The following is a 125338-nucleotide window of genomic DNA, read 5'->3' as shown; positions in this document are numbered from 1 at the left end:
TATCAACCTTCAGCAATCAGTGGAACAAGCTTTCTGTTAAAGTGTCTATATGACAGATTGTGTTTGTTCTTTGCTGACATGTTCAGAACCAGTTCTTAACACAAGCCATTTCTTTTAGATGTGCAGATCTTGTTAAAGGCTGCAATGATGTATTTGCTTCCTGACAGTCAGTATAGCACATCATTTAGTTGTTTTTCCTGAAAATTGTGCACCAAGAACTTGCAGCGATGACTATAAAGAACAATTGTTTTTCTAAAGAATTTATATTTTTGACTGGATCTGATTGGTTTGACTGTGCTTCTTTCTGTGCCAAAATCATCCTTTATCAACCTTCAGCAATCAGTGGAACAAGCTGGCTTATGCGATTGTATTGTATTGCCAGTACAGCAGTAACAACATTCCTTATAACATCGACATCATTTGCGTAGTGGATACTTAGCTGTAGGCTGAATAGAGCACTCAAGTAATTTTCAGAATCTCTGGACTAAGTTAGATTTCAAAAATGTAATCTATTTTTTGTATAATGTGGTAAACAAAAATATATGGTAAACAAAAATACACCTTTTACGTGTTTTTCACTTTTTAAAACCACTGTATTCTCTGAATTATAAAGTTTTAAAACAAAAAACAAAATGTGGTGGTTAAGAAGTATAGTACACTTTTATTAACTCTGGAGATTAGATGATAGCATTTCATTGTGTGATTTTATTCAGTGCTAATTAATGTTATTCTGCTTGTAGCATTCATGTCTAAATGTTAATATTTTAAGTCAAAGTGACCTTGTAAGGAAGAGGATCCAGTGACATTCAGAAAAAAATGTACAAAGGCTAAAAGTATACTGGGTTTGGAACATTTTTCTAGACCACAGGGCACAACAACAGACCCGAAAGTTCAGAAAATCCCATTAATTTCTGTCATAGAGGAATCCAGCTTAGACTTAGAGTTCCTAGGGTTTCTAATGTGGGCGAGACACCAGTGATACACAACATTAGAGGTTTGTATTCAGTGATAAGTAAATGTGTTTGTGACCATCCTAAACATACTGTTTTGGCAAATCATGTTTTCAAAAGACAATAAGCCTAGGGTTCAGACGGTTTTCAAAAAATTAATGTTTCTAAAGTTTTTCATTTTATTGCTCTGTTAATTTCCCACAGCACAGTAGGTTCAGAAGCGTGGGTCCAGAGAGAGGTACGTTAAACACACCCGTATGAGCTGTCAAGTAAATTACTGTTAACTTTCAGAGAGAGGGAGAGAGAAAGTGTAATTTGAGAAAAGTGTAGTTAATACTACAAGAAAAAAGAACAAGCAAGAAGTGAGTCAGAAAGAGAGAGAAAGAGAATTAAAGAAAGAGAGAACGAGAAAAAGAAGAGAGAGCAAGAAAGAGAGAAAGAAGAGAGAGAGAGAGGCTGCTGGAGATTTGCAGCAGTGAGGAAGCCTCTGCCTGCTTTGCATTTCATTTACATGCTTGGCCATATCAACCAATCGGATTGGAAGCGGAGCTAGCAGCTTAGGAAGAGGAATAAAGACTGGAAATGCCATCACTGCTCTCATCCCTCTCTCATCCCATGCTCATAATACCCTGTCTGCTTCTCTTTTCTTTCACTCTGCTCCTCTCTCTGTCATAATACCCATTCTTCCTCCTTTCTCCTCTCTCCAGCACAACTCCACACTCTATAAGTAGATCCTGTCCAAAGAAACCCAAGCCTTGCAGCTGTGAATAGGAGATAGAGTGGGAGAAAGAGAAAGGAGAAAAAGAAAAAACAGGAAACAGAACACAGCAAACCTCTACAACATTCATGAGTGTAACATGACATGATTTAGTACTTGTGAATTCAAGTAAAACGGGAGAAAATTAAAAGTGTTAAAAGTTATCAGTACATTATTGTCAGTTCTAAGTGGCTAAAATTTCCAGTGCCATTGCAAGTGAACTATAAGGTTCTACATACTGTACGAAACAAATCTCCAGCAATGTACCACTACTCTCTAAAAAACAAAAGCTGCTAAATAGCTAGTGGCTTTAATGTTTAGTTCTAGATGAAAACCTAATACTGGTACATCATGTGATTTTTAGGGTTTTTACACTTAAACATATTATTTATGAACATTAAATATATAAATGTGTAAATTGTTTCATGCTCATAATCTGCTTATCGAATTTGTCACTTCTTATTTGGGTCACTCAGTGGGTTTGCATGATTTTGCTTGCAGTCACTGACAATACACCTTAATGTGACGAACCTTAAGTTAAGAAGCACAGTCAAACCAGTCAGAACCAGTTTGAATAAGTCAAGAATATAAATCTGTTAGAAAAACAAATTTTCTTTATTGTCATCTCTGCAAACTGTTCTTTGTAATAGTATAGAATAATGCTGCAAAGATTTACCATTAAATAAGCCTGGCTATATTCTAGAAAAAACATTGGAGAAGTACTATATTATACTCTATATAGTGATGTAATGATGTACTTCAGAACATCACATACCGAGGCTCCTGTTTGGACTTTGCGTAGTGTGTTTATTCTTATTATGTTTTTTTTTTTTTTGTAATACCCTGACCCTTCCCCCATTTCTCGTTTATTCACCCATTCATTCCTTGTCCTGCATTACGTGTTTTTGTCTGTAAATGTAGGCCATGGGGTTCTTATGGGTTAGAGTGACGCCCTAGACACACACACACAAACACACACACAAACACACGCCAGACATAACACAACAAATCCATACAAGCCAAACATAAACACTGTCTCAGGACTTTCTTAATACATTTCTGTTCAATGCAAATTGCTAATAAAAGCACTTAAAATTGCTCCAATGTAATGTAAATATTTGTACCTGCACATCACACACAGCGTACAACAGAACCCCAGCTGTTTCCCAAATGCTGTTTTTTTTTGTCTCTCCAAATTGAAAATCCATAATAATTGTAATAACAAAGAACTGTTAGAAATTTGAAATGCGGTTGATGACAATAACATGAAATAAGTGTGATTGTCTGCATTCATCTACAATAGTCTAGAATATAGTGCTGAATTGATACGTTGAGGCGGCCTGCTGTAAAGACTTCTTTGTTGGTCTGTGTGGCATATTTTCAGTAGTGTATTTCCATTGTGACTCGTGTAATCCGCGTGCACCCTAATCCCAGAGCAGGTGGCCAGGCGTGTGGCCGCCACAGGGGTGCAGAGGGGGCACACTCACCCTACTTCAGGAGGCAGGGGGGCGAAGGGGACGCCAACCAACACATACACAACTCACAGAAAGACATGGACGCGCACAGGTTTGTTCTAATGCCATGCCAGGACACTGAAGCATACATGTCCCATATTAATTCTTGCAGTGTGTCCTACAAGTTACATATATACTGTATATGTAAGAATGTTGTATATACTGCATGCTGTATGGTTAAAATCCAAAACCTAACTTCAACTTAAGTCACTAAAGAGAAAAGCAGAAAAAAAAGAGAAAAAATACAATTTAGATTTTGTCAAAAAAACACACATTATGAATTCAGTACTCTATTGTTAGTAATTGTAGGTCATCCATATTCCCCCCAATTTATCCAATAAGGAGAGGATAATTATGCCCTGGAAAAACTAACACAGTCACACTGCCATGATCACTACACACAGACACCCACTCGCTCTCACCCACTCACCCATTTAAAAAAAGTCTACACAATGAGATCCACATGGCATGAGCAGTGCCGCCACGCCGACATAAGGGTCCGCAGACCTGCACGTGCCAGCATTCATGGGCCTAACATCCAGACATACACAGACCCACAGAGACATGAGGGCCATCCACAGCCATAAACAGGTGGGCCAGAAAAGGAGGGAGGGCTAGGAAGGGGCATCTGTTGACAAGCCCCAAAACCAGCATCCCTCCTCAATGACCTCTCCATCTGCTCGTGTGTAGTGTGTGTGTGTGTGTGTGAGAGTGTATGTGTGTGTGTGTGTGTGTGTGTGTGTGTGTGTGTGTGTGTGTGTGTTTGTGTGTGTGTGCAGGATCATTTTGATTTGAGGTACACAGGGTCATGTGGCCTGATGTGGTCTACCCTTCCTACATCCTGGCTGTAAAACTTGATACCTGCACATGACCCATAAACCTGGATCTGTGGACAGTGCTGCACACAATGGTCCTGCATGCCACTGTATGTTGCAGTTACTCAGACTAATGTAATCCAGGTCAGCAGAAATCCTCACACTCTGCTGAGCTAATGTGCCATGGACCTGTACAACAGACATGAGAAGCAGATTGGTGAGTGTTCCTCAAACCATTCCATTCAAACAATATAAAGTGTTGCACGGCGTACTGTCTTACTGACAGACACAGCCGCCAACAATGTGTGTTGTAAACATTCTTCTCATAATCTTCATTTAAAAACTATTATGTAACAGTAGCCCTACCACAGTTTGTCACCTGTTCATGTTTTTTATTCTTAGTTCACTGTCAGTATGTTTTTATCACAGCTAACCCACAAACCTTGCCATTTTAGAGATGTCTTCAAACCTGCAGATTTCTCCATCCCGCATGTCATCTACAATAACCTGTTTTCAAACAATCTCATATCTCAGAACATAACTTGCTTAATCAGTGGTCGTAAAAAAAAGTCTTTGATTTTATTAAATTGAAAACCTCTGGAATAAAATCAAAAGGAAGATGGATGATCACAAGCCATCCAACCTATTCATTTTTTTACCAACCTTGAATTTTTGCACCAGTAGTGGCATAAAGTTATCCAAAAGCAGTGTGTAAGTTTTTTAATCAGTGTGTGATTAAAAAACAGGTTTATTGCACCAAATATTGATTTCTGAACTCTTAAAACTTTATGAATATAAACTTGTTTTCTTTGCATAATCTGAGATCTGAAAGCTCTGCATCTTTTTGTTATTTCAGCCATTTCTCATTTTCTGCAAATAAATACTCCAAATGACAATATTTTTATTTAGAATTTGGGGGAAATGTTGCCCATAGTTTATAGAATAAAACAACAATATTCATTTACAATGTTCATTTAAAACATTAACCTATTAATAGCAAAATCAGATAAACTGATTCAGAAACTGAAGTGGTCTCTTAATTGTTTTCCAGAGCTGTACAGTACCTCACCCCTCACCCTAAAAGTGAGATACAGCATGATGGCCAAGGTCATGCAGCAATTTTCCAGGATCTACTCAGAACAGGCTTCCCCAGGGTCAACCAAAGAAGTTGAGTCCACATGTCGAGCATTATATGCAGACAGGGGCGTAGCAGCAAATTCTGGACCCTGTACACCCTCTATGTTAATGGGCCCCTATCCATGCCAGTAAACAAAGGAAAGTGAGCGAAAAAAAAATCAGGATTTTCATGGGCCCCTCTCCCTACTCGGGCCCTGGGTAGTCAGGTCCACTTTTCCCCCCACTACCACGCCCATGTATGCAGAGGTTGGCTTTAAAAACTAATTCTTGAATGCTGCCAGCATTGCTGCAAAGCTTAAAGAAGTGCAAAGTCAGTGCGCAGACTATACACCACACACTGCATCAAGTCTACATGGCCATCATCCCAGAAGAAAGCCTCTTCTAAAGCTGATGCACAACTGCAAACTATTTGCTGAAGACAAGCAGTCCAAGAGCATGAATTACTAGAACAGTTTCCTGTGGTCTAACGAGATCAGGATAAACTTAAGGTTACCTCACCTCTGTGTTGTCATTATTGAGGAGTGGAAGAGGTTACCAATCGCAACATGTGAAGCTCTAGTGAACTCCAAGCCCAATAGTTTTACTGCAGTGCTGGATAATAATTGTGGCTACACAAAATATTGACACCCAGGCACAATTAGGCCATTTTCACTTTGGCTTAATGGCTGTGTGTTGAGTTATTTTAAGGGCACAACAAATTTACACTGTTATACAGGCTTTACACTGACCACTTTTCATTGCATCAAAGTGTCATATCTGTGTGAGGAGTGTACTTACTTTTGTAAGATACACTATATAGAATAGCTAGAGTATCCTATTTTTCATTTTTACTGTTATAGACCCAGTGTGTTAATCCCAATAAACCTTAATGAATGTGTGTGTATATGTGTTCAAAGCAGAAGAAGTTTGGCACTTGCTTTGTCTTTGTACAAGCCATATTTTGGAGCAACCTTAATTCAGTCTTCAGAATGTCTGGGTCAGCATGTTGGTGGCACCAATTGTAAATCATGTGACCTCTCTCCCTCTAAAGCTTGGAAAGGAAAATGATATTTAGTTCCAGAATTTCAATGACAAATATAAGCCCTCCTGAAAGCACATGGACCATTTACAGGGATCACATGTATGCCATTTACTGCCCAATCCTCTTATGGTGGAGAAACTGCTGAAATGCTTCCAGCAGCAGTGTGCAGTGTACAGAGAAATCTCAAGCAGAAACCTTAACACTTCTTCTCATTTGGTAATAACATTAAACTTATTTAAACTAAAAGGCTGTGTGTTTTTTTATAAATATTTTGCAACTAATCAGGAAGCATTTAATAGAAATATCATTTGTAATATTAGACCAACTGTTCTGGATCACAAAATCATCCCCAACATAAAGGATAGAGCTTAATCACTGCAGAGAACACAATTCCCAATGACTTGGTATTGACATTTGGTATTGTTACCTAGGGTCCTGTGCAGAGCAATATCATTTTTGATAAAGCTTTACTTGAAATACACCTGTGTGCATGAGTGTAAAAAGAGTGACTTGATACTTTTGGATATATATTTTATTTATCAGTATGAATTGATGGTGAAGTTCTTATCCTTACACTAATTATTGTGAAATCCTGTTAAAAACAAAAGAGCTAGCCATTATCAAATGGTCTTTTCTAGTGTCCATTATTCCAGTGTGGCAATGGCTGATGAGTTTGAGATTGTGCCAAAAACAACAATTTTCTGCATGGAAAAATGCACCCATTAGATGCATGAAATCTGCTTTGAACCTATCACTACATTCTGCATTTAAACAGATTTATCCTTCCTTTTTTTTTACTAATGGCCTCAGGCTATGATGGTCCAAGTATTGATCTGGCCTAGAGCATGTGCTCAGGCCCTATAATCCCAAATTTAAAGACTTCCACACACCCCCACAGCTCACCAATAACGAGGTATTAACCTCACAAAAGCCCTTCCACTCAGATGGCATTCCATTTTACATATGTTAAAAACCTGTAATCAGCTTACAGCTTTGTGTTTCCCTGATCTGTAGCACTATGTTTCTACTGAGCACATATGTGCCTCTGTTTGTGAGGATAACAAACCCAATCCTATCAAAGTACCTGCTTTAAGTGAATTTCAGACAAAATGCTCCCTCCAAATAAACTGAGGAATGTGGCATACCCTCATGCAACACATATCCTCCTTTAACCTTTCCATAATTAACCCATGTCATTGAATACACTGTGGTAATTTTAAATGTTTATTGCTATAATGCTTCTAACATTATCATTGCTGGATTAAACCAGCTACTTTCAGCAGGATTAAGAAAAACTGGACATGTGCAGTATGTGATTAAAAAAATCCTTGATAAATTTCCATTTTCATCATTTCTGTGCTGTTCTAAATATTTCTATAGTATAGTCCTATTAACATTTTTAATTTGCTGTCTGATGATTTGCACTTGTGATACTAAATGTCTTCAAATTATTAACTATTTAAATTATACTTATTTTAGGGATTTTGATTAAAACAGCACAAACAATTGGTTCAAAGAAAGTTCATTGCATGCCCAAAAATACTAAGACATGCCACAGGCATTTAATTATGCACACAATGTGTATAATATGCACAGAAAATCTGCACATTGCTATTCAAATATATAGCTTTGGAGATGACCTATAATTCTTAACAAGTTAATAAAAGGTCTCCCCTATACTTTTGCACCTGACCTAAGGCTCTTGTGGCTGAAATCAGATAAATTCTCACAACAATGCTGCAAAATCGTGTTAGCAAATACTTCAGATTAGAAGGTGTCTACAACCTTTGGACATAGTTGATTCTTTGAGGTTGAGATGTTCTAACTGTATTAAATTGCAATTTGTTTAGAATTACATTTTATGGGGCATGCTGAATTCGATGGGCTTAAATTTGATAATAAATATATTTGCAATATAACATTATATACTACTACTTTTAATACTACTACTACTACTACTACTACTATTACTAAAAATAATAAGAAGAAGAATAATAGGAATAATAATAATAATAATAATAATAATAATAATAATAATAATAATAATAATAATATTTTAAAATATACAGTAAAAACAGTAAAAAAAAACAGTTTTATGATTTGTGCAAAACGTAAGTGGGAGATACCAAAGACTAACTTTACAGGTATTTCTTCCAAAAAAAAACTTGTTTACGTCTAATTGTATCAGGCTTCACACAGGTAGGCCAAATTAATTTCCGTAAAGCATGCGAAAGATGCCTCGTGCACATTTCATTTTTACGGTAAAAAGGAGGTCAGCAGTAAAAGCTCAGCTTCTGTTAAGTGGGTCATTATCTCTAAGGTCAAGTGCAGGAATCGGCTTTACCACTGACCTCAGCTCACTCAGGTCCTCGTTTCCTCCTGCAACTGGTCAGAAAAAAGCTTTTGTTACAAACGAATTCCTTCTCTCTCATTTCTCCGTTTAACATCCTCTGCCCACAATAACACTCCACATACTTCGTTAGTAATTATCAAAGCCATTTTTTTTTACTGATGTCATGTTTTTGATGTCTTGACTGGAGCTATTATATTTTATATGTTGCATAATTATTTACAAAAAAAATCTTATTTTGATTGACATGATTTAAATGTGTAAATTAATTGCTCACAAAAAAATGTTAATTTAACATAAGTGTGTTAAAGTAATAGACGATTTCGTTGACAAATTAATTTGTTTTCAGATAATAAAAACGGTCAGGTTTTGAGCAATATGGCTTCTGTATTTACTCCAAATGGAACTTTGCAGAAAAAGTGTAAAAAAAGATTAGCTTAAAATGTAAGTCAGTGTAAATAGCAGTTTTATAACAGTTTAGTTTGGAGCATTATAATTGGCCAAAATGAAATTTTGACACAATGCAATGCGTTGTCAATTATTAAGTGAAAAACCGCAAAAACTGAGGGAATTTTGCGTGGCAGTGACGAGATATTAAACTGTATTAGGAAGTTTCATTCGAGTTAAAAGATGATAAAAATCCAATAGTAAGGTCTTTTAAATATTACAGTGTTTCTAAGGCGTGACCTCTTGTGTTATAAATTGCCATAAACGAACTCAGAAGAGCCCCGGTGGTGCAGTGTGAGCTGGACTGGGAGAAATTCCTGTCTTCTCTTTGAGGTTGGATTAACTTTGCTTTCTCATACAGCATTCCCAGAGCTCCCACTCCACGTAACGAGTATCTTGGGAAGGCCCTTGTGGATTACAGCCTAGTTCCAGACATCTTTCTTAAAACATTTTAGAATCAATCTGTCACCCCAACAAACAGGTATGTCTAAATGGTATCTCCCAGTTGTCAGTGTTTTCCACTATTTCCAGGTGAGGCAAAGTATTCCCATTCATTATTGTAGATGATAAAATGAAGACCCAGGATTCCATAGCAGCAAGAATAATTGCCTGCTCATTAATTAGAAGTGTCCTATCTTAAACATTTCAGCAGTCGTACCTGATATTAACTTCTGTCCACATTATTTAAGCCTTTTGATTAAACTGAAATTAAATTAAGCTTTTGCAAATATGTCAGAAACTCTAAACGGAGTTCAGTAAATTTCCAAAAGCTGGGTGGTACTAGGTTGCTTGTAAAACGATTAAAAAAATAGCTTAATAAAAAGCTTAATACATCAAATATTATTAACTCCAAATTGAGCAACAGTCGCGAGGAAACAGTTTTTTATCAAACTGGGGATATTTTAATATATGTCTAACATTGGCGAGAATTGAATTCACAAATAAAAAAATAACTTACCCTCGTCAATAACAAAAACTATGAAAATTACAAGTGAGGAGAACAGTCTACAACAAATCACAGTTAGAAAAAAAGATATACTGATTCGAGTCTTAAAACATTTATACAGAAATAATGCATGTACATTGATTGTCTCTTAAGTCAAAAAACTGCAAACCCCCTTAAACAGTTGTCATAAATAGAATAGTGCATTTAATACTGGCACTTCATTTTCCAGTGTCCTGTCTTCAAACAGGCCCCGCTCTCCGGTGCTGGCTACTGTCTGGTCAACCACTACCAATTAGCTAGGGCGTGTCAATCACTAGCCAAATTGAGATAATCTAGGACCAGATTAACCAATGATGAAATTAGATAGAGCACGTAAAACACCATCCAATGCCGGGATTAGATTGATGTCAGCTATGTTAACCAGTAGCCTACCCAACGGTAAGATAAACTATAGGGGCTTGGAGACTACTAAGATTGGTTTGTGACATGCCAACCACAACCCAACATTTAGATTAGCAATGGGGCATGTTAATAAATGTGTTTGAATTATCCAGGAGTGTGTTAACCAAAACCAATGCTGGGTTTAAATAGGATTATATTAATCACTCCCCAATAGTCTAGGTTTGTGTTAACTGCAATTCTTAGATTAGCTAAACGCACGCTAACCTTTATCCAATGCTTGGATTAGCAAGAGACATGATAAACACTGTCCAATATTCAGACTGGTTGTGGGTGTGTTAAACACTTTGCTGAGAGTATTTGACAGTGTAAAGCCGACCCTGTACGGGATGCTCCAAGCCACTAGTAGCGTGAGAGGCGGGGCCTGACGCAAACAGGAGGGGTGGAAACACAAAAACACCTTCCTTCAACTTGCCAGGCAAGAACTTTTCAAGAGATTAAAGAAACGCGCTGTTGGTTCTGTTCGTCCACCCTCCACGTGTCTGTCCATCAGTTGCTCAGTAAAAATCAACAGAATTTGACAAAATACAAAAGAAATCGCCTGGGTTTTCCATTGCATTGGTTTTCCAGTCATTAGCAGGCACGCACACGATACCTCCTACAATGCGGTCAAGGTAGTTCAGAATTGTACATTACAAAACCTGGAACTTCCATGACGGCGTGTGCTCCTTGTAATCCACGCAATCCGCGGTAAAGCCGAGCTTCCAGCTCTGCTCTTTGCTGTAGTCCGGGCACGGGGAGGGCTCGCTGAAGGACAGACCCGGAGCCCCGTAGCTAGTAGGCGGGCTGATGGTGGAGGCGTGTCCGCTCAGTGGCGGGTGCACCGGAGTCAGGTACGAGCCGCAGTCCATGCCGCTGAAGTATGAGGAGGTGGCCGTGTAGCTCTGCCCGTATCCGGACGCCTGCGTGTAGGTGATAGGGTAGGAGCGCTGCATGCACGAGGACGAGGAGGTGGAGAGGGGGTCCGGGAGAGGAGAGATGGAGGCCGGGCTCCAGATGGACGCCGGCGCTCCGGTGCTGCTGGGAACTGGGGGTAAAGAGGCGCTGGAAGCGGGAGGGAACGACCCAGCACCCTCAGAGTTCGTCTCTCGGACCGGAGAAGACTTTTTCTTCACAGGCCGGTTTTTGTTTGGGGTGCCGGGTTGGGTTTGCTGCTGCTGCTGCTGGCGGCACTTCGCTCTGCGGTTTTTAAACCAAACCTGTTGGAGCAACATCTAGATATTCAGTTCAGTTCACCTTTCAGTCCACAGGTCATATTCATATGGCCTAATACAACGTGTTTATTGAAATGTGCACACATTAGGCAAACGGCTTAGGCGTTTAATTGATGTGAACAAATTCCATACAGATATATTGCTAGTAACTAAAACTAAAATTTAATTTTGAGCTATTTTAACGACGTAGCCTGCAAACTTGTAGCCCTTTTAAGCTAAAGACTAATAACTTTAGCTTCATCACACAGTATTTTCATAAGATGCAGAATCCTACACCGGTATTCATTTTGTAAATAAAAAAAAAAACAAATGGATGCAAGAGACAAATATAACATGAATCTCGAGATTAGTTTTTAGTATATAACCTGTCATTTATCTGTACAGGAATTGAATCTAGTTTAGAGCGATTTCTCTCTTTTTGTGATCTGTTTTGTCTAAAATAAAATGATAATGCTCTTAAATTAGTAAAGAAGTTTAGACATAAACCATCAAAGCTGAATGAAATGAAACACAAAAAGATTAATTAGGATCTAAACGAGAAGGGCTAGAACGGAAAAAAATCCTTTTTAATAAAAAGGCTCATATAGTGAATATTCAAATATAAATCAAAGTAAATAAAATTACATTCTACTTAGATTGGTGGAATTAAGTAAATTAAGTTAAGGCTGTAGTTTCTATCTCCATCATAAGTGAGTGAGACATTTTTTTTTTTACATTTTTCAATTTGCCCTGAAATGTGTTTTTCACACACAAAATAGAAACATTAATAAATAACTAAATAACAATAGTTATTCTTTCAACCTTATTATAAGATACGTCAACAACTGAAAATGTATTCTCAGAAGTGAACCAGTGGGCTTGGTTGACTTGAAAATGGTCAGACTGGAAAATGTAAAGGAATTAATTTAACAAAAAATTATGAAATTATAAACATATGTTTGTTTAGATACAAAAATACAGTTTTAATAAAAAACAAAACACTGCACTGAAATATTTAAATGATGTTTCATTAACACTAAAGTGTATGCTAAATCTCTTATTTCTATAAAATGTGGCATAAAAAATCTAAAAGTTATTTATTTTGTGTTACATTTGGAAATTCTCAAAAGAACAAATTAGTCATTTTAATATTACATGTTTCCTTTAACTAACGTTTAGAGTTTAGGGCCTATAAATGGAAAATGTCATATCAAGCGCAAACAACATATTCGTTTGTACGAACAAAAAAGTGACCCTAGCTGGACACAGTCTTGCCAGTGGGCTTATCAGGTGTTCACCTGCACACGGGACTCCGGCAGGTTGATCTTCATCGCCACCTCCTCGCGCATGAAGATGTCTGGATAGCGCGTTTTAGCGAACATTGCCTCCAGCACGTCCAGCTGCGCGCGAGTGAATGTGGTGCGCTCGCGCCTCTGCTTACGGGGCACCGCTGCAAACAAACAAGTTTTCCTATTATTATTATTAATAAAACCACAACAACACGTTCACAAACAAAAAGCGTATTTACTCATTAAAAACTGAAAGTTCACGCCGAGAGGATTTAGATTAATGTTCATTAAAACTGCTCATTAATACGTTAAAGTATGATCTAATGGTTTAATTCGGCTTTTTCAATTCATTTTTTTTCTTAAATCAACTGAGTTTATGTCAAAGTTAATTAATCAGGTTGACGATGTTTAAGTAAAAAAAAACTTAACTCTATAATTGTTAAACATTATTCGATTCTGATTGTTAATTTAACACTAACAGTGTTAAATTGCTGACAAATGTGCTGTGTTGTTAAAGGTCTGTTGATTTGTGGATCACACACTGCTTATGATAATATAATGATAACACCGGACCAATGTAAGGAGAAACAGCACTAACTCTCAATTACAGAAACAAATTATAGATATGTTATTTTTTTCTAAACACATATTCAGCCATTTCAGATATGCATCAAAAATGAAATGCAGAATTAAATAGTTTTGATTTTAACCATAGATCCATTTTACACAGAATTACTATTTAGCTCCCAATATGCTCGTCTCTTAAATTGTAGCTTTCTAAACTTTAAAAAAACATCACATATAATTTAAATACTTTTATATTTTGGTATTGGCGATTGTACTGGTAACCTTTAAAATATTTTCGCTCGTATAGAAGGCTTACATGACACAAAGGTACAAGCTTTTATAATGCTTCTTACATACATCTTATTTGCAATAATGATTATTTTAAAAACGTTGTTTGTGGAACATTTTCTTCTTCCACTTGACATATTTTAGATAATACTTTAGAAACTAAAGTTGTCTAAAATGAAGTGAATTGATGAATTATACATGAAGAGTATATATGTGTTAAAGCTATAGTCCTGATGAGAAAACGGTTAAATTATTGAGAAAGAAGTTTACCTGGGTATCCCACGGTGGGATGGAGCAGCTCCATGCCCGTGGTGGACAGGCTCAGCCCGTTCATTCCGTAAGGGGCTTGTTTCAGATATGCCATCATGCTCCCTTTTGGGCTGAGGATAGTAACTGAGTTAGAGACTCCTCGAGACCAGATTTCTTCTTCTCTGTTCCTCCTCCTGCTCCTCTCTGTGCTTTCCAGGCTGCCGTGCGCGTGGGCAGGGCGCAGGGGGCAGAAGAGCTGCCGCGACAGGGGGCGGTACAGCTACACCCCCCCAATCACTGCATCAGCTAGAGCCCCCACAAACCACCCTCTCCCAAAAGAGCATAAGCGTTCCCCTGGTGGCCGTGGCCTCATATAGAAAGTGCCCCCTTGGTGGGGGCATCTGCAAAGACAAAGGCCGCTATGGGGCAGATAAACAGCGGTGATAAAGAAACAGTAATGCGGGCAGTGAGCTCGCTCATTACCACATGAATACAGCGTATGATAATTAACACAGTTTGCTCTCTCTCACCGAACTTCATGTTGACATTAAACTGAATTGAAGTAATGAATCCATCAAATCATCTACACATTTTCACTAAATGAAAAAAAATATATATATTTTAAGATGTGATCTTAATGTACAGTAAGAATAATTCATTATTAATTTGTATGCAGCAGTGAGTAACTCTGAGGAAAGTCTGGAGGATGCGGTTCTCTTGGTGATGGCCTCTTCATTAAGAGCAGGCGGTAATTAGATTTTTCTACAAGTGTTGATTAGTGAAGATTATTCAGACCTTAGCCAGACAGAATGTAGAGGAAATCAAACATGCACTTAGCAACCCCCCCTCACTCCAGCATTAATAAAAAAAAGTGAGAATGTGAGGAAAAAAATAAGAACGAAAGAAAAAAATGAGTGAAAAACTTTCTGGTCTTTTTTTTTTTTTTTTTTTAATAGTGACTGAAATTAACGCGATATCAAAAAATCATAACAAAGGATGTTTGCCTCTCGACTTAATTAAGAGCAGAACTAAAATAAACCTAAAAGTTTTACAGTGAGTTTCCCGAGGTCAGTAAAATAGCCTCACCTCCTAAATGCTCGCTCCCTATTTTATAATACACTTAAACAAAGTAATATAAATATTAACAACAACAATTATGATAACAACAACAATATTATCATAATAATAATGTAGGCGAAGAAAATAGTTCTTTATTATTATTATTTTTATTTTATTATTATGTTGATAAAAAAATATATATAGGCGCTGAAGTATGGGGCAGCTCTTACATTAGTTTCTTATCAAAGCGCGCTTAATGTCCAGTAATGACGCTATTGGTCTGAGGAAAACCTGTGGGAGAAAAACATCATCACAGTGTTCAGGGCTTTGTAGTAAATTGTGGTTGGCTCATTCTGCACGATTTATTTCCATTTTCCTCCACACGACCTTTTGAATAAGCGCATAATGCGAGCTGGATGGCGGTTGACCCAGAGCTACATTTAACTACAGTTCATTCAGATCGTATCTGCTGTGTAATCACAGCAGATACATCTATTTATGTTCTTCAAATTGACTGTAAATCATCCAGTTTAAGTCACACGGGGGGTAACAATTATTGTGATATGTTGGGGGATTTGTTCTGTCATTTCTTCATCTAATTTCACTGTGAGGTATTTCACTCTTGATCACTGAATTCTGCTCAGTCAAGCTGCCTGTCGGCCAAATGTGTTTCCAGTCAGGTTGACGGTGAAGGCGGGTGAAGAAACCAACAACTAATTTCTTCGCTGTCGTTTTCCGGATTAAGCGTGAACGTGTGGGTTTCATCTCTGTCAGGCGAATTTGGGCTTTGGCTCCTGCTGACTGCTTTCATCTTCCACTCGCTACATAATTCATCTGTATAAATATCACCGTCTAAACCGGCTCGGAAAGGGTGAACACACACACTCCCACTTTTCCTGTCCCAACGCAAGAAGTCACAGCTTTCTTTATCTGACAGATTTTACACGTTTTATGTCCCACCTGGGTTTCTCTTATGCCCCGCCCACAGTAGACTAAATACGGTTTATTTAAAAGACTAAATACGGTTTATTTAAGAACATAAAACCATTTATCAAAACTTTTTAATTACAATAACAATATGGAATCAATATGGAAGGATCTCAAACACGTTGTAAAATACACAAGACAGCAATTGTACCAATTGTAAATGCTTGTTGTGGAAAGTACGTTCAGACAAGCTCGGCCTCCTGGCGGAACTTATTTTACTTTGTTGTGAGTTCAACTGTAAGCTAAACATACATTACCAACACTAAGATCAGGTTTTTTTTTTTCAGAAATACACCAGATAGTCACAGTTATCCTCAAATTCAGTCATAATCCACTTTGCAAAATTTTCTTCTTGTATATGCTTTAATAGCACCCAGTCGTGCTGTATATTTAACATACATCATAACAAATATTTATGACATTTATAATATTTTGTAAACCCCACTGCATCATGTCTTCTCATAGCCTGCATACAGGCTAATGCAAAACTTTACAAAATGTGTTGTTTATATTTGAATGGAAATTAAATGAACAGTTTAAATAAGTGTAATTGAGAGTAATTTTCCTAATTGTAGGGCATACATTTAGAATATCTCTACAAATATGCAGAGTTCTATTCAGAGTGTGCACCCATTTTAATAAAACGCGTCTAAAGTTTTACATTCAAATGTACACAGAACTGATATTTTAAACCATTCTAAACCATATTAGTTTTTTTTCTAATGAATGCAATTTTACTTCATTTAAAATGTGATTACTTGAGTTACATTGTTTATATTCTCACATGCACAAGTTTGATACCTGTTTATCCAACATTTCTTCAGAAAACAAGAGCCTTAATTGTGTTTTTTCTTTCCACCCTTGGTCTTCTAGGAAGACAAATAAATGTTGGAACATTAGAGTGATGAATATGTGATGTCTGGTACTAATATTAGATGAGTAGTTCTGGATCATCCTAAAGGTTTCAGAAGGAACTTTATACCCCTTCTGGTGATGCTTGGCATAGGGAATTGTGACTGGCTGCTTCAGAATATTGACAATGCATTGACTAATTAAAAAGGGAGTATGGATAGTTTTACACAAAAAGTCTACTAATACTAATTCTGATTCAGATGTGCCTGATAGTGTCTTTGGAAAAAGACTGCATGTGAATTAGACTCTGAATACCAGGCCTACCTGAACCCCTACAGGCAAGAAGGGAGGTGTCTTTTGGGAAACAAGAGTGGAGGACAAAACCACAGCCTCCAATCCTCACTGTAAACAAGCCACCTACTGCTCCTGCTCTTAGTCTGAGGATGCATGAATTCTGTTGGAGATGCACACATACAAACACAGATGGACTTCTTTTACTGTCAATTTCCCATTGGCCATGTTTGTTTACTAAATATACTCTGTAGAACAGGGAGAAGTAGGAAAACATGGTGGATACAGTGAGACAGTGGAGTGTAAAGTTAATCTGGCCTGAATAGCTGTCTGGCTGAAGAAGTGACGCTGAACAACAGTTTCTCTTTTCTTTTCTTCTCTCTTTTTCTCTCTTTTCCTCCCATGTGCCTCTCGCTAGTTTTCTGCCTCCTTATCCTTTTTAATTAGAAGGCCCATTCTACTGGTCTAATCCCCTCCAGACCAACAATGCAAAAAGCCAGTCTTTGAACAGCCGACCTGCACCCCCTTGTCCCAAATCCACCAGTCTCTCAGTCACACACACACACACACACACACACACACACACACACACACACACACACACACACACAAACAGATGGACACCACCACCAAAAGTTGTCATGAAAGCACAGTACAAGCTGGCAATTAACCCAGTGTTTGTTTAAGCTAATTTATTTTTATGTATTACACCTATTATATTATTCATTAATATCAGCCATTTTCAAATGTCCCATTTTGCTGATTTTGTTACATTAGAATTGCACAGGTAATTTATTAATGTGTGTAAAATATATGGAGGCAATTTATATTTACTGTGGGAAGTAAAGATAGGGGAGGAGTAGGGAAAAGAAAAAAAGAAAGAGACAGAGAGAGAGAGAGATATGCTGATTGGAGCCTTCTCTTTTTCAAAAAAGAAAGAAAGAGAACCTTCAGGTGAAGTCGCTCAACACATGTTTCCTTGTTTTCATAGCGGTTAATTAGGGACAAGCCTCTATATCCATAATAACAGGAGGCAAAAGACGAAGTATGTATAAAACAAAGGCTTTTGGACGGCAGACAGAGAACCGAGCAGTAATTAAGATGGCTGGTAAAGAGACCAGGGACAAGCTGTCTGTAGCTATGCTTCTGCTGTGGAGAACTAATGGAGTAATTAGCCTCTCATTGTGAGCTAATGGAATTGGCTTTGCTTTTGGGTCTCCAAGCACACAGTCAGTCTCAGCCTTGTGGGGTTCAGGGGTCACCATGTGCTACATGCCTTCAACAGAGGCAGGAGTGACCACTGAGACAGGAGAACCCAACACATTCTCATTTTAAGAGTGAATATAAGAATTGCGATCATTTGCTTATCCCTTTTCTGAAAAAAACAAATCAGATGCTTAATTAATCAGTAGAGTTCTCCTCTTTTTCTGGCAAAGCCTGAAAAGTGTTATGAGATAATGCTCCATGCCTAAAACTTAAAGTTAAAAAAAAGGTTTTATTGGAAACTGCTAAATATGTGTTTTTAAACTTTAAAAGGTTCTTCACACAGAAAAAGTGTGTGAAGCAAATATGAGCTTTTACATAAGTTACACATTATATTGTATCATATTTTATATGTTGCACACCCTTTTTTCATTTATAATCCAGGTTTTCAGGCTCCATAAAGTTTCTTTTTTGTTTTTCTGCAGCACAACAGGGTTCCAACACTCATATCCAATTAAAAATATACGATCCATGGATTGACACTTCAGGTCATGAGAAACTCAGGCAACAGGCACTAGCTGCAAAGTGGGTCCCGCAGCCCAGGCCCATGATTCCCCCTCTCCTTCTGGTACCTTTAGGGGGGAAATAATCTGTGAACCCTGAATCCTAAGCTTGGGTAAAGCCCTGTAATACTAGTAACTTGGTAAAGCAGTATTTCTCCCCATGAGAGGCGAAATCCTGTTCACTATTCAGTGGATGAATCGTCCCAACAGTAATGCCATTAGACCAGTGCGCCACGGATCCCCTCCTAAAAACGCTGTTTAATTGCCAAGAGCCAGTCATTGTTTGGGCTGACGGGTAAACATTATCTTGAGGGGGATTGGGATTGGGGACAGAGTGGGAAGTGTGTGGGAAAGATGGCCCCCATGGCTTCGTCCAGTGCGGAAGCAGAGGAGAGGGATTTAGTATGGGCCAGTGGAAAAACCCAAGCTTCCGAAAGCAGCTATAGAGCTACTAGCTTAACTACAGTCTAAAATGGAATAAACATGGGCCAGCTTTTCTTTTTCATACAGGATTTGTTTGACAATGTGACTTGGGGAGGTCCTGTCTTTTCAGGCCTCATCTCTGTAGGGGAGAAAGAAGCAGCTTCTGTAAGTCTCAACACTTCACGTTTATTTAAAGCAAAAAGAGTTAAAAGAGTTTCTCCAAATACTTGTTTTTGGTGTTTTAACGATGTGTTAAGCTGCCATACGCTGTGGGTCAGACAATAATAGGATTATATTCAAAATATTGCTTGTATTTCTTTCTTTTTTCCCCTCAGTGTCCACTTATTATATATTTGTGTTATTGGTTTAGGAAACTCCAGCTGTTTTTGCTACTATATCTTTAAAACAAAAAATCTCTCCTGACTGGCTGTCATGTATACTGCCTTATTTTAAAAGACAGCTGCTATATAAACAGGTGAAAAGGTGGAGCAGGTGGGAGCAATGAATTTAAAACAGGTTGCTTTTTTAAATATTCAAATATGGACTGTTTAACATCATGACCTCCTGTAAATCTGAAATGCTTTCATATAGTTTTTGTCATATTGCCATTGCTATCAAGTACAACTCCTCTGCCTTCATTTTTGCCATAATCAGAATCTGAAGTTATTCTTTACAATGTTTACAACATTGTACAATTGGTTTTTTTTTCTAGACTTTTACTGAAAAAAAATATTTTGTATATTTTATTAACTTTTAAGACAAGGAAATCCAAAGTTTGTACCCTTATATTCAATAATGTCAAACAGATAATGTGAATAAGAAGCCCCTCCCCCTATTTTGTGCCATCTTTCCATCCATTCCCACATGAATGTTGAATAGTTTGGATAAAGCCCCGGCTCATACCCCCCGTCCCCTTCATCTGCCCCTCTCAGTGGACCTGTCCCTGACGATCCAAATTTGATGTGAAGAGTGTGGCGGCCATCGATGGACGCCATTGTGAGAGGGAGCCTGCAATACGAGCAATGCTCCAAAGGCCCTAAACACTGATTGGCTTTGACAGGCCATCGGGAGAGGCAAGGCAAACCCTTTCTGTTCTTTCCTTCTTTTTCACTCAGTTCCTTATAAAAAAGGACCTTTTATCAGTCTTATCCCTCTCTCTCCAGCTCCACTCCGCCCTGCTGCTGCCTGGCTTTAGCTGGGAAATTCAGCCAGAGCCAGACTGGTCATGGGGTTCCCCAGTCCAGTGTTTAGTTTTTTTCCAGCTTTTTTTTTTACCCCTCACTGTCTTTATGTTATAACAGAGTTTCATTCTCTGATGTAAGAAAATGTTAATGATAACAACTGACAAGTGTAATTAAAAAGCATTCTTGATGTGTTTCAGAACTGAACATAACAATGACTATTATTATTGTTACTGGTGAAGTACATACCATACGGATATACTTACTACGTTATTACTATGTTATAGATGACAAAATGTCAGAGTGGTTAACACATCAGATAATGCTAGACTGTCGACATGTAAACACCATCTGCAATAATAATAATTTTAATAGTACTGCATAGGGTGTTCATGACTGTTAGCAGTTTAGCACAACTTATACATATGTATATGTATATGTTTGTGCTTCCTAAAGTGTAAGCTACTGATTCTGTCTGTCATGTTATACCAGGAGATCAGTGAAAGAATTTTGAATTGCATTAAATTTATCCAGTTGTCTTCTTCATCCCTCAGTGACAAATGCCGGCAAATCCACAGTCTACATGGAGTCGCCTTGTCTTATAAATCCATGTCCAAACTTTCGTAATCTCATTTAGACAAGCTGCTTCATGGTTGAAGCTTTATTGGAATGTGGTTAATTGATTAATCTTGCCTGCCAGCAATATTGGCCTTTTCAGTTACTCCAGTCTTAGCCTCAATAGCACTCATTTGCAGAATTCTGCTTAGTTTTTTCCTTCTTTTTACAAGTACATATGCATTTACATCTCACTCTGCAATGGAGAGGAAATTGTCTGCGATTCATTTCTGTAACGGACCCCCTATCCCAAAACCCAAAGCTTGTGCGCCCCTCTAGTGCAGCTTAAAGCTGAGACTGATAGAAGGAATACAGTCTTTGTCACCCTGCCGTTTCCAGAGTTTAAGAACAAGAGGGGTTTAATCCTTATTGTTCAGCTGGCTAGGGGGTAGCCAGGGTCCGACGGCTGTAAAATGATCCAACTGGCCTTCCTTAATCCCCCCTAACCCCCAACCTCCAGCTCTACCCCAATAGCCTCCCACTGGTCCACAAAAGTAGCCCAATATCTGCTACACATAACCAGAAGACCTCACTCAAAAAGGACCAACAAAACGACGCAGTGTGATGCCATAATGAACCACTTCTGGTCCCCTAAAGGATTACAAAATTAGAAATCTGAGCATGCTAAGGACCTTTTTATAAAATGTTCTACATATGGTTTGTTTACCATATTATATGTTAATTATAAAATGTTGTCATTTATTTTAGTAATGTATTGAATGCTTTTTTGGGAAACCAAAAGTGAATTTTACAGCAGTTTTTTAAAACACATTTGGAGTTTACACACATCCACAATAAACATCAAGGCAATATTAGGCTTCTATTTCTTAGCAGAAATCGTGCAAATACATACATATTTCATTATTAACCAGCTCTTATTGGTTTGACCAACAGAAAGTGCAATGGAAAAGTCCAAGAAGCTCAGTGCAGATCTGAAAAGGATGACTACAGATTGTCTATAGGGGCCATTGGCCTGAAAGAAAACAAAAACTGTGCACCTCAGATTAAAATAATGGTCAACCCAAAAAACGCTGAAAGTACACCTGTGTCACTGTCTACAATCCAGTGAAATTTACATCTCTGTATTGCTGAGTGTCTGCTGTCCATTCTTTTACTCATTGTAACTAGTTATTCAGGAAGGTTGTCAACTAGTCGTAACCTTGGCAATATATCCTAAAACAATAAGAAACTGGGTAGGTTGCAACTCTTTTTGTATCTTTGATGCTGATTAAAAACAGTGATGTAAATGCATTAAAATGTATTTTAAATAACAGTTAAGCAGGTAGTCTAAACAGGTAAACAGGTAGTCTAAAAACACTTTTGAGGAGGAAAATGAATACATTTTAAAAAATGTTATACAGATGCACTGGACCTAAAATTACACATTGATATTAAAATATGGGACAAAACTGATGGGAAAGTTACATTTTCTTGCATAATTCTTTGTGAATTAAAGAGTAGTGTATTAAAAGGCAATACATGTTCATAGCACTTTTAACATGCTGTTATTTTAACTTGCTACCTGCTTCTAGCTTTTTGTTTGAGAAAGCAAACATGTTAAACACTTACAGCAGTTGTTTTTTTATTAACTATTCCTACTAAAATTCATTCAGAGATATATTTTATCTTACCAACAATCAATATGGGCATTTTAGTTAGATAGCATACTAAAGATATCATAGACCTGAAAAGTGTAATTCCCTTGCTATAGTTACAGGCACACCGATGTGGCATTACACTGTTGTGTCCTCTTTTAAAATAAAATGTAAAATGGACCAATTTCAAAACCCCAAACTGTTACATAACAATCTTGACTAGTTATTTTTATAGCACATCACCAAATTATGCGAACTAGGCCTCATAATCATAAACATGTCTCTGTAGGAGGGGAGCTCAAACTTCAGAAAGTAAAAGGTAAGTAAGTAAATAGCGATTAGGTTAAAAGCTGATGCTTTGTGATTATACCTTTGATCATCTACAAAAAAGTAAGAACTACCATAGCTATATAGATGTGCAATTTTCTACAAAATGATCAGACTTATGTCAGGAGTTCTTTCGTAAGGCATATACAATTTTAAATATGTAATCAACATGCTAACTAGTGGTGATGCCTTAAGCTATTCAAACAGACATTTAGCAAATTAATATATTGGCTTGTGTCTTTATGTTTGTTTCTTGTTAGTCGATACAGCTGTAAAAAATGATCTTGTCATGTTAACATTACATATCACATGAGGAAAGATTGCAGTATTAGTAAGGAACATAAAGAACACAGAGAACATACAAACTGCCAAAGCAAGACATGCTCAGGACAAGTATAAATACACCTATGTAAAAGGGACAATAGGGATAATGTCAAGGGCGGGGTTAACAGGAGACCCATTTGTAAACACTAATGACTGGGAGGTGCAGGGGTGGAGAAAAAGAACAAACAGACCAGAGTAAAAACACTGATACAGAGAATAGAAAGGGCAAGCACCAAGGCAATATATTACAAATATCAAAGACCTTGTATTTTTCTTAAACAGCATATTTTAGTATTTTCCTGTTAAGACACAGTCAATCCAGTTTTACTCACTAAAATGTGAGGGCAGAGAGTGCTCCAGGACCAGGGTAAGCAACTACTGCTAAAAGGAACTGCTGCATGGTACTACAGATTTCTGTTCCTCACTCACAACTCTATACTTTTTTTTATAACAGAATAGGTTTAAATACACTGTAAAAAGTGACTGTCTCAAAGTAAATAATACTTACAATTTTATATGAATTTTTATGCAAACAATAAAATTACTGTAATGTTGTTTATAAATATTTTTATGTTTATTGAACGTATAGTTTGCATTATAAACAGAACTAAACAAGCTTGTCAAAATCTACTTAATTTTTAAGTTCAGAGATTCAGTTCAAATTAATGAAGCTTTGGTTTAAATCCAGCAGCAAAACGTGTGCCATTTTACAGCTGTGTAACTGACAAGTAAGTAAGGTTAAGTACGTTTATCCTTTTCTCAAAATCTAAATTTTACATTATAAGAGAGAAATACATCAATAGTGGTTAGATAACTAATCAGCCCTTGGTTACTTTTGGCTTAAGTTTGAGTTTCTGGTGAGCTAAAAGGTTGTTAGCAGGCTAGCTAAATAGCTAAATGCTAGCGTGGGGACTCGGTGTGTGGATAAGGACTGGGGATAATATAACTAATCTAGCTAGCTATCTATCTAATCTGGACAAGCAGTGTGTACATTTATATATAGCTAGGTAGGTCAGTCACTTTTTACAGTGTAGTAATTGGACAATAAAGCTTAAATCAATCAATGAACAAGCAAACAAACAAACCAAGCGTTCAGGACCTGTGAAAGTGAAAAAACTTACACGGGTCAGTCCTCTGTGACACAAGCACCTATGACTTTTGCAGCTTCAGCTCACCTGAAACTAGGGTCATTATTTCGAAAAACAGCAATGCTCACACAACCAGTACTGGTATCAAGCAGGATGTTGAAGGAAGCAAGCACCAAGTGCAAATGAATTACTTTGAAAAAAATTATACTTTGATACTTATAGCAATAACATTATGATAACATTAAATGTAGCATAGTATATGATAACATTATAAAGTCTGTGAGGAATGTTACAGTGTAAAGTGATCAGAATGGCAGCTGTAAGTAAGCAATTCCCATGCCCACTGACACCACACACTTGATATCCTAGGTAAAACTGTGACTATTTATTCAGACTACAAAAACTAAGCTTATGTATTCAGTTTAATATGCATTATACACATAATGATTTTTTTTTAAAACACGCTGACAGAGAAATTGCATGAAGAAAACTTTAAAACTGCAGCAAGAATAGTGTCAAATCAGCAAAAACAACATTAAATTGATATATGGAATTGTATTAAAAAATGTATACTGTATTATGTATGGTGAAGGAATTCTGTCCAGCTCAATAGAAGGTCTTGAGCAAGACACTTTTATAGTTTCAGTTTACCTTATCCTTCTACTTGACCATCCACCATTCAATATTATCTATGTGTCATCTTCTTCAAAGGACTTTATTTCTGACTGAAAAATATATAGATAATAATAAAATATAATTAAGGTTCTGATAAATTTAGCAAAGAATATGTATATACTTTATATGTACTTTACATATCTATACATACAATACACGATAAAAAGAATAACTGTAAATATTAGTTTTAGACAATGTAACTCTCTCTCACTCTCTCTCTCTCTGTAAGTCGCTCTACCTTTCTGTTTCCTTCTCTTTCTCGCTTCCTCTCCGTAGTCACTCTCCCATTCCTTCTCTCTCTCTCTCTCTCTCTCTCTCTCTCTCTCTCTCTCTCTCTCTCAGTGACAGCTCAATGGCCAGGCTCTCGAAGGCTTATCTAACTCAGGCAGATGGTTGACTTGGATGAGTATGTGAACACCATGATCGGTGGCTGTGATAAAGACAGCAGTGGAAGCTATTCTCCTTTTTTCCCCTTCCCTTTTCCCCTTCCACAAAAAAAAACTCCCCACCCCCTCCATCCCCTGTGTCTAGTCCTCTCCTTCTTTAGGTCCTTCTCTCTCTTATCGCTCTGCTCCTCTCCATTTCCCTATCGCACCACCATACCAACCCCTTTCCCTTGCTCTTCCTCCTTCAGGCTTTTTTTCCTCTCTTACTTTTTACTTCAGTTATTTTGATCCTGCCTCATTTACTCACCTAATTACCTTTCACTTTCCTGATTTTCATTTCATTTCTATCTCCTCTGTCCTCCAATCTCCTTATTTCCATCTCTGCTTCATCCTTGTGGACCCTCTCCTCCATGGCTCCTGCACATCTTTCTCTCCCCCCTCTCTCCATGTCCTGAGCCTGCTGCTGCCCGATTGTCTCTCTTCCCCGCTGTGTTGGCGCCCGTCAAAAAGGCCCCGGGATGATCAGACAGTGAGGGGTCTGGAGTGTGCCAGGGCTGCCAGCATAGAGTGTCTACTTTTCTGTCTATCTCTCTTCTTCCTCCTCTTCTTTCATCCTTAATGTTCAATGTCAAAGGTATACTCTTCTAATTAGTCAAATTTAGCTACTTTCAGGTGCATGTTTTGCTGATACAGGCATTGAATTGAGCAATTAAGGTCTACATAATCTGCACAGAGCAGCCCTGGCAATAGAATGGGATGCTCTGCAGAAGCTGCAGATGTGCCTAATATATACAATTAGTGTATGTAGCTCAATATCTGAGCTCTCCCAACCAACAACCATATATGAACCATTTCTCACTTTATTACAACTATTTATTTACTATTGCAAGCTATTTCATTTTAAGTACCTTCGTCAATGAAGATATAAGTGCAGTAATTTTTTTACTTGTACAAAAACAAAGAATAACTGATTTCTATCAAAAGGGAGAAATAGCTTACATTTTTTTGTTAGAGGGCAAAATTATTCTTGCAGTCACAGAGTGCTCACAAAGCAAGCATACACAAGCATCTTCTTCATGTCAAGTAAACTGAGATGTCCCCAAATCTCCCCACAATAGACAAGATCCACATTTTTGCATTTTACTTTTAACACATTTTAACACAGTCTCTGTTTTATATTATTTGTGTTAGTTTAATTGAAGTTCTTGTATAATTTACTAAGGTTTTCAGTGAGTAATATGATTAAAATGAAAACTGAAAAAAGGAATATTATTATTATTGGGAAATAGCAACTATACACCGGCCAGTACTGGCATAAATATACTGAATCACATATAAAATAAAAAAGATAAACATCCAAACTAATTCTGCAAAAATATGATCAATAAGTAATGTTTTTAATGTATAGTTTGACACATCAAATAGCATTTTATAATGCTAAATAAATTCATAATTTGCTCCTGACATAGCACACTCAATCCGAGTACAGAAATTAAAGTTTGTACAGAGAGTTACCAGAAGAAAATGAATTAACTATAACAGTAATGACAGTGTTAATCAGCCAAAACAAAACCAGAGTAAGGTATGACATTGTTTACAAAACATGCTACATTTTATGTACAAGGAAGAATTCTGTTCAACTTGATAAAAGGCCTTGGGCAAGACACTTAACACTTTATTCTGCAACCTCAGGAATATTACTCAACTGGAAAACCCATTTAGCAGATAAGAGAATCTTTCACATGTCATAAATATGCAAATGTATATGCTAATACTGTATATACATGTCAATTCATACCACAGTTCTGAGTGTAGAAATGTACTGGTTCAAAATACATATGCAGTAGTCATGTTATATTTCTGTTATAGTTAGTTTGTAAACATGCATGAGTATTTGATTTATTTTCAAAACAATGTGTCTATATTTTTTCTTCGTATGTAGCCAAAAATAATAAGTTATTTAACTGGAACAGATACAGGAAAAGTGATATCCTTCCATCCTTCCATATACAGAAAAAAAATTAGAGACCACTTAAAAATGATAAGATTCTTTGATTTTACAAAATTGAAAACCTCTGGAATATAATCAAGAGGAAGATGGATGATCACAAGCCATCAAACCAAGCTGAACTGCTTGAATTTGTGCACCAGGAGTGGCATAAAGTTATCCAAAAGCAGTGTGTAAGACTGGTGGAGAAGAACATGCTAAGATGCATGAAAACTGTGATTAAAAATCAGGGTTATTCCACCAAATATTGATTTCTGAACTCTTAAAACTTTATGAATATAAACTTGTTTTCTTTGCATTATCGTAGGTCTAAAAGCTCTGCATCTTTTTTGTTATTTCAGCCATTTCTCATTTTCTGCAAAAAAAAAAGCTTGAAATGATAATTTTTTTATTTAGAATTTGGGAGAAATTCTGTAGTTTATAGAATAAGACAACAACAACAATCATTTTACTCATACATATACCTATAATAAGCAAAATCGAGAAACAGATTCAGAAACTGTAGTGGTCTCTTAATGTTTCCAGAGCTGTATATTCAAATGTTATATTTTCTTATTTCTTGTAGCTCATTTATTCACACAAGTGAGTTAAAAAAAAAAAAAAGTACACATTGAATAACACTTCTTATTATGCCCTCCAACATGAACACACTGGAGACAATGCAACAGATCACATGATAAGAGTGGCTGTTCTCTCAGAACTCTGTGTGAGGCGGACCATGTGATTGATCAGATGACATATTCAGACCAGCGAGAGGGTCATTGTCAGCATTTAAGAAGCAAAATGAGGCACAGCTGGTAGCCGCGTTTACGTGCAGAGTGAGGCTCAGAAGTATGGGAGGTCCAAATCACCCATGAACAAAGTAATACATGTCTCCACTTCTCCATCCTTTTCTCCATCATCATTAACATGAAGAACGAGAGGAGGGTGCACATTTAACTGAAGCAAACTATAACCATTTCCTTTTTTATATTAAAACAAGAACTGGCCAGAGCAGTGAAAAACTAATCTCAGTTTTCTGTTTAAAAGCTTTAATTTCTCAGACAGCTATTGCAGGAAGTGGGGACAAAAGTCTGCTACTTCTAAAAGGAGAGGGCAGTGTCACAGCCTTTCTCGAGAGAGAAGGAGAGGCTCTGAGAGAGCCGTTTTAATCTAGCCAGTGGAATCTGGCAGTAGTCCTAGAACACCTGCGAGTGGCTGGACCATCTTTTGTTCAGCCTCAACCTCAAACTTTTCCCTCTTAATTAACTTAACAGAAACTAATTAAAGCCCTCGCCTCTTCAGGACCTGCTTTGTTTCGCTCAGCTTGACATGTACAAACATAAACAGAGATACTGTAGTGGGGGAATGGAATTTCACAGCATTAGGAAAATTAGCTTTACACCACAGGTCACTGAGATCATTGCTATCAAATAAATAAATAAATAAAAACAATAACTATAGTTGGGTCAATAACAATATAATGTGCTCTCATGTCTGCAGCATAGTTGTTCAAATTTCATACAAACTCAGTAACACATTATTTCAAGTGTAGAGGAATGTTAATTTTCAAATTGTCATGTTTCTTAATTGATAAATAACACAAACTAAATTTGTTGATAAATGAATAATAAAAAAATAAAGATTTTTTTAATATAATTTAGACATTTGCCATGTTCAATAAATTTTCAAATAGCTTTTTAAGTTTGTTCAAGAATTCTAACAATAATATTTCATTTCATTTTTTTCAAAATTTCTCATATTATCTATTTAGCTGAGGTAAATCATAAGTTGTCCATCCTGTACTGGTAACATATAATTAATTAAGGTGTAATTAAGAATATAAAATGATTTAATAAAACCCAAATGGATCTTTGAAACAGAACAATCTCACTATGAACAATTGAACATGTCTGTTACTCTAGGTCAACCACATTCTCATCATATTCCAGTGTTCAATGCACAGATGGATTAAAGGGCCAAAACGCAACGCTAGTGAGTATAGTTGTTCAGAATATTGGATGAACAAACCATAGGTGCATATTATGCTCAACAAATTGAATACACATAAACTGTATAATGAAATTATAGTTAAATCAGTCAGAATATCAAAATTAAGCCAGAAAGCTACAATTAAAATTACACAAAACAAAGCCATTTTGCTAATAAACCTCTGCAACTCAAATTACTTAATTCCACAACCTCTTCTCCAACTTCTTCTTTTTAATAATAATAATAATAATAATAATTATTATTATTATTATTATTATTATTATTATTATTATTATTATTATTATTATTATTATTATTATTATATAGTAGTAGTGGAAGTAGTAGTAGTAGTAGTTAACACATAAATTATAATTTGTTTAATTAATTTAACCTCATGCACACATACACACAGTATGCACAGTGAATAAAATATAAAAAACAATTAGTAGAACTACAGTTTAACAGTCTTAAAAGTACATTTAAATTTGTGGTCACCGTATAGCACAGCAGCCCAGTTTTTGCTGGGATGATGTTTGACTGCATTTATTTTGTCAGCAAACTTCAGTCAGAAATGAATCTCAGTGTATAATACTTTTTATCAGATTGCATGTATTGTGATGATCATACATTTTTGGTCACAATATACCCAGGTGCATTTCAGCATTGGAACTGGTGTTTGTCATTTAGTTACATGAAAATTACTTTGTTATGCATTTCAACCTGCAGTGAGGTCTGGTTCGAGCACAGCTGGTTTGCTTTGTCGCTTAATTTTTTATGTGAAATTTACAATTGGACCATTTAAGACTACTGATGGCATAATGTAACATTCAGAATCATTTAAAACAGACCTGTTTTCATGTCCATTTCCAAGAGTGCAAAGGACAATATGTGGTTTTAAAAAACCCTGAGTGTGAGGAAGCGAGGGAGGGGGTTCCCAGACGACCCACTGCTACGGTGGTGCTCTCCTCTATGCCTTGTCACAGCCTGCTAAGTGAGAGAGAAAGTAATTAAGGAAAGGCTGCTTAAATAGATAGGCCTCCAAAGGAGATTAAAAGAGGGGAACTGATTGTGTATGTCTGATTCCAGCTCATCAGAGAGTTCTCAGCCTTAAGGCTTAGCTTTCAAAGGGTGGGTTACACACAAGAATAAGTGTGTGTGTGTCTCTGTGTGTGTGTGTATGTGTGTGTGTGTGTGTGTGTGTGTGTGTGTGTGTGTGTGTGTGTGTGTGTGTGTGTGTGTGAGTGTGTGTGTGTGTGTGTGTGTGTGTGTAAAATCTTCCCTTTCTAAATAGGCCTAAACAATACACACTACTATACAGAGCACTTGTCAGTACAATAAATGGAATATCCTCATTCTGAATCTCATTGGTGGCTGGAGATAAAAATCATAATTGACCAAAACAAACAAGCAAACAAAAACAGGTATATATTTTTAATCCATTTTTAAACATGCTTGATGTTATTCTTGTTACATTAATATTTTGACGTTTTTTTCTAAAGTATCCAATAGTAAGATACTTGTTCCAGATAAGGCATTATTGTCGAATCTTCTCTTCAGGTTCAAGACAAGATGTATGTGTGTGTGCATTTGCACATCTGCCTCAGCAGTTGGGGTTCATTCATTAGAAAGTGTATCTACAAACATTTTTGACATGCAGTGTAGCAGTTGCTAAAAAAAAAAGCAAAACATTAATAACTAAACAGTTTAAGGGGAGTTTAATGGGTTTAAGGAGTTATTCTGTACACAGAGGTGAATATAAGTTTAATCAATTGTTCAGGGTTTAAGTAAAATTCATTTAGTAACACACATTTAAACTTTTTTACAGTATTTTTTAACTGATGATATCCTTTTATTACCTTTGAGACCTTCTGGCTGTTCACTGCTAGTATATCCCGATTTTGTGTCATATATCAAATAGAGGTCAACAATAAAACTCTACATTAAGGTTTGGCTGAGTGCCACAGCAGTAAGCAGAATAAATTAAATTGACTTAAATCCAAATAAAATAGGAACAAAACACAGTACTCCTCACAGTCTACATCAATGCTTTTCAGTTTCAGACCTTATACTCTGTCTTTCCTAATCTAGGCCTAATTGTCCTAAAAGTCCTGCATAAAGGAGTCAGGTGGTCAGGAGCACCAAAAATGTGCAGAGCATGGAATTCCCAGCATTGGGCTTGGGAATCACTGAGCTGGAGTGCTGCCATTTATTCACAAACTGAGTTGTTACAGTATAGTCTACAACAACACTGCCCCCTTCACCTTCTCTAGCAGTACTGCAGCCAAGCTCAAAAGACAGAAAAGCTTTTATTTCCAACACTAAGCTTTCTGTGCTTTGTGACTTTGTGACTTAGGCAACTAATTATTTTCCGATGACTTTAAAAACAAACTAAGATGTAAAGTCAGAGACAGAAGCTCTTCTGTTTCTGCATAGTTTGTGTTAGCCATTCTCTAGTTCTTTATCAGTGGTCACTGCTCACAGCCTGTATGACGCTAATGACAGCATGTTTTTGATTGGCGGAAGATTCTTAGTCCAGCAGTGACATTAAGGTGTTAAAAACTTCTGCAGCACTTTGTTTGATCCACTTATTCCAGCACAACACACTACTAACACACCACCACCATGTCAGGGTAAATGCAGGGCTGAGCATACTATTTGGACATGAATGTATGTAGTGATTTTTTGGAGGGCAGTGTAGTGGTCCACAGACACAGACACACACCATTCTTAGGGATTCACCTTACACCAGCCAAGTGATTACCTTATCTCTGAATCTGACAGGCCTGTTTTCGCCCACAGGTGTACAGCAGGTGGTGCTAAACATCTTTATTAGTTAATGGATGGCAGCTGGCAGTGGATTATGGCTGTCTTACTTGCGAAGTCCTGAGCATAAAAGTAAGCAGAAAACTCAACTAGCATCTAGTTCTAGAGATTTTGCCTTGCACAAGTAATCAATCTGTCAGATTTGATTTAGATACAGGATTACAAATAACACTTTGATATGCTGTGTTTTATTATATTTGTTATATAAAATTTGCTGCAAAAACATATTCAACCACATGGTGGAGTATTGCTCACAAGCATGAAAGTTACAAGATGCTGTGTCATAATAATCAGATAAACATCAAGCCATTGTAAAAAAAAAAATATATTATATAATATTATATGTATTAATTAAGGAATTATACAAATTAACATTATTTTTATTTGACTCAGTGGTGTGGATTTTAATTTTATTTGGCTAAAGTCACAGCATGTCACTGAGCAGAATATATGATATATTTTAAGAAGCCAAATGCTACAAATGATTTTAAAAGTACATTATTATGTTTTTTCTCTGTAAAATACCTCTATAATTAATATTTACCTAAATAAATATTACCTAGCAATATGACAGCTTAAACAGTTCTTTTTTTTAAGATGTAGTCACAGGGTCTGCAACACTTCAGTAAAAGTAGAAAAGCATAAAACATAAAACAGATTGACCTGTAGGGAAAACTACATACTGTACATTTAAAGCAGTAATATGTGAAAAATTGTATTTCTTGCTCCCGGGCTCCCCCTACAGGCGGCAAGTGTAATCCACACCTCAATAAAACAATAAAGAGGGAAATGCTTTTTATATTTTTTTATTAGCTAAAAGACAAAGAACCATAATTGAAAGTTAAAGAATCATGTGGACTGAGGCGGTAGAGTAATTTAACAGGATTTTAATTTGGGGTTATGCAAAAATAAACAGTTCTCTCGAGTATTGTCCTGGCTCCTTCACCAAACTACATAAAAAGTTTATGGCACACTGAGCCAGAAGATATACTTTATTCAAAATTTGAAAAAAGTTAATCATACAGTATGTGATACAGACACATGTAAAATTGATCAGATCTTATAGATATAGCATTTGTAATGTTAAAATATACAGGACCAGTCAAAAGTTTGGACACGCCTTCTCATTCAATGTTTTTCTTTAGATTAGATGAATATTAAAGACAAATAAAAAGCAATTAAGGGACACATATGGAATTATGTAGCAACCAAAACAAGTGTTTGTCCTCCACAATCCCCTGACCTAAACCCTAACTGAGATGGGTGATTTGGGATGAGCTGGAGCTTCACAGCGTGAAGGAAAAGCAGCAGCTAAGAAAACTATTACAGGTGACTCTACCTCATGAAGACACTGAGATTAAAATGCAGATCTGTACTCAAAGCTAAATGTGCTACTTAGAAGAATCTAAAGTATAAAACATATTCTGATTTGTTTAACACTTTTTGTTTACAAAATAGGTTAGTATTTGTTCCTGTATAGCTTTATTTTCTTCAATGCTAAAATTTACAATGTAAAAAATAGAAGAAAGAAAGTTCATTGAATAAAAAGAGGGGTGTCTAAAAATCTGACTGGTATTGTAGTTCAATACAATAACTACATAATAACAACATTAAATTTAATTTGTATGACATATTATTTAATCATGTAACTTTTCCGACCTAATATCTCATAATAATTTGATTATGAGAACCATTTAACCAATGAATTGTTAAAAATCACCTCTTTTTTTGTTAAACTCTGTTTTTTTTTTTAAACAAAGATTTTTTTTTTAACTACATACTTTAACAATACTAAAATAGAAAACAGGGGTGTTCTAAACATTTAGACCGGTAGTATACATATTATATGTAGACCATTCTAACGCGTGCGTGGAAGAGCAATATATCAGCAATATTCTCTTGTTTTTAGGAAAGTTTACAGATTTATAGAACAGTATTTTCTAGTTACCTGTATCCGTTGCTGAGAGACGAGAGCTAAGTGAACAAGGTGAACAAACTGTCGTAAAACCTAGCAACCGCTTCACTGCAACAATGGCGACCGCTTCAGGGCTGTTTGCCGGCAGTGAGGAGCCAGAGGAGCGGCGGCGGCGGCGGCTCTGTTGGAGCCGCGGAGAGGAGCTCTGTACTGTGGAAATGCAGCTGCTCCGCCCGCGGGAGGCGCTCCGCGGCTGAGGAGCCCTTGTGAAGACCGGTGAACTCGAGCTGTGGACTGTGTCCGGCGAGATGACCGCGGTTCCGCCGGGGCCTAGCGGCGGCGCGCTGTCCGCGTCCCCGGCCAAGGTTTGCTTCTTCCCCGGGGACGGGTGCGCTCTGCCCGCGGGAGGGGACCCGCTGGAGTGGCCGCTGAAGGACCCTGGGCAGGAGCGGGAGGTGAGAGGCCGCGGCGTGGAGCGCATGTTCCCGGAGGTTCACACGAACTGTCAGGCGCTGGAGAGGCAGATAAACGGCTTAAAGTGCGCCGGGCTGACCGGGGTCGACCACAGCACTCCCGAGTCTCAGCCTAGAGCGGCCATGGAGCTCCAGGACAGCCGCGTAGGAGCTCTGGACGGCCTGCACAACAACAGCTGCAGCAGGCTGTGTTTTCCTCACCACCATGATCTCAACACGAACGGGGACAGCAGCATTCGCGACAGGCTCACTCTACCTAGAACTGAGCTCAGTCACAGCCACACGAGGCTCGAGGAAGGGGCTGTTTTGGCATGTCAGACTGATGGACCAGTGGAGCAGCTCTCCAGGTTAGACTTGAACCACTCGCCCTCCAGAGAAACGGGGCCAGCCCAGGAGATTAAATATGTGCGTTATGAGTCCGAGTTACAGATGCCTGGCATCATGAGACTCATAACCAAGGACCTGTCCGAGCCTTACTCCATATATACATACCGATACTTCATCCACAACTGGCCACAGCTCTGTTTTCTGGTACGTAGATGGATACCTCTGTCACCTGCTTGAAAAAAAGAAACTGCCCCCTTGGGCTGACTACAGGGTGCAAATGCTCATGTACTACTAGCTAGACAAACTAAAAAAAATAGCTATTTTGTTCTAGAGACCATTAATGTCCTTTTGAGTCTACCAGAAACATCACTAATTAAACGCATATTTTACCACTGTATTATTCGGCAGTGGAACCTCCATATGCTATTGATGTTGTGGTGCTGACAGACCACACAAACAGATCTCTGAAGAATTAATAGCCATTCTATCTATGTAAAGCAGCTCCATTCCATCCCCCACAGTAAACCCCAAAGGACCTCCGCTGAAACCTGAGTTGCTTCACTGGGTGGTGAAGAGCTCTGCATGCACGAAAGCAGATTCTCTATATAGAATCAGTGTAAGTTTACAGTTGTTGCTGGACCCACAGGCACCTAGAGACACTGCACTGCCTTTGTATAAGCAGTGTTTGTTTCACTCAGTGAAACAATATAGTGTGTGTATAGTGAGATGACCATTCTGGCATTTTTTTCTCTTTTAGTTAACACAATAGTATGGTAAAGTTAATGGTTTACACATGGCATAATTGGTATAATTGTATACTAATGCGGGTGGGCAGTCTCATACTGGGTAAAAGAATCACTTGCTGCACCAAATATAATAAACTGATACAACAGCCAGTAATCAGCTCAACACAAGCACAACAAGCATTTAAATGTGATGGTATTAGGGTATCACTTATTTTATACTTAAATCCCAAATACAACCATAAAGCTACGACCATAAAACTACAAACAAACCAAGCAATAGACTGTTTTTATAGAGCAAGTATTAATTTTGAAACCTTTAAAATTTTCCGTAAGATATAAATGATGCTATTGTTGAAGAAACTTTCAGTACTGTCCAGGGAAGGCTTTCAACTGATTGCATTCAGCTACGTTAGTGATGTGAAGATTTTGGCTGATCATTACTTCACTTTATCCCAAAATCTAGAACTCATCACAAAACGTACCGAATGAAACTCCATCATTCCAGAGAACACAGTTCTGCTGTTCTGCTGCTCCACAGCTTAGTGTTGGGAGGCCTTGGGGGGCCTTAAGTGCATATGGTGATTTATCACATTCTCATTAATCTTTTGTGACTCCTAGGCTGTGGTGGATAAGGAGTGTGTGGGGGCTATTGTGTGTAAGCTAGACATGCACAAGAAGATGTTCCGGCGTGGGTACATCGCCATGCTCGCTGTGGATTCCAAACATCGTCGGAAAAGTATTGGTGCGTGTCTCTCTGCTTATACTGTCAACAGGTTGTTTGTGTGCAACCAAGTGCTTCCAGTTAAAATTATTTATCTGGTTGGATAATATTCCTACATCAGAAAAATGCATTCCACAAGAACTGTCATTGAAAATGGCCTTGCTGACTAACATTTTTGTTGCTTTGTTTCAGGTACTAACCTTGTGAAGAAGGCCATCTATGCTATGGTGGACGGAGACTGCGATGAGGTGTGTTGAAATTTCTAGCTGTTACAATTTCATTATTTGTTAATCACACTAGTGTCTTGATCTTCAGACATAATAATTATACAAATAGTATAATTATTAATGGTAAGATATTTTGGGACACAGAAATCTTTGATCAGAATCTTTACACTAACAATATTGTCTTTGTTTTTTGTGTTTTTATACAAGGTGGTGCTGGAAACAGAGATCACCAACAAATCTGCCCTGAAGCTGTATGAGAACTTGGGCTTCGTGAGAGACAAACGGCTCTTCAGATATTATCTCAACGGGGTGGATGCCTTGCGGCTCAAACTGTGGTTGCGCTAAGCTATGTTTCTGTCTCTTCTATTTCAACATGGTCAAGTTCAAAACAGATTCCACTACTTCTGTAAGTGTGGGCATAGATTCTCAAGGCCATATTTTTCTTTGCTGGTCAAACAAATCCAAGGACTATGGTGGTGAAGGCGTTGCTAGTGTAAAAGGTTAAAGCCCTCTTATGTGCTCACAGAGTTTTGTGGCACATTAAGAGTTAAGGCTTAGCTAAATGTAAGAGATCCAGGGGACACAGGAAGTTCTTTTGAACAGCAGCAGAAATAAAGAAGTGACACAGTGAAATACTGGGCCCATGAAATTTGAGGTTAAGAGTCTGTTTATACACAGACTGAGGGACTTGAATGTTGAGTGCAGGTTTGTTTTTTTTGTTGTGTGAACTGTGTGCTTGCTTGCTGTGAGGGTTTGCTTTAAGCAGTGTAGTGTGTAATAGTAATGTGCATATTGGTGAAGCTGATGTGTGATTTTGTGTATGGGTGGGTATGAATGTGTTGCCTGATAATCATCCTGAATCTTGCAAGCTTGCACTTGGGATTACTGAGCGTGTATCTCTGACATTACACCAGTTGAGGGCCAATTCTAGATAAATTAACTAAATGCACGAAGGTTGTAGCTATCAGATTGATCCTGATGTGATTCTCAAAGCACAAGTGGCTTCTGTTATTGCAAAAGTTGAAAGCTTACAAGATCCAGACTGGTATAAATCTGGCTGGGGATCATGTTGATTCAGAGAAAGTCTGCTTGTATGACAAGAGCATAGGAATCTCCTCTTAAATAGATGTTTTCTTTGCCTGTAAGAACTTTTTGTGTTGCAGTCAGAGGCAAATGAGCCTTGTATAGTCCTCAGCAGAACAGTTGGACCTCCCCATGTAACATGTTAGAAACATGTGAAGAACATAAACATGGCTTGTTTTTATTTTTTTATTGTATTTTAGTTTTGTTTTTCCATACAGTTTTTTTTCCTTTATTTTCACAACTTCACTATAAAAAAATGCTCCGTAGTGTTTGTGACTTGACCGCTTTGACAGCAGAAGCCTTAATATGCCTTCTCCAGTGCATACTTGAATTTCAGCAGTAAGCAGTAATTTGAAGGATACACTCAGTTCAGTAACTTCAGTGGGTGGTTCTGTTTAATGAGAAATTAAACAAGTCATTAAAATATTATATCACTTTTTTTGTAACATTCTGCAGGTCAGCTGAGTGATAGCTGTTTACTTACTAATGGAGCTGGTGTCCGTGTGCACAGCCTCAGCGCTAAATGCAAAGTGCAAAACTTGCCATTGGCTTGCCTATACAATATTAACTCTTCAGTGGGCAAACCATATTTTTTAAGATTAATGAATCTTCATCTGAGACCAGTCAAATCTTTTACAAACTCCCATTTTGTGGTGCTCTCTTGACATCCATTAAGGTATGATTATTTATCTTCATGATTCTCATTGAATAAGTAAGCGGAGCTTGATTTGGTTTCACCCTGTTACTTGTGTAAGTTCATTTAAGTGTGTTACCTTCTGACATATGGGAGTTAAAAAGTTGTGAATTCAGAAAACTCTTCCTTAGCTCAGATGCAGTTGGTGTGAGCAAATGAGACACGATGCAGCTTAATGTATGCATACGTTTAGTTTTGTTCTAGAATATATGGAAAGATGTTCTATTGCACTTTGATTCAAAATGCTGCTGGTTTGTGTATCTATGTGCATGTCTGTGTGATTGTCATGTGTCTCCTGGATGCTACTAGGTGGCGTTTCACTGTGTGCTTGTGGAAGCAATCAGAGTCCAAACTGCTCTCCTGACACCAAATTGCAGTACTAAAACATGAAACCTGGGAAGAACATGGAGTTGGGGGCCAGTCACTTTGCTGTGCTGTGATGTTTGTGGCCCTTTTTTTTTAAGTTTTGCATGGGTCTGTATACACATACACTGTGGTTAGTTGTTTTGTTATTCTGAATTATTTTGTTCAGAAGCAGAGAGATTGAGTTGTGTGGATTATGTGACTTTTTTTTTTTTCTTTATGGTCATAGCCATCCTTATTGAAAGCCAGGTTTCTGCTGTCTGTGATTCAACCATTTGGATCTGCCCACTCCTCAGGTGAATTCAGCCAACCTCAGAGAACATGAACAATGCATAAAGGACTATAACTGGACTGTCCTTCATCAGGAATTAAACATCAATGCAGACTGTGAAGCCTTTGAACAAAGGAAAGACACCACAGGGGCCCATGCTGTTCATTCATTGCTCTGACAAGTATTAACAAGTGAGTTATGTATATTGATTGAACTGCATTACATTTCTGTAACCCCTAAACACTGATAGGAATAGGAAATGGGATTTACTGGGATTTCTTGGTGCTTCCCTCAAGAAAACAGTATTATTCCTGGAGGTGTGAAAGGTACCTGACAGTATGTTTTCCAGCCTCTGGTCTACTAGAGCAGTAAGAGTTGGTATAAAGAAGCACGCTTCTATATATTCTTAATGCAAATGGTTGTCTATGGATGCAGAACTGTTTGGTTTCTCATTCTATATTTTGTTTGGTGAAGGGTTCAGAGTGAAGTTTTGCATGTCATTTTTAGGAAGTTTCTCCTGCCCTGTTTGAATTTCATTTAGATCTAAAAACATTACAATATCTTTTATTTAATGTGGATAGAAAAAAGCCTCAGAAATAAATTATTTGATTTTTTCAATGGTGTGTGGATGGAACGTGTTATTGTTATTTTACACTGACATGCCAATGGGACAGAACCTAGAATTGTGTCCCATTACTTTTGTAATGCTGCAATGACCTGAGGAATACGCATGTAGAGCCTGCTGTGTTTAACAGGGATGTGACTTTTGTCATTATTTGTAAGTCACTTTGGATAAAAGCATCCCCTAAATTCTATGTAATGTAATGTCAGAGAAGCTTGTGTGTTTAAATCTGGCAATTTTTGCCAGATGCTGCCGGTCACCGCTATAACCACCCACTGTGCTGTCCACAGTAATGCCTTCTATGAATTATTACCCGTACATAACTTAATGTGACACTGTGGATCACTTTAAGGTGATATAACACTTTATGGTCAGTGTAATTTATAAAATAAATAAAAATAGAAAATTCACCACAAAATATTATATTATTTAGTCATTGATCATTTAATGTAACAGCAAAAATATAGCAGTTGATGATGAACAATAAGCACAACCAATGTGTTTAACCACAGAGGGCAGATTGTCACAATATGAATAATTTGAACATGACATTTAATTAAACAGGTGTGAACAATAACAATAATTATACAGCAAAACGTATTCATGTATTATATACAGTGATTTACACTGAGCCAGATGAGTTAAAATTTACTTTTTTCCCCAGATGTTCTAGAAAAGACATAAAGGTATTGGTTTTCCTTTGGATCACAATTCAATCTTTGGATATTTATGTCTGTTTATGAGAAAACACGTTAAGCTGACATCAGCAGAAAACACAGAAAAATTATTGCCACTAGAGAAGCCACTGTATCTTAAAACAGAAAAGATGAAATTTGTTGATATTGTAAATATCAACAAATTATATAATATCAATGGTCTTTTAAAAAAAAAAAATACACAAAAATGTTTTTTTTCTTTTGTTGACAATCATATTTTTACACTTAATTCAACTCTTGTATTTACAATTAGGAAAACATAATCTTACAGAACTCCAAGAATAAACCTCATTTATTTATATATTTATTTATTCACAGAGACAGAAACTCATGGCGAACTGCCATCTTAGAGTAAGGTCAGACACTGAGTACAGTTATTAATATACATACATACGTTTTATGTACAGCTAAATTGTCTGTGATAGAATCACATATTTGGGATTGCTTATTTATTTCAAAGATGTGGTGGATTTAGATGAGTGTGAGACTAAGCCTGTGTCTATGCAAGATCTGTTGATAGATGTTTAGTGTCTAGATACAAGTATGTATCTGAAATCCTCTCAACACTTTGTTTTTATGTTTAGGTGGAACGTGGGACACACATGGCTAGATTTAAAATTCATCCTCTGAACTGTCAGCCAATAGCATCGCTTGGTCTGGTCCAGTTCTCACTTCTTTGGGCTGCTGTAGTGGACAAAAATACATTATCAGATAGTAAACAGTGACACACTGACCACTTCCAACAGCGTTTGCCTAACGTCAAGTAGATCAGGTTTTATCTCTGGAAATGTCACTTACCTTCCTCCTTTGGTGCTTAAAGCTGTTCTTTCTTTTGCGATGGATCATTCTAATACTGTAAAGAGCTCCAACAATTAGCAGAGCACCAGCAATCCCAATACCAACAGGAACTAGCATCCCAGAAACATAGCCAGCCTTGATAAAAAAAAGAAAAGAATGTTACATTTCAGGCTGATCAAATCTGTTACTACAAAACCTAATGATATGTCACCTACCTTTTCTCGGATGAGCTCAACCCAGCTGCGAACTGAAATAAAGCAGAGGAAAATAAACATTAATTATTAACAGGTAACGTTGATTTAGATTCTTCAAAACTTAAGCGAAATTAATTCCCGGTTTGCTAATACTGAGACAATTAATAAATAACCCTCTACACAGAACTGAAATATCATCTTTTATATATTTAAAACCATACAATGACATGGAAAGTTGCCCAAACTTTTGAATGGTAGTCTATTCATTTTTACACCTTAATTTGAGCCAAAAAAAAACTAAAATAATACACTAGCACTGCTTGAAATACTGAAACAAATGCTTTATCTTTAACCTCATGCCTTCAGTTAATCAAATCATTCTTCTATTTAATAAACCACAGTATTCCCAGTAACAGAAAATTTGGCCAGAAAAATTGCAAATTGCAAAAATACATTGTACATTTATTTGTTTCCTACCACGAAGCTGCATTACAGCATTTGGTATTCTAGTTTGTCGGTAGAAAACTCTGTCGGCTGACTCACTGAGTCCTTGGTTCTGCTGCCCCCAGACTGGGGGAGGTGGGATGAGACTGTAGGAAGCACGAGTAGGGGTGTGGACAGTGGCCTCATTTAGGTCCTCCTCACTATCCTCTTCCTCCTCCTCAGATTCATCCACATCTTCATCCTCATCCTCTGAAGCGCAAAGAACAAACACAATTAGCATACATTATATTTTCTGTAAATAGTTTGATTTATAAGATCTATCACTATTCACAACTATTCACAACTCCTATTACTCACAGATCACTATTGTTAAATACGTAATAATTAGTTATTAGCAATTTGAATCAGGATTTTTGCAAGGGTTCTCTCCAAAATAGCAGCTTTGAAGCATTTCTGTTGGTCAAACGTCATAAAATGCTTTCACAACTTGCAGCTTTGTTTATAGTTTTTATAGTTATCCTTCTGTACAACAAGAAGCCCAGGCTGATGAACATTTATTTGCATATTTTATGCCTCAAAGTGTTTATGAAATATTTATATCTTTTCCATAAATCATTTTAAAGCCTAAACCCAGTTTGACTACCTAAATATTCAACACAATTGAGCCCTTCCAACAAATAAATATATATAAAGTGTTTCTTTTTGGGAGGAATCAAAAACAAAAATTCTGCAGAAAAAATGCATAACTCAATGACTAATAAAATTGATTGATTATTGACTTAGTAACAGTCCCAATAATATCAAACCTTCTGATTCCAGTTCATCCAGTCCTGATTTGGTTTGCAGTGCTGTCAACTGAGTTGACTCAATGTCCTGATGAATGGTGGCCGGAACAGGAGAAGGTGATAAAGGAAGAGTTCCCACAGAGGCCGAGATATCTGTATGTGGAGAATTTTTAAAAAAACGTTTTACATTTTTGCTGATTCCTCTATTAATTTGGTCACACTTCCTAGTGAGGTATAAAAAGCCTTATATCATCACATTATGTCAGTCTCCTTAGATGCCTTTACAGCCAAAAACCTTCCACTTTCACTCAAAATTTTGCCCTTACCCCAAATGTAGTCTTTAGTCAAAACCAGCTAAAACAAACATTTGCCAAATTTCACATAGCTGAGCTCCCAAGTGGCAACTGTGTTGGCCTTTTTGTCGGTAGGCTTCAAGCTTACTTAGTGAAAAGCAACCAATGCCAATGTCTGTTAGCTAACAAATTAAGTAAGTGTTCTCCTCTTGGTGTGTTCAGCTGCCCAAAGAAGCTACATTAGCAGAAGGTTAAAAAGATGTGGTGCTTCTGTCACATGAAGAAAGCACATGCTAGACTCACTTAGATGGGGAGATCTAGTATAGTATAGTAGTAGAATAGTATGAATGAATTAATGAAGTTACACTTATAGAGCGCCTTTCTAGAAACCCAAGGATGCTTCACAATTTACCACACACAGCAGCCAATCACACACAGTGTACATTCAACCAGAAACAACTATACACCTTGGAAGACTGCATCGAGCACTACAGCATTTACCCAGGAGTGCCAATCCATTTCTGATCACTGTCATTCATACATTTTCTTTTATACACCACACAATCCTATACAATACGCATAACTATAGGAATCTATTAAGAGTATTCAAATTTTGGGGCAATTTAGAGTGTCCTGATCTGACCTGACCTGATCTCCCTGTTTTTGAACTGTGGAAGGAAACCAGGGTCCCTGGAGGAAACCCACGCAGACAGAGACCCCAATGCTGGGAGGCGAATATGCTAACCACTAAACCATCGTGCCGCCAATAGTAGCTGAGCCAGGTACTTTAATAACCATATCTCTTATTAGTGAGCCATGACCTTTTATTTCTTGTGTATGTTAGCCTCATGGCTCCACTGCAAACTGAGGAAGTAGATTTTGGACAACAAACAAAAATGACTGTATTCATTATATATAAAATGCCATGACATAGAATATGCATTAATAGCCAGAGCATGAATGGGCTGTGTCTAAAATGTAAGAAACAAAGCCTACTCCATCAGGATAAAACTTTAGCAACAAAAGAACATGCTTTTTTCCTTTGGATTCTGAAACTACCTACAAAAAAAATTCTGATACTATTTAAATACAATGCTGTGGGCATTTTGGACACAGGGCATATGTACTACACTAAGATTTAGTCATTTTTAAAAAGAACATGATATACTTGTGGTATTACAGAATAGACCAATGTTGAGCTGCACTAAATGTGCACACACAAAACACATACTAGACACTTAGGGATTTAATTCACTCTCACTCTGTAGCCTCTCTGATTTCTCACTGGGCCCAAGGTCTGCTCCAGAGAAAGGTCTGCTGACTGGCATCTGATACGGTGCAACAGCATCCGAATTCTCCGAACCAGACATCTGCCACGGCGAAGGCCAATCAGACGGCCCCAGGATAGAAGCATCAGGAGGAACGCGCTCCGTATCCACGGACACCGCTTGCTCAAGCTCAGCCTCCCTGAGCATCCCTGTGGCTGGCGCCATGGCGACAGACAGCTCGGATGCCTGTGCTGAGCCACTGGGGGGTGTCACATCATCGAGCGGCTCAAAGATCAGAGGCAGGTCTTCAGAAGACATGGTTGCCTCTGTGCCCACCTCCTGAGACAAGGGTGAGATGCTTGTTTCTTCCACTGAAGATAAAACACAAGAAAGGTGACATTTTACATTCATGACTGAAATCCTGATGCCGATTTGTAGGACCAAAGCAGTCTGTCCCCAGTTTGTTGAACTAGCTGACATGGATGTGTTTTCATAGCACCTTTTCTTCAACTGCCTTCCCAACACAGACGAAATGCACACTTACATGCTGTATGTCCAAAGTATTTACACAACACTTTTAATTAATTAATTCAGCAGCTTAAAACTGCATAAACAAGTGACCAATATACTATTGTATCTACTGTTTCTAACTTTTGGTACAAATCAGTTGTTTTAAAAGCCTTTTTTTATTTGGAAGCCCAATTACCCAACCCACTCATTAGTCCTCTTCCTATCACTAGCAATGCCCTCAAAACCAGGAGGAGAAAAACTAGCACATCCCTCCTGCAACAAATGTGGAGCCAGCCACCAGCACTATTTACCCACCTATACCAGTTGTGGTCTCTCGGACTCCGGCTGCTGATGACAAGTAGCATGATCCTGGATTCGAACTGGCAATCCCACACAAAAGCATTTCTAATAAAATGGGAGGCCCCATGCATTGGGCTGTGAAACAGTAGAACTGTGTTCTCTGGGGTAATACAGCTATTTCATACAGTTCAATAACTCTGATGAGCATTTGTCATTAATCCAACATTAGTACATAATCTTGCTAATGTTTTTGTGGCAGAAAACACATCCTCACAGCAGTGCTCCAACATTTAGAGTAAATGTTGAATGAACAAATGTCTACACACATTTTTCTTAGGAATTTTCTTCAGGGCAATCAATTAGTTAACAGTAAGATGGCTATTAGTAAGTGACAAAGCATTTTCACATTTAAGATATTTGGCTATATATTACACTCCTATTCAGAGCAACTCATACTTGCCTATGGACTCTTATTGATGTAGTGTGGTGGTCATTACCAACCACTGAATCGAATCTTAGTGTTTTTGTGGTGAAGTCTGTTGTTAGCTACTACAATTTACACCAACTGCATGTCACATAGATGAAACCACACATTACTAGTGATTATAATGCACAAAACAGTTAGCATTCAACAAGTTGAAGAAATGACATGTTGTAGATCTGAATATAAAACACCTGTGTTTTTAGGGCTCATAGACAAGATATTCCGCAATGCACCGTTTTTTATTTCATGGAATGCCAAGATCAAATTAGGCCTTGCACTCTGTGCCAAGTCTTCACAATTCAAAGTAATCACCTGTCAAGCCTTTTAAAATGTACATAAGCTTTCAGATCTGGCAGAAGCATGCTCAGAGGACCTATTCCAATCTTTTTGCAGTCCCTTTCGCTTATTTCAAGTGCAGACTCAAAAATAGAAAGTAATTAGGCTGCCACCAGTCCCCCACTGAGGTTCAAAGTGGAGCAAGCAAAACCATCTGCCTTTAGCACATAATCAAAGTCTATACTTGTCACTCTATGCATCCCTTTAATGTTGTCTTTTTTTCACAACAATGCCTATCAAACAGCTTTTTAACCTTATGATTTTGGACATTAACAAAGTAAAGGCCTAAAAGTGTTGCAGGAACTCCAATAATCCTGAGGTCATTAGCATGTGTGTTAGCATTAAAACATAGTTCAGTTTCTGCTTTAAAGGCATGCCCTCGTACTGTGTGTAAATCAATATTAATTACTATACTCTATTTGGATGTTAGGCAGTAAGTTAAGGTCAATTTAGCATGGCTAACTGATCTATCATTTTTGAGAGACTGAAAGAAAACCCATGCAGACAAAGAAACACAGATCCCTATCATTTTTACGTAATATCTACTGATACACGCTATTGTACTTGGTCTGTGTTATCTAAACAGTTTGCTCTCCTTCTAGTTAGAAATATCAAAATATCAATATCAAAATCTGATATACAAATACTATTCCAGTAGTATCCAGCACCCCTAAAAAAAAGACTCACCACCTTGCAAATGAAGTGGCTCAGTCCAGGTCCCTCCAAGCTCTGGCTCTCTGGAGCTCAGGGTCAAGTCTGGCTGCAGTATTCCAGGGGCAAGTGCTTTATCTTGGAGGTCTGAGGCTGTAAAGAGGTTTTCCTCTGCTACTCTAGATCTTCGAGCCTCTCCATCAGGAATGCCTGGAGTGGTTGGAGATGTTGAAACAGGGTGGACGACCGTCCAGGTAGACTGGCTAGCAGAATCATGAGCAGTAGATGAGACCACGGGTGATGGTTCAGTTGTACTGAGCTGTGTAAAATGTTCCTTTGTAATTGACTCTACATCCCATTCTCTCTTGTGTTCTGGTGGCAGATCTCTCATCCGTACTCTGCCCTTATCTTCTTCTAAATCTGTGTAAAGCAAGCTCCCTTGCCTGACATCCTCACCGTGTCCTAGCACAACTTGTGTCTCTGCAGATCTGCCAGTGCTCTGCCCAAATGGGACCACGGATGGTCCTACTTTCTGCACAGCGTCACTCTGTGAGTTGATTTGGTCAGATGCACCAGCGGCTGTCACACTTTCCACCTCCATATTTACATTTCCAGGTCCAGATGTAACTGATTCAGTGGGACCAGCAGATAAAGAAATATTATTCTTGTCCACCGATAAGCTTCTAAATGTCACATTGTCAACACTCAAGTTTTGGTCACCTTCTTTCTGAAACAAGCCAGAATCTCTAATCTGCACTTTCCCTGCCTCTGCAAATGTAACCTCCCCTTCATCTCTGGCATTGTCCAAAACATCTGCTGTCCTGCCAGGTTCTCGCCACTCTTTTACGTAAGGAGGAGATGATGCTGGCAGCTGTGTGGTAGAGATCTCACACAGCTTGTCATCATGATGGCTTTCCAGGCTTTCAGATGTTTCTTTGGATCCTTGTTCTGTTCGGTCACAGCGCCTTGCCTGTGGTGAAGAGGTGACCCCTAATGGAGCGGCCCAAGCAGACAGACACGCCCCAACCACCAACAAACCTTTGAGAGTTTCACCTAGCAACATGGCTTTATCCAGAGTCGAGCATGAAGCGTTTAGGGCACTCCAAAGTGTGGAGAGAGTCACATCTAAAATAGCTGAACACCCCTTGAAAAGAGTGGGAAACAACATTGTATCAGTTCAACAGGAATGAGTATGTGGTTTTAAACAGGATGTAAAAGGTACAGAGAAGCAGAGTAAAATGATTGGTATGGGCACATCAATTAAAATCTTACTCTTAAGAGGGGCCCTAAACCCTCACTGATGGCTGTCCTCACAATAGTGTGCTCACTAGTACGTACTGGTATGTGTGTGTTCACTACATGCATAGGTAAAAGGTAAAGGCCTAATTCCATCTGTGTGACCAAGCACACGTATGGTCATTATGATTGTCTTGTCTTGTCTTAGATACCCAGGTTTGAAAGTCCTTTAACCCTCACTTTATCACCACCCAAGGCACATGTACTCACTATATCACTCTTATGTATGTGTGTACACTGCACATTAACCACACAGATTAAATAAGGAGGCCATAATTCATATCTTTGTGTCTAGCACAAGTATGGTGAATATGGCTGTCTTGACCATAGACTGTATATAAAGATGGACGCCGTGTCACCGTTCCCATTCATTCAATGAAAATGAAGCCAAAATCTTCCGCCATTTTGGCGATTCTGAGACCAGAGTCTGCGCAGTAGAGTCCAGAGGAGGGAGAAAGACTGTGAGGAGCTCCTACTCATTTAAATAACCCCGCCCCTGAGGGCTGCCTCGCGGTCACAGACTGCAGAGCGGAGCGGAGCAGAGCTGAGCTGACGGTCTGTTATTGGTCCCGCCCATAACCAGCCCTTTTACAATAACACACCTGTTTTGAATAGAGCTGAATAACGTTTTAAAAAACGAACTCTGTGAGAATATAAAAAATTGACAATATAAGCAGAGGTTACACTAGCTGCTGCATTTAAATAAAGGAGGTAGAATTACAGCATATTAGAAAAAAACGTGATTAAAAGTTGTCTGTTTTGCCATTGAAACCTATGGGGGTGGGTGGGGTTACACAGCTTTCTGCAGCCGAACAGCAGGGGGCGCCCGACCTGTGGTGGCTTCACTTGAGAGATGATGCTCTGTCCAGCTATATACAGTCTATGGTCTTGACTGATAAAAGTCCTTGCACAAAAATAATTTTGCATATTTGTCAGCAGTGTCATTTTAAACTTGTGAATTTTCTTTTCAGCAAAGCTATGGTTAATGTACAGAAACATGACATGTATATAAAACACTTTCTTCCATGTGGTTCTTTACACAATGAACTTTTTCAAATGGTAATGTACAGCAATATAAATGGACCATGTCAAAGAACAATATTCTATATGCTAATTAACCCAGATTAAAAATAGCCTCTTGGAAATATAATTCAGTAAAAGTACACCTATTCAGTTTGAACAGTACTTTAGTACAAATGTAACACTGTAGTCTAGGCTGAATGATTCAACTGCCTGTTTTCCTCCATGGTTTCAAAACTGAAAGAAAAAAGTAATATTGATGAAACAAAATGCAAAGCCCTGTGTGTCACACTGAAGTCCTTGCTTTGGGCTTACACTTAATTTTCATAAGGACCCTATTTCTCTCTCTCTTTCTCTCTCTCCTTCTCTATCTCTCTCTGTATCCTGCAGAACCTGACACAGCAGACTGCTGCACTCCTTCACTCACATACCCTAAAAATAGCACAATGTTCATTCTACAAGACAAAGAGCCCTAGAAAACAGCAATGTGGCTTGTGTTTACTGCACTACAACAAGGATAACAACACTGCTATTAACTACTGACTAACGGGAGTATAAACCCAGTTAAAGCCACTTATGGGGGTTTATTAGATGTAGTTTGTGTTGCTGGAAAGAGATCACATGACTGTCTTCAGGCTACACTCGTGTTTTAATGCGCTGTCACTGCTGAGTGGCGGACAGAGCATCTTTTAATCGTAACATTAATCAGTAATAAATGCCTGTGTGTGGTGTAGGTAACGGACAGCAGGTTTATCAGCATTGCGCAGTATTCACACAGTATTCACATCGCGGACTGAGACACTCTACACCAAGTGCAGCTAAAAATGGCAAATCATCCACTATATAAGCTCTTCATTTCAGCGGCCAATATTCACAAACACAAACTGCGTAGCGGAGAAGCGCGTGCACGCTGTTTTATAGCTACACTTTCCCCGCGTTTGAGATGAGAGATGCAAAATAAACAATGCCTACCTGCCGTGTTGTGCTGAAATTAGCCAGCCGACCTCATTTCTGCAGTAGCGTTAGAGCTCCACACCCCTCAGCCCGCTGTTACAGCGCTGTCAGCCCGTCTGCTGCTCTCACACCATCGCTCACCGGATTGGCAGGGTGGCACACGGAGCTCTGCCAAGACAAGTTGTAGCCTATTAGCTATTTTTTCTTCACTGTGGTCAGTTTTACTCCAGTGCTACTCTTCTGCCTCTTAATTCAGTCCAAAATAAAACATATGTACAGCTCTGAAAAAAATAAGAGACCACTTAATGATGATGAGTTTCTTTGATTTTATCAAATTGAAAACCTCTGGAATATAATCAAGAGGAAGATGGATGACCACAAGCCATCCAACCAAGCTGAACTGCTTGAATTTTTACACCAGGAGTGGCAAAAAGTTATCCAAAAGAAGTGTGCAAGACTGGTGGAGGAGAACATGCCAAGATGCATAAAACTGTGATTAAAAATCAGGGTTATTCCACCTAATACTGATTTCTGAACTCTTTATGAATATGAACTGTTTTTCTTTGCATTATTTGAGGTCTGAAAGATCTGCATCTTTTTTGATATTTCAGCCGTTTCTCATTTTCTGCAAATAAATGCCCTAAATGACAATATTTTTATTTGGAATTTGGGAGATATATTGTCTGTAGTTTACAGACTAAAACCACAATATTCGTTTTACTCAAACATATACCTATAAATAACAAAATCAGAGACTGTTTAAACAGTTTAAGAGACTGAAGTGTTCTCTTATTATTTTCCAAACCTGTATATAACAGTATAAATAAATATATCAGGTGACATGTTGGGAACTTTCATGTAACTTTAGAAAAACATTAGAAAACATTAAGAAACTGGACAGATTCACGTCCAGGGAACATTCCAAGACAACATTCTGGGAACATTTGTTCAATGTTGCGATCAAGATCGAGTCGACCTTCTAAGAACCTTAACATAACTTAAGAAAACAGGAGAGATAACCTTTATCTGAATGCTCTTAAACAACGTTCATATAATGTTATATGTTTGCAAGTAATGCTAAGACAACATTCCTGTAACCTTACAAAAAAGTTCTGAAAACATTAAGAAACTGGACAAATTCACGTCCAGGGAACATTCCAAGACAACACTCTGGGAACGAACGTTTGATGTTGGGAGTAAGGTCGAGCAATTTTCTAAAAACTTTCACATATCTTAAGAAAGCAGGACAGATGAGCTATCTGAACGTTCTTAGACAACATTCATATAATGTTATATGCTTGCAAATAAGGCTGAGGCAACATTCAGGGAACGTTTCCTGTAACATTACAAAAAAGTTCTGAAAACATAAAAAAACAGGACAGATTTATGTCAAAGGAACATTCCAACACATTGTTTTAAGAACATTCACGCCACTTATGGACAGGAAACTAGACATATTAACATTATCAGGGTGTTCCTAAACAATGTTATATTGATGTTGCAAATAAGGTTGAGGCAATTTTGTGGGAACTCTTTTACCTTTACCAAATTGTTCTGAATACGTACAGATTCACATTGAAAGAACATTCCTGGAAACCTTCCCATACACAGAAGAAATGGTCAAAGTAACAAAAAAGATGCAGTGCTAAGACCTCAAATAATATAAATTCATAACCTCAAAAAACAAATTATATAATAATTTAGAAACAACAATACTAATGTGTGCAATACTCAGAAGGAGTTTAAAAATCGTTGGTGTATTATGATCAAATAATAATAAAATATGTCATGAAAACATCTGTACTGTAATCAAGAGGAACATATGGTCCTCAAACAAAGCTGAACCACTTGACTTTTTGCTCCAGGAGTGACATAAGGTCACCCAAAAACAGTGTGAAAGACTGTCAGGGTTATTTCACCAGATATTGATTTCTGAACTCTTAAAACATTATTGTTGTTGTTGTTTCTAAATGAATATGAACTTTACATAAATTGTGGTCTGGAAGCTCTGCATCTTTTGTTATTTTGACCATTTCTCATTTTTTTGCTAAATAAATGCTTTAAATGACAATATTTTTGTTTGAAATTTGGAAGAATTATGTCAGTAGTTCAAAGAATAAACATATTAATGTTTTTATTTTACTCAAACATAAACATATACATAAAAACAGTAAAATCTGTGAAACTAATCATATTGAAGTGTAAGCAGTATATTTTATGCCAAATATTATCTTATTAGAGATGGTAAATCAAATTTATGTTCAGAAAAACTAATAAATTAGTAATAGTAATAAAACAGTATTTTTCGCGTACACACTGCTTGCATACGCATTGTTGTCAGACTGAATAAATTAATATTATATATATTTTAAATATTAGGTCATTAGTGCTGCGATGGATTGGCAGCCTGTCCAGGGTGTATACTGCCTTCCGCCCGATGCCGGCTGGGATAGGCTTCAGCCCCATAGACGTCATATACATAGACGGCGCATCGACTGACGCCGTCTATTTGAGCTGACGTGCCTTCGTGGCCGCCATATTGGAGGAGGCAATCCTGCGCCCCCAGGGCATTAATTTACACTGAGGAAGGTGTAAAATACAGCTATATAAATCACAACTCTACCCATTTATACCCGACTATCACACGATTTGGTTTGTTACAAACAGCAGAGATTTAGTAATTATTCAGGACCCAGTTACACATTACAAATATGAGCTTTTATGCTGAAATACTTTATATTATTGTTTTTAACAAAGACAGACATATGGTATAGCATATTTATAAGGTTTATAAATTAATTTTAGATTTATATATACACATATATACACATAAATACATGCACACAGTACAGGACACACCTTCTCATTTAATGCGTTTTCTTTATTTTCATTACTATTTACATTGTGGATTCTCACTGAAGGCATCAAAATAAACTATGAATTAATGAACACATGTGGAGTTATGTACTTAACAAAAAAAGGTGAAATTCTGAAAACATGTTTTATATTCTAGTTTCTTCGAAATAGCCACCCTTTGCTCTGATTACTGCTTTGCACACTCTTGGCATTCTCTCAATGAGCTTCAAGAGGTGGTCACCTGAAATGGTTTTCCAACAGTCTTGAAGGAGTTCTCAGAGGTGTTTAGCATTTGCTGGCCCCTTTGCCTTCACTCTGCGGTCCAGCTCACCCCAAACCATCTCGATTGATTGGGTTCAAGTCCAATGACTGTGGAGGCCAGGTCATCTGCCCCAGCACTCCACCACTCTCCTTCTTGGTCAAATAGCCCTTACACACCTTGGAGGTGTGTTTGGGGTCGTTGTCCTGTTGAAAAATAAGTGATCGTCCAACTAAATGCAAACCAGATGGGATGGCATGTCGCTGCAGGATGCTGCGGTAGCCATGCTGGTTCAGTGTGCCTTCAATTTTGAATAAATCCCCAACAGTGTCACCAGCAAAACACCCCCACACCATCACAGCTCCTCCATGCTTCACAGTGGGAACCAGGCATGTGGAATCCATCCATTCACCTTTTCTGCGTCTCACAAAGACACAGCAGTTGGACCCAAATATCTCAAATTTGGAATCATCAGACCAAAGCACAGATTTCCACTGGTCCATTCCTTGTGTTTCTTGGTCCAAACAAATCTCTTCTGTTTTTGCCTCTCCTTAACAGTGGTTTCCTAGCAGCTATTTGATCATGAAGGTGTGAAAGCACCCTAAGACCATAATAACTGATCTCCAATCAGCGCAAATTGAGACCACCGCTCCGCCCCTTCAGTGCTGGCTAACCGGCTGCCTTTCTGATTGAAAAGGCCCTTTTCACACAAAAAAAAACGGAAATACGTAGACGCTCGTTAGTAATAAACCGCTGATGAATATACATTGAATAACACAGATTCAAATAACTATATATAAATATAATTTAACGTATTACACACTATTACATTAAGTGGATTATTAGGTTATTTTAAATTAATTCGTTTTTTAAACAGGGAGAGCGCAGGGCTGCATGTGTTCAGCCCCGCCCCGCCCGGCCTGCTGCTCTGCTCTCCGGACACACAGCGGGGCTGTGCTCAGCGCTCTGTGTTTTGGTTTATATCTCTCTGTGTGTGTGTGATCGGGCGGACAGCGTCTGGAGGGATTCAGTAGTGGTCAGGATGCCGCTGTTTGAGGTTTTGGGGAGCGGAGGAGAGAAGACGGCCGTGGTGATCGATTTAGGAGCTGCCTACACAAAGTGAGACGGGCTTTTCTCTGTCTAAATAACATAACATAACATAGCCTAGCTTAGCCTAGCTGACGTGCTAACTGCCTTGCATCGATAGTGGACATTAAATGCGGGGATTGAATGCTTTTATTTGTTTCTCAGCCCCTTTGTTTAGTTAGTTAGCTAACATAAGTAAATGTATTCTGTTTTTGTCGCTGACACGATATATTCATTTGTTACAGGTGTAAGTTAACTGAAAACAACCAATTGCAGGGAAATAACATGACAGCTCTGTTAGCATAGCTAACCTAGCCGCCCAGTACTGGACGTTTAACATAGCTAAGCTAGCGTAACTATAATATCGAAAACCCAATACCGTACACCAGTCTGCTCTGTTTAGTGTATTTTTTCAGCTAACTAGAGTTAGCAATACCTAACCTGGCTTTCTGTGGTAAAATGCTTTATTTTCTACATTGTAAATGAATACTGAAGTCAAACATGAAGGAACACATAAGGAATCCCGTAGTAACTTAGAAGTGTAAAATAAACTAAAATAATGAAGCATTTAAGTGTTCTTATCTGGGGTTCTGTTACTTGCTCAGTCTGAAGCTGGTAACTCTGACGGGCTTATCCTGTGCAACTCTTAGATAACTAGATAACTACTTAATCTATATACATATTTAAAATATAGTAAAAAATATACAGACATAACAATATATACAAGTGCAGATGTGCAAACCTGTCAAGTCCCCTGCTTATTGCACAGTAAGCAGAAACATTATGGTATTATAAATACAAATGACAGTATAATATCCTGTGAATGTGCATGTAAATTGTTCTAGCTGTTGTCATGGTTGTCAGGGCTCTTTGAAAAAAACTTCTCCTTTTGTAAATGCTTCTCTTGTTTGGTGAGATGAATTATGGACAACTTGCATTTATGGAAGTTGTGTGTGCAAACATTTAGGAACTCCTATTCATTCAACATTTTCCTTAAATATAGGGCTCTACTCTTCTATACTAGCTAATGAAATATCTGTGAGTATTTGATTGCATTCGTCCAAATGAGCATAGTTTTGGTGTGGTAATTGATGATTTTGTTCACAAACAACACCTTATCTCATATCAAAAGTACTAGATGGCGCTCCACAAACATCTTTCCACTGCCGCAAAGCCCAATGCTTGGGTCTTAAAGTACTTTTGTATTACTTTGTACGACTCTGGATGACACTTTATGGTAACCTTAAGATCATATGTGGCTGCTTCAAAACAAATCATTCTCTTGTTAAAGTTTTTATGTGTAGGTTGTACAAGCACAGTCACAGTTATGAACCCAAGTAGCTGAATTTACCAATCAGAAGTGCAGTCATAATGTGATCACTGGTTAGTTAAATGCACTGTAACAAACATATTTGCTGTGTTGTGTTTTGGGGACCATTCCCTTTGATTTTATGTGTCATCAGGCACTTTCTAATACTCATAAACTTGTGTGTAACCCACAGGTGTGGCTTTGCTGGTGAGACTGGGCCGAGGTTTATCATCCCTAGTGAGATCCAGCGTCCTGGAGTACAGCAGGTAACTTACATTGAGACTACTGCTGGTGTCGAGTATGAAACATTTTTACTTGGATTTTCTTTGTTAATGTGATTTGCATTTTTTTCAGCCCATTAAAGTGGTGCAGTACAACATAAACACAGAGGAGCTGTACACTAACCTGAAGGAGTTCATTCACATGCTGTACTTTAGGTAGGAGATAAATTCATCGATTTATGTTGAGCACTTGGATATCTTAATACACTAAGTGTAGATGTAGTGTTTCTTGTAATGTCCTAAATCAGGGGTCGGCAATTCGTTTTTTCACGCTTATTGCCAACCTGTGTCCTAAATAATTTAAAGTGACTAAAACAGTACTTTATGTTCACAGGCATTTGCTCGTAAACCCACGTGACCGAAGAGTGGTTATCATTGAGTCCATCCTCTGTCCCTCACACTTCAGAGAAACTCTGTCCAAAGTATTCTTCAAGCACTTTGAGGTGACAAATTTTTGGAGGGGTTTAGAATAGAGAGGTTTAAGCTATATATTAGGCAATGTTTCTATAAAAAAATGCACCCCCAAATTCACACAAAATTAACTTTTTTTTTTTTTTTCATTCTTTATGCATTCTTAGGTTCCATCAGTTCTCTTTGCTCCCAGCCATCTAATGTCCATCATGACTTTGGGTATCAACTCAGCCCTTGTGATGGATTGTGGATATACAGAAACATTGGTGTTACCTGTATCCTTTTTGCATTCTTTGCAGACACAATGCTTATTTTTGTCACACTAATTTAACTGACTATAATTTCTGTTCATGGCATATTTTAGGTTGTTTGCTTTTTTATTACAAAAAAGTAAATAAAAGTAAACTTCTGAGAATATTTATCCTCAACAATTATTAGGTTTATGAAGGAATCCCCATCCTGTCTGCTTGGGAAGCTTTGCCGATGGGTGGAAAGGCTATTCACAAGTAAGTCAAGTGGAATAACTGATGAAAAGAGCTTTTGTTTAACACTTACAATCATGTATTCACAACTTCTTAAGATCGAGACCTTGAAAAACATAAACAGTGTGAATGGATTCACTGTCTTATCTCCCCATGTTTAGTGCAGTTATAATGTTCGTCACATGAATCTATTTGGTCTCAGGTATTAAAATCTCAGATTTTGAGCTTAATATATAAATTATATTATGTTAGTAGTAGGAGTATACAATATTATTGTTGAATGTTGATATTTTAAGAAAAAATGTAGTGAGAGATACTGCAGGGCTTTCAAAGATGGGGCCTCAGAATTGAAACATCAAGGGTCAGTCAGCAGCACATCGATATATTTTTTATTGTGTGTGTGTGTATAGAGTCATGTATTTCTTTACACTGTTTTCATTTCTTCTGTATAGAGAATTGGATAGTCTGCTGACGGAACAATGTACAGTGGATACAGACTCAGGCACTGGCCACAGCTTACCCACTGTGATAGGTAAGGATGCAGTACAGTCCTATAGCTACATTGTAGTACTGGGCAGTATGACCTTAAATAAATACCATGATTAATTGAACATTTGCCTGGATTACAATTAGTAAGTTTTTAAATTTAATGACTGAAGTAATAGTATAAGTTGCTCTAGTTACTCAGTTGGCTCAGTGTTTTTATCCTCCCTGTTGCTTTCTCATCATAGACTGGATTTGACCTCACAGGACAGGGCGAAGTCACATACATTTATTAATAGAATAAAAATTAACAGTTTAAATTAGGGGTGTAAAGGTACGTGTATTCTTTACGAACCGTCATGGTACAGGGATTATTGTTCGGTTTGTGCAAATGTGCGAAGAATACACAATACTCTCTCTGTCTCTCTCTCTGTCTCTCTCTCTGTCTCTCTCTCTGTCTCTCTCTCTGTCTCTCTCTCTGTCTCTCTCTCTTTCTCTTCTCTCCTCTTATGACGACGGTGGGAGAGAAACCTGGTTTCAAGCATTTAATAAAAGGGCTGGAGCCCCCTTACAACATTCCATCCGAAAAAACAAAACATGCCTATAATGAAGTTCCATTTTTATTATGAAGATAATAAAGGTGAGGCTATTCAGAATGCCCAGCTTCTATATATTTCTTTTTAAATAACCGCACCGAAAACGCACCGAACCGTGGGGTTTATACCGAGGTGTGAACCGAACCGTGAATTTTCACCCCTGTTTAAGTTGAACTTGTAGATTTCATCATTCGCCAATTTTGAATGTTGGTTTAAAGAGATGTTTTAATCCATCAAGACTTAAGAATGTGTGCGTGTGGTTTGTTTCAGTTCTCTTACCTTTTCTCTCACCAGTGCATAATTAGCTTGCCCAAAGGCATGCTGCAGGCATATATCAAACTGCAGGCATCCGTTCACAGCTATGAATTATGAATTCCACTGCTGGCCTACTTTTTCCTTCTTTTTGAAATAAGTAAGGTTAGGCTCTTGTTCATGTCATGCAGGGTGAGTGGGTTTGATTCATACAGCTCCACTTTAACCACCCACGACTCATCATTTTTGCAATATAGAGGAAGAACTGAAGGATGTTGCGATCATTGATAGCTTTAAATGCATCACTGAAAAGTAGTTTTCTGAGAACATAAGTAGAATCCAGGTCACAAAGGTAAATCAGGTCTGTCTGGCCTAAAATAGATCACCAGTCTTGCACCTCATTTGATAGAAGTATTTTGTGTTGTGTGTTTCAGGCACAGTCTCTGAAGAGGTGGTTGAAGACATCAAAGGTGAGAACCAAATCAACAGTGGATTTCAGTGAAACATTGCTGTAGGAAGCTACGTGCAAATTGTTTTACAAGTATATATTTCTTCCTTTTTTTATTTTTATGATTTAGTAAGGACATGCTTTGTCAGTGACTTGCAAAGAGGTCTGAAAATCCAGGAGGCCAAGTTCAACATGGATGGAACTGCAGAGGTATGTATGTTCAGTGTTCACCATAGAATTGAAATCCATATTTATATATCATGACTGTGCATGCTTTTAATTTAAGATAACAAATAGTTCTCTTTCTCTCATCAGAGACCTGCTCCTCCTCCTGATGTTGATTATCCCTTGGATGGAGAAAAGATTCTGCACATTAAGGGATCAATTAGGTAAACTTGCAACTTAACATGTTTATGGGACATGTTTCATACTTCTTCAGTTCAGCGAAGTTTGAGCATAAACAAACTGCCAAAACATTTGTGCCAGGTCACTAAATAGCTTTTTCACATTTAAAGATAAACTTAGATCATTGTTATGACTAAGTGCATGAATGAGCAATTCACCTTTAGCAAGAATGGTGGCAAAGCATCCTGGACCCTAATGCGATAAAACATTTCTAAACAATGACACTAACACATCCAGTTGGCACAGAATTTTAAACACCTTTAAAACAACTAAAGATTGCATAATAATTAATTTTAATTATAAAAATCAATTGAGCACTTTCAACAAATAAACATTTTTCCTTTTGGGAGATTTTTTTTAAAATTAATTTTATTTAGACTTTAATTTCTTTACTCTCGAATGCCTTTAAAATAACTTACAATATTGAACATACTAACTTTGTTGTAGGGGCTTAATTGCTGTCAGTCACTAAAGTGTTTTAAAAAATCAATGTTCTGGTATTGTTCTGATATTTTTCAGGACTAGTTTTACTTGAAGTTATAAAAGTTTTAAACTAGGACAAAAATAACTAGAGTTCTATAAAATCAAGACATTTTGACACTTGAAATATTGAAATCATCTTAGAATGTGTTAGAAATATTATTTTTTTTTATTTTTATTTTTTTTATTTATTCCCCAAAAAAATCCAAAATGTTTTGTTTCCAGAGACTCAATTGCTGAGATGTTGTTTGAACAGGACAACGAAGAAAAATCTATTGCTACATTAATCCTTGATACTCTTGTTAAGGTAAAGACTATTACAGTACCACTCAGGTTTACTGTCATGTGTTAATATTGGTCATGTAATTTTGGTAATCATAACAGAAATATTTTGCTTTTCACATCAGTGTCCTATTGATACAAGGAAGGTTCTTTCTGAGAACTTGTTGGTAATTGGCGGGACATCCATGCTTCCTGGCTTTCTTCACCGCCTCCTGGCTGAGATCCGTTTGCTGGTGGAAAAGCCCAAATACTGTGATGCTCTAGCTACCAAGAGCTTTCGCCTTCACAGTCCACCAGCCAAGCCCAACTGTACTGCCTGGCTAGGAGGTGAGAGATTATAGCCTCTAATTATATCTGTTAAACCAGAGTTTCAAAATGTAAAGTTGTTTTAAAATTTAAAAAAAAAAAAAAAAATTAAACCATTTTCTGTGTCTGCATATGCAGGGGCCATATTTGGAGCATTGCAGGACATCCTGGGCAGTCGATCAGTTTCCAGAGATTACTACAACCAAACAGGCCGCATTCCTGACTGGTGCTCCCTCAGCAGCCCTCCACCAGAATCACTCTATGACCCAGGAAAAACACCCCCACCACTCATGAAGAGGGCCTACTCTACAGAGAAATAATCTAAAAATAATCTGTCTCTTTTTTGAGACACAGAGACTTGCATCATTAGAAACCCCATGCATACTTACATTTAACAGAATTGCCAACAACAAGAACAACCAGTAGGGGGCAGTCACTATCACACTATCTCCAAGACAACTATGATCATATTTGCCCTTTGAGAGTTCTGTGACATACACATAAAAATATCACATGGTCATGGTGTAACAGACAAGAACTTAAAACACTGATTGAACATAATGGTGTATGTGTTGCTTAACTGTTTCTTTTCTTCATTGCATGTGTACTATTATTACTGTATAATCTGTGTCAGTGCTTTAAAAGTTTAACGCTAACTTATTCACATTACAGATACTTAAAATGTAGGTAAATATTGAACATTCAGAAGAAACCATGGACTCTCATATTATTGAGCATATTAATAAATACAAACATTCCAACGTTTCTTTGTTGTTACTGTTTGTGTCACTGGTGTGTAGCTGTTGTAAAGACAATGTTATGGGTTGCGGGTATACAGATATTTGTGTGGAGAAGCTACATTTAAGCAACATAAACCAACATTTGCTGAACTACAGCATTATACAGGAGTTTCAGTTTAGTTCTACAGCAGTATTAGCATTAGCCACTAACCGCGCTAAGCTCTAGCTCTTTCGCTGTTCAGAAGTACTATCGGCCTTTAGCCTGCTACTAACCCCAACGAGCACTGCTGGAGCAGCATTAGCATTAGCCACTAAGCGCCAACTCTTTCCCCATTCAGAGGTGAGTATTATCGGACTGCCCTGAAACAAGCTACGCGGGACAAACCGCTAGCTAATAGCACTCTGGCTTACCGGAACAATCAGGGCTTCTCAGTGTAGCGCTGTCGGTTGGCATTAGCCGCTAACCGGGGCTAGCTCTAGCTGGTAGCTGCTAATGCTAATGCTGCTGCACCCAGTCTCAGTGGAAATCTGAAAATGTATGCTTACTGTATAAAAATGGAAACATCCAGCAATCGTTTGACTTTAAAAGATTTTATTTTATTTTTTTAAGAATTTCAGTTTTGTTTATTTTGTGTAGCTGGGTGGTGAGACCTGCTGATTTAGAAGGAAAACATGTCGACACCCCTGTTTCTTACTAGTGTCACAAAATGTGCCTTTTGTATGAAAATATAAGTTTATTGATAATGTGCCTCATAATTCGGTGCAGTTTATAGTGTGAAAAATACGAGTACTAAAATAAATACCATGGGTGTTTTTCCTAGCGAATATTAAAATGATAGGGTACTTTTAGAAAACCAAAATCAGAGTCAAGAAACACTTTAACTGTGTAGCATTCTGTTCCTTTTTAAAGCAGTTTTAATACTGTGTTTTTGTGGTACATTTTATAAATGTAGGATGAGTTCTCTCTTTAGATAAGCTTTTGGTCCGTGTATGAAGAGCAAACTGAATAATGTTGTGATATAAAATTATAAAACACAGCCTTAAGATCCACCCATTTAGTTCCAAAACCATTTTATATTCACAACACTGGGCACGTAGTGTAGGAGCTGAATGTGTAACCTTAAGTAATAGCCAGTAACACAAATGCTGTGCTAGCCTGCGTAATGCAGCAGACATAAACTGGGTATAATACACAAAGAGAATCCAATGCTGGGCCCCTTCCTGTCAGATTGCTTCAATGTCAACACCAATAACACAAAAACTGTCTTTCAACACAGCTCTACTCTTTGTACATCAAAGAGAGCCATTGTAGTCTTTAGTTCTGTGAAATGCTCTAGTTTACAGGTACAATCACACAAAAAAGAGAGACTGACTGTCCTAATCAGTCCAAAATAGTGTTTTTAAAAGAAGCATGTTTTATTTTACCACATTTATTTTGCTATGAGTGAACATACTTGTGAACATCAGTGAGTTGTGTGATGTGATTGCTCAATGTCACTCAAAACATAACTAATGGTTAGTTTTAGAGTTTAAAGATTAATGAAGGCAGTACATTACAAATTTAGTAACATTTCAGAGTCTGTAAACTGCTTATTTATAGCTAACAGCATTATATCTGCTTTAGAGTGGACAGTTGTCTCCTGGTTGTTTACATTCCTGAGCATTCTGTATATGTTCATTGTCCAAAGCAGAGCCTCCTTATCACCTTGTATCTCCTTTAAAGCAGAGCCACATGTCAGTGAGGAACACTCCTTCATTCCACAGAGTCCTTAAACTCACTAGGCAAGGAGAAGTAGGAGAGTTTGTGTTTGTGTCTATGGTATTACAAGGATTTTCCTTGTTTCCAATGATGATATGGGTGACAGACAATCACCCTTCACCTACTATCTGAGAGATCCACTGTTGAGTAGCTCTGAAGGGTCGGATTAGCCGCACCACATAATTAAGGCTGCGTTTACATAGTGAGGAGTGATCCTAAAATGACATCTGCTTTTTTTGGTAGACTCTGGCTCTAATCACATCTACATTCAACAGATGTATATCTTACAGGTCAATGCAGCAATATTTATCTTTCATAGGACATGGCAAAAGTCATGGGACATGTAATCATTTTAGAAAAGGATTGCTGAGAAAAATGGGAAAGAACAGCCATAAATGAACCTAAGCATCAACTATGCTGTAAATTTAATCAGTATACACTGTAAGAAAACTGAAACATAATGACTTCATATGCTAAAAAGCAATTTAACAAGCTTTATTTAACTCTTAAAATTAAAGTCAAAGCATTGTAGTTGGCTTAAGACAAATAAACCTGGTTAGTTTGTTTGTTATGTTGAAGGAACAACCAGTGTTATGCTTCATGAGCCAACAACACACTTAAAATAAAATATAGATTTTACTAAAATATACTAGTGCATCTTAAAAAAATAGAATATCATTGAAAAGTTACTTTACACTTTAAATACAGAGTGATCTATTTTAAGCGTAAAGTCTCAGAAAATTTGAATGTTATATAACACTAATTGACTCCATTAAAGTTGTCAGCTGAGGGAAGCATTAAGTGCTGTTAGATTTTCCGGGAAAACACTGCGCTGACTTTGGACTTGATATATCACAGTGGATCAACACCAGCAGATGACATGGCTCTTCAAACCATCACTGATCATCAGTAAATTTTGCATTTTATTTGGAAATCAAGGGAGCAGAGCCTGGAGGAAGAGTGGAGAGACACACCGTCTCGAGACAAGCTGTTTGAGGTCTGGTGTGAAGTTTCCACAATCAGTGATGGTTTGAAGATCCATGTCATCTGCTGGTGTTGATTCACTGTGTTAGATCAAGTCCAAACTCACAAAAATCTTACAGCACTTTATGCTTCCCTCTGCTGACAACTTGAATGGAGATGCAGATTTCATTTTCCAGCAGGACTTGGCTCACTGCCCACACTACCAAGAGTACCAATTGGTCTTTTATAATATTCAAATTTCCTTAGACACTGATTTTTGGATTTTCATTGGCTATAAGCCATAATCATCAACAATAAAAGAAACGCTTGTAGCAAAGATTAAAGTGGGTATGACCAAGCAGTAGTGCAGGAATGGGGTGTGTGAGTTCCAGCTTCTTGTATAAAAACTTCCCAGAACGGTAGAGGCTGTATAGCTGCAGCACAATGGGAAACTGTATTTATACCCCTAATATCAGGAGAAGCGCTGGAGGAGGAGATGTCTGGAGCTGTAGAGTGTATGCTGTGGTCAGACAGTGCTGGTGATGTGTGTGTGGTGTGTGTGGGGGGATGAAGGATGGTGGTGGTGGGCTTGGCCCGGTCTCAGTCAGTCTCAGCAGGGTGTGTTACTACAGGCAGTTTTAAGTCCATTATCAGTGACCCGCTCCCGCCTGCACTCCTCACTCTGCGCCGGTTCGGTACACAGTCCGAGTCCGAGTTATACAGGTTAATCTCCGCTGTGGATATATCTGGATGAAGGCTGGACGGTGTTGGACCTGTCTCTGGCGCTGCCGTGTGATTCAGTATGAGCGGATTCTCCGGTATAATACAGGTACTCACCACACTGCTGCTCCACCTACCACACCTACAGGTACGAAACCAGACCACGCCTAATACATTTACTGTGTTTAACTGTGTATCTGTTCATTTACTGACCTTTTAACCTATGTAGTTAAAGTTATTTGGAACCATTTAGAAATAAAATATGTTTACAGCTCTGGAAAAAAATAAGAGACCACTTCAGTTTCTGAATCAGTTTCTCTGATTTTGCTATTTATAGGTATCCCAGCTGACCACCAACGTCAATAAACGTTAATTTCACCTTGAACGCTGGTCATGACGTGAGATGACAAAAAAATTATATGTCAGTATAACGTCTATTACTGTTACGTGCCTGTGCAGGCATATGTTTCAGTAAAATGTAATTTTATAAACTACAGAATTTTTTTTTACCTCAAATAATGCAAAGAAAATAAGTTCATATTCATAAAGTTTTCAGAGTTCAAAAAACAATATTTGGTGTAATAACCCTGGTTTTTAATCAAATTTTCATGCATCTAGGCATGTTCCCCTCCACCATTCTCACACACTGCTTTTGGATAACTTTATGCCACTCCTGGTGCAACAATTCAAGCAGGTCAGCTTGGTTTGATGACTTGTGATCATCCATCTTCCTCTTGATTATATTCCAGAGATTTTCAATTTGGTAAAAAATAAAAAAATAAAATCATTTTTATATGGCCTTTTTTTTCCAGAGCTGTTAAAACACTATTTATTTTAACAAAATTATATAGATAAACAAAAAAAACTTTGTTCAAGTGGACTATAGCAGAGGACTAATCTGTAGTTAGCTTGTCAGGTGATTAGGTGACTGTGCTGCATAGCTAATTTATAAGTCATCATCAGTTTTATAACTCTGCACCAGGAAATATCATATAACTGGAGATTAAATTCACACATGGTTCACTAATGCACTGCCTCCATATTGTAAAGCTGGGTGTAACTTTAAATGCACATGATGTCCTCTCTGCAGTCTGGAATGAAGCAACATTTCTCAAAACTTTTAACTAGTTAAAACTAGGGCTGCACAAAATTTACAAAAGCTTGACATTGCAACATTTTGTTGTTCTGCAGTATATATTGTGATATTAAAAAAATATTTCTACCAAAATACAGCAAGTTAACAAAAATCCAGCATGTCATATTAATAATGCAACCTGTGTATCCAGTATTGGGGTAAAATATTTGGTTGAAATGGCATACACAACACCTTTGGCATTAAACCAAATTAGTGAAAAGACAGAATAATGTATACAGAACTGTGCCATTTGTGAAGATCTGTTTTTGCCAAAAAAAAATAATTTTGATGTACCCTTAAAAATTATATTTGATGGTAATTATATTGGGCCGATATAATGTTTCTCTGGGAGATTTAACTACCTGTAAAAAGTTTGGACACACTTCTTCTCATTCAGTGTATTTTCTTTCTTTTTATGCTACATATAGCCACATTTAGACAGATCTGCTCACTCTTGGTATTTTAATCTCAGTGGATTCATGAGGGAGAGTCACAAGGAATAGTTTTCTCAGTGTCTTGAAGGAGTTCCTGTAGGTGGTCAACAATATTTGTTGCTTTTCCTTCATGCTAAGCTCCAGCTCATCCCAAATCACCAAATTACCCATCTCTTTTGGGTTTAAGTCAACCCAGATGGCTGCCAATGTCAAAGACGTTTATTTCATGCTGAATGTTGGTCATGACATCAGATGACCAAAAATGTTATGTCAGGATAACGTCTTATACTGTTATGTGCCTGCAGGGAAGGGATTGTGGATGACAAACCCTTGTTTACTACAAAATTCCATATGTCTTTTGTCTTATGTCTCTAATATTAATCTACAAAAGGAAATAAATAACAAAATTGTGAAAAACTGTGAAAAAAGAAAACTATTAATGAGAAGGTGTGTCCAAACTTTTGACTGGTAGTGTATGTAATGGAAAATGAGATCAGTGCTGATTATATTTTCTATCAAGTCGCAAGTTGAACCATGGCATGTATTGTTTAATCTGAATTGTGTGACATTGTGCTTCCTGCAATGTCACTATTCTACATTCACACATTGTGATGATGATGCTTAAACAATAGATTGTGCAGTTTAAAGCACATTATTTAAATGTGTACAATTCAACCAAGAATTTTGTGTTTATTTCCTTAAATGACTGTAGCTTTGACTACATTTGAGATATAAATCTCTATATGATGTTTACAGTTTGCATGTGCATGTGTGTGCATGTGGTTATCAGTGTCCATGCAGTAACCATGCTGAACCATCTTGTACAATCTTCTAAATCTTGTCTGATCTGCAGTTTATTAATCAAAGACCAGTCACAGAGTTAAATGTAGGCTTTTCAGTGCTCCAGTGTAAGCCGCAGTGTAAATAAATACTGTGGGCCTTTCTTTTGTGGCATGACACAGGGCACCCAGTCTTCTTTTCAGAGTGTGGCTGGCAATTTGCACATCCCCTAGCTAATGTTAGTTCCAACCCCTTAATGCCCCTTACTTTGCAGCAATTTGAGTCTCTGCTTGCCCTAATTAGTTTACACTTTCTACGTGTTTGTTCGCAAATCCTCCTGACAATGGATGTGGGCCATGTGTGTCCACTGGCCAATACTGGGAAACCCTGAGTCAGGCTTGGTTCAGCGCACAAGAACAATCAGCAATCTGACATTGTTCACTAGGTATTCCCTTCCTGTTTCTGCATAATTTATTCTATTATCTCCTGCTCAGTGGATGTCAGTGCTCATGTACTTAACACAGAGTCCCACCTCCACCGGTCAACATGTGTGTGCACACAGAAGTACAAAAATAAACATGTCCTGTTGGTGATACTCTCCATGAAGCTCGTTTTAGGTTGACTTTTTCTTTGTTGTAGGTTTCAAAAGCTGTCGGCACACCCCACTCTAAAGGTAAACATTTTATTGTAATGGTTTTTACGTTACTTCAGTTCTATCGGTCGAGCTAATGAGTTGCTCTGACAGGACCATTAGGTGCCTTTCACAGTGCACCTCATACATTAGCACAAGGCTTATCGGCTCCATTCTGATTCAACATTGTTCTGCTTTCAGACTCCAGCTTAATACTGGTTGTTTTAGTTCAGTTTACATTGGTTACATTTATACCAAATGTAATGATAAAAAGGAGGACTTTCTTCACACTCACTGAGATTTTTTTCAGTTGTCAGACTTTGAGAGACAGTACATCATTGGACTTAGAAAAGCAAATGGTCAGTTTGACAGATTGCCCACTATTAAGACATAAGCCAGCCTCTGGACTGCAACAGGCTGAAACTGCATTGTTTTAGTAATAAATCTAGGTTCTGGAGGCCTCATAGAGAGTGTTTTGTGCCTGCCTTTGCTGTGGAGAAACACTCCGGTCTCACTGTTGTTGTGATGATCTTGGGAGCCATTTGACAGTTAGTCATCCCTGGTAGTAGTGACATGAGGGAATATGGTGACAATGTTACTAAATGTGTTGCCTCTCATGGTAGGTCTTCCAACCTGCATTTTTAAGCAGGATAATGCTCACCCACACACATATGGGACCTGTGTGTCTCCATGCCTAACCATATTGCAGCTCATCTTTAGATATACCATAGAGGCAGCCCGACCATGAACTCCAGTCTCCATTTAATTGTACAGTGTCCCCAATGAATGTATGTATTATAATGAATATTATAATAATTTCCAAGTCCTTACTCTCACACATATCATTTTAATTTGGTTGCAACATCTACTTCTCCTTCTTCTTCTGTTGTTTTTACAATGAGTGTATATAAGCTATAGAACTCCCACTAATGTTTACATTATATTACATTATAAGTTAGTTTCAATTATTATTAATCTATTGCGGTTTACATAGATCACAGAAATAACATAAAATAAAAACTGTTTTAGATTCGCATCTCTGTTCAGTTCAGGATGAGTATACCCTTTTAGATTTAAGCACATTTGAACATAAAAAATCTGTTTGTTTATTGAATTGAAATTAAACAATGAATATGTGCTTAAAGTTCAGCATTAATTTGAGCACATGCACAATCAGAAAAGCCGTGTGGGTTTTACAGTTGCATCATTCACCCCCGACTTTAGAGGTTTAAACGTAATTAAACAAACTAAGATCATTTTAAATTTAATTTAATGGATTGTCAATTTGAGTAACTGTTCTGAAATAAGTCAAGTATTTTTCCTTAATATATTATAAATTTCACTTTGGGGGTAAAACACCCTGAGAATACACAGGAACTGAAAAAAGCTTCAGTAAAGGGTGGGCAAAACACTATCAGACAAGAATCCCAGTATCAGGTGATGGCAATGGGTTTCAGGCTTTGATCGGTTATTGACTGTGTATTTGCAATAAAGTATTCGTTTTATTAAGTTAGCTTCCCCAATATGCATTTAACTACCCTGCTCATCACATAATTCTGTTATGTTGTAGTAAAACTAAAATAACCACCTTTTTATATGCTAGTTTCTGGCTTGCCTGCTCATAATACTACTGTCTTAATCTGTTACATTAGTTTTCCTATTATTATTTGTGTCTTCTAACAAGTTATAATTAAAGTAAATAGATTTATTGAAAAGATAATATTTCTAATAGACTTTTTATACTTTTTATAGCTTTTTTTAGTTTTCCATTGCTGGGATCAGATGTGCTAAGGAAACAAGCATTAGATTAGGGCAGAGTGGTCCAAAGACTGAATTAGCATTTCTTTTTATGCTTCATTCATAGTTATATAGCAGTAATATTATGTCTTATCAGTGTAACACATAATAAAATTATGGTGTCTGCTGTTGTAGTGATGCTGTTTCATGAGGTTTGGGTTCGAAGCCTGTGCCGCTCCCTGGAGAAGATGGTATCAGTGGAACACGAGTACCCAGGCGGTGTGGAGCACATATTCAGTCCTGGCTGTGTGCCACTACAGCGTTGTGCTGGCTGTTGTAATGATGAAAAACTAGAGTGCTTCCCTACCCTTACACGTAACATTACAATGCAGGTACCGTTTTTCATCATTAATTGCTATTGTGCACTATTAAATGTACCCACTGAATTCACACATAAAAATGAAACCCTTACTGAAAAACAGCATGACCAGTTTAACCTGGTAGAGCTGAGTAAGAGATCTTGAGCAGTACAGAGTATGTTTTTGTTTGAGTGCGATAGTTTGCTGGTCTACTAACATGATCAACCTCAATCCCTCAACAGAGCTTTCATGCTCTGTTTCATGTAGAGGTTCCTGCTAAAAGGACAGTAATAAATGCTCCAAAATGACTAAATGAATTACATTGGCATCCAATGGATGTTATGACAATTTATGTTTTCTCCACAATCGATTATCTCGCCTCATAACTGTTAATTATTTGATCATTTGATCTTGTGCATATTACTTTAATTGACTTGATGTAGTTGTTAACTATGGCTATCCATCACCATAACATATGATTGTAGTATTAGGCTCTCTGGACTGGATCCCTCTGGTCTCTATTATTATTACTATATTATTTACTACCAGCACTTAAGAGTGTTTAATTAAAAACATAAAACTGATTTTATATAGGTATTTGAACTTTAATTTGGTTTATTTATAACGTTTTAAAGTTGTTGGGTGTGGGAGTGTTTATTGATAGTTAATGATTAAAGGACTAAATAAAAAGTGGCAACATTAATAACATGCATTAATAATCAACAGTCTGGATTTTGTAATAACCAAAATTATTGGCTCAAGGATGCCAATACTGACTGCTTAAAAACTGGAATTACTTAAAATTTGAATTGTATTAAAGTAATTTGTCAATAAAGGTTAATATAGGTAGTGAGCCAGTTGAAGCCTAAGAGCAAGGAAAAGCCTGTCACTTTTTATTATTTGTGCATTGTAATATACTGTCACCATATAATTGTACACTAATAATTTAAATAATTGTATAAATTATGTGGTGCTATTAGTATTATTATTATTATTGGTAGTAGTAGTAGCAGTAATAGTAGTAGTATTGTTGTTTTGAGTTGTGTAAATAGGACAGTCATTGGTCTGAATCATGTTTACTTTTGTCCTTAATGCAGCAGTTTTACCTGTTTCAAATGTCCTTATTACTCCTTTATATATCTTTTTGCTTTCAGCTGGTGAGGATAAGCCCAGCACAGAGGACGAGGCAGTATGTGCAGCTTTCATTTTTAGAGCATCATTCGTGTGAGTGCAGGTATGGAACTCAAGCATCTCCTTAAAGAACCTTTAATTGAAACTCACTGTTATTTATTTTGTCATTAATCTAATGATATTTGTCATGTTTAGACCCAAACGGAGCCACAGAAGAAATCAAAGGTGGGTAGTTTCGTTTTTCCTCGATAAATATTCCTGATTTAAACCACTTTACAAAAAGTACAAATATCTATTATCTAGTTTTTTCTGCTATTTCAGACAGAGGATCGGTAGCCCGCGCAGAAGAAAAAAAGGGAAACATGGAAGGAGGAAAGAAGCAAACTTTTCCAAGTAAGCTCTGAACTGCCCCCTGGTGGTGAAAAGTGAATGGTAAAACACTGTTGAGTTTACTGAACAGGGTCAACAGTTAATTCAAATTTTAGTGTAATATTATACTGATGAAGAAATCAGCAACACAAAGTGATCAGTGGGTAATCTAAACGCTACGATCTGACCACAAAGATCAAAATATCTGTTACTGTGAAAAGCTAAATGAGTAAAAATATCCCGATTTTACACAACAAATGTTAAAAATTATTTTTATATATATTTTAAGCAAGATATTTTTTATTTCACTTTTTACAATGAAAAACAATGAAATCTACTGCTACTCTTGATTTTGGATTAAACACTGGATGAGCAGAGTTTTTGCAAACCTGAGCATAAAGTGTGAATGTGATCGGGTGAAGCTTTTCATTATGCATCATTTTTTTGTTTGTTTAGGGGTCCTGATCATCATAGATAGTATGAGAATTCCCAGGCACTCTCTGTTTTTCATCTTTAACACAAACACAGATGGACATGAGCTCTGCCCATCACTCGTGAAAATGGACAATAAGCAGACGCATGTGGGATATAAATTATGACAAGAACTTCAGCTGTCTGTCTCCAGGGCGTTGCCCTCGCAGTTCACTGACAAAGAAGCGTTGTCAAGAGGAAGGAACTGGCAGAGCTGAATTCCTCTGTTCCTGTCTGCTTTGGTACCTTGTTGTCTCTTTGTAGTAGTTGACTCTGCTGTGGAAGTGAAAAGGACAAATAATGTTCACAAAGGGGAAAACTGATATTATCATTTGTAATAAGCTCAGGTCTAGTGCTGAGCAGTATTGATGAAACTGAACATCACAATGCTCTTCACAAGTTTGTGATCCGTTTACAATTGTCTATATTTCTGCATAAATTTGACATAAAACTTTATCAAATTTTCACACAAGTCTCAAAAGTAGAAGAGATCTAAATAAAACAAATATTACACATGGTCATTTTACTGACCAGAAGCGGGTCACACCAGACACTGAAAGCAAAAAGGTTCACAAGAATTTGCCACTTACAGATATGTTACTGGATATTTTTCCTAAATATATAAATGACTAAATCATATGTGTTATTGGTTTGATTTGGTTCTCTTAATCTATTTTTAGGACTTTTAATTTGATTTGAATCAGATAAATGTATAATACTTTCAAATCTATGCAGAAATAAAGACAATTCTAAAGGGTTCACAAGCTTTTAAGCACCACTGTACCGTGGCATCAAATGGAAGTTTGCATAAATAAAGTGAATGACCTTGTGTTTCCAGACTACATGAGTAATTTATTTATAAGATATTGTTTTGCACATTTTAAACAGCTTATATGATTGGACAGTTAACCACTTTTACAGAAAGGGAATTTAATATGTATTGTATTTTTGTGTAGTTTAATATATGCACAGTTCTTCCTAAAAATCTGACCCTGATTATGCTAACTTTGCGCTTCATGTTGAAGCAGAAGTAAATAGTACTTTGACTAGAAAAATCACCAGATCTTAATCCCACTTCTCAATCTGGGACAGCTGGGGAAATGCTGAAATATTAAGCATATAGTTTGGAAAAATGGGCTAAAATGACTTACTGTTTTTTTTTCACATTATAAAGCGCACCATATTATAAGGGACACGTCTATTATCTGGTCTATTTTCATATTTTAAGTGCGCAAAATATGGTAAAACTGAACAATGTGCAGGAGTTCATCACCATTTAGTCAATGAATGCTATTTTTGTCCACTATTTTGCTTATCTAATCTAAGTAACCCTACTTCATTTTTCTTCTCAGTTTTTTAGATCATCCTGAATAGGCTGCTGCAGCACTTTGGGATGTATTTTGGTGGGTCGGCTATTTCTAAAAAAAAAAAAAAAAAAAAGATTCATTACTGTTCCACTGATTTGTTTATTTGGACAGCCTACACTGTGGAAAGTTTTTTTTAGATCCCTTTAGAAGTTTAAAATACTTAAGAGATTGCAATTTTTGCAATGTTTGAGGTATGCTCCCTTCCTTTTAGCCTAAATTAACATGCTGAAAAAGTTTTGTTGAAGACAGGGCTGGCAGTAATCCATTTTTCTGCTTGTTTTACAGTAGCATGTAAAACTTTTGGCTGTTTTAGGGTGTGCCAGCTGAGGTCTAGTATAAATGCAGGAATCCAACCACTAGGGTTGTGATGGCATGAGGGTGAGTGTCTGTATAACAATAATACAGTAATAGGACCTTTATAATGGGTTTATGAGGCTCAGTTTCACTCAGTGAGAGGGCTGGACATTAAGAGTTAGGGGATTAAGTGTTGGCTAGTCTGTGGCTCTGCCTTTACCTAAAGGTTAAGTTAAGACCATGCCTCGAAACTGTTATGTAATCCAGCTATATTCTTACTGGTCCTCATCTCAATTACTCCAGGCAGGCAGTGGCCAAACGACGCCGCTCTGCGGTTGAACACTATGTTCTCAGATTGCCACACATTCACTCCGCTGTCACGTTTTCCAGCTGAAGGTCTGCGGCGCTGACCAATAGCAGAGCGCGACGGGCCGCGGGGGGCGGGGACAGCCAATCACAAACATTGACGTAGGCTCGCTTTTTTTGACGGGTTGGCCCCGCCCATTTGTGCCAAATAAGGAGCGCTTATAAACAAGGAGGGAGAAAAGATGAAAACTGCGCTGTGATTGTTAGAAATTACATGTGATAAATGTTATTATGAGTGAATGTGTGTTTCTGCGGCGGTTCTAACGGCGTGGGTGTTGTGTGCGGGGGGTCTGCTGAAGGCGGGTGTCTCCCCTCGGCATGTGCGCAGCTGTGTGTGGGGGTGTCGCCGGACTACGGTACTCTCCGGTCTCGTGTACAGTATCGTGTACTCCTCACTGAGAGGTTTACGCTACGTGACCGACGAGAGAGAGACGGACAGGCGGGCGGGGAGACCGAGAGAAGCAGCCGAGAGAGCAGGTAGGGCTGCGGAGAAACCCATGTTCACCTGTTCAGAGCGCGGGGTGAGATATGTATAAGATGTGTTGTTGTGTTGAGTTTGAGCAGTTAATCGACCCGGACAGTCAGACTGTGCTGCTAAACAGCTGAAGCCCAGACAGGCGGGTGGGACCAACGCTCAGCAAGTGCCCTGTGGCTAAACTAGATAGACAGACAGGTGGATAAACATGTTAGCTAGCTAAGCTTTAAATTTAGCTGTCTGTATGCCCAACAAACACAGTGTTCAGAAAGTCTGTGGTATCTCAGCTAAGTGACGCTAGCGAGGGCTAACGCGTATCTAGGTTACGTTTAGGGCCGGTGTCCTGTCGAGTTATGCTGCCCATCGATACGTGCTTCTTTACGGCACTGCGCATGCGCCACATTTCTTTGTACCGTTTTCATGTTTTTCATGACAACTCCTTAAGTTTTTATTGGGAGCATTAAACAACCTGCTTGAATATATAAAAAAACGGCAAATACCAGTTAAAAATGGCAATGAAAGGTAAAAATAATAAACTAAAAAACTGGTAAAATACGGGTTATAGTCAAGTATATGACCTAAAGTTTTTAACTTTAGCCACATGATACTGAGATTTAGCCTATCCACATATCCTAAAATTACACAGGCTTCTGCTGGGGGTATTTTCTAATATGCTGTCTAATATGTTGTTTTTTTAGTATTTTTATCTTTTGAAAATTAAATACTCTAGAGTAGCACTGTTTGACAAGGTATCACAACTCGACAGGACACCTTAATTAAAAGCGTTGCTAGCTAGTTAGCTTAGCTAGCGTTAGCTATTAACTGCCAAACTAGGCAGCACGGCTAGCTAACTACAAGCGCTAGCCTAGCAACGCTAATTCCTAGAGTCTAATCTAGAGCACGAATGAGAGAAATATTCGTAAGTAATAAACTACAGTCATTATTAGTATTATTTAGTTAAACATCTCCATAAACCTGCTAACAATGCGAGATGCTACAGTACATGGTTAATTGTGATCTGTTTATTTAACTTAGATCATAAGATCGCAGAAAGCTAACTGCCGTTTCTTTAGCTGTGTTCGCTAACGCTAACCTATATTTAGATGGTTCGTTTCTACACAAATTCAGTTTGTATTTTGCATTTGATATTGGCAACCCGTACACCTGTCTCGGCGATATAACTTATTTTAGGATGAGAGACTTAGCTAACATCATGCATTTATGCAGGATCTATCTAGTTAGCCTGGCGTTAGTTTATGCAGTGTTATCTAGTTGGCTGCTGGTCAAGTACAGACAGTCATCGGTATTGACAACAATAAAGCACAACCTTCTCTGTGATTCAATCAATTTATCAGTAAAACTACACATACTAATCAGTATGTTTATAATAATATGACGTTGTTGGTACCTTTCCATTATTCCTCAATTTTGAAAAAGTGGGTTTCTTAAATTTGTGAAATATTATAGCATTAAGACTGCAGATTAACTAACTATGGTTTAAATCTATTTCAGCCTAAAATGTGTTACGTTTTTTACCTGCTGCATTGTCATTGTCATACTTTCACACTCATTAATCAGAGTTTTCTTAGTTTCAGAAAGCTACCTCTCATTGTGAGAGGTTAAGATTGGTGTGACGGACCCAACTGGTGGGACCAGGATGAGCAGAAAGATGAAGGAAGATGTTGTGAGGACTGTGTGCAAATCCAAAACCAAGAGACTGAACAAGAACGCAGATTCTGAAAGGGATTCAGGTTTCTCAGGTCTGGACTGGAAAATATTGCTAAATGTTTGTAAAGAAACCACAACTTTGTTATTCTGGCTTCATACTAGTTTGTCTCTTTATTTTTGTAGATGCTGGTTCTGAGCATCTGAGTACGCTTGATCGCACAGATGCAGAAAATGCAACTCGAACAGGGATTCCGGCACCGGGGGGTTCACAGTCACAGCCTTCTCAACTGGCTGTCATGGGTGGATCTTTTCAGAGTTTGTCCCCTATGATCTTTATGAACAATGTTCTTCTCAAACAGGTAAATTAAAATTACATTTGTTATTTGTAAGGTAAATTAGTGAGATACAAATTTTTAACTGTAATAGAAACAACAAATTTGTGGACATGTTTGTCATGTAAAAATGTGAAAACAGCAATGTTCGTAGTTTCCCCCAGTTTTAGTAAACAAAATATTTTGCATTTACTTTACAGTGGAAATAATCTTTTAAAGTAATAAAGTGGAAATAATATTTTTGCCAGTGTTGCAGCTTGGTCTACATTCTAGTTGATTATGTATATACAGTTACTGATTTATGATATTTACAGGCCTTATAAAGTGTAAATTATAAGTGTAAGCAAGTAAAGCAATTAGACATTTTATTGGTGAGTGTTTATGACTGCACAATATATTGTTATTGCTGGATTGTCCTCTACAGGATTGATATCAAAACAAAAAAACTCTTTGTTTGTCACGAGAGAGCAAAACCAGTCCTTGTGTCTTAGCTAAACCTTTTACTTTGCAGTTTTCTGCAAAAGTTTCCCATCCATTAGCACAGTGTTATAAAATAATACATTGAACTTTGCCATGTGTGTCATCATTTTACTACAGTATCACAATGCCAGCTACAATTCTGCAGTGCAGTTCCATATTAATCAAACATTCTTTAAATATTATAATTTTTGTTTCACTTTTTAACAGCCTGGTGAGAACCCTAACCCTATGAAGCCCTGGGGCTTCAGTCCAGCTGTTGAGGTTGTTCAGCAACCACAAGTAGTCTTCCTCCAACCAGTGGTCTCCCAGAGAGCTGGTACAGTGCCAAAAGGACCTGCCAGTAAGCGTCGAAGACACAAGAAGTACCTTCCTATTCTGAAATCCTATCCCAAAATTGCTCCTCATCCTGGAGACAGCCCACGAAGTAACTGCACTAGTAACAGCAGCAGTAGCTCCAGCACCACTGCTTCAGTGAAGAGTTCCAGTTCATCTTCCAGTTCCTGGGATCAGCCACAGCAAGATAAACAGCAATGTTTACAGAGTTGTGCCTCTTCTAGCTCCTCAACATCAAATCATCTTCCACCAACCAGGCATGTGCCAGCATCGCCTCAGCCACATCCCACACTCACAGATACCAACACTGGCAGTTGTCCTGGTGTTGAAAGGCCAGCTAATGGACGGCTGGAGCTCACTTCAGCATCCGCAGACTTGCATAGCAAGGCATTACAGCCTCGTCCACAAGCGGTCTCCAAGGATGGCATTAGTGAAAGCAGTGACTCTGACAACAGCAGCAACAAGCGGAAACGATTCTGCAACACCTACAACATTCTCAGTAAATCTGGCTTATTGGACATTACTCTCCGCACTAAAGAGTTGATTCGACAGAACCGGCGAACCCAGACTGAACTGGATCAACTTCGTGAGCACACAAACCTCTTCATGGAAGTCCTACAGACAGGAGACTTGCATGTCTTGAGCAAACTGCAGCTGAGCATGCAGCAGGACACAGAGAAAGAGAAGACCAATAACAATGACTCGGAGACACAGATTGATCAACTAGAGTAAGAACTCCTGAAACAGAGACTCAGAATTTTAAAGCAGATATTCATATTGTCTTTCTTACCATCTTTTGATCTTTTTTTATAACTGTAAATTTAATATATTCATAAGACCTGCCAACACCTGCCATTCTGCAGAAACAAACAGTGTTTTAAGAAGATAGAAAAATGTGAGTAAGGGTGAGCAAAATAAAATTTGCTCTTGTTAGCATCACAATAAAATGAAGGAGAAAACAGCTTAAGTAAAGTCATAATCAAATACACACATTAATGACTACAACATTGCTGAATATTCATAGGCCTGGCAATATTAGCAATATCAGTATAATTTTCCAACTACAGTTAGTTTACTAAGAACTTATAAGGGCTTTTTCTTTTTTGCCTCAGTAACATTGCTAGATTTATAGGCTTAACATGGTATGAATGTAGCATACTCACTGCAGAAAAACAATTTAAATATACAGGGATAAACAAGCAAAACAGATTCTCTATGGGGATGGAATAATCATACGTGTTTTCTTATTAGCACTATTCATCTATACAAATGGCAAAAATAATTATTGTGCCTATATTACATTAATCTCATTTAAAAATATATAAAAGTCATGAAGTACACTACTGAAAATTGAACCTACATAACTCACCCCTATCTCTTTGTCCGCTCTCAATATAAACACAATTTATACATTTAAAAGAAAATGTCCAAATTATGTGTTGGAGTGGTGCGATAATATGGATCAACATATTATGATTTTTATATCAAGTCAAAGAGATCAGGCATTTCAGTTGTATTTGAAGGGTTTATTGCAAAAACAGGTATCTTTTAAACATACCTTTAACTCTATTTCTTTTTAAAGAAACAGTCTGGTCACTTTATAGGTATCTTATAAAGATCTAAGGCAGGTTGTGATCTATGGACCTTTCTACATGAGTAATGTCTTGTAGCAGCACTTGGCTGAACTCATTTTGTATTCTCTGCTCTTTAAGTATTCAGCATGTCAGTGGCCTGTATTTTGATATTTTAGTTTTCATTGATTACCAATGTATATTATTTAACATGATCTGACGATACAAATAAAATGTATAAAAAGTATTAAAAATGGAATTTAGTTCATCAGTCACCACAAGTTTGGATGAAGGCCAGCATATACGTCTTCCCTTGTCTATAATTGTGCCTTAAAAGTCTGGCCACTAGATATTATTACTGTTTATGGTGAAAAAAAAATGTAAATTAGATCGGAGTTTAACATTAAACTTCCACTTGTTGGCAAACTGTTTTAAATTCTATTAGGCAGATTAGAAATGTAAGTATTCCCAAATTCCACTTGGGTAGAAGAATAGTCAGATCTGTGACTCATTTAATGTCTGCTCATTTTTGATTTATGCATCTATGATTGTAATGATTTCTAGATGTCATAATTATGGTTGTAAATGTTACATGTGTCACTGACTGCTGTCACTGTAGCTTATCTTTCTGATTCTGCTTATTAGAAAACCAACAGAGCACCACATGCTTTTCTTCAGTTGTACTTGGTTTATAGTCAGATGGGGTTTTGCAAATTCCACACTCCAAGACTATTAGTTTGATTTATCATTTTAAATGGTCTGGGACTTAAAGTAACACACATTGTCTCAGAAAATGGATTGAAAGTGGTTCAGGTGTTTGTCTATTTTTGCCTTTACTTCATACTACTTGAGTAATATCTGAGGAAGAAGGGAAATGACAAAACTTTGCCCATGCTTCTATCTGCCTGACCAATAACTTTAGTATGTTGACAACATTATTCATATATTGTTATTGTCCAGCAAATTCTCTGCATTATTTGACACAGTAGCTGTTGCATTATGTGGACCACATGAGATGAATTGACCAATTGAAATGCTCTAAATTACTTTGAATAAACTCTCTTTGCATTGACACAAGCAAAAAAACGACATTTGCCTTTGTTTGTAAAGTTGGCAACAATCACATTATTTCTAAATGATTTGTTCTGGTTGCCTTTACTCTAAATAATATCGGAAAAATCTGATGCAATTCTCTCAAACACTTTGTGTGGAACATCTATATGTATGGCAGTCAGTGTGAAACACTGCAGGGCACAGGTGTTGGCATGTGTTTAGTAATGCAGGTCTGCTTTTTTTTTTTTTTACTTTCATGTTCTCAATGAACTGAACGGAATATTGTCAGAGGGTGGAGCACACCCAGGTAATTCCTGACCCAGTGCAAGTCACTGCCTAGCATTTTAATTTTCTTCAGGAATTCTCCATCGGTTGGCATATTGTAAAGACGTTATTTCTTGTTTGTTTGTGTTATTGAACCATATCTAATTGGGTATTTTTCCTGGGAGAATGGAACTACTGAGGCCTAACTACAGTTAGTTCTGCCTTTTATGTATGTGTTTGTTATTTTGTACATGCAGCAGGTCTATTGTGAGCAAAAACACATGGTAAAAGCGGTAATCAGGCTTTTTGTGGCAGCTAAATGTTAACCACTACTTTGTGACTGTAAGTTTTGCCAAATCGTTTGCAGGTTTCGGTTTTAGGAGATGTAGACTGTAAATGCTTCCAAATGATTGGATAGCCTCATTGTATTGCCTTCAAGAATGGTTCAATGTCCATGTAACCAAACGTGTCTAACGATTCACAGATATCTTTCACAGAACCACATGGGAATCTTGTTGTTTTTCAAAATGTGGCATAAGAACCTTGTTTTAAATGTTCTGATGTTTTGTCAGCCTTTCTCTCAGGCAGGTGGTAACTTCTACAGTAGCCTACTTGGATTTATCGACTCTTTAGCCAGTTAACTTGCCTTCTGTAGCAGGGACTTCAATTGACCATTTATTTGTTAAGTCCAGTAGCTTAAAACTCTTTAGCACATTAGTGTCTCTTTAATCTTAGTGAATGTGTTCTGTAGTTCTGATACTGTCTGTGTTGCTGTGTGCTTAAAAACAGTCAAAAGCATGGCTTAAACAGTTGAAATACAGCAACAGGGCAGTTCAGGGCTGATCAGCCTTTAATACAGGTTGTAATAAATTGAAATCTTTGCTGAACGCTAAGTGCTTGACTGTACCTTTCATTTTAATGCCAAAAGGCCTCTGCTTTGAGAACTCACTCGTACAGCTGTGCAAAGGTTCTGGCTTATAGCTTTCCAAATATGCAATCTTTTTATTGTTGTCTTTGCTGTTTTTATGGTTGTCTTTAAAAACCTTTGTGTGCAAAGAGGTGGATTATTACATCACATAATATATAGGCAGCTGCATTTTTTTCTTATTAACTTTATTACTTTCTATTTTCTGTTATTGAGCTATTTGTGACCATTCTCTGTAAAATATTTATTAATGTATATTTGAAGTTCCAAAATGTTCCTTTTTTTTTTTTAAACATATTTATGAAACTGTATGTTTGAATCCCACATTTCATGTAACACTTATACAGACAACCCATTCTCCTGTAGTCTTCCATGAGAGTATCTGTAAAAATAGGCCCCAAATGATGTTTAGGATTTTAGTAGTATGATTAAACCTCCTTAAAATCATGATCCAAATTAAATACTGTCTTTCTTATTTGACATTACTGATATTTTGTCCTGCATCAGTCTCAGAGTGTTTTACTGTTTACTTGCTTTATTGGCATAAAGGCATATTGTATCTTGTTGTTAAATAATAGAAAAACATGATCACTAATCCTGTGGCAGTGTTTGTCCTCCCAGTTCTATATTTATTGTCTAGGCTTGTACTTCTTGGGCAACGTTCAAGTACAATGTTGGACAACAGGAAATACCAAATTTTCAACTTTATACTTGTATGCAAACATCAAACCAAGGAAGCTTATTCATCTTTTGTGCCCTTAAAACAGTGTATGTTAGTGTCAAATGCATTCCAGACAAGTCTAATTTGGGTAGATACCCCCCCAAGGCCTGATACACAAACCAGTCCTAACATTAGCACCAACTTTCTTAAATTAAGTGCAATCTCGTGTGACCTGACAATTTGTGGTGTGGTCTACCAAGATCTTTGAAGGTGTTCTTTGGTATAAAGTCATTATCAGTAGGTCATTAGTACTGTAATTTTGAGGTGGAGTGTTCTTGACTTTGTCCAGTTCGCTGTCCTTCTTTGGGGCCTTTTTGGTAGGTACTGACCACTTATACTAGGAACACTCATATGACCTGCCTGATGTTTTGGAGCTACATAAATCCAGAATGGTTTAGCCATCATAGTATAGCCGACGTATAGCCGATGTCCCAGCTATAGATCTTTTTTGTAGCTTCAAATCTTTTTTGCAAAACCCAATTTTGGCTGTCAAAAATGTCCAAATATTCACTAAATTCCCTTCAGGATCAATAAATTGTTTGTCTGTCTGTCTCTGTCTGTCTATGTGTCTGTATGTATTTTTATAATTTTTTACCTACTTAAAATGTTAAACATTGACCACAAGATCCAGCTGATACACAACAAAGAACATTTTAATCACATTCTTGATCAAGCTTATACCATAATGGATTATATGTGTGCTCTCATTGGAAGTTAGTCAGAGTTTTTTCTAAGCATGTTATCATTTTTCTGTAGGTCCACAATATCACTTCATCTGTCCTGATATGTGAGATTAGAGTATAGAGTATATATGGCCCTAACATAATTTTATTCGTGGCACATTGCCTTAAATGAGAAAGGAAAATAGTACACACATCTCTGATTAGCAAATGACACATTTACAATTATCACTTTCTTTGAAACAAATTCAAAGAAGTTAAATATTTAGGGTAATATGTGATGCTTTAATCTTTGAGGCCACCATAAGTACAATATATGGACAAAGGTGGTGCTTTTAAAAGCAACGTAGTCTGAATGAACTGTATATATATATATTCTTTATTGTATATTTTACCCATCTTTTTTTTTTTACTTAGCTAGTTTATTTGCTGTTGCTATTTGTAGACTCTGTTGGGACTGCTACTTAATCTTATTTATATCTGTGGCTAGACTAGCAGTCAGGATTGGCTGTGTACAGCAGTAACTCCCATTGGATTCATGACCTACTTGTGTAAAGCATGCTGGGTACTGTAGTGAGGGAGTTCTGTTAAATTGATTAGATTGAGAATTACAGCGCTATATTACAGAAAACTGCATTACATAAAAATAACATTAAAGGCTAGATTCAGCCACAGCTCATATGTTCATTCCGAGCATTATCTTCAGTCTCCTCATGAACAAGCCGATGCTGTGCTCTGCTGTGGATGCTGCTGGTATTCTGAAACAGCTGGAAATGTGGGTCAGTGCGAGGTTTCACAAGTGAGACCACAGGAGGTCACAGTGAGCTCCATGTGCTGGTGACATACAGGACAAGACTCAGATAGCTCATGTAACTCTTCTTTACAGGTGGACTCATCATCATTGTCTATGTGACTGAAATAAAAATACATTTTAAAATTTGTGTCATTATTGTTATTATTGATATGTATACATGGAGTGAAAGTGAGTGTGCTGTAATATGTGTGAAGGCGCGCGCGCATGCTCGTGCAGTTCTGCTCTCGTCTTCACTAGTTGTGGGAGTCGATTCTTTGAATCGCACTCAAGCTGTGTGTGTGTGTGTGTGTGTGTGTGTGTGTGTGTGTGTGTGTGTGTGTGTGTGTGTGTGAGAGAGAGAGAGAGAGAGAGAGAGAGAGAGAGAGAGAGAGAGAGAGAGAGATAATAAATGGATCATTCTATAACTGGTGCTTCTCCCAGATAAACTTATTGGTATTTTTCCAAAATAAAAAACACTTTAGTGAATCAGTTTTGAATAATTATACTAATTGCATTTTAATGTTAATAATATTTGAGATATACACCACTGGTCAAAAGTTTTAGAACACTCCCATTTTTCCCCTTTTATATTTGGCATTTAAATGTTCTTAAGATTCAGTCAATAACCATAAATGGTACAAAATCCCGTGTACAAAATGTCAGTGCCTTTAAGGAAAACAAATCAACTAAAAACTGAAAAAAGTCATTTTACTATTGTAAAACTGTATATGTATGTATTAGTATGTTGTAAAAAAAACATATATTGTTAAAAGGGGGGTGGGGGGATTTTTTGGTAAACAATTGGTAAATGGGGAAATGCATTTAGCTCAGCGTGACAATAGACTAAAGAGAAGAGGAGAGTTAGAGGTCTGACAGGTGAAGTGTAGTAAGAAAGTCATTGCTAAGATGAGAAAATAAAAAAGCAGCTTGTCTGGGTGATGGAGCACTGTCACTGGACAACTAAGAAATAGGGGTGTACACAAAATATGAACTAAATAACTCAGCTTACACTGTATTGTCTTTGTCCCCTGATATCAGATTTTTAAAATTATATATAGTAAATGTAATAGTATTGAATGGAACTTTTTGTATAATGTGTAATTTCAGTAATTATAAATTCCATGTCTGCCCTAATCTTCTAATCAACTCTGCTACCTAGTAATGGATACAATGATGATGGTAGAATTAAGTCAGTGAGTCGACTCACTCTGACTCGGAGTCGACTCCACAGTGGCTGAAATCGAACAGCTCTAGTTCTCACTACAACCCGGAAGGAGACGGGGCCGAGCTTTGTGTTTGTGGTGTGCGGTGTTGTGTCCGGGCGGACTGTGAGCGCGGTGATGATGGTAGGGCTATAGTTAATGTGTTTGTGCTGGAGGAGAATGTGTGTTATTGTCTCTGAGAGTCAGTTCTAAACACTGAGTTAATCCACAGTGACTCCGGGCTAACGCGGGCTCAGCTGAGTTAGCTGTTTAGTGGAGTTCAGCTAGCAGCTCAGATGCTAACGCTAACTAACCAGCCTACACGGTAGTGAGGGTGGAGAAAAGTCGAGGTGAGGGGTTTTAATGGTTTTAGAGGGGTACATAGTTTTAAACACAGTTATCTGGAGTCTGCAGGTATTTTACTGTCTGGCTGTGTGAGAGCTGAGAGCTCGTTAAGCTGTCTGATCCGCCTCTGTAGCTCAGAGTCAGGCCAGAGGAGCACTCCCCAAAACAGAGAGACACTGTGAGATAGGGGTGGGCGATATGGCCCTAAAATAACATCGTGATATTTTTGCGATAACGATACTCTTGGCAATATAACAAAACACTGAATTAAAAAAAATATATTTAAATAATACATTATTACTATTACTACTACAAAAAGTTATATTGTTGCATGCTATATGATATGGCCCACCCCTAACTGAGATATTAAAAAATACAAGAATTAAATCAGATTTCTTACAGAAGTCTCCATATATTCAGGATTAAAGTAAACTGAATGATACTGGACCGATATAATTTGTCTGTAGTAGATATATAAAGGGAAATGAAAACTAAAAACAGCAAAAAAGTAGTACCCTGATGTGATAACTGGGGGTGTGTGATATGACACGATATTTCAGGGTATAATATCGTTCACAGTATTCAAAAACGTTGGCAATATTATTGTGTACGATACGATATGGCACACCCCCACAGTAGGACTCTTGTGGGGCTATTTTGTGTTTCTGTTTTTAAAGCTTTCTGTGGTTTCTGTCATCTCTTTTCTTCAAAGTCAACTTAAAATTCTTGGATTAGTATTTTGCCAAACAGGAAATATCAGCTGTTCCTTTTAAACATACAGTGTAAATGTTATGTGTTTTTATTAGTTTTACAATAGTGTGTAAATCTGTCATGATAATTACATTATCGACTTATTGTACAGTAAGTAGACATGACCTCAAAAAAATTTAATTTCATTGTGATATCGTCTATTGTGTTTATTTGTTCACATGCACTTCCTGGCCAAAGAAAAGTCAGCACCTGGATTGCTGCAGTTGGTCAGGTCTGGGTTCAGCAACAGTATGTGCTGAAAGAATGAGGTCAGCTGACTACCTGAATATACTGAATATAGACCAGGTTATTCCATCAATTGATTTTTTTTATTCCCTGATGATACGGGTATATTCCAAGATGATAATGTCAGGATTCATGGGTCTGGAATTGTGAAAGAGTGATTCAGGCAGCATGAGATCATCATTTTCACACATGGATTGTTCACCACAGAGTCCAGATCTTAACCCTTATTGAGAATCTTTGGGATGTGCTGGAGAAGACTTTGTGCAGTGGTCAGACTCTTCCATCACCAATGCTGCAAGATCTTGGTGAAAAATATGCAACTCTGGATTGAAATAAATCTTGTGACATTGCAGAAGCTTATTGAAACTATACCGCAGTGAATGCGTGCAGCAATCAACGCTAAAGGCTGTCCAAAGAAATATTAGTGTGTGAACTTTTATTTGGCCTGGCAGTGTATATAACAGTGAACAGTATTTTAGCCAGTCCAACAATGGCCATGCTTCAATAACTGTTTCTCTATATAAACAGTGTGGACTGCAGTAAGTGAAGAAACAAGTATATAATACCCAAACTATGATTTATTACAATTGTGTTTTCTTTAAAATGGTATCATTGCTTTGTTTTGCTCTTATTAATATTATATCAGTTTTAGTTAAATGGTCTAAAAGTGACAATAATATTATTTATCACAATAATCTATAAGCGGTGTATATATATATATATATATATATATATATATATATATATATATATATATATATATATATAATTTTATTGTGTGGTAGTTTCACTTACACTTTTTCTTCATTTAGGCATTTGGACGGCCAGGATAAAAAAGTTTCAACAGTTGTAATGTGAAGGCTGTTTTAGACCCAGTCTTCCTATGTATCCACATCAGCAGGGTGAGTACAATATTAAGTCACCGTTTTCGACATGTTTTATAATTTGTGTGTTAAACATTTTTTTTTACTTTTATTTACTTTTCCAATATAGATCATATAAGACTGAATCCATGCTTTCTGATGAGCTTGACTCCAAACCTGAGGTAGATATTTCACTGTGTTGCTCACATTTCTATTTATATACAGTGCTAGTCAAAAGTTTAGACACATCTTCTCATTCAGTGTTTTTCTTTATTTGTATTTTTTAATTTATTTTCTACATTGTAGACTAATATTAAAGACATGAAAACAATTAAGGGACACACATGGAATTACGTAGTAAACAAAAAAGTGTTTGTTCTCCACAATCCCCTGATCTAAACTCAACTGAGATGGTGATTTGGGATGAGCTGGAGATTCACAGCGTGAAGGAAAAGCAGCAACTATTGTTCAGAACCTCCAGGGACTCCTTTAAGAGGCCTACTATTCCAGGTGACTCTACCTCATGAAGCCACTGATATATACATACCAAGAGTGTGCAGATCTTTCCTCAAAGCCAAATGTGGTACTTAGAAGAATCTAAAGTTCAAAACGTATTCTGGTTTGTCTAACAATTTTTACAAAATAATCCTGCAATGTGTTCCTGTATAGCTTTGATGTCTTCAATATTAAATTTACAATGTAAAAAATCATAAAAAAAGAAAACATATTGAATGAGAAAAGGTGTGTCCAAACATTTCACTAGTACTGTAAATAGTTAAATTTAAATTAGTTAAATTGTTAAATAAGAAGGGTGGCAAGTCATTGTAACTTAACTGCACGCCTGTATTATGTCTCGTTAAAGCTGCTGGTTGAGTTTGTGCAGAACGCCTCCATACCGTTGGGCCAGGGCCTGGAGGAATCAGACCCTAAGACACCGTGTCTACCTCTCCTTGCCTCTTCTGAAAACTCCATATGCAGCCAGCTAGACCTTCAAGGTACAGACCTTTTGGCATTTTAGTGACCAAGTGTTATAGATTCTGATTGTTTATTTGGGAAGTCTCTGCTCTCTACTCTGCTCAGACTTGTTATTCTTGGATATATTCTCACCACTGTCATTCTTGATGTTTTTATCTTAAGAGAGTACTCTTAGCCATGCGGCTTCTCCATCACTGTCAGAGTTTGGGCCAGAGCGAAGCCCCCTGGTTGTGCAGCTTCAGTCTCACTCCCCAACGACAAGCCCACCGGCACTACTTCAGGAACTTCAGCAACCAGACAGCACCTCTTATGTCCTGCTCAACCTTGCTAAAGGCATGCATAAATCTGAGTATATCTGATTTCGTAAAACTTTGCATTGCTTTGGGCAGCAGTGAAGAATGTGTTGAGGTTTAGTTTACATATAAAATAAGATGTAAAAACATTGTGAGGTGGTCATTAATCAAAGGAAAAAACACAAAATACTGGTAAGTGCTTAAATTGTTTGTTGTTTTTTAATTTGTTCTGAGTTTTTTTTATGGTTTATTAGAAAGTAATTTAGCAACTTTGTTCACCCTATGTAAATGTGAAAGTTTATTTTTTATTTTTTATTAATTGCATGTGAAACCAAATTGGATGTGTTTGCCATTGCACATCAGTACAATGTAATTCTCTTTCTGAAGGGTTGGCAGCATCCGCGGAGCCGCTGGTGTTTGTGCAGGATGACGTGGATGAGGCAGAGGAGGAGATTTCTGCAGGAGAGTGTGGAGATGGGAGCGCCCCGTGGTACCTGCGGGTGCAGGAGTTGGCCCACGACAGCCTGATCGCTGCCACCCGAGCCCAGCTGGCAAAGGAAGCCAGGGCTAGTAGCAACAGTAATGTTTAACGACTTATTATTTATTGTTTAATTCATTGTTGTTCATTAAACATTGTAAGATAATTTGTTTTTATTTAGTTTCCATCCATTACAGTTATTTCGGTCATAATATTTACAATTTATTTTAGAAATAGATTTATATTTATTATTTGTTATAAATAATGCAAGTTTATATTAACAACAACATAATTAGAGCATATTGTGATGCCTTAACAAATAATTCCCATAACAATTTAAATGCATTTCTGGTTCATTACTTAAAATGTGGGTTTTGTGGCACTCCAGGACTATGAATGGGAACTGCTGTTAAAGCCAATAACAGTCTTTTAACTTTTTTATAACAGTCTTTTTTGATAACTCCCTGAACATTTCTTTACACTATGCACAGTTTGAAAGTCTCATATTTAAAGAGACCTCCATCATAATCTCCTGTGCTGTTGCTGCCCAGGTGACCATATTCACAGCTACCAGACAGAGGCACCAAAAAAGGAGCAACCACCACGGAACAGTCGTACATCTGCAGAGAAGATTCTTAGGTGTCCTTATGAGAACTGCCACAGGACATTTACCTGGCCTGCACATCTGAAGTATCACCTTAAAACACACAGGTAGAGACAGAAAATATGGATGACTCTGTATGATCAGTCAACTGCAAGATTCCTTGTTTTTCATTATAAGTGTGCAAAATGATCCTTATGTAGGAACTGAGTGAAAAAAGTAAGCCTTCACTAGCTCATTTAACTGTTTTAACACACACGCACTTACATGCCAGAAGTCATGGGATAGCAGTATGTAAATGATTATTACCTCAAGGAACAGCTACTGAGTGCTGCTGACACTTTGTTTAATAAGGTTGTACACTGGCTATCGTGCTCATGGCAAAGTGGTGTCAATTATTGGGGTTCAAACAAGCACTCATAGTGGGTGCCAGATAAATGGGCAATTCTATTTAAGTTTTGTGATCATTTAACATTCCTTAATCAACAGTGTCACATTTGTACTGGGTATGCATCATAGAAGGCATTATAACCCACGTGGACAACACAGTGGGTGGTAATGATTGTAACCAGTGAATCATTCATCATCATCTCCAGTGTGGTATATATGCTCTAAACATGACACAATGACATAAATCAAGTACACCTCTGTGATTGTTCTGTTTCAGGAATGACCGCACATTCCGCTGCGGAGCTGAGGGCTGTGGAAAGAGCTTTTACGTGCTGCAGAGACTGCAGGTGCACATGAGGACGCACAATGGCGAGAAACCCTTCATTTGTAATGAGAAGAACTGTGGCAAAAAGTTTACCACAGCCGGTAACCTGAAGAACCACAAACGTACACATACTGGTAGGCAACGTTTTTTTTTTTTTTTTTTTTTTAAATCCAAACTTTTACATCTCTGCTTTTTTGCCTCATTTGAGGGCAGAGATGAGGTCAAAAATACAGCAGTTTTTTCTGACTATCCAGACCATAACTGCAATATAAAACTAAAATGAATGTTCTGCGCTAACTACTGTTAATTACCGTCTTTCTCCCCAAAATAAATATTATGTCAACAGAAGCAATATGAACTTTTGTGTTCACTTTTTGTGAGATTAAATTACAGAATTAGGCAAAATATATATATATTTTTTAAATAACTAAGCATCTTCTAATAAATTAATATATTGGTAAAATAAAGTATTAAAAAGCAGAATAACACTGCATTATTGCCCTAATCCTACTGTTACTCACTTTTCATCAACTTTGTGATGTTAGGATTAGTTTTAAGTGAAAGTGCAGGCCTTGTAAGAGAATTATAGTCAATACACAGGGGCATCACTAGACCCAGTTTTCTGGAGCACATTTCCCATTAAATGTTTCTGTGCCCCAATATAATCACAGGAGAAAATTCAGTATGTAAGCCATAAAGTTAAAACAGCAAACTCTGGGCTTTGGGGTTCACAACACAAACATTATGCCCATGCAAATTTACTGTCCTCAGCATTTAGCTTAGAACACTCAGTTCCCATAAAGTCAGACTGTATGCCAGCTACATACAATATGGGAGTAGCATAGCAAGTATCTAGTAGTGTAGATACAGGAATGTTTAACATTTTGTATTGTATTGTTCTGGTTCTATGTTGTTGTGAATATTGGTCTTGAGATGCTGAAGAAAAGTATTTTGTTACAGAAAGTAGCAAAGCAAAATAAAACAAGGGAAATGTAAAAATCTATTTACAGCTTTCCTAAATCCTGGAAGATGTGGCGGAACTTTCCATAGCAGTCTTTACATGGAGTTACGCTCCTGTCTTAATCTGCCCATGTGTGCAGTACATGACCAAAGATGGGGTGATATAATGCTCTAATTAAGGCTCGATGTAATGAATTAATACTTTTTTTTTGGGTACATCTTAAAACTTGCATACAAAGATAAAAAAAATTAAAGCAGAAATAACATGGTACAGAATTGTAAGTTCTGTGATGAAAGGAAAGTTAAATTTATTCTCACAAACTCCAGAATCAAGAATAAAAATTAAAAAGCTGATTTTCAACAAGTAGTTGTTTCACCAAGGGCCTGGAGAAATGCAGTTTCTCTTAGCCGTTTTAAAGATTGTACTGTGAAAATAATTCTAAATATCCATATATTTTGACCCAAAAGCTTTTAATATGTGGTTGTACAACTGCTTCTGCAACTCACCAGCAAAACAGTCTGGGGTATCAAGGGTAATCAAGGGTATTTAAAGTGTTTATCCTTTTGTTGAAGTAACTGTCTTCAATGTACAGGGAAGATTTTGGAGCTTTGCTGTGATGGTTTGCCTGCATTCAGAGAAAAGAGTGTTAGTGAAGTCAGTGTTGGATTATTATCACCCCAACTCATTCCAAAAGTATTGGATTGAGCTCCATCATTTCAAAGAACAAAGTTCCACTGATCCATAACTCAATGCTTTATATCCCTCTAGCACATGCCTGGCATTCGGCTTGATGGCAATAGTAATGTTTATCTGCTCCAGAGAGTCCTTTTCTATTGACATTTCATCTGTACAGAGACTAGACAAGCTTTTTATTATGATTCTTAATATAATACTGTTGTTTTAAATGAGACTTGTTGTTTGTGTGTTCTAGGTGAGAAGCCCTTCCTTTGTGAAGCAGACAATTGTGGACGTTCCTTTGCAGAATACTCCAGCCTACGCAAACACATGCTGGTGCATTCTGGTGAGCAGGAAATGTGTATTGTTTTATTTGAACATTAGGTTTTTTATTTGCGTTGATGTCATTTCCATATTCTAAAACACTTTCTAAACTTGTGTATTGTATGTTAGCAAATTTGCATATGCAAAAGGCAGATAAGAAAATATGTAAATCTATTTGCGTTTAACATTAGAATAAAAAACAAAAAAAATTGTACATTGTATTTTTTTTATGTTAGCTTGCCTATTTTCTGACCTCGCACCTTGAGGTTGTTTTAGTTACCATCCATCTAACTCCTTCTTTAGAAGAATTCCCAGTTCTTTGATATGGTGAATCAGATGAGCTGCTGGTGAACTGAATTAATTCATACAGTGTCCATTTCTAAAATGAGGATTAAGCCTAGTCTAAGACTGTATTTTGCTTTCAATTAAAAAATCTCTATTCAAAAAGATGTGTAGTAAAAAAATGTCCAATTCCTGTTTGGAAAACTGCCCCATAGTGTCTGGAGTTCACACAGAACAAAAAATCAGATCTTTTTCTGATCGTGTTCTTCTAACCAACATCTTCATTCACTGCAGAAAACAAGTTCTGTCTTTCGAAATTTTCAAATGTAACTTAAACATTTTACAAGCAGAACTTCAGAATTCTATGCAGTACTGTGTACCTATACAGCCTCAGATTTGGCTAAATCTAACTAGACCAGATAGCATCAACTCACGCTTTGTCATAATTAGGAGAGAAGCCTCATCAGTGTTCCATATGCGGGAAGACGTTCTCTCAGAGTGGCAGCAGAAACGTCCACATGAGGAAGCGTCATGGAGAGGATGCTCTCAGTTCAGAAAGCAGAGAAACAGGTAATAAGAGATCACTTTGTGCTTTGAGTAATACGATTACTATTGAGTCTGTAGTTTTATTCCCAGCAATTACACTCTGCTGTTACAAGCTATTGTGGAACTCTACCCGTTGATAAATCACTGAAGTGTAAAAGTATCACGCAGAGAAGGAAATGGAGAAGGGACGTTAGGCTTGAGGACTATGATGTGGTTCTGCTTTTTGATTGGCAGGAGAGGCTCTGACTCACAGCAGTTTGTTAGAGGCTGATGGTGCGGTTGGTGAGTCCATGGTAACCATGACAACAGTTGTGGAGCCAGTTAATCTACACCATGCAATGCTGAGGGCACAAGGTACACACTGTCCGCCTGAACATACTGCTTTCAGAACACCCTAAAATAACTTAATATACCCAATTATTGTCTTTTCTCATTTCCTTTTCTCTCCTTTGTGCTCCGGGCCCTGCAGACCCAGTCGTGGTACTCTCTCCACCTCATGATCTGGTCTCTGGAGGTCATGGTTATGGGGAGGACGTTGTGGCATTGCTATAGTAGTATTTGTAAATAAAGTAATTATTGAGTTCATGTACATTTGTCTTTTTTTGGGTCTTTTTTTTTTTTTATTATGGTCAAGGAACTAGTCAGCATAGTATTTGTCAAAATTATTAAATGATCTTCAAAAGTACAAATGTGAAGGACAAGTAAATCCACCACCAATTGTGTACAAACCCACTTAAGATAATAAAGATGCAGTGAGTGATTGTCAGATGGTGAAGGTCACCCATTTTCTCTCTCTTCCTGCTGATCAGAGAGGCTAGAGCATCCTAGATACAATAATATTTAACATCTTTACTTCTCAATACTGCTGCCAGTGCAGCGCAAAATCATGACATAACAAAAAAACAACAGACTCTGATCCCACTTTAATCTAACAGAATCAAAAGCCAAAATATTAGATTGTACAAATAAATAATGCAGCATAGTTGTCAGCATGTTTTCAAGAAGGAATCCATTGAGAATTTCCAGCAGCAAATTGTCACATTTAGAAAAACAAAACTGGCTTTGTTTCCAGGATGTTTGATCATTACTGTTTGAGAAATTAAAACATCACTGTTTAGTGTTTAGCAGATATTTGTCCAGAGAAACGTATATGCTTACTTATATCACAGAGGTTGTTTAAAGAGTCTTGGCCAAGGACTCTTATTTGATTGTATCAAACCTCAGTCTCCCACATTGTGTGGTAGCTTAGTGGAAGTTGTGTTATCTGTTGTGCCACAGAAACCATATCGATTTTAAAATATACAGAAGCTGTTACTGCTCCTGACCTTGGATTCTTGAAAAATAAGGATCGAACAAGATGAAAGAATGTTTTAAATATGACACTGGTTCAATAAGAAAACATCAATAGTTCTGCATGACTGAATGACAGTTAGGAGCATTGGTCAAATTAAAGAACATGCAACACATTAGATGCATCTTAAGAATTCCACATAATGTATCCATGCAGCCTATATGAGCTGCATGCCTACACAAATTCCACACTTTGCTTTTGGAAAGCAATGCTCATGTTTTCTGGTTTGTATTTGTGCAGTTGATTCACATACATTCACATACATCCACTTATTCAGTCCACAAAGATTTAGCACACCCATCTATTAAAATTAGAAAGACAGTTTCAACCCAGGCTGCTTTCTAAACAAGGCACAATATAAGGCAGCCAATCCAAAAATAGGTTATTTACATACAGCAGTCTTAAAGGCACAATATTAAAGCAGCCGGTTCTAATGAACAATGATAGTATAAAATGATATACAAAACCCATCCACAAACATAATAGGAAAAATAATAAAATACAAGCAAACATAAGATAAAATAAGTATTTCAATAAGCCACTAAAAACTGTAAACACCAACCTCACTGGCACAGAAAGATTCCTAGATAAGACCAATAAGGGCAATGGTCTAGTTTTCATTTACAATATATTATAAGTAAAATAACCAATGTTTCCTAACAACATATGGGTAGGATTGATGATAAAAAATAAAATCAGTGTTTTTTTTTGTTTGTTTTTTTTAGTAGGCTTTCCCTGGGGTTCACTCAAAGGCCATGAGCAGCATTTGTCTGTGTGCACCAGTAGACTAACTCCATCTGTGACAGCCCTCCATAGGTAGTTTTATTTTTCTGTCTTGTATTGCCTTGTAATTGCATGCACAACAATCATGCTGGTGCACATTCTTTCTCTTAGCTTTGTACAACTAAGAGTTTTTGCTGCTTCATTCTATCTGCAGCAGTGTGTCTGTGTGTTTTGCAGAGAGGAGGGTGGTAGGGTTACAATTCTTCCCAGGTTGATTCCTAAGGAACACCTGAAGGCACGTGCATAAACCATAAAACCTTGTTTTTTTTAGGGAAATAGTCCTGGATGAATGGGAAAGTCTACGGTTAATTGGGTAAATAGAATGAGTGGTTTCATCATTACAAGCACTGATACTCAACAGGACCGGCAGGAAGGAGCTGGAACAGTTTGGCATCCTTTTCTCACAGAAGGCTGATGTACTTAAAGTAATTAATAGCTGCACCCAAAGCCCAGCTAGCTTCCACATTGTTCACCTTTTTGATTAACTATAAGAAAAACAGACAGAGAAAATTAGCATGTGTTAGTGTAAAAATCAATCTACTATGAAAATAAACTGTTAATGAAATTCATTGCAAAATTATTCTTAGTAAACCTGCATCATTAATTTAAAAACCTGCAGTGCATTAAAACTTTAGCAACCAACTTTGACAGCTTTGTTCTAGCTCGGCTTTTTACACTCACCTCCAGTACTGTGTTTTCCTTGAAACCGTACCCATCCTTAAGAAGACAGGTTATGTATGTAAGATCCATACAAAGGAAGGCTTTCATTGGGTTGAACATGGACATTTTGTTGCATACTGTAAAACAAACAAACAACATTTTTAGCATTTTAGCATTACATTTCAATACTTTTATTTTGGCATGCACAAATCAATACAAATCTAGATCAATTAAATCTGTATTAACTGCCATTAAAGAATACTGTATGTACGGTGCTATTTAAAAACATTACAAAGCTTTTAGAAAACTCATGCAAGTTAAGGAAATCCAAGCACACTGCCACCGTCATTCTCATTAGCTTAGTCTGCATTTATATTTTTGGCTGAGCTTGTATTTTTTGGTAAAACAGTCATTTGTATGCTCTACAGATAAGCAACTGCAAGCAAACACCTGAATGAGCAATTAGTCTGTTGCCCTTACTTTTTGACTCCATTTGTACTTTTTCAGCAATCCAACTTTCATTTGTCGCAACACCGTATGTAAATGACTCTTAATGGCTAAAAGAGGCCATTTCCACATTACCAACCACATTAAAATGAGTGCAAAAACAGGCCTAGTCTCTTACCCTCCTTAGCCCTTTTCCTGAAGTCCCGAGTCTGCACTGCTCCTCCACGGTTCTCATCTAGAACATACAGGAGAATGCATTTCTATGAGTTCTAACAGAAATTCTGACAAAATACTTTTACATTTAATTTTTTTTTCAAGATTATTTTGGATAGCATTCAAATATCAAAACAATGAATGCAAAATGATAAAACTACTCAAATCTATGAAGAAATAGATCTTTTTGGCAGCTGAACAGGAGTACCAGAACAGAACAAACAAAACAAGTCACTACAATCACGAACACAAGGACAAACCTACATACTCGCACATTTGATGTTACTGTGGATATATAATATGATGTATTTCACACTAAGGTATTACTTGTTTAATGTAAAAGGTGAAAATGACCTCACCAATGAGATCTGCCTCAACAGCATGGTCAAAGAAGTACGAGAAAGCAAAGAAAACTGCGCCATCCTTCAGCTCATTCGGCTGTTGTATGATCCCTTTCACAATCTTTTTCATTTCCTGGTAACAGGCCTTGTATCCAGTGTAACCTTGAAAGCACAGAGATAAATATGAATGATGGTGGAAAAACAGTAGGGCATGTTTTTTAATCTCTGTCAATACAGTAAAAAGTTATTAGATTTTTCTTACCTTCTGGGTTTCCAGTGACTTTGTATGTAAACTCTCCAAACTGAAATTCCCCTTCATAGTTCTTAGGCAGGCAAGAGGTTTTGTAAACTTTCCATTCCAGACCTGAAAAAAGATTGTCACACTTGAAACCCACATCTAATGATCAAAGCTGAATATATACTTTACTGGTGTGAAAACAGTGGCCCTTAAAAAAAAAAAAAAACACAGTTGGCTGCAAAAAATGCAACTTCACGGCTGTACCTTCAGAGCCTGAAGCACCAAGAGCAGCAATCCGAGCTGCTTTGATTCCTTTCTCCGAGTAGCTAGAAATAGAAAAAGAAAAGTGAAACACTGTCAGTCTTGCAAACATTTTCCACATGCACAAATAGAAATGCAAAACATATTTTTACATACCTGTGAGTATACAGCTCATGGGTTGTGTTAAACATACTGAATCTTGCTATGAAATCAGCAGAAACATTTTCAATTGTTTTCTGAAAGAACAAAAATATGAGGAATAAAAACACATTCATGTTACGTTTACTGTGCTGGAGAAAAAGATGATGAGTGTTTAAAAAGCAAAGGAGACAAAAACACACTCACTTTTGACTTGGGAAGAAAGGTGATTTGAGTTGAACCTCCACCCAAATCTAAAATTCCTACTGTTCTTTTTATGTTAGGGCGTAGATTACCTAAAAATAAATGTAAAAACAAATCTGTTAGAAAAAGCCTGTGTGGGAGTTAATGAAATAATCTCTTTATCTGGGCAATTGTTTATGTACTCAGTTTTACATTAGTATTAGAATAAATACTAATAACATTCATAAACAAAACAGAGGTTTTACATCTCTGAGCTCTCCTCATAAGCGTAAGTAATAGTTATAGTTATCATCCAACAGCTGGACCGGTGAATCAGTGTTTAATAATGTTAAATCAGGTCAGCTGCTGAAGAAATTCTAAAACCTCTGTCCAGTACAATATATCATATCCATAAATATATATGCTTTAATATTCACCAATGTTATCCTATTGTTTGTTAAATACTCATAGCTGTCAACCTCTAGAGACAGTAAGTGCTTATAATTATGTTATATTAATGTTATTTTCTGTGGTATACTCCTCTGGAAATAGTAAATTCTTCATAACAGCATGTATTTTTTTTTGCTGTACTTGACAGTTAAACAGTAAAATGATCACTCATACATTGTTAAATCCACACACAATAATTAAGCAGTCAGAGAGACAGAAACAGAGAGAGTGCAGGAGAGCTGAGAGTCAAGATGTGTTACTAGATGAACTGACAGATGCTCTGTTGTCATGGGCCGTATCTCACGTGGGATGATCTGTTTATTTGTACACAGTCCGCACAGCAACAAATTTGCATAAATCAGCATGTGTTTGAGTAGATCATTAAATCAGAAAGTAAAAGATATGAACACTACAATATTCTGTATGTTTATAGAGTAGATTCTCTAATTCCCAGCCTTTTACAGGTATCTACACTCAAAGTGCACAAAACTAGCAGTGTAATCTGTACCTCTCCATCATCTGCCATGTTGTGATCTAAAATCATATTTGTTCAGGAGATTCGGTGAGAGCTCAGGTTCTGAGAGGCAGGCCTGTTCGATCATTGATGTGGTCTTCATTTTGGGTAAGTTTTGGAGTTTGGGGGCTGTGTCGACTGCAAAACTACTATTCTTTTTTTATTTGACAAAAATATGGTCATGCTGTACCTGTAGCTTACAGTATGAACATACAAACAAAATTTAAAGTAACGGTCCTTTAAAAATGAAGGCCTAGTCTGTGCAGGATTCACATTTTTGGATGATGTAATAATGTCTTTTTAATTAGTTCTACTTTTCAGAACCCAAAAAAAGCAGAAAGAATAATGTATGCTAACAGTTCACGATCAATTCATTCCACCTCAGCTCTTGCAGAGTAAAAACAAATGCATGTGCCTATGTTTCACAGCTCCCTAGAGAGCAAAAATTAACTCTGCTTACCTGTCAGAAAGTTCATTGTCACCCAAGCAAAGATTCCTGCAAAGAAATGCAGAAGAAGCAAGTCATGTAACTTTGTGGTTGAATTCCTCTAAGGCTTGTGTAAGTGTCCAACTTCATTTGATGTTTAACAATGTGTTTATGCACGTCTAAGGGAATTTTCTGTGCTCTCCTCAGAAGCCACAGCTTATCCCTCCAGACAAATAATAGCAGCTTTTTGAAACCTGACAGCAGCCCAATGACATTAATCAATCTCGTCAAACTGCTGTCTCAACTAACCTCCACCACACTTTACTTAATCCACACTTATTACTTCCACAGCATTTAAATGATGTCACTGCTGATGCTTCAGTTCCTTCTATGTTCACAGCCTTATTAAACACAGCCTGCATGCGACAGCAGACTCTCACATCAGTGGTTAGTTTGTTTTGTGCGTTACCTAATTGCCATATTTTCTTCTGTCAGCAAACGTGGTTTGCTGACAGCATTTCTTAAACCAATCATTGTCATATTTAAAGTGCCTAATTGTATGAGCAAAAGCAATCATACCTTCATTTGTTCCATCCATTATGCTCACACTATCAGCAGGTACGTAGAATGGATATTCATCAAACACGTATTGAACCTGATAGAGAGCACAAAACAGTCAGTTCCTCAAAATCAACTTGCTTACAAAGTGCATGCCTCCAATTTGGTTTCCTTACCTCCTCTAAAAGTGCAAGAGCTTTTGCTAGCGGCAGCCTTCTCAATCCTGCTGTAGCCCTGAGCACCACTGGGGTTCGTTTCCACTCCACACGAGGCACTGTGCTCTTGGCAACAACCAGCAGCTTTCTCAGCGAGTATCCAGCCTTTAATCAAACACAATTAAACACATGCTCACAAGCACATAGAAACTTTATTGCTGTGCACTGAAAAGGTGAAAAGTGGGGCTGTGTTTTTTTTTAAGAACTGGTCTTGTAAACACACATGTACACAAACATTTATATGCACAATCAAAAGTTTGGACACATATTATCATTATTATGCGTTCTTTATTCGTACTATTAACTACATTCTAGACTGATATTAACAACTTAAACACATAAGACAAATTACATTAAATAAAAACATACATACAGTATGTATATACCTATAAATGCACAGATTTACACTAATAGAAAATAAACAATTTTATGGAATGCTGACTGGATGTTTTCCTAAAAATCTCATAATAAGGTTGAGATATGGGTCTATTTTACAATTTGCATAATAGTGAACAGTGCTGTTAAAATATTTTACTTTTTTAATGTGTAGCAGTTGCAGTCAGAGACAATCATCATCATGAATTGAATAAGTTATAAGAATCATACTTTAACACAAGCTTTAAGATACATACCTGCCTGATACAGTTTTGGTTGGGTATAATGCAAAAATATGTATGAAACTATGTATAAACTCACATTTTCAGGATTGTCAGCATATGCAGATAAGCCAGGCTTCTCTGAACTGTACATTTCATTATCCAAAACAGGTAACCCATCTAGAGAGCAAATACAACAACAGAAAGAAAAAAAACATTCAACCTTTACAAACAATTCATAACACTCCTATTGGACAAATCATTATTTTCAACATTGCCTTTATATAAACATGAAATCTGATTAAGTGATATAACTAATAACTTGTTGGACAGCAGCACTGTGCTCATGCTAACTGTCCCCTCACCTGGGTCTTTCTGTATGAAAGTGTAGACATGTATGCGTGTTCCAGTGCTCCCTGCATCAAACATGATTGCATAGAAAATACGGCTGGCGTTGGCAGGACGAGTTACCGGAGACAAGTAGTTTCCAAAGTTTGCTGCAAAATCCAGTCCATTGCCCATGTAAGCCTGGGACTCAGACTCTCTCAGCAAAAGCCACAAGAAGAGAAACTGCAGCACAGGAGACATCATCACTGAAGTAGAGCAGCACTCTCTCTCTAGATACCTTTAGGAAAGCTTAGAGAAAGCAGAGAGGGCTGTCAGGTACACATACTTATAAGCACCGCTTATAAGACACAAGCTTTAAGGCACTCCCACAAAATGGGTCATTAAGCATTCGAGGCTTCGCCAACTTGGGCCCTAAATGCAATTCATGCCACAAGCAAATTTACTAAACAAAAACAGGCTCATCTAATACTAATAGTGATACTGAAACAGCAACTTGACTTGACTTTAATGTATAAAATGGACTTAATCAATGTTCGACAATTCCTAGATCCACATCATTAATTAGACGTTTTAGTATGTAATTGCTGGCTTTAATGTTCTGTATTGGCCAGAAAGGTCTTAGAATAGTAACACAGGATACAGCTACATCTTCACCTAGACAGAAACTATGGAGTATTGGGGAAAGATCTCTTATCAATGACCAAATATTTACTGTCAGAAACGCAGACATTTAGACATAATGCACAACTGTTTTTTACTGACACAAACAAATACGGTTAGCATAAGAAAAAAACAAAGTAAAAAAATCTGTGCTTATTTGACGCTCAAACTTGGGGTAAGCGCTATAACAAAAATAAAGCAAGTAAAGACATTTGGCACATGATAAGTGTAACTATATTGTCATACACATATAACATTTTAAGCTTTATTGCAGTAATTCTGCTCTTTGTTATAAATATGAATTTGGTCAATTATCTTTACGATATTTACAATATTCTTAGAGATGCGATTATATAGATATTATCACAATATGATGATACAATAATATCATACCACCTATTACTCAAACACAGATGAAGTATGCAAAACTATTAAAAAGAAAAATGGTGTTAAATAGACAATATATAGGCAATAATTGGCATGACATTCAACCTAAAAAAATACCAGCATGTGCAGTGCGGGTTTAGGGACTTTTTAAGGAGCTCATCCAAGGTATCAAACCATAAAGATACTTAATAATTAGTCAGCAGAATACGTGTTTGCTCTATGGCTTACTACACACACATTTAAAATTACAGGTAAGTGTTTTTTCCATTGCTATTATCAAATTCAAAACAGAAGAAAATTATCATGTTAAATAAGTACTCAACATCTATTAATTTCAAATGTTTGGGTTTTTACCACAGTGGGTCAAGTGTGGGCCACTTAAATTTGGAAATGCTTTTTTTCCAGTTCCACATCTCATTTACAAAAAAGAAAAATATATAAAGAATCGACGTGTTATTCTTGTTCCTCTGGAATTTTAAAACATTCCAGGTGTAAAGATGTTGCAGTGTGTCTTCATTTCTTTACCACCCCACTCCTGAGCCTCAGAAAAGGCCTTATTTCTACAGACTCAATCATTGTAAAGAAAGTGTCTGCACAGTCAGGGTAATTTCTTTCTGGACTAGCAGGCCATCCTTAGGAAAAACAAATAATTAAAAGAGCAGTATACATACAGTCTACAAAACAGTTAGTGTACATACACAGAATTGACTTTTTTTAAACCACAGAGGGCCATTCCATCTATTACTGAGTCATTAATATACAGCAACATCAAAATCAATATTTTTTATCAGATACAGTATTACATCAGGCTCAGATACTTTACCATTATGTCAATCTTACAATTGGTGTTTAAATATTAATGATAATAATAAATAATGATAGTGTAATATACTGCAGTCTATTTGATTTTTTTTTAAAGGCATCTCCTGTCCAACATTCTGGTACATTTTATACCCACGTTTTTTTGTCATGGTTATTAAGTAATAACAATATTAGTAACTTTTTGTCAGTCCATAATGTGACATCAATAAACAGATTATGTGGTGTTTGAAATACAATTTGATTTCTCAGTAATTCACTCTAGATTATCATTTAATATAGCTTACATTTGAGTTGCAGAGCAATTTTATTGACAGGCCTGATAAATCTGGCTTTAAATGCTTTATATAAATGAGTGTGTAATATCTGTGTTCTGATGTTGTGCTGCTGGCTTGTGATTTATGGATCAGTTAAATGAACTGATTGTGTGTACACATGCTGTAAATCGTGCAGAAATCTACTGGAGACTGGCTAAACCGCGTTTACTAAATGGGAAGTTTATGGGTTTGCTTATTAGGCAGAAAAACGAGCAGATGATGATGGTTTAGGGGTAACCGGGCAAGCTGGGATCCAGCCCTCCCTCTGTATTTGCACGTAAACTATGAAAACCACAACGATTTACACCTGCTTACCTCCACATATCTCTCTCAGTCAGCAGAGCTGTGATGTGGTGGATGTCAGCTAAAACTCTTAATGTTCCTGGTCAGGAGTCCCAGCTCTTCAAGATCACATATCATCGTGGGTCTCGCTTCTGCTGCTGCCTGATGGGTAAAAACATCATCGGGTTATCAGCGCCGCCAGATTGTCTGCTGAAGTGTCGAGTTTTATAACGAGCTGAAGCTGTGGGGGCAGAGAGGAGACACTAATCATAGCGAGGAGTTCATAAACCAGACATGTGTGTGTTCTATATGTGTGAGAATCTGACAAAAACACTACAGTTTAAGTGACAATGTTGGTTTGGCCTCGAACAACAGCTCGGGCTAACTGTCTACCTAGTTAGTTAGTTAGTTAGTTAGATAGATAGTTAATCTAACTAGTTTACTAACGTTAGTTAGCCTAGCTAACGTTAGTCACCAACTTGTCCTGGGAGTTTAGTTTAGGCTAAAGCTAACTCTCTAAATGTTTAATAGCGTTAGCTAACTAACCTATTTGACCGCATATATCCAAGCCAGGAAAATAAATAACCAGCTATTGTTTCCCATCATCTCTCACCGTCCAAATTACCTCGATAATAAAGGTTTTACATCAACTGCATTCACCGCGCCGGGGCACAGCAACAACACACACACACACACATCCAGCTCAGGAGCCGCCGAGTTCCGCTGCTGCCCCCGTGGCCCCGCCCACCCGGTAAAATACATTACACTCATAGAGTTCCAGCTCTATTTTTTAAAATTATGACTAAATATTTATATTATTTTTATATTAAAAAACACGTATTATTATGGGTAATATCATTATTTATTTACTATAATGTAATAAACAATAACAGCATAAATTATTATCGACGCCCTCCAACCCCGTAGAATTCTGGGAAATGTAGTTCTTTCACCAACCTTGACAAATAAGGAGAACAGCCATTGATATATATATGTTATAAGCACCGACCCATAAATAATAGGCCCAGTGTTCACTGTATTAGGTACCCAGCTGGCACACAACCAACCTTTAACGTTGAAACGTGATTGAAATACGGTTTAAGTAAGTTAATGTCAGCTGTTGTTTCAACTTTAATATTAAATGGTTGTGCAAACGTTAACATTTGAAAGTTGAAGCAACATAGTGCTTGTGGCAATTCTGAAACAGCTAGTCTAATGGGAGTTTTTCCACACAAACAAAATGGAAGCCTGCTGTGCCTGATTGCATAAAACACCTAAAGTGAATTTTCCACCATTAAGACACTGCTAAACAATTGCTTAAAGATAAGTGTGTTGCATAATGTCCCTTAACTGTCTGTTTCCTTAGAATTTTAGATTAATGAGCTATACAGCCCAAAGTTATTAATTCAATAGTTCCACATATATGTTCAATTCAGAAGTTCAGAAACAGGGCTCTTAAAGGCAATGGCAAGGGACATGCTGATTGGTTTATTTTTTGGGACACCCAAAACACACCCCTGATTAATTAAGAGAATTAGTACATACCTTTTGCACACTTCCAAGGCACACTTTTCCCGTCTTCATGATACCCAAAACACACTGACATGCCCTAAAGCTGCACGGTTGACGGCTTGTCTAAAATTCACTAAAATAGGGCAAAATGTGTTTTAAGCAACCAGGCACTGGCTTTTTTCATTATCATGAGGCCATTTCCCCACTTTTATAAAATTTATAATAATAGCATTTAAACTCCCCACTGTATTCTAAAAATGTTCATTTATTCATTTTCATCAATCTTTCAAATTCTACTTCAGATTCAGTCATAGATTTCTCAGTCAAGGTAATGCTTAAGTGTGTGCAAAACCAACATCCACTGTTACAGCATTTGACCTCTGGGCCACAATAACCTGATAAATGAAACGTTTTTCGAATAATTCAGTTAGGCTTGTGTTTCAGTTACCACTGTCTCATGAAGTCAGCACCTTTATTCTACCAGTCTCTCAACAGAGCAGGCTGGTGGCGCAGGAAAAGCATAAAACCTCTTAATATGAATTGAGCATTATTTGAATGTCACAGTCTGACAGTGTTGCTGACAATGTAAAATATGCATTCTTTCATTGTAACAGCCTACCTTGTTCCAAAAAGACATTTCCAGCTGAATTTATACTGCAATTTATACTGCATGCACCATTTCAGTGACTTGAACAGTATCCAGATTTCCCATTTAACAGGAGATTTGCTGCATGAATTTTTCCAGTCCCTGACTAAATCTGTTCTTTGAAAACCGAAACATCTATAGAGTGTTTTCAGTGATTAATAGCAAGGGTGCCTTACTCAATAATAGATAGCAAACACATTTATTAGAAAAAAGTTGCATGGTACACCTAGAGCAGCTTCAAAATGAATAGAGCAAAAAAGGCTGCAAAATGACTTCTGATAATATATTTGTACACTACATTAGTTAAAAAGATGTCTCCTTTCCTTGTAAAGTTAGTATTCTGTGAATCTATAGTTTTCGTGTTATAGAGATATGTATAAAATGAACAAAATAGTACTCAAATCATCAATACAAGTCAGCAGATATCCTCAAGCATATAAATACACATGGGTAGTTTATAGGGACATTTATAGATGGGTTTTCCATCATCTACCTCTTGAGAATAAGGCTGTTCCAGCGTCTTCCATCTGTGAGAATAAGCTCAAGGTAAGTTGAGTCAAGATGTTCATAATGATCTAAACATAGATGAAGTGCAAACATAACAACTGTGGTTCTATAAGTGTCATAAGGCTGCCATAGTAACAGGCTTTGTACATATCCTCATTTAACAAAAATAGAAAGAAACAGAAAGAAAATGACAAACATCTGTAAGAGTTAACCCAAGTACCCAATAATTGGCCAGGAAGGGTTTTTGAAGTACTTTATTGAATGTTTATTATATTTATAAGCCCACTAATAAGCCTTTCTGTTCTTAGAGCTTTTTGGTTTAGTACATGAGTAAATGCAGGATGTGCTGAACTGAACTATCTACGAACAAGAGAATACCACAGAATGACATTAACGGTATCAACAGACCATAGAAATGTATGATTTGATTAAGCAAAATAATTGAAAAAATACAATACAAATGATGCTCAACTATACAGCATGTCTGTTTTACTTCTCAAGTGATGTTGGCTTCATGTAGAGAAATTAACACTGAAATTATGTGCAAATTAAACTCAATGTTGTTCACTTCTTCATGATTTCATGATGATGCCTTGCACTGCAGCTGCATGATGGGCTAAATAAATCATTTCATGAGTAAGTAATAAAGTACTCAGGGAGTGTATGGTAAATCAGGATATGGACTAGAATACAGGCCAGTTTAATATTACACTGGGTAAAGATGTATTTTTTTGTCCCTTTTGGTACTTTTATTGATATACTTTTACCTGAACTGTGCAGAGTTATTATCTGCAATATTCTATCACTGTTCACACAAAACCAAGTATCTTTTCAGAAGAAGGGAAAACATTCTAATACTAAATTTATAAAAACTCTCTTTCTAAATGGTAATGTACTAGCTACATTGGAAACAGCTGTGATGTACTTAAAGGCATTTAAGTTCAGCAAACATGTTTAGTTACCAGGAACGTTTACTGTAGTAAATATTGAAACTGTCATTACTGTCTGTGTCTAATTGGTTGTGGGTGTTTTTCACTCTGTTTTCTAGCAGAAATGATTATCAAGACAGTGCATTCATGCAGCAAGTTGTTAGTTAGGCTCTTGGCCCTGACAGCTGCGAAAGGTTAGAAGGGAAGTCTGCCAATCTTTCAAACTTTGTGCATAATTAAATCATTAAGATAAAAAAAACATTCAGAGGGGTTTGAAGTGTAATGCTTCAGAAAGCTACATCACTTGAAACTGACACACATGGTAAAAACATATAAAAATGTAATAGTTATGAGAAGGTCTTAAACAATTCAAACATATTCATGGTTGGCAGGTACATGCTCCCACATGCTGGTGTTTTGGATAGCAAATATAATGACTTTATTTGTGCAGAAAATATTGTAACCCCTAGTTGGTTCCAACCACTACCACTGTGAAGAGCTGATAGGTTGCTCTATAATTCATAATTACTGATCAAATATACTCTAAATATCTTAGTTTAAATCTGAGTGACTGTCTTAATTAATCAGCCAAATATTTTTCTTAACAGTAACTCATGGATATTATTTACCATTACATCTACATACTTTTACAGAAACTGTCACTTGTCGAGGCTCTACTGCCTTTAAGATGCATAATGTTTACCACCAGGCCACTAGCCCTGTTAATATGAGACCTGTGGTAAGTTTAGGCAACCCTGTCTATAGCACAGTGGTCAGACTGAGTCTGTAAACAGGCAGGGTTTTTAAGCTTCAAGTAAGCCAGAATACGTCCCAACATAAAAAGAATGAGCAAAAATGCAACAGTATAAACTGATATTTATTACAGTAGAAAGACTTTAGGCTTTGGCATAAATACTATGTAGACCAGGAAAAAACTTAGCTTTGAATTTACATGATTTATGACATGGTTGTATGATGAAACCAACATAATTACTGATAATAAAAAATAAATAAATACTATGAATTTATTAATATTCTTTATTAGTACAATTAATTTTTATTTTTGTTTTAATATTCTGCATTGTTTTGATGTACTACAGTTGAGGCACTTACATTGCGTTTGAATTTATATTCAAAACGACCAAAGTATTTTTTATGTATTTATTTTATGTACATTATTTCTAAATGTGAATTTATTTGATTCATTGTTTGTTTGCTGTAAAGGTTAACACACGCTCCTGACTGCTTGTGAAGTGTGTGTGTGTGTGTGTGTGTGTGTGTGTGTGTGTGTGTGTGTGTGTGTGTGTGTGTGTCACTGTTCGTTGGTGGAGCAGTGAGCTGGTCTCTGATTGGTGGGTGTGTTTCTATGGGTAACAGAAAGTCAGAAAGCGGAATGGCGTTCCTTCAGTGGGGTGTTGAGGAGGTGGCGGAGTGGATAGAGTCTCTCGGATTCCCCCAGTATACGGTAATAATACACAGCTCTAAACACCAGATATTAACCTGTTATAACTCCTACTGTACACAGTTCCCTTACTCAGATATACTACCGTTCATTTATACACGGAGCTCATTTCACTCAGCGGCCCTCAGCCTTTACACCAGCGACTGCAGCCGAGTCTCAGACACTTTATCATTATCACAACACTGTCTTCATAAACACTACACTGAATTCATATTTTCCCAGCTTAATCACTTTATTTTTACTTACAATCTGTAAGACAAGGTGGACCATTTTAGAGAAAACTTGCATTTAATAAAATTGTTTATATGGTGAGCTTGTTCTCCCTCTTTAAATATCTAGATCAAGACCAGCTAGCTGGTCACCCAGAAAAAAAACTTACCCTATACTGGTCAAAAGCTAGTTCACTAGTTGCCCTGTCAGCATAGGGGTTTAAGCTGTATTTTTTAGAAGGGCTGTTTTAAAGATTTCACTTTTAACTTTTTGATTTTATAAAAGTATTGCAATTACCCTGATATTTTAACATGGCAGGGTGGACAGCTTTACCTCAGTTTAGACAATATAAGAATATAAGAATAATTAAGTGAAATTAATGTTATTGCTGAACATGCCAGTGTCTTCAGTACCTTGAAAATAAAACAGTATGAATGTCACAATGTGTCTGATATCAAAGGTATCACTGATATCACTTTCTTAAAGGGATCAGGTTATCCCATGAATAAAGGGTTTAGTGGGAATTGTTTCTCAATTTTTGCTTTTGTGTATATATATATATATATATATATATATATATATATATATATATATATATATATATATATATATGAAAATAGATAAATGAATAATTGAAAAGTCTTCATAAAAAAACGTTTTAAAACATATTTGTCTGTCTTAACAACTTTAAAGTATCATTTAAATGATTTAGGCAGCACTGTGGACATGGCCATAAAGCATCTATATTTGTAATAATTTGTTCATTCAAAGTGAATTGTAAAGTATTAAAATATATATTAATACACAGTGTTTATATAACATTGGACAACTATGCTGAACAACAGAAGGCATACATTTTTTATATCGACCCCTTGTAAATTAAATCTATGTTGCACAATCTGTTATGTTCCTGAAGACCCTAGCAGACCCTGGAAACATATTGTGTCTTTCCTTTTGTTTCGAGGACAGATAATGATTGCTATTTTGACTGGGTGACATGTTTCTGAAGTCTCGACAGCAAATTATACACCTTTTCTCTAAAACATGATTCAAACTCACTTGTTTCCATGTTCACTCATTCTCTAAGTACTCTAAACTACCACTCCCAAAATAGTCTTCACACACCTGCACATGTAAACACACGTCTGCACCCTGTCTTCTTCTCTCCATATGTCCCTATATGTCGACAGCTTTCTCTATTTTCTCTCTCTCTCTGTGTGTGTTAGTAGTATAGTCTAAACAATGATTGCATTCATAATTATAGTTATATATAGCATAACATATGTAGACGCCATGTTTCATTCTAAAGAAATGTCTTCTTTTAGAATGACAAAATGTCTTTCTTTTTTTCCTAACCTTTAAACATATTAATGCAAGTTATTACATACTTTATTGGCTTTATGAATATGCATTACTTCTATATTATTTATTTGTTTAAAATGTATTTATGCATTTATTTAAATAATATGGATACCAAAGAACCCCAATGACATAATGGTGGTGACATCATTCATAAAAGTTTCAGAAAAATGTTTTGCACAAAACTGACCAACTGACCATCAAAGCACATGTTGTTGGTTATGAAATATCTGGTAAAATGTGTTCTTTAATCTAGTTGTATTCCATTTGTCCCCCTCCTCCTAAGAATAAAGTAAGTCACACCAGTGACCAAAGACTTCATATGAAATCATAAGCCAAATAAGAAAATTCAGATAACTGAAAAGAAACAGTGGAGTAACAATGTGCTTCACTTCATAGATGAAAGAAAATAGATGAAAAGAAATCAAGTAATTCCATCAGTGTGGTTTTAATTTCAAATTTTTTCCTGTGTGGTAAAACCAGTGAATAACTTCTGGGGACCACAACGTTTCTTTATATTCAATGTATTTATTTTATTTTAAAAAATGTCAAATATGACAAATATATATATATATATATTTGTTTAATTTTATTTTTATAGTCAAATGTACAATATTGTAGTTAAAATGTATTATTTATATGTTATTTATGTCAAAATATGGCACTCCCCCTTTACAGATGATTGTGGGGAAGAGCATCTTCGTAGGGCTTGGAATACAAAAAAAATTGGTTAAAAACAAATTTTGCTAAATTAATGGCACAGGAAGATTTAATATCTAAAATAACGTTTTGTTTTATTTTTGAAAATGAATAAATTAAGTGTGATATATCTGTAAAAGCTTGGGACACATAATTTTCATAAAAATTATCCGTATTCATCTTTTCTTTGTAGAAATAAATGTCCCAGTGATGTCCCTAGCAACACCCAACCAGCCACATGAGGGGGCACAGCAAACATAATAGATACCATCTGGGATACTATAGTAACTGCCTAGCAAACAACTGACAACAACAAAACAATGCCAAAACAACCACCTGAAATATCACATCTATCACTTAGCAACACTTTAGCGCCCATCTTTCAATCACAACATCAACATCATATCAACCACCATGAATGTCATCCACAATGGGATTTTAAAGAAACCAAGTGAAATACCATGGCAGTTGTTTTGTAATCCTTTTATCAAGCTCTTAGTGACATCATAGCAACTGCCTGGGATATCAGAGGAACTACCAACCAAGAACATAGCAATACCATAACAGCCATCTTGCAACATCATAGTGACCACCTAACAACACTGTAGCAACCACCTACCAACACCAAACAACCACCTTTTATCCTCCACTTAAGCTGTGCAACCACTTCTTCTTCTTCAGCTTATTGTAATAATAAGGTTTTAGTTAGTTTGACACAAAAAATATGGTTAAGCTCTCAATTATTTTTGGTCTTCTGGTTAAAAATAGATGAATATTATTATCATCACCATCCTCATCATGATCATTACATTTATATAGGGGTCTCTGGGACCCCAAACAACAAATACATAATACTGAGGCTGAGTCATATATAATGCTCTTGCTGACATTTACCAGATCATTCTTTTGACCCCCTAATAGGTTAGAGATGACTGAGTAATGCACTGGTGTTTTTAAGTGTAGGATAGATCAATGCACTTTGCAAAGGGCTAGAGCCCGTGTCTCCCCTCTCTGTTTAAAGATGTGGTCTGGACAGCCTTTCTTTAATAATGCTTTGTCATCATTGTCCAGTTATGCTTTGCTAGCATCACGTGGGAAAGAAACTGCTCCCCTTTCCATCCACATCAGCAATCCCAGCCCCTTTATACCATCTTAAAACACTGAAAAACAAAGACATCATCATACAATGTAAAGACATCAACACAGATCAGGACAAAAAGGCCACCGTGTTTATTCATATTTCCATTCAGTGTGAACTCCTACATGATGATTTATGGTGCAATAGGTCTAGCCTATTCTTTCTATAAATAGTCCCTTTCTTCAAAGAGAAAAAGCCAGAGGTCTGTGTTTTGTTATGACTAGCTGGAGACATAACCAGGGTGAAATTATATGTTTTACTTCTGTTATAATGATTTGAGTACATTGCTTACAGGCATGCTTCACTGAGAACCTCATCACAGGCAGAAAGCTAATTTATGTAAACTGCCGTTACTTGCCACGACTGGGAATGACTGACTTTCAACATATGAAGGTAGGAGTGTGACATCATGGGATGCAGACAAATCCAGCATTTCCAGTCTTTCTGAACACGTTCTATTGATTTTCCTTTCCATAATTTTCCAGATGTTGTTAGGCAAGGTTCAGTCAGTGAAACATGAGGACAGAAAGAGCAAGAAAGCACAATTTAAACAGTAGTTTGGCCCATTTTTTGGCATTTGAACTAAAAACATCATTAAACATCCTGGTGTAAGCAGTCTGTTTAAACACAACCCTGACTTATTGCAGAATCATTTTAAAGGTAAAACAGAAAAATTGGTACCTTTGACACCCCCTTGTTCTGCATATTTTACTATATTTCTTTTACACTATTCTTCAATGGTAGTGCTGCTGGAGTTTTTAAGCACCTATAGCTTTTTCACATTGTAGATGTAAAGTCAGAGACTAAAGCTCTTCTGTTACTGCACAGATCGTGTTGGTCAACCTCTAATACGTCGTCAGTGTGTTCACAGGATGCTGCTAGCTGGATAACCAGCAGCTAAGCTGAGGTGTTTAAGAACTCCAGCAGCACTGCTGTGTGTAAGCTACATGTACCAGTCAGGTTCACTGCAGCACTGAGAATGACTCACCACCCAAATAATAGCTGCACTGTGGTGGTCCTGTGGGCTCCTGACCATTGAAAAACAGGGTGAAAGCAGGATGATAAAATATGCAGAAAAATATATACAGGACTACAGTATGAAACAAATGATGCAAATCATGCCTAGCTGATTAAATGAAGAATGAGTGTAGAAATATTCTGATACATTTGTGTATTATAAACAATGTTATTTCTCCTGCAGGCTATCTCAGCTCATGTCCGAGAGTTGCTTGGTGTCTCTGAGCCATTGTGGAGTCGCAGTATTGCAGACCCCCCACGGGACAACATGGGGATGTTTCTGGAAATAAAGAGCAGAACTGGGAACAGGGCTGATTCTCTCACTTACAAACAGTTCCTCAACGACCAGAAGGCCTGAGCACTTCAGCAGTTACGCAGTTTTTTACAAATGTACTACTACATTCTCAAGTGTGTGACTGGAGGGCTTTCTCCCCATTCTTTTCCTTCAGTGTGAATCTGAAATTGTAAGGTATATACAAGAGTATTTAAAAAAATGATCCTGCTTTTGTTGGAGTTACGGTCTTTAATGTTAATGTAAAGCTTTGTACTAGATTTTGGAGCATTGCTGTGAGGGTTTGACTGCATTCCGTGACGAGCGCTATTAAAGTTTGGATGTTGGACGATCACCACCCCACTTTATCTCAACCGCCGACTCAATGAGCACCATCATTGGAAAAAAACACAAGCTCATGATTATGTGATCCAGAAAATCCTATTCTATTGGCAATTCTTCAATACAGAGACAATACAAATCTTTATCAACAATTAGTGCAACTTAAAGTAGCTGAATGTATTAATTAGAAAAGGGTGTCCACAAACATTTAGACATACAGTGTATTTGAAATCCATACATGAAGGCACTCTTATTGCCTACATCTGCTTTTTTCTCATTTTACAGAATTTGTATGTCAACAGAAATACAATGTTTTATTTCTTAGTAATTCTAATAATTAACTTTTTTACATTTATTTATATATAACATATATAAAATGTTCCTGATATATTGGCATCATCATAATTACCTGATGTACATGAAAAATATGGGATATTGGCATTGGTCCAAAATTTCCATATTGCTGCATCCTTAATCACAACACGTTTTCCTGGCATACTGTGATGTGTGTCAGAGTGAAACACAATATTACAGAGAAATTCTGAGCAACATTTTCACACAGCGATAGGTGGGGGTGGTGAAATGTGATATTAATGGTTAGGATTCCTTCCCCCAACCATTGTGGGGAATAATCCAAGCTCATTACATTTTGATGGATTGCAGGAAAATAAGATTTTAATTATATGGCATGATTCACTGATGCTTAATATAACCAGACAAACCTGAACTGACAATGTGAAAAAGGGCAGGCTGACTTGACTGAGTTAATCAAAAACTTTAATACTGGGAAAGTTTTACTGTGTTAAAAGTGAAGCCACTATAGGTGCTTCGTCTAGCTTATGTGCAGAATGGTGTGTTACTCATCAATGTGTGTAGCACATTTTTTATTTCAGCCAGAAAAGCTATATTCTGCTATATTGTAAGTAAACAGGGTTATACTGATTGTTGAGTCTTTGCATTTCAGATTTGCAGACTGTTTGCAAATGTAACAAGACGGCTGATAAAATTGTCTTCATTTCTATAGAATGGAATGGCATAAAACTACAGTGTCTGCTTTTCTACAGTCATTGGTTTTACACACACCACTTGTTGGGGAAAGCTCTAAAATCTTATTTTGTTGTCTTGTCAGTGTGGTTGAACACGGGGCAGTGTGACCAATCAGTTTGTGTGAGATCTGATAGTGGGGGCCAGATGGGTGAGATATTGTACTTCTTAAGATGTGTAGACATTTAACTTTGCTTGATCCAAAATGTCACATTTGTACCATGTATACAGCATCAATCATTACCACCCACAGTGGACAGTGCAGTGAGGGCTAATGATCATGACCAGTAGTGCTGGAAATTTAAATTTCACTTAGAAAAAAGGTCATTCCATGACTTTTAACTGTAGGTCAAACCCTTGTTCCTACTACATGGAACCAATTTCTTAAAGATTTAAAAAAAAAAAACGTTACAGCACCTTTTCACCTCAACCTTCATAGAGAAACATTGTTTATTCAGCAGAGTGGACCTTAAAAGTTTAAGAACGACCTTTTATAAAGAAGCCTTCACCACTGATCCAAAAATCTAAATTTAAGGACACATAGAACCCATTTTACTGGGTTACTCTTTCAAAGTTGCATCATAGTTGCTATACAACAGCAGCACACAGCACGGATTAATGAAGTTCACCTTGATAGTGCCACTTAATCTCTCCTTCCTGAATGAAGCTGATTCTTTGCTTGAGCTTAATGTAGATGCTTAAGTGGTCCCATTAGCGTCCAGAGCCTTCTTCTAGATAGCATCAACAGAAGACGCGGGCGGTGATGAGAGGCCCTCCCTGCTTTTTTCCTCAGTTCTGAGAGGTTTGAGTTTGGGCAGTAGCAGCAGCAGTATAACAGTAGTCGTCCAGATAGATGATCCATCCACGTTTCTCCTGACGCTTCCTATAGCTTCTTCTTAGGCTCCTAGGGGGGGTGTAGGTAGGAATGCATGCTTTTCCAAAGCTCTCCAAAGGCACAGTGTGGAGCATGCACGTCCACCTGCAGTGTGCAGTACTGCGCCACAGCAGAGGAGGGGTGTGAAGTGGAAGGCTTACGGATGGGACACCTGCTCCATCCTCCCAGCCTGACACCACTGGAGGCCATATTTGGGGCGGGTGAGGCGGTGGTACTGATGGTAGTGGTGGTGGTGGTGGTAGAGTAGGGATGGATGTGGGAGCAGACATGTGCTGGGGTGAAGTGATCTGAGAAAGAGCCGGGCGTTTCTTCTCAGTGAGGGGGAAAAAGAGTAAGAGAGAGAGAAAGAAAGAGAGGATAATAAGGGAAGCTATGCATATCTGGAGAGAAGACATGCAGCAGCAGGAGCAACAGAGGCGCGGAGAGACAGAACTGAAGGGTCTCTGAAGAAGGCGGACCCCTTTCCTCCTTCTTCACACACTGCACACGTTGGGACTGCTTGCTTTGGTTGCTTTTTCCTCTCTTGTGCTCGCGTCTCTTCTTCACTCCTGCAGAGATGGGCTTCTTCTTGAAGGACGCGCGCGTACCCGGAGCGCATCGCCGTCTTATTTGACCATCGTCGCCCCTCTTTATTATCTATCTGGGTCATCCGAAAGGAGCTTGGAGCAGGTGGATGCATGGATGGATAGATGGACGGATGGACGGACCGCATGGACGAAACGAAAAATGACTGAGTAATTCGCAAAGGAAAACGACGGCTTTTCCAGCAGCTGCAAAGCTAATCTCCCTCTTATCTCCACAAGGTAGCTAACCTACATGTTTATAAGGCGTTGCAGTGTGTGTGTGTGTGTGTGTGTTTGTATGTTCTGCTTTTAGGGGTGTGAAGGAGAAATCGTAGTGTGTTTTTGAGGTTACTGTTTTTTTTAACATGAAAAGAAAACAAAGCACGAGCCCAGATATCTTCAATTTTAAGAAAAGCACGAGCAAGAAAAGCAGCAAAACATCTTGGTAGCCACTGATGGTAGAAGAAGAAGATGGTAGTCGTGCTTTTAGAAGCACTGCAAGGTCGCAGAAATGCGGAGAAATCAAGAATATCGCTCTGAAGCCTACCTGAAGCCAGAGCAGGCGAAATGTAGGAGACCCACCGTGGCTTGCATGCCAAGTGGTCTCTCTTCTATAACGTTTCCCCTAAAACCGATGGAGCACTGAGTTGGGATGCATCGCATGTGCCATCAAATATTATTACAATTAGCCAGGCTGTGGTGGAGATTCAGTTCACTGCCAGTTCATTCCCAGTTCAATACCAATTTTTCTTTCCAGTAGTGTCTATTCAGGATTCTATACCAGTTGAGTTGGGGTGTGTGTTTTCCTCCTTCATATATTTATATATTTATTTATAGGCTACAGAGCTTTATGGCTTCAACCTAACCTTGGTGTTGAGACCCTCTCAAGACGTTCAGAGGCTCTGACGACATCCTCATTAAGAGGGATCAATATTTTATGCACAGATATGTGGTGATGATGATGTTGTTGCTCAAGATGCTGCTGGGCTTTGTCACTTGTCACTGCTCACTAATAAGATTTTTTTGCACTGTGCATAAATCCATTCATGAAAAAAATGGTGGAAGATCAGATGCTGGTACTCTGAAAAAAAAAGATGCTGCTAAAGGCTGCTAAGGGTTGAGAAGGAGAAACCGATTTCAAGGGTGTATAGAACCCCAGAACCCCCCTTTTTACATGCATTTTTTATAATAATAATAATACAAAGCATCATTTGAGCATTAATGAAGTTCCCTTGATAGCGGGCACTTAATATGCCGGGCTCCTTCCTAAATTAAGGAGATTCTTGGTCAAACTTATATGTATTATATAAACCTGTAAATCCTAACATCTTCATATCTTAAGTGTGCATTGTATGTAAAATAATAAAGTCATGTTCATCCATCAAAAACAAAAGGTGGAAGATCAGACAGATAAAAAGAAAATGAAAAAAAAAAAAAAAACAGATGCTGCTGAGGAGACCATGAGACCAGGGCTAGCATGGTCAAGGTGTGGGAAGGGCGAGATATTGTGTTCACTGCACTCTCCAGCTCTCCAGTTGCTCAGGTCATGTAAGCAGTGAAGCAGGGATATCACCTCTTTGCTCTTTGTAGAACAATAAGACATACACACACACACACACCTCCAGCCAGCCTCACCTGCTGACAGTAGTGAGGAGCTGCATTCAGTACATTCACTCCTCTGCAGGTGGGTCATCCAAATTCAGAGGGTACCTGTTCTTTTCTCTTAGCGCTGTTGGAGAGAGAGGGAGTGAGAGAATTAGTGTGTGAGAGAGAGACTGCATCATAACTGACGTTAGTGCATATTCCATGTTCAGCAGAAAAGCAGCGCCCTGTGCAGGGTGTGATAGACTGTGGCTTCCAGAGTGATTAGTGCCTCCTTTTCACACGCAAATAAGCTCCTAACAAGGTATAAATGAGTATGAATTTGGTGGCTCCATTTTAGTGACAGTGTTAGTGTGCAAGTAGTCGCTCGGTGCTCCATTAGCCAATGAACTCTCGCTGCCTCAACGAGCAGACAATTCATGAAAATGCCCTTTAAATAAGAAGCTTGGCAGCTATCCATTTTTTCTAACAACCATCCCTGAAAGGCCCAGTGGCGTGTGTATGAGTGTGTGACTGTCTGTGTGCCTGTGTGTGTATGTGTGTATGTGTGTGTCTGCAGTTTTCCTTTTAATCTTTTATGTGTAATCTGCTGGCTAGCGGCTGGATGTGGTCAGTCAATACAGAGGAATTTGTACATAGAGAACGGTCTGCTGGATCCTTTGCTCTTTTTCGTCTCAATAGCAAATCGCACAGCGAAGGAACCACTAGAACACGTCTTTTAAAGCCTGATAACCCAAAGCATCTGCCTGCTGCAGTCTAAAACCTGATCCCAGATGACCCTGATACACGACAGCGTGGTGCAGGGCAGGGGCTGTATGAAAGGAGGTGTATATCTAAAAGGAGGGGTCAGATTTAATAGCCCTGATGTTGTGAGAACGTTTCAGCAGATGGTTTCAGGTTCAGGAGGTTTTACTGCAATCTGATAAGAGTATCTGAAACGCACCGTGCTAGAGAGATGAAACAGTATGTAAAGGATTAAGTGATATGTAAAGGTTGGTGTGTCTTAGCATGAGTTTTAGCATAAGCTTTATTTCCTCATGTCTGACTGCACTCATGTTCCAAGGCCTCTTGCTTCCAAAAAAAGAAATGGGGAAAAAAAATCCTCACAGATGCCTCCATGCTGTCCTTTTCACGTTTGACTGAATCTTAGACTCTTTTGGACAAGAAAAAAAATCTTCTCTGCTTAGAGCAAATCGATGCAGTGTTTCAGTAAAGGGGGGGGGAGTAGCAGGTCCACTTCAGCCCAGTGAACACCCAAAAGCTATGCCAGCTAAAGCAGCCAGCTGGTTGGCACGCAGCACCCTCGGCAGTTGCTCAATAAAGTGGCGCGATCTGGAGGGCATTTGACATGCTCCAAGAGTGCCATAATCAGCCCATTAAACAATTACATGACAGGTCAGTTTCTCACTTCGTGGGGCAGTTGATATCATCAAGTCATGTGGATTACTGCAAAGAGTTACTGGTACAGCCCAGCATTAGAGCCTTCCCACATTCAAAGGAATGATTCACTCAATTAAATTTACACTGTTTTACCATAAATGTGCTCTAAAAACAAATATCTGTATAGTATTGAAAAGGGTTCATTGACGGAAGCGTAACAATACTAAAATCCTTTTTTTTTCAGTCATATTGTATCTCAAGATCTCAAGGAACCATTTGAATAAACAAATTGATTTATGCCTGGTTACATGGATCTCTTTGATGGAGAATTTCCTCTACACAGTTCTCAAAGAACCATTCTTCTATTATTATAAGTAAGAAACAAATATGCTGTTTGCTACGAGTGTAGAGTTCTTTGACTCATAACAAGTCATTTTTGTTTCTCTAAAGAAACATTTTAGGAGGCTTTCCATCATAGAAATTTTTAGTTAAGACAATAGAATTTAAGTACTGTCAAATAGCCATTTGAATGTAATGGGTTATTCTATTGTTACAAATGAAATTACCATTTTTAGACTACTTGTTAGAGTGCATAGTCCAACAAAAGGATTCAACTGACTTGAAACAACAGATAAATCCTTTCTGGTACTCAGCAGAACAGTCTTATAGCGGTTCTTTAACCTCTTACGCTGTGTAACTTTTATTACATCCTAAAGATTACTATTCTGTAACTACATGCAAAGCAGTGCAAAATAGCTGAGCAGTTTCTTAGTTAGTCAGTAAGGAAAGGAAGCCAGTAACCACCAGCAATTCTGTAGAGGGTTAGAAGGTTAAAGAGCCACAAGCATAAGGCTTTGATGACAGAAATCTTATGTAATGACATGTAACAGTGATGACGAGCCTGAATGATATTACAGAGCTATTTACATGTATTTATTTATCTTTGTCTGATTAAATTATGATATACCTTTAAAAGAACTGTGTATAAAAGGCTTTTCACCATAGAAATCTTAAGTAAAGTCAGAAAGTCAGTAGAAATTAAACACTGTAAAAAATATATAAATGATTGCATTAATGGGCCATTATCTGTTTAAATAGATCCATCTGGTAGAGAATATCTTGTACATTGTTCACAAAGAACCTTTTGTCACAAAATATACACCAAAAAAAGTTTTGTTTGTTATTTTTAGTCTAGGAACTATAGTGGAACACTTTTGAGTATTTTACAGAACTCTTAAATAATATTTTAAATGTATTTTTATAGTTTTTTTCCTGGTTAAAGGATTTTTTGTCTCTATAGACTCTAAAACAATATTCAATTATTATTTTTCTATAATTATGTCAAAACAAAAAAAATATATAGCATGTGCTAAAAGTGTTTAGTACTAAAAAGTTTATTTGTTTATTTATTTATTTAGAACCATATATTTCAAGTTATTTAAAGAACCATGTACAGGGGACTTTCAAACCAAATACATCTGGCAAAGGCAATGGTGATAGAATTTTCAAAAAAACATTTGATCAGTAAATGTAAATATGTACATAAGTGTATTTCATTCTTAAAGAACCGTTAAAATGTCTCCATATGCACAAAAAACATTTGGTGACGGTAATATTGTTACTAATAATAATGTAACATTTCCAAAAAGAAACCTTACTCAAAAAGGGTTCTACGAAAATATTGTAAATCTCTTTTTGGTGCTTTACAAACACAATTTTAAAAGCTTATTTAAAAAACTGTGTACAAGAGGCTGAGCACTCACATACCATATAAATTTATTTATTTGGTTTAATTACATATTTGCCTGTTTATTTAGGGATATATGATGTATTTCATATGGTTCTTAAAAAAACTTTTTTAATGTTCCATATTTACCAAAATAACATGCTCAACAAACCAAGTCCTTTCAAATAGAAAATGCATTGTATGTGGTTCTTAAAAAAAGTCTGTTGTATTGCTAAAAGTCACAAGATCAGCATTTTCTCTGACCACTTGCTAAAAGCGTATACCACTAAAAGGGGTCACCTGACTCGTAACAATAGTGGAACCCTTTTTAGTGCTTTATACACATATTTTATTGCACACATACAGTGTGCAATAAACCAAAATTTAACCAGACAAAAATCCTTGTAGGTGTTTGAATGGTTTTAATAGATCTTTACTGAGTTCTTGCCTAAAATAAGAAGTGTTGAAGAATCTTTTTTTAGAGGTGTAGTTGAATATCCAAAACAAATGTTTTTTTCATATTGTTTTGTTTTTTGGTTTTGCAGTCAAACTGTAAGGATAATATCATACTGAATGATATAGATTACTATTACTTTTAAAGGCTCCAGTTAAAAACTATAGAAATAAACTTCACACATCAAATCACGTTTTTACTGTTTTTGGTTTCTATAACAAGGTAAAAGAAAACAGTATATTTTTTTTATAATCTCAGCCATCTGTATTATTTTACCCCCTGGCCTGTCTCATCAGAACACTGTGTAGTATGTACACCAATCAATCAAAGCTTTTTTTGCATGACTTTTTTATACATCACCCTGCTGTCATTCCCGTTAGTTGCATTGTGTTTGTGGGCAGTAGAGTGTTCTCTCATGATCCTAATCATGATACATGACTGTTGTTATTTCATAAGCCCCAAGTCAAGTCGAGACACTCTGAGCGTTTGTAACGACTGTGAAAGAGTTATTTCCCCTGATGGCACTTGACATACTTAGATATTCAGATTTAAAAGACGTGGCTCTCTGAAGATTCAAATACCAGGAGTAGCAAAAACTGATCTGCTAAAAAATTAATGCATTCCGTGTATTTGTACAGAACGTCTGGGAATAAGAGAATTCTCCATCTCAGAAAAAGAGAGCAAGATGAGAATAAAAAGCAGGCAATCACATTTTAAATATATATGGTTTCAGTTCCAAAAATAAACATCTATAGTCTTGTGTGTATTAGCCCTCCAGTCACATAAACATAAGCCCATCATTCTGGATCGTATAGGTTATATTAAAAGCTATACCCTTGTCAAGGTTATATGCCTGCGAGTCACTGAATTTATCTCTCATCCCCCTCTTTGCTATTTTATAGTAAGTAACTTGAGGAGCAGTGAATTGCTATGGAAAATCAATATGAACAGAACGACGTCTCCCTCTTGACGTGGCATCTCTGCTGATCCCTTCCCTTTGTCTCCACATGATCTTTGCAGACATCAGCCTAATTTCGATGAGTAACTGGACTGCCAGACGAATCTTTCATCCCTTTATACGCAAAGATGAAAGGCTAAGCATTATCATATCAAAACCCTGCATCAGTGCAGCAGGGGCTTTAGTGTACCTGCCCCCAGACAGCTTTCTGTGCATCCTTTAATTCCCATTTCTCCAGACTTTATGAGTTATGACAAAAGAAGTTTACTGTACGTAAGAATAGTGTGGAACATAAAGTCAATCCCTGCAAAGAATGGCCTGCGCATTGGTGGAGCTGTAGCCCTGTCATAAGAGATTAGGAAATGATCTTTCGCACATCAGAGTTGTTTTTATAACCCTGTCATGCTCTATTTCTTTGATAGGCTTGAAATCCAAACTGAGAAATTTCTTGTTCTCTTCTCCTCACAGGTGTGTTATCACAACAGTGAATCCAGATGGAGACGCTATTTGTTTACTTGGTGGTCATTGTCATGGCAGTAAAAGCCCAGAAGATCCAAATATGTCCCAAACGCTGCATTTGTCAGGTGCTGTCTCCCAACCTGGCCACCTTATGTGATAAAAAGGGGCTGCTTTTTGTGCCCCCGAACATTGACAGGCACACTGTCGAACTGCGGCTGGGTGACAATTTTGTAACGACCATTAAACGGAAGGACTTTGCCAACATGACCAAGCTTGTAGACCTGACCCTCTCTAGAAACACAATAGGCTCTGTGGCACCTCATGCTTTTAACGACTTGGAGAACTTGCGTGCCCTACACCTGGACAGCAATCGTCTTACGCGCATCACGAACGACACGTTTAGCGGTATGTCTAAACTCCATCATCTCATTCTGAATAACAACCAGCTCACTTACATCCACATCGGAGCCTTTAATGATCTCCTGGCCCTCGAGGAGCTTGATCTATCCTACAACAACCTAGAGGGTGCTCCATGGGTGGCCATCCAGCGTATGATCAGCCTCCACACCTTAAGCCTGGACCATAACATGATTGATTATATACCTGAGGGGACGTTTTCAGGACTCCTGAAGCTCAAGCGACTAGACGTTACCTCCAACAAGCTCCAGAAGCTTCCACCGGATCCGGTCTTCCAGCGAGCAGGTGTTTTGGCCACCTCAGGTATCTTGGGGCCATCATCATTTGCACTGAGTTTTGGAGGGAACCCACTGCGCTGTAACTGTGAGCTGCTGTGGTTAAGGAGGCTGCGGCGTGAGGATGACCTGGAGACGTGTGCGGCTCCCCAACACCTTTCTGGACGCTACTTTTGGACAGTGTCTGAGGAAGAGTTTCTGTGTGAGCCTCCTCTCATTACACGTCACTCGCAGGAGACCAGGGCATTGGAGGGTCAGCATGTTACCCTGCGCTGCAAAGCTCGGGGGGACCCAGATCCCGTCATCCACTGGATCGCCCCTGATGGAAGGCTGGTTTCCAACTCATCCAGAACGGTTGTCCACAGTGACGGGACACTAGAAATACTCATTAGCACAGTGAAGGATTCAGGTTCTTTTACCTGTGTGGCGTCCAACCCATCTGGAGAAGCTCAACAGAGTGTGGACTTGCTTATCACCAAACTTCCGCATTTCACGAATGACACAAGCCTGGTCCAGGAGCCTGACCCTGGCTCGTCAGACATTGCTACATCCACTAAAGTGGGTGGAGATGGAAGCCCTGCCATTGGCAACACCAAAGCTGGACAAGAAAAGCGGGTGGTGATCTCTGAAATCACGTCCTCCTCAGCCCTGGTGAAGTTCAACCTGCAGCGGAATATTCCAGGGATTCGGATGTTCCAAATCCAGTACAACGGCACTTATGATGACTCTCTGGTGTACAGGTAAGTTGTCTTTTGTATGGATTATACTGTACATAACATTGAAATAACATGCTGATTGTATCATTATGTAGTACACACATCCTCCATTGGAGCTGTTGACATTTTTGGAAGCAGTGTGCAATATGTGGGCGAAGAGTGTGTAGAACAAAGTGATAGAAATAAGACTTCTCTAATTAAACATGATGTAGAATGCCTCACAAACTCACTTGAAATAGACCCAAAACACCAAGCGTTGTGATTTGGCAGAAGCCAGAAGCACAATTCTTATCAACTTAAATAGTTTTCAAAGAGGCCTCCCAGCTTCAGTGACCACACAGTGTATGAAAACGTTGGTGGAAGTAAGGAGAAACGCGGACTAACTCAGCAGAAGTACTCTAAACAGACTGCAGAGGTTAAGTGGCTCATGAAAGGAGACTCGCCTGCAAAAAGGCCTTGAGTTTTATCTGTACCAGCAGGGAACGGTTGGGCTGTGGACCAAAGGCATTTGATTAGTAGTCAGATATGTTTTATGCTTCACATAGCTTTAGATGAGCCTCGCAGGAAGCCTTGCCTTTCAGGGTAATGTGCAATCTTTGCAACAGAGAGCAAAATTTATGGAGTGAAAGTAAGCTAATAACTGCATAAACTCCGAGGCTGATTAATCAGTTATTCATTTGATTAATTAAGAAATTTCTAGGAATTTTTCACTTTATATTGCCCATGATGGTAATGTATTTTGTACATATTTTATGCAGAATTTGGGAAGGTAAAATCTGGGTCTTCTTACAGTTCTACTACTATTTAGTCATTTTATTTATTATGTAACTTCTTTAAATCGTTTAGTAACTACTATATACAACTCACATTTAAGGTATGTACACATGAGGGTAAGGAACAAGAGTTGAGTGACCATTTGAGTGATTTACAGAAGAGTACAGTTTATTTCCTGATATGTCTTTGCAGAATGATCCCCCCAACCAGTAAAACCATCCTCGTCAACAATTTAGCAGCTGGGACGCTGTATGACCTCTGTGTGCTAGCCATTTATGATGATGTGATCACCACCCTGACGGCTACACGTGTGGTGGGATGCCTTCACTTCTCCACAGAGCCCCAGTATCTCCGCTGCCACTTCATGCAGTCCCAGTTTCTCGGAGGCACCATCGTCGTCATCATCGGAGGCGTCATCGTGGCCTCTGTCCTGTCTTTCATCATTTTCCTCATTGTGCGCTACCGGGTTTGCAACCAGGAGGGAGCAGACAAGGGGGTGGAGCTGGGTGACTTGCGTTCGCAGTCCAGGAGTGAGCAGCTGCAGGGCTGCGGAATCATCAAATCCATGTCAAAGCAGGTTCTTGGTGCAGAAAGGGACTCCTGCCGGAAAGTGTCACCACAGATGGAGTCAGTTCCAGCTCCTGCTCAAGCCGTGGCGCCCCAGCCGAAGCCTCGACCGCCCCCTAAACCCAGCCTCCCCGACTGCACAGTGTCTACCTCTGCCGCCAGCCACAGCTGGCACCCCGCCTCTCCCAACACCCGACGCCCCGCGCATGCTGTCGCCGCCGCCACCGCTAAACCTGCCATCCCACATAAAAAGGACACGCAGGTCAGCATGGAGCCCGACAACAGCAACAAAAACAACTCAACCAAGGCTCGGCCCAAATCGGCTCAAATCCGGGCCTACTCCACCATGGTGACCCCGGCATCCAGGAGAGCACAGCTGGAATCCTTGCACAACTACATGACTGTCCCGGTGGGGTACGCGAGAGTGAGCCGCAGGCACTCTCTGAATGTAGACTCCTGTAAACAACCAAGTTACATGACTTACCAGCAGCAGCAGCAGCAGACTGGCAGCCTGCGCTCCAAACGCAGCCTGTCGATGAGCGGCGATCTGCCCCAGTTGGACACTTCAGGCAGACTCCACGGGAAAGACTCACTGTCCAGATCAGAGTGGGTTCTAGAAAGCACACTATAATGAAGATTTTTATTTTGTTAAAAATCTTACTGCATTGGTTTTTGATGGACTCACAGATCTATTATGATCTGATGTCTTATAGCTAAGACTGCGAACCTTTTAAAAAGTCTTCAGATTCCATCTTGGACATGGCACTCTTATATTATGTGAATTAAAAAAAAAGAGAAACCTAACATAAAGGACTGGTACATGCCAATGTTTTTTAAGCACAAGCAAAATACCATTTTCTGCATATTCTAAAATAATCCCACCTGTACACTACTTTGTTATATGGAATAATACATATGGTACATCGTGTACAAACATGTTACATTGTGTAAAATAAAATGTGAAAAGCCATTGTGTTTTCATCTGATATTTAAACGGTTATTATTACAAATGTCTTTTCTATTCAAGAATAGAGTGTTTGTTATTGGACTTGCAGTACATTATTTATTCTATATCCAAAATGATATGCCTCCACTTTATTGACTGGCCCTATAATTGGTATTGTTTGGTGATCTGGCATGCATAAGACTCGCTCAGAATACTTTCAGTACATCCATATGTTGCAGAATCATAAATTATTTACATAACAACATATTGTATTGATGTTTTTTGAGCTTCTAAGACATATAGATGTGCATGCTACATTTCTATGCATTTTTAGCTTAAGCCTAAAGTTAAGCCTCCCCATTTACAGTTCTGGTGTGCTCTTGAGGGGGTTGAGTTATTGAACTGTGTCTGTCACATGAGATCCATTGCCAAGTCTCGAGGTTACAGACTACATGACAGACATCGATACATCAGGCCATGTAACAAAGAAGCGATCAGAAAGCTGCAGCAAGAGTCGATGCTCTTTAATTCTGATGTTATCTCCAGAAGGCGGTCTTGTGCTCTCCCTCTCTCTCTCTCTCTCTCTCTCTCTCTCTCTCGCTGGGCGGAGGTAATATATTTCATGAAGTGGAATATCTCATGGCTGAACAAGCCTGCAGCAGTGAAGGTTGTGCGGTAATTATTTTTAGAAGTGT

General features: G+C 37.6%; 10 protein-coding genes across 16 annotated transcripts; 7 read left to right on the top strand and 3 right to left on the bottom strand.

Moving 5' to 3' along the window:
- Positions 1-9193: 9193 nt before the first annotated feature.
- Positions 9194-14296, bottom strand: LOC103046890 (homeobox protein OTX2). The gene is made up of 3 exons (XM_007230719.4): positions 14004-14296; positions 12888-13039; positions 9194-11595 (listed from the first exon to the last, which is right to left on the bottom strand). The coding sequence occupies exons 1-3, from the start codon at positions 14098-14100 to the stop codon at positions 11029-11031; spliced, it is 816 nt and encodes a 271-aa protein (XP_007230781.3). The 5' UTR covers positions 14101-14296; the 3' UTR covers positions 9194-11028.
- A 20076-nt stretch (positions 14297-34372) lies between these two features.
- Positions 34373-39791, top strand: LOC103045260 (N-alpha-acetyltransferase 30, NatC catalytic subunit). The gene is made up of 4 exons (XM_015607841.3): positions 34373-35272; positions 36433-36556; positions 36728-36783; positions 36970-39791. Exons 1-4 carry the CDS (start codon positions 34577-34579, stop codon positions 37105-37107), a joined length of 1014 nt encoding a protein of 337 aa, XP_015463327.3. The 5' UTR covers positions 34373-34576; the 3' UTR covers positions 37108-39791.
- A 424-nt stretch (positions 39792-40215) lies between these two features.
- On the bottom strand, positions 40216-49982 carry armh4 (armadillo like helical domain containing 4). 3 transcript variants are annotated; one of them, XM_007230718.4, is made up of 8 exons: positions 49863-49982; positions 46611-47718; positions 44287-44664; positions 42754-42885; positions 42047-42196; positions 41525-41556; positions 41310-41444; positions 40216-41195 (listed from the first exon to the last, which is right to left on the bottom strand). In XM_007230718.4, exons 2-8 carry the CDS (start codon positions 47635-47637, stop codon positions 41124-41126), a joined length of 1926 nt encoding a protein of 641 aa, XP_007230780.3. In that variant the 5' UTR covers positions 47638-47718; positions 49863-49982; the 3' UTR covers positions 40216-41123. The 3 variants fall into 3 exon arrangements, with proteins under 3 accessions (XP_007230780.3, XP_007230779.3, XP_007230777.3); XM_007230717.4 differs by having other exon boundaries at positions 44311-44664; XM_007230715.4 differs by having other exon boundaries at positions 46614-47718.
- Positions 49983-53864: 3882 nt separating this feature from the next.
- Positions 53865-60545, top strand: actr10 (actin related protein 10). The gene is made up of 13 exons (XM_049482932.1): positions 53865-54078; positions 55548-55620; positions 55709-55791; positions 55970-56078; positions 56214-56321; positions 56485-56552; positions 56981-57060; positions 58294-58329; positions 58438-58517; positions 58623-58696; positions 59418-59499; positions 59600-59801; positions 59919-60545. Exons 1-13 carry the CDS (start codon positions 54002-54004, stop codon positions 60098-60100), a joined length of 1254 nt encoding a protein of 417 aa, XP_049338889.1. The 5' UTR covers positions 53865-54001; the 3' UTR covers positions 60101-60545.
- Positions 60546-63783: 3238 nt separating this feature from the next.
- pgfa (placental growth factor a) lies at positions 63784-71403 on the top strand. Its single transcript, XM_022687064.2, has 7 exons — positions 63784-64110; positions 66951-66984; positions 68875-69071; positions 70193-70272; positions 70365-70394; positions 70491-70562; positions 70995-71403. The coding sequence occupies exons 1-7, from the start codon at positions 64045-64047 to the stop codon at positions 71014-71016; spliced, it is 501 nt and encodes a 166-aa protein (XP_022542785.1). The 5' UTR covers positions 63784-64044; the 3' UTR covers positions 71017-71403.
- A 1843-nt stretch (positions 71404-73246) lies between these two features.
- cipcb (CLOCK-interacting pacemaker b) lies at positions 73247-80584 on the top strand. Of its 2 annotated transcripts, none has more exons than XM_007230708.4 (4): positions 73247-73513; positions 75101-75271; positions 75363-75538; positions 76199-80584. In XM_007230708.4, the coding sequence occupies exons 2-4, from the start codon at positions 75169-75171 to the stop codon at positions 77054-77056; spliced, it is 1137 nt and encodes a 378-aa protein (XP_007230770.3). In that variant the 5' UTR covers positions 73247-73513; positions 75101-75168; the 3' UTR covers positions 77057-80584. The 2 variants fall into 2 exon arrangements, with proteins under 2 accessions (XP_007230770.3, XP_007230771.3); XM_007230709.4 differs by having other exon boundaries at positions 73247-73557.
- A 2986-nt stretch (positions 80585-83570) lies between these two features.
- znf410 (zinc finger protein 410) lies at positions 83571-92176 on the top strand. Its single transcript, XM_007230704.4, has 12 exons — positions 83571-83677; positions 85687-85776; positions 85868-85919; positions 86600-86732; positions 86875-87045; positions 87393-87584; positions 88035-88194; positions 88752-88933; positions 90692-90781; positions 91492-91611; positions 91822-91941; positions 92057-92176. Exons 3-12 carry the CDS (start codon positions 85887-85889, stop codon positions 92137-92139), a joined length of 1284 nt encoding a protein of 427 aa, XP_007230766.1. The 5' UTR covers positions 83571-83677; positions 85687-85776; positions 85868-85886; the 3' UTR covers positions 92140-92176.
- Positions 92177-93150: 974 nt separating this feature from the next.
- Positions 93151-102500, bottom strand: entpd5b (ectonucleoside triphosphate diphosphohydrolase 5b). 4 transcript variants are annotated; one of them, XM_007230706.4, is made up of 15 exons: positions 102401-102500; positions 101809-102016; positions 99328-99598; positions 99063-99142; positions 98328-98471; positions 98173-98248; positions 97627-97662; positions 96227-96315; positions 96038-96117; positions 95885-95946; positions 95645-95746; positions 95401-95544; positions 95007-95063; positions 94403-94518; positions 93151-94206 (listed from the first exon to the last, which is right to left on the bottom strand). In XM_007230706.4, exons 3-15 carry the CDS (start codon positions 99551-99553, stop codon positions 94123-94125), a joined length of 1296 nt encoding a protein of 431 aa, XP_007230768.2. In that variant the 5' UTR covers positions 99554-99598; positions 101809-102016; positions 102401-102500; the 3' UTR covers positions 93151-94122. The 4 variants fall into 4 exon arrangements, with proteins under 4 accessions (XP_007230768.2, XP_007230767.2, XP_007230769.2 ...); XM_007230705.4 differs by having other exon boundaries at positions 101809-101937; XM_007230707.4 differs by having other exon boundaries at positions 99328-99532; positions 101809-101937.
- A 4210-nt stretch (positions 102501-106710) lies between these two features.
- On the top strand, positions 106711-111722 carry LOC103042705 (sterile alpha motif domain-containing protein 15-like). The gene is made up of 3 exons (XM_022687006.2): positions 106711-106834; positions 110532-110630; positions 111439-111722. The coding sequence occupies exons 1-3, from the start codon at positions 106736-106738 to the stop codon at positions 111610-111612; spliced, it is 372 nt and encodes a 123-aa protein (XP_022542727.2). The 5' UTR covers positions 106711-106735; the 3' UTR covers positions 111613-111722.
- Positions 111723-113646: 1924 nt separating this feature from the next.
- lrfn5b (leucine rich repeat and fibronectin type III domain containing 5b) lies at positions 113647-124667 on the top strand. The gene is made up of 3 exons (XM_015601184.3): positions 113647-114609; positions 120958-122380; positions 123323-124667. The coding sequence occupies exons 2-3, from the start codon at positions 120984-120986 to the stop codon at positions 124326-124328; spliced, it is 2403 nt and encodes an 800-aa protein (XP_015456670.2). The 5' UTR covers positions 113647-114609; positions 120958-120983; the 3' UTR covers positions 124329-124667.
- The last annotated feature ends 671 nt before the right edge of the window (positions 124668-125338 follow it).

Source organism: Astyanax mexicanus, chromosome 1 (assembly GCF_023375975.1).
Source record: "Astyanax mexicanus isolate ESR-SI-001 chromosome 1, AstMex3_surface, whole genome shotgun sequence".
Classification (NCBI taxonomy): domain Eukaryota; kingdom Metazoa; phylum Chordata; class Actinopteri; order Characiformes; family Acestrorhamphidae; genus Astyanax; species Astyanax mexicanus.
This window is presented reverse-complemented; position numbering and strand designations above follow the sequence as displayed.

Excerpts from the sequence above, each read along its gene's own strand:
- LOC103046890 (XM_007230719.4), bottom strand. The coding sequence starts at position 14,100 with ATGATGGCATATCTGAAACAAGCCCCTTACGGAATGAACGGGCTGAGC. Across the intron at positions 13,040-14,003 it reads TCCCACCGTGGGATACCCAG|CGGTGCCCCGTAAGCAGAGG; the intron begins GTAAACTTCTTT and ends GTTTGTTTGCAG. Across the intron at positions 11,596-12,887 it reads TGCCGGAGTCCCGTGTGCAG|GTTTGGTTTAAAAACCGCAG; the intron begins GTGAACACCTGA and ends TTGCTCCAACAG.
- LOC103045260 (XM_015607841.3), top strand. The coding sequence starts at position 34,577 with ATGACCGCGGTTCCGCCGGGGCCTAGCGGCGGCGCGCTGTCCGCGTCC. Across the intron at positions 35,273-36,432 it reads GGCCACAGCTCTGTTTTCTG|GCTGTGGTGGATAAGGAGTG; the intron begins GTACGTAGATGG and ends TGTGACTCCTAG. Across the intron at positions 36,784-36,969 it reads TGGACGGAGACTGCGATGAG|GTGGTGCTGGAAACAGAGAT; the intron begins GTGTGTTGAAAT and ends TTTTTATACAAG.
- armh4 (XM_007230718.4), bottom strand. The coding sequence starts at position 47,637 with ATGTTGCTAGGTGAAACTCTCAAAGGTTTGTTGGTGGTTGGGGCGTGT. Across the intron at positions 41,557-42,046 it reads GCAGCAGAACCAAGGACTCA|TTCGCAGCTGGGTTGAGCTC; the intron begins GTGAGTCAGCCG and ends GCTTTATTTCAG. Across the intron at positions 41,196-41,309 it reads TTAAGCACCAAAGGAGGAAG|CAGCCCAAAGAAGTGAGAAC; the intron begins GTAAGTGACATT and ends TGTCCACTACAG.
- actr10 (XM_049482932.1), top strand. The coding sequence starts at position 54,002 with ATGCCGCTGTTTGAGGTTTTGGGGAGCGGAGGAGAGAAGACGGCCGTG. Across the intron at positions 56,079-56,213 it reads TATTCTTCAAGCACTTTGAG|GTTCCATCAGTTCTCTTTGC; the intron begins GTGACAAATTTT and ends ATGCATTCTTAG. Across the intron at positions 58,697-59,417 it reads CACATTAAGGGATCAATTAG|AGACTCAATTGCTGAGATGT; the intron begins GTAAACTTGCAA and ends TTTTGTTTCCAG.
- pgfa (XM_022687064.2), top strand. The coding sequence starts at position 64,045 with ATGAGCGGATTCTCCGGTATAATACAGGTACTCACCACACTGCTGCTC. Across the intron at positions 69,072-70,192 it reads CACGTAACATTACAATGCAG|CTGGTGAGGATAAGCCCAGC; the intron begins GTACCGTTTTTC and ends TTTTGCTTTCAG. Across the intron at positions 70,563-70,994 it reads AAAGAAGCAAACTTTTCCAA|GGGTCCTGATCATCATAGAT; the intron begins GTAAGCTCTGAA and ends TTGTTTGTTTAG.
- cipcb (XM_007230708.4), top strand. The coding sequence starts at position 75,169 with ATGAGCAGAAAGATGAAGGAAGATGTTGTGAGGACTGTGTGCAAATCC. Across the intron at positions 75,272-75,362 it reads AAGGGATTCAGGTTTCTCAG|ATGCTGGTTCTGAGCATCTG; the intron begins GTCTGGACTGGA and ends TTATTTTTGTAG. Across the intron at positions 75,539-76,198 it reads ACAATGTTCTTCTCAAACAG|CCTGGTGAGAACCCTAACCC; the intron begins GTAAATTAAAAT and ends ACTTTTTAACAG.
- znf410 (XM_007230704.4), top strand. The coding sequence starts at position 85,887 with ATGCTTTCTGATGAGCTTGACTCCAAACCTGAG. Across the intron at positions 87,585-88,034 it reads AGCCAGGGCTAGTAGCAACA|GTGACCATATTCACAGCTAC; the intron begins GTAATGTTTAAC and ends GTTGCTGCCCAG. Across the intron at positions 91,612-91,821 it reads TTCAGAAAGCAGAGAAACAG|GAGAGGCTCTGACTCACAGC; the intron begins GTAATAAGAGAT and ends TTTGATTGGCAG.
- entpd5b (XM_007230706.4), bottom strand. The coding sequence starts at position 99,553 with ATGATGTCTCCTGTGCTGCAGTTTCTCTTCTTGTGGCTTTTGCTGAGA. Across the intron at positions 98,249-98,327 it reads CTCTTGCACTTTTAGAGGAG|GTTCAATACGTGTTTGATGA; the intron begins GTAAGGAAACCA and ends GCTCTCTATCAG. Across the intron at positions 97,663-98,172 it reads AATGGATGGAACAAATGAAG|GAATCTTTGCTTGGGTGACA; the intron begins GTATGATTGCTT and ends ATTTCTTTGCAG.
- LOC103042705 (XM_022687006.2), top strand. The coding sequence starts at position 106,736 with ATGGGTAACAGAAAGTCAGAAAGCGGAATGGCGTTCCTTCAGTGGGGT. Across the intron at positions 106,835-110,531 it reads TCGGATTCCCCCAGTATACG|GCATGCTTCACTGAGAACCT; the intron begins GTAATAATACAC and ends CATTGCTTACAG. Across the intron at positions 110,631-111,438 it reads CTGACTTTCAACATATGAAG|GCTATCTCAGCTCATGTCCG; the intron begins GTAGGAGTGTGA and ends TTTCTCCTGCAG.
- lrfn5b (XM_015601184.3), top strand. The coding sequence starts at position 120,984 with ATGGAGACGCTATTTGTTTACTTGGTGGTCATTGTCATGGCAGTAAAA. Across the intron at positions 122,381-123,322 it reads GATGACTCTCTGGTGTACAG|AATGATCCCCCCAACCAGTA; the intron begins GTAAGTTGTCTT and ends ATGTCTTTGCAG.